Source organism: Ursus americanus, chromosome X (assembly GCF_024610735.1).
Source record: "Ursus americanus isolate L20-20 chromosome X, mUrsAme1.1.p, whole genome shotgun sequence".
Lineage (NCBI taxonomy): Eukaryota > Metazoa > Chordata > Mammalia > Carnivora > Ursidae > Ursus > Ursus americanus.
In genome coordinates this window covers 23,680,310-23,824,488 of record NC_142164.1, presented here as the reverse complement: position 1 = coordinate 23,824,488, position 144,179 = coordinate 23,680,310, and the positions used below count along the sequence as shown (strand labels likewise).

At 36.4% G+C, this 144,179-nt stretch overlaps 1 protein-coding gene across 1 annotated transcript; it reads right to left on the bottom strand.

The window, feature by feature from the left end:
• Positions 1–85,620: 85,620 nt before the first annotated feature.
• LOC123797287 (DDB1- and CUL4-associated factor 12-like protein 2) lies at positions 85,621–87,012 on the bottom strand. The gene has a single exon (XM_045805084.1). It carries the CDS (start codon positions 87,010–87,012, stop codon positions 85,621–85,623), a length of 1,392 nt encoding a protein of 463 aa, XP_045661040.1.
• Positions 87,013–144,179: the final 57,167 nt, after the last annotated feature.

Sequence of the window (144,179 nt, the reverse complement as noted above, 5' to 3'; positions counted from 1 at the left end):
AGTTCCGTGATTCATTAGTTAACACCCAGGGCACCATGCAATACGTGCCCTCCTTACTACCCATCACCAGCCTATCCCATTCCCCCACCATAACATTTTCATCTGAATTTGCTGACAAATTTGGGCAGTCCTTTATAACTATCATATGGTAATTAAATTGGTAATAATAATCAGCATATAATTTTCCAAGTTGACTACATCAAATGGCAGTTCAGATAATTGGATGCATAATTTCTAGTATGATTGCTAAAAATAAGATGTATGACTGCAGTTATACCTCAAACTTTCATAATTAAGCTTAAAGGACTCTTTCTAAGGAAGAATTGAGAAATATCCTTCATTCCTGATTTGTAGAAATAATGTCATCACTCCTATTTAATTCATTGATATCTATATAATGCTAACTCTGATCGATATACAAACCAAGTCAACTTAAATTATTTTCAAGGTAGGGGAAACTATTTAAAATGATTTATTTATTTTTCTCCCAAATTATTATAATGCAGTTAAATAACAAGCCCCATGTATCATTTTTAGATGACATTACCATGAACCTTTGTAAACTACAAATTACCCTCAAACATGTCGAAACTTTACAGGAGACATCTATTTTTCAAAAGTGCATAATTATGCTTGTAATCTTTTAAAATATCTCATACTCTACTATTTTAGATAACTATATTTTTTCAGCACACTAATAATCCACCCCCTTTTGAGAACATAGTAATCCTACTTGAAGAAAATACTAGCAGAAGCTTAATAATAATTATAATGACTACTGTAATCTATTTAGAATCATGTTCTTTTCTTGCTACTTTCCCCAACATATTTTAATTTCATTTTCCACTACTGCTATATTGTGTTTCTTTCAACAGGCAAGACTGTAAAAATAGTATCCAGCAGTACTCTCTGGCAGGAAGTCAAAGGTTTTAGCGACATTGGACAAAGGATGCACACTGTGAGCTATGTAGTTTAAAAATGTGTACATTCAGGGTGTTGAAATAGCTGTTAGTTTTTATAAGACAATAGAATGTGTGTTTTAGGAGATACATTTGAAGCCTGGGACCCTTGCATTAGAAAGTTAGCCTCTCAGTTGGTTATGCATCCAACTCTTGATTTTGGCCCAGGTAATGGTCTCATGGTCATGGGATCATGCCCCATGTTGTTGGGCTCTGCACTCAGCAGGGAGTCTGCTTGAGATTCTCTTTCTTCCTCGCCCTCTGCCCCTCCCCCCCAACTCGTGCCCTCTCTCTCTCTTTCTCTCGCTCTCAAATAAATAAATAAATAAATCTTTTTAAAAAAGTCAGCCTCACTCTTACTGGAAAGTAAATCATGATCTTAATATATCAAAATAACTTGATAGTGACATTTGATAACTACACGTCTGATGAGCACTGTGTAATGTATAGAATTGTCAAATTACTGTTTTGTACACATGAAGTTAATATACCATTGTATATCGACTATACTTCCATGAAAAAAATAAAGAAAAGAAAATAACATAAGCAGCAAACAAAAACAAAAGCAAAAAAAAAAGAATGAAGGGGGGGTAAACAGAAGGGAGAATGAACCACGAGAGACTATGGACCCTGGGAAACAAACTGCGGGCTTCAGGGGGGAGGGGGGTGGGGGATTGGGAAAGGCCGGTGACGGGTATTAAGGAGGGCACATATTGCATGGAGCACTGGGTGTTATATGCAAATGATGAATCATGGAACACTACATCAAAAACTAAGGATGTACTGTATGGTGACTAACATAACATAATACAAATTTTTTTTAAAAAGTAAAACATAAAAGAACAACTATGTTTTGCATATTAGAAATCTCCAAAAGTAGCCTGGGAAGATGGTGAAGTAGGAGGATCCTAAGCTAATCTTATTCCACATATACACATAGATTACAGTCACATCAGTACATCTTAGAAAACAACCCAAAGACTGGCAGAACAGACTTTCCACAGTTCATTGTAGAGAGGAGGCTACATCAAATACGGTAGGAGAGGTGGATACCTGATCAGGAAACTCTTGGGGAGACTAACCACAAACAGGAGGGACACCACAAGCACAGAGAAGGAAGAAGAACAAACCCCACACCAAGCACCCCAGACACAGGGGACTTGCAATGGGAAGATGAGTCCCCATAACATTCAGCTTTGAAAGCCAGTTGGGTTTAACTCAAGGTACTTTAATTTTTTTCACCAAGTTTTTATTTAAATTCCAGTTAGTTAACATACAGTGTAATATAAGTTTCAGGTATAGAATTTAATGATTCAACACTTATGTATAACAGCCAGTGCTCATCACAAGTGCCGTCCTTAATCCTCATCACCTATTTAACCCATCCCCTGCCTCCCCACCTATCTCCCCTCTGTTAACCATCAGTTTCTTCTTTATTAACTCCAGGTACTTTAAAAATCAGTGGGCCCAGGTTTGGGAGGGCTAGAGGGTGATAGAAAACTGAGTTTTTATTCTTAAAGAGACAGCATAATTACCCCACCAAGATACAGCATAGAAGCAGCAATTTGAAAAGCCCCTAGGGTATATGGGAAGATTTATTTTCTCATTTCAGAAGATGCGCTGGAAGGGCAGAGATCTTTAGGAGACTTCTCTAAGAACAAAAGAGCTGGCAGGAACCATTCTCCCAACCCTCCAGCCTAGTCACCCAGATGCCTGTGGGAAAGAGTGAGAATATTCTCTGCATAGTTTACTAACCCAGTGTGTCCTGTGTTGCATTCTGCAGACCCACCCCATCCAACCTGTTCCACTCAGCAGAAGTCCCTCCAAAGTGGTGCTCAATGCATCTCATTCTTCAAGCAGCACAAGTAGAAAGCTCTGTAGTTCAGGGGTCACTGCAATCCCAACAGATAGACTGGGGGCAGACATCTGGTCTGTCTGCAGGACCCTCCCACCAACAAAAGCTTCTCAGGGGACAATGCAGGGAGAGCAACCTGCAATATGGTCCAACCTCAGCTGCAGCAGATGGTCTGAGAGCAGGTATCTAGTCTGACCCCACTACAAACCCAAGGTAGGCCTAGACTAGCCCTTAATAGCATAGGGACAGATTCTGCCAATAATAGGCAAAGACAGCTATTGCAGGTGACTGGACTAAAGGCAAACATAGCTGAACCATAACTCTAGGGCACGTACAACACATGCAGGAGACACCCCTGGAGTTCCTTGTTCTGGTTTGAAGAAGGGCCATTGCACTACAGGGGCACTACTCTTTTTCATAAGGCCAGTTTTTCAAGATAGGACATGTAGTTGACTTTCCTAATACACAGAAACAATTGCAGAGAGTTAGATAAAATGAGGACACAGAGGGATATGTCCAAATGGGATAACAGGATGAAATTCATAGTGAAAGAGCTAAATGAAATGGAGATAAGCTATATGCCTGATAGAAAATTAAAAGTAATGGTCATAAAGATACTTAGTGGATGATCTCAGTAAGACCTTCAAGAAAGAGATAGAGAACATAAAAAAGAACCAATCAGAGATGAAGAACTCAATAACTGAAATTAAAAACACACTAGAGGGAATAAATAGTAGATTAGAGAAAGCAGAAGAGTGGATCGGAGAGCTGGAAGACAGAGTAATGGAAAGCAACCAGGCTGAACAGAAATATATATATATATATTCAGTGACATCAACAAGCTCAATTACATTCACATTAGAGGGATCCCAGAAGGAGAAGAAAGAGAAAAGGTAGCTAATGACTCCTAAAAGTATGTTTTAACTCCCTTTTTGGGGAGGAGGGAACACTTCAATGCCTATCAAACATTTCTAATATGAGACATCAAATTACACAGAATCAAAAATTCTTAAGGGCCAAGAAAAGTGGCAGTTGCTACTGTGCCTTCCTTTTCTCTTCTATTTTCTTCCCTTTTTTCTGTCTCTATACATCTCCTTTATATGGTACTCATTCCTTACCATGGCTTTCTCCCAGTTTCCCCTTATTTTCATTATATGTTATAAAGTATTTAAGAATTTCTGAAAATAGAAAATAACACAGAAAAGCAATACTAAATTATTTGGGCTTATATGGGTTTTAAATTCCTGGCTTAAGGAATCTATGGAAAGAGTTAACTTAGACATTTTTTATCTTGATCTGTATGGCTAGTTGGAGTTGACATGCTTTTTATACAAGATTTTTTGAAATACTCATAGGTGACTTTTCTCAATGCCTGTTTGATATTTTGTTAAGTGAGAGTTACACACATCTTTGTAATACTGTCTAGACTGTAATTTTTTTCTTAAGTCTATAAAAGACTGAGTAGGAGCATCTTAAATTGCCTAAAATTCTTATTGTATTTACAAACAAGGAGACAGAGAAAAGCACTGCTGAGAAGGCAGACCTTCTGAAAAGGGTTTTGGCTTAGTGAGTTAAAAAGAAGGATAAGAATCCATAGAAATGGTACAGAATATTTTTAGTAGTTGGGTTTATTTCTTATACAATCATCATTTAATTTGTGAAAAACCATAGAACAATCCTGATATCTCACTCTTTTTTAACCAAGAAAATCTTAAATTATATTATTAAAAAATTAGATTACTCCAGAACATAAATGGCATTGAAAACTACCTTTCTCCACTCTTCTTTCCTCCTAAACTTAACAGATAAACTTTGAAAGTAGGTCTTCATTTAGAGGGAAGGATTGTATATGCTACAGAATCATAGATGAGGAAGTCTTCACCGCATTTAGGGAGGGCTTCAAAGAAAAGTGGCACTTGAACCATAAAACGTAGTATTTTCTCATAGTATGAAGTTTTACAGGCAAAGGGAACAAAATAAACCAAGACACAGGCATTCAAATGTATGATGTTTAAGAATATACTCTAGGGGTAGAGCATTTCACATTAGGGAAGAGTAATAGATGAGGCTTGAAAGAAGAGCTGAGCCAAGCTGGAAAGCACTTTGGATATCACTGTTAATATGGGTATAGTGCAGGAGATACACTGCTTTAGGTGTTTTAAATTATTTTCCCAAGAGCACACAACTAATAGTTAACAGAACTGAGATTTGAATGTAGGCAGGTTTGTCTCCAGAATTTGTGCTCTTAACCACTATGCTATAGATAAATGTATATAATAGCTTTTTTGAATAAAGTACAAGGTAAGGATCAGGAAGCAAGTGATGATTGGATAGGGCGGCATTCATTATAGATGTTTGGGAGGAAGTATACTTTGGATTGATACTTGAAGTATGTTATTTTCATGATGAGCAGAGAGGAAGCACAAGGTAGCCAAAAGAAGATCAAATGACTCATTTGATTCTTTGTCTTAAAGTAATTTTGGATTTTCTCTTTTCTCTTTTACTACCCTCCCCTGCCCTTCGTTCCCTTCCCCTTCCTCCTCAACCTCCTTCTTTGTTCCTCTCTTTTTCTCTTTCTCTTTCATTTGTATCTCATCTCTATCTCTATTTCTATCTCTCTCTTATCAGGTGACTGGAATAGAGAGATAGGAATTCAAGTCACAAAGCCATTCTAACATTTTTTTTATAGTTTAAAGTAAGAAATAATTGTTTCTAAGGTATATTTTGCAGATAATAGACAAATAGAAACATATAATGTATTTCTAGACCATATTGACAAACTACAAATGTTTGGGATCTTATTTCTCTTTAGAGTTCTCACTATAGTGTTTTTATAATACATTATGGATCTGCATTACAGTTACATTAATGAAGAACTCCATCACCATATCTACTTATTACACCCAATTATAAAACCTGAGCTTCTTGGCTAAGATATTCATTAACCTTTTCAGAGCTTATTATAGGAAATCTAATGACACAGAGGTTGTAGACTGCATTCTGAAAATGAGTCTAGTTGTCATGTACAGTAAATTTTTAATACCCAAATTTTCCGTAAATTGGGTAGTTTCCTGAAATTGAATGAGGAGGCTCTATTTAATCAGCCTAAAAGTATGAAATTTGAATTTATTTGCACTGTAAAAATAATGACTATATTTGAGATAAATACTAAAAGAACATTTTACTTTTTATTCTAATTAAAGTTCCTGCATTTATTAATTTTATTTCTCTTTATATGCTTTAAGGCTTATAAATTCTGATTGAAATTATAGATTCAGTAATAAACATTGTCAATTTGTGTCTCCCATTCCAACATTCTCTTAAAATACTGGAAGAAAATTAAGTATTTTGTTTATTAAAAACACACTTAGCTTCAGTTTCACATTACTTCTATAGTTTAGAATGCAGACCAACCTTGTTTATTTACCATATGTGGAGTACAGTTAATTCAAATTATTTGTTCTTAAATTGTTACTATTGCTTGAATTAACACTACTACACTATGTATAAAATTCTACATATAAGAATGATTTATCATAGTTAATTTCAGTCTTCAAACTGCTTACCTTCTCCATAACATTTGCCATTGTAAGTTACAACTTCTAGAGTGTTTTTCCCCCCATGTTTTATGACTATTCTCTCCTTTTTCTCCTCTCTCTTTAAACATCTTTTATCTGTTTTTGTCAGTTACACTTCTACTTAATTCCGGGCTTCCTTGGGGCTCTATGCATGTCCATTTTTATATTATCCTGACAGTCCTTTCCAGAAAATATAATTTCTTCTTCTTTTCAATTTTTATCTATATGCTAACCAAACTGTTAATTTTTCTTTTAACCATGTATTCATTTATTTAAGAAATATTTTGAGCACATACTATGGGTTAAATATTTTGGTATGCATTGGATTAAACATAGTCCCTGTTTATAAATTCTAGGAATTTATAGACCAATGAGGGACTTAGGAAAATAGATGTGGGGTTTTTAGTCCAAGGTAAAGGCTTTGGTAGGTACTTTCGTGGTTGCATCAGAATATATAGGAATGGGGTATTAAGGTATAAGACAAAGTTCTTTTTAAACATGTGAAGAAATATTTGCAGTCAGAGTTTATTTTACTAAAATAATATTTAACCTGTACTATATATTCAGACAAATATATTGTGATAGTGACCAAAATGTCTTAATATCAGTAATATCCATTATTGATTTTAACAGCCTCTTCAGAAAACTAAGTTCAGTAGTACCTTATTAATATATTATCAGGATATTCAATATAGACATATGAAAGTTGTGACAAAATTCTTAAAAATGACAGACATTGACATAGAGATATAGACATTGATTATAAGAGTGAAAGTTGTCTTACTGTTAAACATTTTAAAAATATGAGTTGATGATAGACCTAACATTTACTTATCTACTTAGCTCTTCACCTATATTCTTATTTTACCTATTACAACTAATTTCATCATTAAATACTCAGAGAATTATTTCCAATGTAGAGATGCAGATTTGGGTTTAAGAATTTTTTGAACCAAGTGTTGGCATAGGAAAGACTCCGCTAATATGATCTTGCTGTAAAATACATTATTTAATGCCTGAAGCTATTGGCAATGAGTTCTAAAGGCCAATATGTGAAAGGCAGACACAACTAACCTCACATTTAAATATTCCCTTTTCTTAATGGCAGTGCAAAGGAAGTTAAAAGTCAGTCATCAAATGATGCTGTGAATCATAATTTCTTGTATAAGTGACATGGAAATTAGAGTAGATGGAGATGTGGATAATTTATGAATTTTAGTGCCACCTCTAAATGCAGTCATGATTTTTGCAATTATATTCTATTTCACTTTTAGTTGACTAATGAAAGGATACAGATAACAAAACGATTTCTTGTTAAAAGCAGAAGAGCAAGCTTTTCTTTATAACATCAAGGAATCTAAGTACTAAAGTACTATCAACTGAGTTTTAAGTCCTGGACACTAATAAATACTCCTGGAGTAAATTTCTCTTATAAGATTGAAAGAAAGAGAAAATGCTGTTGAGAAGCATCTTCTTGACCAAGAAGACAGACTCAATCTAGACTGTTTTGATTCAAACTTCAGCTCTACCAATTATTGGCTGTGATCCCTTGAGCAAGTTATTTAACCTTTTAATGATTCAATGTAGTCATTTATGAAATAAGGATGATAGAATACCTACCTCCTAAGGTTGTTGTGATGATTAAAGAAGAGTAATATAGATAAAGCACTTACAACACTACTTGGTATGTTCTTGCTATTATGTTTTTGGGACCAGTACAAAATAATACAAAATGTTAAAAAATGTAATGGTCATAATTTATATGAAAGTAATTTAGAAACTATAATCATAAAAAGACTAAAAGTTTTAATTTATATATTTCAATAGTTATGTATTTAAAAAGACTTCCAGCTTAAGATAATGGAATGCCAGCAACATCTAAATAATTCACCAATGGTACAAATGTTATCTCATGAAAATGCAAATCTCAATGAAAGCATGTTCCTAAACATCCCTTGGTAAAATTTATGAACAGAGAGGATAAAAGGAAAAAATAGAAAGTGATAGAACTTCCAGAGTTAAAAAAAAAAAGTTTTCTCCAGAGAACTGAATGTCATCTGGGATGAGACATCTCATAAGCAGTGGTTGAAGACAACTTTAACCCATTTATAGAGTTCTAAAGGGGGAAAAGATTGCCTATACAGAAACTTATACTACACACCATTTGATCATTCTATTAGAAGGGCAAAATACTGGGGGGATGGGGTATCTCGGTGATGGGCATTAAGGAGGGCACACAATGTGATGAGCACTGGGTGTTATACAAACTAATGAATCATTGAACATTATATCAAAAATTAATGATGCTTCCAAAACTGCCAGCTGCCCCTGGTTCGCACACCTGTCCCTGAGCTCCAGGTTTCATTCTGGGGAGCTGCCCTAACTCCTGGTCTGTGAGTCTGTTCCCAGTCCCCAGCATGAGAGGCTTTTGCCTTCCTGGAGCAAGAGTACAGAGACTCAGCAGGATCTCAGCTCCCCACTTCATACCTCAAGACCAACCATTTGAGATGTTCTGTTTGTAGAGATCCAGATATAACTTCTTACATCTCAGGCTGATTTTGTGGGTGTTCAGAATAATCTGGTAGATATCCAGCTTAATTCAGGGGACTGGTTGAAATAGGATCCCCTACTCCTCTGCCATCTTTCCCTGAACTCCTGGAATTTTATTTACAATTAAATAATAAAGAATGGGAAGATAGAAGATTGACAGACAGTAAAATGGCTTAAACTTCTAAGCTGTTTAAACCAATTCTTCTTTCTATAACTCCCAACATTCTGCTGGTTGTCCATAAGAACCCATTATCTCACCACATTAAAATAAGATAACATATGTATAGTTTCCATAGCTTTACATCAGCCTCAACCAACTCTCAGTTCATAATATGTCACACCGACTGGGAAAATTCTTTTCTTGAAGTAGAGTGAAAGCTAAATTTATCATCTTCCGAGTTATATTTATGGGAAGGTTACACACACAGACACAGACACACACACACAGACACAGACACAGACGCAGACACACACACACTTATCACTCTTCAGTGGTAGAAGTCACTGACTCTGTGAGGTCATATACTTGATAGCTGTGAGTAAACTCATATATAAATACCCTGGATAGTGTTTGCAAGTATGACCCAGACAAGGAAAAATTCCTTTCAATATAATTTTTATATTTTGGCCCCAAAAGCTACACATATAATTACAAAGATAAAATTCAATCTAATATACCAAAGAATTCAAACTAATATACCAAAGACCTGAATTCCAAAGTCCCAAGAAGAGATGGTGAAATGTCGATGGAGAGAATGGTAGAACCTTTTATTTCTGTTCCAATTTTTGGTCCTTATTTTATTTTCGCATTATGTTTGTAAAATCAGTTCCAGCTTCTGAAGCAAGTATAGTACTGGGAAATAGGCTTTATGTTTGTACTGTTTTGTTTTGTTGAAATATATTTGGCTTGTCAGCACTTTCTCATCAATAATCTTCTCATTATATATCATACAAGTCAGAGATTGCCAGCAAAAATAAAAACAATAGGGGAATTGAGGACAATGGTAAACGTAGTGTTGGTATGATTGGCTTTGTGCTATGTCATGGGTGTGGAGTAACTTAAATCCAGGAGATCATTAAAGTAGAATTATGAGGGTTTGAATATTACAATGTGTTTGAGGAAAAAAGTTTACTAAGAGTGAGGAAGTTGAAAAGAGATGATCACCACACAAGGTTATCACAGCTATGTATCTAGGTCCCAGTAAAGTTCTTTGTACATAGGAAGTTTTCAATAAATATCTATTGAATGAATAAATGAATAATGTTGTACACTTGGGTCATCGATATTAATTATGGTGTTGGTTGAAGTTGAGGTAGAAGATTATGCATTTATTCTGGTTTTTTTCTTCTTTTCTTTTCTTTCTTTCTCTCTTTCTTCTTTCTCTCTTTCTTTCTTTCTTTCTTTCTTTCAACACAAGATTTCACTTTGCAGCGCAAATGAAATATTTTGGTGAATAGGATCCACCTCAAAAGTCTCACACCACCCCCAAACTTTAGTAATTACTCAGTGCATTATCATTATCATATCTGAGTTTAGATGTGGCAAATCACAAAGCATCAATCTATGGCAGCAATTTTAATCAAGACAGTCAATAAGTTTTAAAGATTCAGTAAACTACTCAGGTTTCTTTATAATGAATAAGTCCATTATATTCTTTTTAAGCAGGTATGATTTTGTAGAGGACAAAAATTATACATTAACTTTCCTGGCACAGTGTTCTGATACAGTGACTAAGTAAATTTTTTATCTATTGCTAACAAGTGCTGGAATAGTACACTACCAATAATTGCTATAAGTTGTCATTAAACATGACAAGATTCCATCTGAACTGTGAGATCAAAGACATGGTTTGAAAAACACATTTCCTCATAGTAGAAAAGGAGTGTAAATAAAAGAATAGCATCTGAGGAAAAGTACTGCAAACTCAAACTTCACCTCTAGGTTGCAGAATCCACCTGAAAAATATAGTCTCACCGTGCTTCCTCAACTATGTCCAAACCGAGAAAAGAGAATTATGCTATTTCTATAACAACATGATTTTCACATTCTGGTCTTTAAAACAATTCTCAATTGTCTGGAATATGGCCTAAATAACTTATTCAACAAGTCTAAATGGGTAGTATATTTTCTGAATTCTTCTATATCTGAAAATTTACTTCTTTTACCTTTACACATGGAAGTCATCATAGCTGAACATGAGACATGTCAAATCCTTTTTCCACCAGAACTCTTTAGATGTTGTTATATTGTCTTCAGGACCATGATATTACAGATAAATATGGGGCCAGCTCTTTTTTTAAAGATTATCTTTATTATTTTTCCCCTTCTCAGATGCCTGCAGCACTTTAAAATTACCTTTATAATGTAGGTATTTAACCAAAATATATTTAGATGTGGGTTTCTTTTCATTATTTTTGTCTGGAAGTTAGTGAGGCCTCTTGAAGTGCATACATGGGTATTTCTTCAACTCAGGAAAGTTGTCTTCCATTATATTTTTTTACTATAATTTCTGTTATGTTTGTTCCTTAGATATATCAATTATTCATAGGTTAGATCTCTATTTTTTACATAGACACCATTTCCCTCTCATTTTCACCCTTTTTCCTTACCTTGGGACTCTAGTAAAGCTTTCTAAATTTGTATTCCACATTACTAATTTGATATTGTACAGTATACTTCTTCTTAGTAATTCTAATATGCATTTTAAATTTTGTGATCTTCTATTGCATTCTCAGGCTTTTGAACTCCTTCTTTAATTTGTCCATCTCCCTTTTCACCTATTTCTGTTGCTTGTTATCTCAGAATGTTGTCCATATGATTGTGCTTTTGTATCTCCAAGGAGTGTTTCTCCCTCCACTATGTTTTGTATGTCAAAGAGTTATAAGATATTTTCTTCTGGATCTTGGAGGGACTCATTTGTTATGATATTCTCCTTTAGATTTTATGTTTCATTTCCCCAGTCTTCTGTGATTTTTTTCATAGCCCATGTGCTCATTTTTTTCTCCTTAATCATTTCCAAATGAGGCAAGTTCTCTTCAGGCAAAACATTTAGCAACAGAACCAATGAATTGTTTGCCTTTGGTCCCAGTCTTTGCCAACTCAAAGAATGGCTGAATAGCTTTTCTGGTCCAGAGTTAGAGGAGAAGTTAATGTCTGCATATTTTAGTCTTATTTCCATTTTTTAGCTGCCATGTACTTAACACAGTTTTGCTTTAATTCAATAATTTTTTTCCACACCCAACCTTGTTCCATAATGTGCTATGAAAATTTATAATTGCCAGGTCCTAGCTATAGTGGCTTATTTATGGGCCTTACATGTTTCCAGAACAAAGTATGCTACTAACAATGGCCAGGCCAGTCATATTTTTGGGAGTTGCCATCTCTCAATGAACATAGAAAGATGGATAGCATATAAAGTAGCACCTTCACAGTAGAGATATGGTTCTCTCGAGTTCTGGTTAGAAAGATCCTGGAAATCTGAGCCATGGGACAGAGTGTAGAATTACATAACCTCATCTGTATCACTCTTGCCCATTTTACTTTCATGAGACAAACTTGTTAATTTCTTAGTCTGGTCACATTAGCCCAGATACTGGCCTTTGCTTTTTGTTTTGTTTGTTTTTATCTTTTGCTTTGTGTGTTCTCATAATTTTCTGTGGATTCAGGATATTTTTGCAGAAAGTTGGGAAAGACCTCATCAGGGGATAATATATATATATATATATATATATATATATAATTTTTTTTAAGCCAGAAATTGCCAATCAGGGAGGAGTTAAGATGGCAGAGAGTAGGGGACCCTTTTTTCATCCAGTCCCCTGAGTTCAGTTGAATAGGTACCAGACCAGCCTGAACATCCATGGAATCAGCCTGAGACGCAGGATGATACATCTGGATCTCTACAAATGAATATCTCCAGTGCTGAATATTGAGGTACAAAGCGGGGAGCCGTGAAACTGCACACAGATATCGGAAGATAAACGGAAGGGGGAGGGAACCGCTGCATTCGGGCGCGGGGAAGCGGTAGCCACTTGCATGGGGGAGCGGGCGGATTCGCAGGCCGGCACCCGCCAGAGAGCAGACTGAGACCGTGAGCCGGAGAACACTCACCACCAGACTGAAATGGAGCTCCGGTGTGCTCACTGGAACCAGACTGAGACCGGGAGCTCCGGGAGCGCATGGGGGCGGCTGGCGGCTGGCAGCTGGTGGCTGGCGGTGTTAGAAACACAAAGGACAGAGAGGTGCCAGCCATGGAAGTGAGGGCTGGGATGCCGGGTGTGGGGCACAGGGTTGAGCAGCACCAACAGAAACAGAGTTAAAGTGGCCAGAATACCAGTGGAGAACGGTCCGTGATCCCTCTGTTTGGAGACAGAGGCTGAGATTCGGCCACTGCTGCTCTGACTCTCAGAAGAGGCACAGCAAACCGCCAGGGAAAGCCAACAGAGAACAAAAGCCTATAAATACTGGCTCACAGTGTGCCCACCCCCAACCCCCCTCGCAGGGGACAGGGAGACTCTACCCAAACAGGGTTGCCTGAGTATCAGCGCGGCAGGCCCCTCCCCCAGGAGGCAGGCTGAAAAATCAAGAAGCCCACATCCCTAAGGTCCCTATAAAACGAGGGCGCACGGCCTGGGTCCCGGTCAATAATTTGGGCTCTGGACAACCCCGCAACCTCTCCTTATCAGAATGGCGAGAAGAAGAAATCCCCCCCAGCAAAGAAAAGACAATGAATCTGTGGCCTCTGCCAAAGAACTAATGGATATGGATATAACCAAATAATCAGAAATGGAATTCAGAGTAACAATGGTCAAGATGATGTGTAGACTTGAAAAAAGTATTAACGAAAATGTTAATGAGAATATAGAATCTCTAAGGGTGGAAATGAGAGTGAATCTGGCAGAAATTAAAAATTCTATGAGCCAAATGCAGTCAAAACTAGATGCTCTGATGGCCAGGGTGAATGAGGCAGAAGAACATACCAGCGAATTAGAGGATGGGTTAGTAGAAAAGAAAGCTAAAATATAATCTGGACTTAAAAAAACCACACTCATGAATGTAGGTTATGGGAGATTACTGACTCAATGAAATGTTCCAACATCAGAATCATCGGCATCCCCGAGGGAGTGGAGAAAAACAGAGGTCAAGAAGAGATATTTGAGGGGCGCCTGGGTAGCGCAGTCGTTAAAGCGTCTGCCTTCGGCTCAGGGCGTGATCCCGGCATTCCGGGATCGAGTCCCACATCGGGCTCCTCTGCTGGGAGCCTGCTTCTTCCTCTCTCACTCGCCTGCTGTGTTCCCTCTCTCACTGGCTGTCTCTCTGTCACATAAATAAATAAAATCTTTAAATAAAAAAAAAAGAAGAGATATTTGAATAAATTGCAGCTGAAAAATTCCCTAATCTAGCAAGGGAAACAAACATTCATGTCCAAGAGGCAGAGAGGACCCCTCCCAGGCTCACCCACGACAAACCTACTCCACATCATGTCATAGTTCATTTCGCAAATATTAGATCCAAGGATACAGTATTGAAAGCAGCCAGGGCAAAGAAATTTCTCACGTACCAAGGCAAAGGTATCAGAATTACGTCAGACCTGTCTACACAGTTCTGGAATGAGAGAAAGGGTTGAGGGGGCTTTTTTAAAGCTCTCTCAGAGAAAAACATGCAGCCAAGGATCCTTTATCCAGCAAGGCTGTCATTCAGAATTCATGGAGAAAGAAAGACCTTCCAGAATCGCCAGTCATTGACCAATTTTATAACCACAAAACCAGCCCTACAGGAGATATTAAGGGGGATTCTATAAAGGTAAAAAGGCCCCAAGAGTGATACAGAACAGAAAGTCACAATCGATAGAAGCAAAGACTTTACTGGCAATATGGCATCATTAAATCATATCTCTCAATATTCAGTCTCAATGTAAATGGCCTAAATGCTCCCATAACATGCCACAGGGTTGCAGATTGGATAAAAAGAAATGACCCATCCATTTGCTGTCTACAAGAGACTCATTTTTTTAAAAGATTTTATTTATTTATTTGACAGAGATAGAGACAGCCAGTGAGAGAGGGAACACAAGCAGGGGGAGTGGGAGAGGAAGAAGCAGGCTCACAGCAGAGGAGCCTGATGTGGGGCTCGATCCCATAATGCTGGGATCATGCCCTGAGCCAAAGGCAGATGCTTAACCGCTGTCCCACCCGGACGCCCCATACAAGAGACTCATTTTAAACCTAAAGATACATTCAGACTGAAAGTAAAGGGATGGAAATTATCTTTCACGCCAATGGACCTCAAAAGAAAGCTGGGGTAGCAATATTCATATCAGACAGATTGGATTTTAAACTAAAGACTATAGTTAGAGACAGAGAAGGGCACTATATTATTCTTAAAGGATGTATCCAAGAGTGGATATGACAATTATAAATATATATGCCCCCAACAGGGGAGCAGCAAGATACACAAGCCAACTCTTAACCACAATAAAGAGACATATAGATAAAAATACATTAATAGTAGGGGACCTCAACACTCCACTATCAGAAATAGACAGAACACCCATGCAAAAAATCGACAAAGAATCAAGGGCTTTGAATGCCATACTTGACGAGTTGAACCTCATATATATATATAGAACACTACACCCCAGAACCAAAGAATACTCATTCTATTCTAATGCCCATGGAACATTCTCAAGAATAGACCGTGTTCTGGGACACAAAACAGGTCTCAACCGATACCAAAAGACTGAAATTATTCCCTGCATATTCTCAGACCACAATTCTTTGAAATTGGAAGTCTGGCTATCATAGCATATATTTTCAAATATTGATACTTCTGATTACAAAGAGGCTCACATCTATTAGGGAAGCATGGAATATGGATTGCTGAAAAAGATGGTGGGACTATGAAAGACCTCGATGTGAGACAGGAATCCATCAAAATCCTAGAGGAGAACATAGGCAGCAATCCTTACGACATCGGCCAAAGCTACCTTTTTCATGACACATCTCCAAAGGCAAGAGAAAAGATAAAATGAACTTGTGGTACTTCATCAAGACAAAAAGCTTCTGCACAGCCATGGAAACAGTCAAAAAAAGTAAGAGGCAGCCCACAGAATGGGAGAATATCTTTGCAAATGATGCTACAGATTAAAGACTGGTATCCAAGATCTACAAAGAACTTCTCAAACTCAATACGTGAGAAACAAATAAACAAATCATAAAATGGGCAGAAGATATGAACAGACACTTTTCCAATGATGACATACAAATGGCTAACGGACACATGAAAAAATGTTCAAAATCATTACCCATCAGGGAAATTGAAATCAAAACCACACTAAGATACCACCTTATGCCAGTTAGAATGGCAAAAATTGACAAGGCAAGAAACAACAATTGCTGGAGAGGATGTGGAGAAAGGGGATCCCTCCTACATTGTTGGTGGGAATGCAAGTTGGTACAGCCACTCTGGAAAACAGTGTGGAGGTCCCTTAAAAAGGTAAAAATTGAACTACCCTATGATCCAGCCATTGCACTACTAGGTGTTTACCCCAAAGATACAGATGTAGCGATGAGAAGGGCCATATGCACCCCAATGTTCATAGCAGCATTGTCCACAATAGCTAAATCATGGAAGGAACCGAGATGCCCTTCAACAGATGACTGGATTAAGAAGTTGTGGTCCATATATACAATGGAATATTACTCAGCTATCAAAAAGAACTAATTCTCAACATTTGCTACAACATGGACGGCACTGGAGGAGATAATGCTAAGTGAAATAAGTCAAGCAGAGAAAGACAATTATCATATGATTTCTCTCATCTATGGAACATAAGAAGTAGGAAGATTGGTAGGGGAAGAAAGGGATAAAGAAAGGGGGGTAATCAGAAGAGGGAATGAATCATGAGTGACTATGGACTCTGAGAAACAAACTTTGGGCTTCAGAGGGGAGGGAGGTGGGGGAATGGGATAGGCAGGTGATCGGTAGTAAGGAGGGCATGTATTGCATGGTGCACTGGGTGTTATAAGCAACTAATGAATCAACGAACTTTACATCAGAAACCAGGGATGTACTGTATGGTGACTAACATAATATAACAAAAAAACATTAAAAAAAAGAAAAATTCTACAAAATACCCAATTGGCACTACTCAAAATTCTCAAGATGCTCAAAGCAAGGAAATTGTAAAAACTGTCTTGATCAAGGGGTATCTAAGAAGACATGACAACAACATATAATATGGTGTCCTGGATAGGATTCTGGAACAGAGAAAGGAGTTTAAGTAAAATGTCAGGAAATTCAAATGAAGTATGGACTTCAGTTAATAATGTGTCAATATTGGTTCATTAATTGTAATAAATGGAACATACTATGATGATAGAACACCTCGGCATGTGGTGCATGGGAATTCTTTCACTATCTTCACAACTTTTTTGTAAATCTAACACTATTTTATAATAAAAAATATTAAGAAAAAAAGAAATTGCCAATCAATTATTCAATATAGCACATGTTACAGATGGATAAAAGAACGTGACAGAATTAATGCAAATTAATCATCACTACTGGGGAAAACATCTCCATGCTCTATTATTAGTTGTTTAATAGTTTCATCATCTTTTTAGATTGATGGAATATCACACATATAAAAATGACTACCTTGATCTGAGTAGTCTCAAAGCAAAAATCTAGCTTAGAAAATCCACTTACTACCATTGTTTGAAGTGGTATATATATTTCATTTTCCTAACATAAAATGTAAACTATATAATTGCAATTAATTGGTTCACTTATGAAGGCTACAGTAAGGTTTAAAATATAACCTTATAGTATTAAAAAGCAGTTTATAAATTTATACTTGACCATGACAACTGAAAAGTGTTACTGAGTACATTAAAAATACACTCTCTGCATCACACATGAGTTTAATTAACCAAAATCCTCAAACACTCTCTGCTTACATTGACTGCCTTTTCCATACCATACCTAGAAAAGAATATCACTTTACCATTTCTCGTATGCCTCATGCTCACCATATCATCTGCTAAATCCAAGTTGGCATCATCATTAGAAGGGAGTAGACTCCTTCGGTGCCTTCCTTGTGCTTTCTGTTAGTAGCCAAAAGCTCTTTCGCTTTGCCCAAATTGTCAAGTCCATCTGCCAGTAGCCTTTCCAGCTCATTATGCCATCTGCCAAGCACTGACCTATCACTCCCCTTTGTCTGGATGCCACATTGTATGTGTCTGGCATCTCAAAATATTCCCCACTGTTTCACATTCTTCCAGAATATAGAGAAATGACTCAACCTGACATTTGAAATCTAGCTACTACAGCTGGAGCAAAAAGAAGTGGTATTTTACCCTGTGAAGTATTCCAACTATTCAATGCAATAAGTATTTTCTCAAAATAGCAGTGGAGTCTTTCACTGTAGAATAAGACGGTTGGGATTTTTTCTAAGAAATTCTGACTGAATGAGAGACAAATATTCATGTATAGTCAGTGGCTTTCCTGAGTAAATACGAGAGCAATTTGAAAGGGGTATATCTTTAAAGGCTTTAAGTTAAAATTTAGCCTTCTAAAATACAGCATTAACATTACTGGGAAACTCAGAGTAGAAAAGGAAACAGGCTTTATGGTAGGAGGGCACTGATGGAATTTCAGCTCTCTCTTACTAGTTCTAGGATCTTGGGCAATGTGTTTAACCTTTCTGAGTTTTAGTTTATTCATCTGCAAAATGGGAACAGAACCCTACCTCATAGGATTGCTCCAGAATTAACTAAAGCTGTGTACCCTAATATGTTAATTTAATACACTTAAAGTCACTCAGTTTCTAGTTGGTTGGTTTTTAGAGAGGCTCAACACTAAAAAAAGTTATTGTCCTTACTTAAGTGACTAGCTCCTGGAGAGTAACTTAGATGGTGAAGAAAGAGCCCCCTATAGTAAACAATGAGCTTCCCTTCATTTCTCATATTGAGTTCTGGTATTTCAATAGAGGTTAGGCAATAATGTACAATGATATCCCACCACCATAAAACCCTCTATATATTGACAGAAGTCTATTTTGTGGATATTGTTATCTCTATCTCAATTTAAAGTTTGCTTTCCTTCATTTCTGATGGCTGAGGTATTAAAGAACCACTAAATTGAATGAGAGATCATTGACAGCTGTATCAAAGATAGGAGCAGAAAATATTCAAATCAACACACACACACACACACACACACACACACACACGCACACATACATTTTAAAATGAGAAAGTATACCAGAACATTATTTTGAAATACCCACTTATTAAAAAATAGTATTTATCTAAATATCATGAAAAGCAATTCAGTGAAGCTGATGATCAAACTGTCATCCCGTTATACCAGCATTCATTGAATAAAAAAAGATAAAGTATAAATCAGCTACTACCATGAAACTGAGATGAAAACCATGCACAAGTTTTTGTTTATATGTTGCAGCAGAGGACCATTTTCCTGAGGTGTAAAATGGCAATTGTGGCATTTTTATAAAACCATTAGGCAAATAATGACGTATTTTAATAAATTGCATACTTAACACTCTTCAGCACAAGTAAAATGAATATACATGTCTAAGACCTACAAAGACCCATGCATCTACATATACATGGACAGAATATTGCACTACTTTGTTTAAGGTTTTTAAATTTTCCCCTTTTATTTGAGCAAAGAAAATGTCTAATGTAACATATGTAACATAGGCAGAGCAAATAAGGAGTGTTCAACTTAAAATGACCAATATCAACAAATATCTGTCATTGCCTTAGGTCCCATCTACTGCAACCAGAACTCTCAAAGATACTACATTGAAGTTGATTCTTTAAAAAATAGAAAACAATAGCTTATGAGTACCAGAAATGGAAGAAGAAAATATAGTAAAAATGTAAGGATAGTACTTTGGATAAGCCTGGCCTACCTGAAATAATATTTGCATATAGTTACCCTTATCCTATATCTCCTTACATAATGCCTGAAAGTTTTTCTATATCTCCTGGAAATATTAAACACTATTATTAACTAATTAAATCATATCGCTTTCTTAGCTAAAAAAGATGTTCTTAGCTGAGATCTATTGCACTAAGGGAATGGAAATACTTTTAAAATGAAACTTTTTTGAGGGAAGATAGAGTATTGATTTAAAACTTTCTTTAATAAGACTTTTATATTTTTAATTACTTTATAATGTATATATACATATACATGTATATGAATATTATCTTATATATAACTACAGCATCTAGTCTCCCCAGAATGCCCTATTTCTAGTTTTTAGGTACTTTATAACCAATGTATATTTTTCCATTCAGTGAAAGTATTTATTAAGCACCTACTAAATGTCAGGCACTATGCTTATTACTAAGTATGCAAGACAAAATGCCCATGGTGCCTGCCCTCATGGGACTTGTAGAATTACTGTATCCACATTAAAATTCAAAGAAAAGACAAAATTGTGGTTTAATGTAATTTTAAGGAAAATTTACATTAGAACTTTCTGAATAATTGGCCCTAGAATATAGGGTCAATTGATTTATGATTGCCTATGTGTTTAACAACATTCTCTGAGCATTTCATTGGGTTATCATACCTATTTTTATGCAATCTGTCTCTTTTCATAAACAGAGCCAGCATAGATGTACAGATGTGACTTTATAAATAAAGCCCTAAGGGTTTGTATTTCTCATCTGTCTTTCTCAATGTCGAGAAGGAACAGTATAAAGTATATTTGAGTAGGTAGCTATCTTTGTACCTATCACTCAATATAATGCAGATGTCACCCCCATTTTAATGTTGCATTTCCTGGGATCTCAAGGACGGAAGGCACCTTGATGTGTTCTGATTCCATAATACAGAGATATGTTCATTTTTTATGAAATTTTAAAGGCCTTTTCCCTATCTTTATAATATCTTACAGCTCATACTTAATAGTGTGAATCTATCAGTGTGAACCTTAATAATGAAGCTTCAGGTTAAATATTGGTTTACTGGTATTGTGTTTATTGTTAGCATGTTATATTTCAATATGGGGAAATATACTAAGGAACAGAGAATGCTGTATTTAAGCTTAACTCTATTAAAATCTTCTAGACAGTGTCTGTTTTCAATCTTTCATAGATACTCAAGGTTGAGATAATGTTTTAAACAAGTATAAATAATCACAGAGTAACTATATAAAAGATTATCTCCAGCTACGTCATAGATTCCTTATTCACTGAACTGTTGTTCAGTTCTCCTTATAAATTATGTAGTATGATATATAGATTTATGAGAATAGATTGAAGTCTATTATTTATAGTTTAAGCATCTTTAATTTTTAATGTAAATATAATTGTGAAACTGATTAAACACTAATTTAATTAAATTATAACACAATTACTTAGCAATTACCTTAAAAGGTAGATAAAGAGGATATAGAATATCACTAGTAATTTTTATAGTATGTTTAGACATGAAGCAATATGAAAATATAATCGTGATATAATATTGATTTAAAAAGCAACATAAAACAGAATGTAAAGTGTGAGATTGACATGTAACTGTATTTATACACATAATAATATATATTTCGCTGTAAAAAGGATGAAATCATATGAAATATTAACAGTATTTATCTTGGTTTGTAGGAATTTGGATGTTTTTGTTTTCTTCTTCACACATTTCTATATTTGCCAAATATTATAATGTGGTTATGTGTTACTTTATAACTATAAAACATGTCACACAACTTGTAAAAAATGATACAATGTTATATAGATTTTATAATGATTTCTCTTAAAAGTGGTTGCAATTAAAAATCTTGATTTAAATGATAAGCTATAGTTATCTGGAAAATCCACTTATGTTGAACTACTCAATGCTCCACATAGCCAAAATGAGAGATATTTCAAATTCATAATTAAAGTCCATATTGCCATATCTGTAACACTTTTTTTTTAAAGATCTTATTTATTTATTTGACAGAGAGAGAGACAGCCAGTGAGAGAGGGAACACAAGCAGGGGGAGTGGGAGAGGAAGAAGCAGGCTCATAGCAGAGGAGCCTGATGTGGGGCTCGATCCCATAATGCTGGGATCACGCCCTGAGCCGAAGGCAGACGCTTAACCGCTGTGCCACCCAGGAGCCCCTATCTGTAACACTTCTAGTCAAGCAACAAGACTGTGGTGCATAGGAACACTCTATAAGCCAAGCATTCCATTAAATGTTCCTGTCCAAATATAATAAGCTACCAAATGAGACATGAACAGCAAGAGCACTATGTAAATCACAGAGTGCTATACAATTGTTAGTTATTAATTATTTTGACATGTCAGTGTTAATTTAAATAAGTCAGCTAAATTTATTTGAACAAAGCACACTTGTAGAAGACCATTTTCATGTAGAGTAGCTTTGTACAGCTTGTTTTATGTTTTACCTCCCTCTACATTCACATGGTTGGATGCTTCTCATCCCAATTTTAAGAACTTCTTCATAAAGCTTAGAAATTGATTGGAGGAAAGAGGAAACAGACAAGAGAGAGATCTCATTTCAAATAAATCGGAGCTTATTATTTTGTTAGCACTAAGGCATTTTGCTAGTGTTTTTATTATTTTTTTTAATCCTGAAGTACAACATTAGCCTTAGGGTATGAATACTTGTAAAAGAATCTTTAAAAATATACAATATGGTCATGTATGCATCCACAAAAATTGTCCTCCATGATGCTATAGGCTTCAAAATGTGAAACAGATCAAGTTATTAAACTAGACTAACAATCAGCTATCCTATTGAGTGATCCTTAGAAAAATATTTTATAGTTTGCCAAGCCAATAATAACATTTAGTTTAAAAGTTGTAAACATTTGTCCTGAGGCATCAGGAGCTCCATGCCAATAGTGATAATGCAGCATAACTTTGATATATTTTTTAAATGCAAAATAATAATCAAAAAAGTAAAGCCCATCCCAGTATTTATTAGAGGAAAGGAAAAATAAAAAACCAAATTGTATATGTTTATATTACCCCCCACAAGTAAACAGTACACAGTATAGATGCCACCTTTTGCTAGACATCTGCCTCTTTGTGGCTTTGTATTTTTACATTTCTTTTTTTTTTTAAAGATTTTATTTTATTTATTTGACAGAGAGAGAGACAGCCAGCGAGAGAGGGAACACAAGCAGGGGGAGTGGGAGAGGAAGAAGCAGGCTCATAGCGGAGGAGCCTGATGTGGGGCTCGATCCCATAATGCCGGGATCACGCCCTGAGCCGAAGGCAGGTGCTTAACCGCTGTGCCACCCAGGCGCCCCTGTATTTTTACATTTCTTATTGAAGTATAATTCATATATAGTAAAATGCATTCTTCATGAAGAAATTCTACCTATGTATAAATATGCTCTTGTAACCATTTTTTTTAAAAGATTTTATTTATTTATTTGACAGAGAGAGACAGCCAGCGAGAGAGGGAACACAAGCAGGGGGAGTGGGAGAGGAAGAAGCAGGCTCCCAGTAGAGGAGCCTGATGTGGGGCTTGATCCCAGAGCACCGGGATCACGCCCTGCACCAGGATCATGCCCTGAGCCGAAGGCAGATGCTTAAGGACTGCGCCACCCAGGCGTCCCTGCTCTTGTAACCATTATCTAGAGCAATATTACATTTTCATCACTCTTAGAGATGCTGTCTCCCAGACAACACCTGTCTCAATCAATACCACTAAGAATAGTGGTTAACATTATTCTTATTTCTAATGCCATAATTAACCTTGTTTGTTCCAGAGCCATATATAATATGGAGCATATAACATACACTCTTTCATTCCTATCTTCTTTTTTGTTTGACACACTGTTTTTTAGATTCATCCATGATAGCCCATATATCAGTAGTTCGTACCTTTTATTACTGGATAGTATTCCATTTTGTGAATAAACCACTATTTGTTTAACTATTCAAGCTTGACAGATATTTTGGTTGTTTGTAGTGTTTGTTATTGTTTTGGCTATTATCAATAAGGTTGCTAAGAGTATGCTTATACAGATCTTTCTTTGGACACGTACTCATTTTCATTTTTCTTCAGCATATACCTAGTAGTGAATTGTTTGGTCTTGGAGGAGACATATTTTTAATTTTTGAGATTGTCAAATAACTTTCCAGTGATTTTATAACCATTTTACAATCCCATCAGCAATATATAAGTTCTATCTGTTTTTAATTGGTTCAGTAAAGTTTTCAGCTAAAATTATTAATGCAAGCGTTGCTTAAATATCCAATTTTTAATTATTCATGTGTTTTGCCTATGAGATATCCTCTCATAAGTAAGGCAGAATATTAATAACAAGTAAATTATTTTATAAAACTGCAAGCTTCTTTGTAGTTGACAGTTTATTACAAGTGTTCATTTTCTGAACTCCTATATCATTTTCTCTGTACCTTCCTTAAGGTACTTACCACTTTCTAACTTTATGCAGTTTATGAAATCTAGATTAACTTTCCAAAAGTGGATGGGGCTGTGTGGGAAAAATTCTTTCACCAAATCCCTAGGAATGCAGAACTGATTTCAGAAGGATAGAGGAAATGGGATAATATAAACAACTGCAAGATTGGTCTGCTAACACAATACAGCAAATAGAGTACACATTCAGTAGAACAAATCTGCAAAGGGCAACAAGCTGTTGATCAGAAACAAGAGATTCTTTGACAGCAGCAGTATTAATACCATATGATGGACCATGCTAATGATGTTAAAACTTCAGTTACTGAGTGCTTATTATATGCTTATTTAATTTAATCTTTGGATTAAAGTTATGAAGCAGCTACTGCTATTATCCCATTTTAGATATGGAGACATGGAGGCTCAGAAATGTTAGATAAATTACCCGAGGTCAAACTGCTAGTAAGTGTTAGAGCTAGGACTGGAACCCAGACTATGAATCCAGAGCCAGTGCTTTCTCCCTGACATAATACTGCCTCATGGAGATGACTCTGCTGCATTAATGTATCTTAAAATTCCAGTTTAGATACATCAGAGTGAAATCAGGTAATAATGAGTTACCAAAATAGACAGTTGTGAAAATGACAAAACTAATGTAAAAAATGATTGTATATGTAAGTGTTCATTATGTAGAGCAAGCTGTATGAATCAATGGTAGAGGAATGCAGGATATATATATATATATATATATATATATATATATATATATATATATGATTTGTGCTAATTTAAGGAAGACTCCCCACAATAGAGTATTTTTTAAACAAGATTTTAAAAGAAATCAAGTATAAATATGGCCAGGGATAATGGTCGCCAAACAATTAAGTGTTAACCTGTGGAGGCAGAGATAATAAATAAATAAATAAAAGTAGGAAAGTTTCATTATACATAAAAAAGTTTTCTTTTCTAGAGAGCAGATCATGGTAGAGCTTATCTAAAAATAAAGTTGGTGAATTATAGTATAATGAGATGGGAAAGTGAGAGATAATGAAGGTCATAGATACTTGATAAGAGAAATTTTGCAAAAAGTAGTAGTAAGACACTGCAGGGCTTTGAAAAGGGAAATGACATGGCCAAATGTATTTTTGGGGGGGTTGTTTGTTTGTTTTTTAATTTAAATTTAATTAGCCGATATATAGTACATCATTAGTTTTTGGTATAACGTTCAATGATTCATTAATTGCAAATAGCACCTAGTGCTCATCACATCATGTGCCCTCCTTAATGCCTATCACCCAGTTACCTCATCCCCCCACCTCCCTTTCCTCAACCCTCAATTTGTTTCTCGGAGTTAAGAGTCTCATATGGTTTGCCTCCCTTTCTGATTTCTTCCCATTCAGTATCCCCTTCCTTTCCCCTATTGTCCTCTGCACTATTCCTTATGTTCCACATATGAGTGAAACCATATGATACCTGTCTTTCTCTGACTGACATTTCACTTAGCATAATACCCTCTGGTGCCATCCATGTCGATGTAAATGGTAGATATTGGTCTTTTCTGATGGCTGAGTAATATTCCATTGTATATATGGACCACATCTCCATCTGCCGAAGGACATCTCGGCTTCTTCCACAGTTTAGCTATTATGGGCATTGCTGCTACAAACATTGGGGTGCATGTGCCCTTCTTTTCACTACATCTGTATCTTTGGGGTAAATGCCAAGTAGTTCTAGTCCTGGGTCATACGGTAGCTCTATTTTTAACATCTTGAGGAACCTCCATACTGTTTTCCAGAGTGGCTGTACCAACTTGCATTCCCACCGACAGTGTAAGATAAGAAGGTTCCCCTTTCTCCACATCCTCTCCAACATTTGTTGTTCCTTGTCTTGTTAATTTTTTCCATTCTAACTGGTGTAAGGTGGTATTTGATTGGGGCTTTGATTTCAATTTCCCTAATGGCTAATGATGTTGAACATCTTTTCGTGTGTCTGGTAGCCATTCGTATGTCTTCATTGTAGAAGTTCATATCATCTGTTCATATCTTCTGCCCATTTTTTTATTTAATTACTTGTTTGTAGGGTATTGAGTTTGAGAAGTTCTTTATAGAACTTAGATACCAGCCCTTTTTTTTTTTTAAAGATTTTATTTATTTATTTGACAGAGATAGAGACAGCCAGCGAGAGAGGGAACACAAGCAGGGGGAGTGGGAGAGGAAGAAGCAGGCTCATAGCGGAGGAGCCTGATGTGGGGCTCGATCCCATAACGCCAGGATCACGCCCTGAGCCGAAGGCAGACGCTTAACCGCTGTGCCACCCAGGCGCCCCATAGATACCAGCCCTTTATCTGTAATGTCATTTGCAAATATCCTCCCATTCCATAAGTTGCCTTTTAGTTTTGTTGACTGTTTCTTTTGCTGTGCAGAAGCTTTATATCTTGATGAAGTCCCAATAATTCATTTTTGCTTTTGTTTCCCTTGCCTTTAGAGATGTGTCTTGCAAGAAGTTGCTGTGTCCAAAGTCGAAGAGGTTGCTGCCTGTGTTCTCCTCTAGCATTTTGATGGTTCCCTGTCTCACATTTAGGTCTTTTATACATTTTGAGTTTATCTTTGTGTATGGCGTAAGAGAGTGGTCCAGTTTCATTCTTCTGCATATGGCTGTCCAATTTTCCCAGCACCATTTATTGAAGAGACTTTTTTTTCCCATTGGATAACCAATGGCCAAATGGTTTTAAAGTAAAATGTTTATTGTTTCACTGAGCAGCAGAGCTTTAGAAAAGGCTGAGGACAAGTAAACCAGCTACTCTTATTTTTCATAAAATTAAGCCTGAGGTTTGGATGTACTTTAACTTCATCTATCAAAATATTTCCTATTGAAAAATATATGTTGATCACAAAACGATTTATTGAAACCTGAAGATTCTGAATGGTTAATTTTTATTACAATGAGATAAAAGTCTAAGCATGTGAAAAAAAAACAATATTGTTTTATGTATATTGTTTTATATTTGATACATTTGCCCAAGCCATATTCAGAAAGCTAAATTTAAGTATAACTTTAAAATTTCACTTAAGAAATTTCAAATATTTTTTAGATTTTTTCCTTTGGAGGCTTATTTATGTTTTTAGAACTACACTTACCTTTTTAAAAATATATAAGTGGCTTCTAAAGAGGATACAGTTTAAAGGATCAGATGAGTAATGCTATGCTAAATAAAATATAATAAAAATAAATTGTATTGATAGCCTGGAAATACAATAAACTTTTCCTTTAAAAATTCAGATCGTAATTTAAGATATTGTCTTAATTAATTGATTTCCTATTTAAACAAAAGCGACTTATATTTCAATACAAGATAGGAGTAGTATAATTCAGGAAGCCAACCTAATAGCACAGCGAAATTCTGATTTGGAAACTGATGCTTTGTGTGAAAATAATTTTCTAAATGGAAACTAATGTTTTGTTGGAAAATACTCTTCTAAAGAGATGGATGACTTCATTGATGAAAAAAATGAGAGTGAAAAGCACACAATGCAGTGTCAATTGCATTTGGTTCTATAGATATTTTAGGCCTTCTGTTTATAAACCTATAGATGAATGCAATAATGAGACAGCTTGATCTGATAGGCAATACGACCAGGTAATGGCTACACAGAAAAGTATATGTCATGTCATTTATTTTGTAGGTGGCATATAGAAAATAGAGATGACCACAGAAATACTTTTGTCCCCTCAATTTTTCATTTTTAAAATATGGTTCTTTTCAAAACTGTTAATAGGTTCAACTTTGCTGGACTTTGTTTTTTAAGATGAAAATTCTTGTCTTACTTTTCTATATTAAATGAAACTCTGACTTTTTTCATTCATTTATTCAGCATCCATCTACTGAACAGTTACAACATGTTAGGTTATTTTCTTTTTTATTGTTGTTGTTTTTTGTTTTGTTTGTTTTTTGTTTTTGAATATGGATATATATGTATATATATATATATACATACATATATTATTATTATTATTATTATTATTATGTTATGTTAGTCACCATACAGTACATCATTAGTTTTTGATATAGTGTTCCATGATTCATTGTTTGCGTATAACCTGTTAGGACTATTTTTAAACACTCTTTTCTTCTTCATTCTTTCTTCCTTGGCAATATAGCTCTGACCTTTCTCTCAAATTTCAGTCCTATATTTCCAATGTCCTGATTGATATCTTTCTTGATGTCTCATTGAAACCACAGGTTACACATATCCAAAACTGAATTCATCATCTCTTCTATCATAATTTTTACTCCATATTAGTCATTTACTTAATTTCTCTTTTTTCACCTTCCTACCCATTCTATATATTCAATTATGACTCCTCTGAAAATATCACCCATACTGCAAGCATATTCAAAATCATTAAGGGGGACTTCATTTCTGTCCATGATTTCCTAAGTTAACAATAAGAAAACTAAACAAAATATATTAAACAGATGTATTTTTATATTGGAATGCCAAAACCCACAAGATTAGAAGTTCTGCTTCAAGCAAAATGGCAAAAAAAAAAAAAAAAAAAACAGGGAACAAATTTACCTCCCACCTGAAACAACTAAAATTCCAGGCAAAAGGTATGAAACAACACGTTCTAGCTATCAAACATTAGCCAACACAGGACAGTGATTTCTGAGAGGGGGAAATAAATGAGGTAAGCCCTACAACTGCCCCTAGCTTACCTCCTGGAGAGAGGTTTCATGTTGCAATGGGATGCAGAAGCTGGAAGGAACCTAACAATCTCTGGGTTGAAGAAATCAGTGGAGAGATGAAAGAAGCAAAAAACAAAAAACAAAACAAAACAAAACAAAAAAAACCCCAGCTAGAATTCACAGGATAAAGTAACGGAGAGGAGAGAGTTGCATTGAAAGAGTGCTCTGGAGCTGTGCAGAGGGTTCCTCTTGAGTCTTTGAGCCAAGTATTGATCAGTGCTTACACGTGTATACAAGTACCTGAGGCCAGAAAAAGCACCACCTAAAAAGAGCAGAGGGAACAATCCATGAAAATAGCATAGAGCCAAGAAAAGTATCTGTTCCCACCAGCCAGCAAAATTCCCTGTAATTCAAAAGGAACTGGTATTAGTACTCAAAAGGCTATTGACTCATTAGTGAAGTGAAAGTATCCCTAGATTAAAGGCTATCCTGGTCCTGCCTAACAAACTTAAAGATAAGTCTTTAAAGAACCAAGCTGAATCTCAATAACTTAACTATGTCTCAGAAAAAAATAAAAAAATATTCATAGGAATACAAAAAATCTGGCATCTATCAAGGTAAAATTCACAATAGGTGGCATTCAATAAGAAATTATCCAGCAAGCAATAAAGCAAGAAAATATAATCAATAATAAAGCAAGAACTCAATCAATAGACACAGATTCAAAAATGATAGAGATGATAGATCTAGGGGTCAGAGACATTAAAAGAGTTACTATAGGGGCGCCTGGGTGGCTCAGTCGTTAATCATCTGACTCTTGATTTTGGGTAAGGTCATGATTTCAGGGTTATGAGATCGAACCCCATGTCAGCCTCCATGCTATGTGTGGTACCTGCTTAGGACTCTCTCTCTCTCTGTCCCTATCTCCTTCCTTCTCTAAAAAAAGAGTTACCATACAAATATTTAAGAAGGTAGAGAAAAAATCAAGCATGTTAAGTAGAGAAATGGAAAATACAAAAATTTCAAATAACTTTCTGAGAATAAAAAATAAAATATCTGAGATAAAATATACTGACAGCATTAAAATAGATTAGGAATTATAGAAAAAATATTAGTGAACTTGTATAACTACCCTCAGAAAACATCTAAAATGAAAGAGTAAAAGAAAAGAGTGGGGAAAAAATTGAAAATAGCACCAGGGAGCTCTGGGACAAACTTCAAGTGGCCTATTATATGTGTAATTTGTGTCCTCAAATGGGATGAGAAGGGGGTGAGCAAAAAAATATTGAAGAAATCATGGTTATAAAATATCCAAATTTGATAAGTATGTCACAAAGATGGAAAGTATAGCATAGAGAATATAGTCAGTAGTGTTTTAATAACATGGTATGGTGACTACACTTATCATTATGAGCACTGAGTAATGTGTAGAACTATCAAATCACTGTGTTGTACAACTGAAACTAATAAAATATTGTATGCAACTATATTTCGATAATAAAAAATAATAAAACAGTTTTAAAAATATCCAAATTTGATAAAAGTATAATGAACCCAGGATTCCAGCAATTAAATAAAATCTAAACATATGACATCAAAGGCATAATTCATAAAAGAAAAAAATGGTATATCAATCTTTACAAGAATTAAGATTCTCACTCTTCAAAGCAGTGTTGGGTGAATGAAAATACAGATCACAAAGTGGGGGAAGGTCTTTTGTAAATCTAGTATCTGACAAAGGACATATATATAGAATATAAAAGAAATCTCTCAAAATGCAATAATTTGAAAGCAAACAACCAAATAAAAATGAGCTTCAGATTTTAACAGATGTTTCATCAAATATAATATATAAGTGGTAAATAAGGATAACAAAGATGTTCAACATCATTATTTATTACTGAAATGAACATTAAAACCACAGTGAAATATCACTACACCCCAACCAGAATGCATAAAGTTTAAAAAGCTGACTATACCAAGTTTTGGTGAGAGTGTGGAACAACTAGAATGCTTATAAAGAGTGCTGTTGGAAGTATAAAATGTCAGAACTGCTTGGAAAAAATGTTTGACAGTTCCTTTAAAAGTTCAGCATAAGTCTACCAATTAATCTAGACATTCTACTCTTAGGTATATATCTAAGAAAACTGAGAGCACATGTCCATACAAAGTCTTGTGTGAGACTGTTTGTGATGATTTTATTAGCAATACTCAAGAACTGGACACAACCAAATATCTATCCATGTAAGAATGAATAAGCAAAATATGATATATATAGACAATGGAAAATTACTAAAAAATAAGAATTCATTAATTTTATTGATATACATATCAATATGGATGAATTTTGAAATAATTAGCCTTAGTCAAAGAAGTCAGGCCAAAAAAGTATATATAGTATTATTCCATTTATTTAAAATTCTACAAACTGCATATTATTCTATAGTGACAGCATATCAGTGGTTGTGTAGGGTCTTTTGGTGGGAGGTTATAAAGGGTTAAAAGAAACTTTTACAGTTAATGAGTAGTTCGTTATCTTGATTATGTTGATAGTATCATGGGTGTATACACATATCAAAACTTATCAAAGTGTACATTTTTTAAAAGACTTTATTTATTTATTTGACAGAGAGACAGCCAGCCAGATAGGGAACACAAGCAGGGAGAGTGGGAGAGGAAGAAGTAGGCTTCCAGCAGAGGAGCCTGATGTGGGGCTGGATCCCATAACGCTGGGATCACGCCCTGAGCCGAAGGCAGACACTTAACGACTGCACTACCCAGGCGCTCCTCAAAGTGTACATTTTAAGCATGTCAATTACATCTCAATAAATTTGGAGGGAAAAAAACCAATTTCATCATATATTAGTAGGGGGCAGACTGGACATATGCCTCTGAGGTTATAGTCCCCTTCAGCACCATAACAAACTTCTAGAAAGCCTACCCTTTTCCCTCTTTAGTACTGGTATGTGGGGAAAAAAGGAAATAGAATTGTGATCCTGAGAGAACAAGAGATGTGAGTCCTACAAGTGCCCCTGAGTCACAGCAAGAGAGGGAAATCCCAAGCAGATAGCAGTGGTCTTGCTTTGTTGACAATTCAGAGAGCAAAAGTCAGTGAGATTGAGGCAGAAGACAAGAGAATAGAGAGCTATGTAGAGAAAAAGCTGTAAAAATCGCATATGCATCCCTGAGTCTGTTGCTGAATATGAAGTGACACATGCATAAATTGAAAGGCTGGGGGGGGGGGGGACTACAAGTGAGCTATCATCTGAACAATCAATAGAATTCGCATTGGGTTGGGAATCAAATTTCCACCTGTCAGACTGTACAGTTTTCTTAAATACCCAGAGCACGTGGTAGAGACACCGGAAAGATCACACCTTAGTGGTAAGGCTAAAATAACACCAAATGTAAAGCTTCTAGAGAGATATTACTCTAACTAAGCTTTAAAATAAGCCACAAAAGGATCAGTTCGATTTGCCATTAACCTAACTACCTGAAAAAAATTTTCAACATTCATAGGGTGACAACATAATCCACAAATTGAACAACATAACATTACAGTGTTCATCATCCATTCAGAAATTACTAGACATACGAAAACAGTCTTTCAATAGAATATATATTAGAGAAAAGAGAAAAACAGTCTTTCAATAGAATATATAATACTCAATAGAATACATGACTGAGATTGATTAAACAAAAAGGGATTTAAAAGAGTTATTAAATATGTTTAAGATTTAAAGAAAAGTGTGTACATAATGAGATAAATAAAAAATAAATGAACAAATAAAATATTTAGACCTAAAATACAAATCTGAAACAAACTTTACTGAATAAGTTTAACAGCAAATTAGACAATGCAGAATAATGACCAGTGAACTTGAAGTTCAAGTTTTAATGATAATGGAAATCAACAAAATGAAAGAAAAAACAAGGTTTAAAATCCATGAACAGAGTGACAGTGACTTGTAGGAAAATATTGAGCTATCTATCACATATAAAATTGATCAAGAAAGAGGGTTGACAGTAAAAAGTACTTGAAAAACCAAATGGCTGTTTTTCCAAGTTGGTTGAAAATAATAAACTCACATACCAAGTAATGCAATAAACCACAAGTAAGATACATGTATGAATAACACACCAAGGCATACCATAATCAAATTGCTAAAAATCCTTGATACACAGAAAACCTTAAAATCTTCAGAGAAAAAAGACACATTAATTACAGGAGAACAAAAGCAAGAATAAATGCAGACTTATTGTCAGAAATAATGCAAGTTGGAAGACAATAAAACAATATCTAAACTGTTAAAAAGAAAATAGAGAATGATGGGAATGTTAAATATGCAGGTAAATATAAAGAATTTTTTCTTTTCATAAATTTCAAACACATTCTTGACAATTTAAAGCAAAAACAATAACACTGTACTGTGGGGTTTATGAGATATATAGCGATAAAATTTAAAATAATAATACACAAAAGGTGAGTAAATAAAAATATTCTATTGTAAAGTCCTGAAATTATTAAAGTATACATGAAATGCTATATTATTTGAAGATAGACTATGATACGTTAGAGAAGCACATTGTAATCCCAAAACAAACACTTAAGTAAAATAAAATTGGGGGGCGCCTGGGTAGCGCAGTCGTTAAAGCGTCTGCCTTCGGCTCAGGGCGTGATCCCGGCGTTCCGGGATCGAGTCCCACATCGGGCTCCTCGGCTAGGGGCCTGCTTCTTCCTCTCTCACTCGCCTGCTGTGTTCCCTCTCTCGCTGGCTGTCTCTCTGTCACATAAATAAATAAAATCTTTAAAAAAAAATAAAATTGGAAGATGGAAGAGTAGGAGGATCCTGAACTCACCTAGTTCCATGGACACACCAAAGCGATGCTACACCTATACAACTCACTCTGAAAATGACCTCAAAACTGGTAGAATACATCTTCCACAGGTACTCATAAGGCCACAACAAAAAGGATAGGAGGGGCAGAGACACAATTAGGAACCAAACCTCATGTGGCTAACCACAAATAGGGCAGACATCGCAGGCACAGAGAAATATGAGAATCATATCTCCCACCAGGTACCCAGTCATTGGAGACCCACACTGAAAAGATGAATCACCATAACATCTGGCTTTGAAAACCATCAGGACTTAATCTTGGAAGCATTAAAAATCAGCAAGGCATAACTTCAGGAGCTTCAAAAATCAGTGGGCTTAACTCTGGGAGAGCCAGAGGATGATAGGAAAAAGAAAATTTTAAAAAGCCCCTGTCCTTAGAGGGCTAGCACACTAAATAACTCAGCCCAAGACACAGTACAGAAGCAGCAGTTTGAAAAATGCCTGGGATATATGTGAAGATTTATTGACTAATCTTAGAATATGTGCCAGAGGGACAGAGATCTGCAGATTTCTGTCGGTGCAAAAGTGCTATTTCTATTTCTCATTCCCTCCCCCAGTCTAGCTGGCTGGATGCTTGTGGGAGCCTGTTCCAATACTCTCCATCTTATCTTGCTATATCATATTTAAAGGGTCTATCCAACAAGAAGATCTAACAATTGTAAATATCTATGCCCCCTTGGTAGAAGCAGCCAATTACATAAACCAATTAATAACCAAAGTAAAGAAAACTTCCAAACTCATTCCATGAGGCCAACATTACCTTGATCCCAAAACCAGGCAAAGACCCAGTCAAAAAGGAGAATTATAGACCAATATCCCTGATAAACATGAATGCCAAAATATTCACCAAGATCTTAGCCAATAGGATCCAATAGTACATTAAAAAGATTATTCAACACGACCAGGCGGGACTTATTCCTGGGATGTAAGGGTGGTTCAACATTTGTAAATCAATCAATGTGATAGAGCACATTAATAAAAGGAAAGACAAGAACCATATGATCCTCTCAATTGATGCAGAAAAAACATTTGACAAAATACAGCATCCTTTCTTGCTTAAAATGCTTCAAAGTGTAGGGATAGAGGGAACATACCTCAATATCATAAAAATCATCTATGAAAAGTCAATAGCGAATATTATTCTCAATAGGAAAAAACTGAGAGCTCTTCCTTAAGTCAAGAACACGACAGGGATGCCCACTCTCACCACTATTGTTCAACATAGTACTAGAAGTCCTAGCATCAGCAATCAGCTGACAAGAAATAAAGGCATTCAAATTAGCAAAGAAGAAGTCAAACTCTCTCTCTTTGCAGATGACATGACACTTTATGTTCAAAACCTAAAAGACTCCACCCCTAAATTGCTAGAACTCATACAGCAATTCAGCATTGTGACAGGATACAAAATTAATGCACAGAAATCAGTTGCATTTCTTTTTTTTATAATTTTTATTTTGTTATATTAGTCACCATACAGTGCATCCCCAGTTTTTGATGCAATGTTCCATGATTCATTACTTGTGTATAACACCCAGTGCACCACGCACTATGTGCCCTCCTTAACACTCATCACCAGCCTATCCCAATCCCCCACCCCCCTCCCCTCTGAAGGCCTCAGTTTATTTCCCAGAGTCCACAATCTCTCATGGTTCATTCCCCCTGTTTACCCCCCCCTTTCTTCTTCCCTTTCTTGTCCTACTGATCTTCCTACTTCTTATGTTCCATAAATGAATGAAACCATATGATAATTGTCTTTCTCTGCTTGACTTATTTCACTTAGCATAATCTCCTCCAGTCCCATCCATGTTGCTACAAATTTGGGTAATTGTTCTTTCTGATGGCTGAGTAATATTCCATTGTATATATGGACCACATCTTCTTAATCCAGTCATTTGTTGAAGGGTATCTTGGCTCCTTCCACAATTTAGCTATTGTGGACAATGCTGCTATGAACATTGGGGTGCATATGGCCCTTCTCTTCACTACGTCTGGATCATTGGGGTAAATACCCAGTAGTGCAATTGCTGGATCATAGGGTAGCTCTATTTTTAAGGTTTTAAGGGACCCCCACACTGTTTTCCAAAGTAGCTGTACCAACTTGCATTCCCACCAACAATGTAGGAGGGATCCCCTTTCTCCACATCCTCTCCAACATTTGTTGTTTCCTGCCTTGTCGATTTTTGCCATTCTAACTGGTGTAAAGTGGTATCTCAAGGTGGTTTTGAGTTGCATGTCTATACAATAACTATGTGACTGAAGAAAGAGAAATTAAGGAATAAATCTTTACAATTGCACCAAAACCCATAAGATACCTAGGAAAAAAACTAACCAAAGAAATAAAGGATCTGTACTCTAGAAACTACAGAACACTTATGAAAGAAATCAAAGAAGACACAATGAGATGGAAAAACATTCCATATTCATGGACTGGAAGAATAAACATTGTTAAAATGTCTATGCTGCTCAGAGCAATCTACACATTCAATGCAATCCCTATCAAAACACCATCAACATTTTTCACAGGGTTGGAAAAAGCAATCCTAAAATTTGTATGGAGCCAGAAAAGACCTTGAATAACCAGAATGTTGGGGAAAAAAGCTGGGGGCATCACAATGCCTGACTTCAAGCCATATTACAAAGTTGCAATCATCAAACGACATGGTACCGGCACAAACACAGATACATAGATCAATGGAATGGACTAAAAAGCCCAGAAATGGACACTTACTCTATGATCAACTAATATTCAACAAAGCAGGAAAGAATACTCAATGGAAAAATGACAGTTTCTTTAATAAATTGTGTTGGGAAAATTGGACAACCACATGCAGAAGAATAAAACTGGACCACTCTCTTACACCATACACAAAGATAAACTCAAAATGGATGAAATACCTAAATGTGAGACAGGGAACCATCAAAATCCTAGAGGAGAACACAGGCAGCAACCTCTTCGACCTTGAAACAGCAACTATTGAAACTTCAGAATAAAAAACTTCTGCACAGCCAAGGAAACAGTCAAAAAAACTAAGAGACAGCCCACGGAATGGGAGAAGATATTTGCAAATGACACTACAGATAAAAGACTAGTATCCAAGATCTACAAAGAACTTCTCAAACTCAATACACGTGAAACAAATATCAAATTAAAAAAATGGGCAGAAGATATGAACAGACACTTTTCCAATGAAGACATACAAATGGCTAACAGACACATGAAAAAATGTTCAACATCATTAGCCACTAGGGAAATTGAAATCAAAACCACAATCAAATACCACCTTACACTAGTTAGAATAGAAAAAATTAACAAGACAAGGAACAACAAATGTTGGAGAGGATGTGGAGAAAGGAGAACTCTCTTATACTGTTGGTGGAATGCAAGTTGGTACAGCCACTCTGGAAAACAGTATGGAGGTTCGTCAAGATGTTAAAAATGGAGCTACCCTATGACCCAGGATTTGCACTACTGGGCATTTATCCCAAAGATACAGATTTAGTGAAAAGAAGGGGCACATGCATCCCAATGTTCATAGAAGCAATGTCCACAATAGCTAAACTATGGAAGGAACCAAGATGTCCCTCAGCAGATAAATGGATAAAGAAGATGTGGTTCATATATACAATGGAATATTACTCAGCCATCAGAAAAGATCAATATCTACTGTTTACATTGACACAGATGGCACCAGAGGGTATTATGCTAAGTGAAATGTCAGTCAGAGAAAGACAGGTATCATATGGTTTCACTCAAATGTGGAACATAAGGAATAGTGCAGAGGACAATAGGGGAAAGAAGGGGAAACTGAATGGGAAGAAATCAGAAACTCTTGACTCTGAGAAACAATTGTTGTGGAAAGGGGGGTGGGTGGAGGGGATGGGATAACTGGGTGATAGGCATTAAGGAGGGCACATGATGTGATGAGCACTGGGTGTTATTCACAACCAATGAATCATTGAACTTTATACCAAAAACTAATGATATACATTGGCTAATTGAATTTAAATTAAAATAGTAATAAAGGGATCAATTTAATGAGAGGATATAACAATTGTAAATATCTATCTACGTAATATAGGAGCACCAAATACTTATAGCAAATAACATAAATAAAGGCAGAAATGGACAGTAATCCAATGTTAGTAGGAGACTTTAACACCCAGTTACATCATTGGGTAGATCATCCAGACAAAAAACCAAGGAAACAGTGGTTTTGAGCAACACATTAGACCAGCTGGACCTAACAGATATATACAGAACATTCCTTCCAAAAATAGCAAATACACATTCTTTTCAAATGCACATGGAACATTTTCCAGGATAGATCACGTTAGACCACAAAAGAAGTCTCAGTAAGTTTAAGAAGATTGAAATCATATCAAATTTTTTATCACATTGGGAAAAAATCAATTACAAGAAAAAAATGTGGAAAAATCCCAAACATATGGAGGATAAAACAGATGCTACTAAACAAACAATGGATCAGTGAATAAATCAAAGAGGAAATCAAACAACACATGAAGACAAGTGAAAATGAAAACACAAGGGTTCAAAATCTTTAGGATGCAGCAAAAACAGTTCTAAGGGAAGTTTATGGTGATACAGGCCTACCCCCTGAAAACAATAAAAATCTCAAGTAACCTAACCTTATACCCAAAGGAACTAGACAAAGGGGAAACAAAGCCCAAACTAGCAGAAAGAAGAAAATAATAAAGATTAGAGTAGAAATAAATTGAATATAGACCAAAGAAAAAAATACAAAAGATTAATGTAACCAAGAACTCACCTGGTTCTTTGAAAAGAAAAAAACAAAATTGATAAGCCTTTAGACAACTCATCAAGAAAAAAAGGAGGGAGGACTCAAATAAATAAAATCAGAAATGGAGGAGGAGAAATAACAATCAATACACAGAAATACAAAAAAAATTCAAGAGAATATTATGAAAAATTATGTGCTAACAAATTGGACAACATAAAAAATGGATAAAGTCCTAGAAACATGGTTTTCCAAAACTGAATCAAGAAGAAATAGAAATTTTGAACAAACTAATTACTAGTAGCAATATTGAATTGGTAATCAAAAAACTATCAAAAAATAAATGTCTAGGACCAGGTGGATTAACAGGTGAATTCTATCAATCACTTACTTAAGCGTTAATACCTGTTTTTTTCAAACTATTCCAAAAAATAGAAGAGGAACAAAAACTTTCCAATTCATTCTACAAAGCCAGTATTATGCTGATTTTATTTTATTTTTATTTTTTTTAAGATTTTTATTTATTTATTTGACAGAGAGAGAGAGACAGCCAGCGAGAGAGGGAACACAAGCAGGGGGAGTGGGAGAGGAAGAAGCAGGCTCATAGCAGAAGAGCCTGATGTGGGGCTCGATCCCAGATCGCCGGGATCACGCCCTGAGCCAAAGGCAGACGCTTAACCACTGTGCCACCCAGGCGCACCTTTTTTTTTTTTTTTAAAGATTTTTATTTATTCATTTGACAGAGAGAGAGACAGCCAGCGAGAGAGGGTATGCTGATTTTAAAACAAGACAAAGGCACGAAGAAGAAGAAGAAGAAGAAGAAGAAGAAGAAGAAGAAGAAGAAGAAAGAAAACTATGCCAATATCTCTGATTAACATAGATGCAATAATCCTTAACAAAATATTAGCAAACCAAATTCAACAATACATTAAAAGGATCATTAACCACGATCAAGTGGAATTTATTCCAGAGATGGAAAGATGGTTCAACATTTACAAATCAATCAATGTGATACATCACATTAACAAAAGGAAAGATAAAAACTATATGGTCATTTCAATAGATGTAAAAAAATCATTTGACAAAATACAACATTCATTCATGTTAAAAAAACTCTCAACAAAGTGTACTAAGAGGGAACATATTCCAGCATAATAAAAAGGCCAGATATGAGCATCCCACAGATAACATACTTAATGGTGAAAAACTGAAATTTTTTCCTCTTTGATAAAAAACGAAGAAAGTATGTCCACTTTCACCACTTTTAATCAACATAGTACTAGAAGTCCTAACTAGAGCAATCAGATGAAAAAAAGAAATAAAACCCATCCAAATTGGTATGGAAGAAGTAAATCTGTCACTATTTGAAGATGGCATGATACTATATATAGAAAAACCTAAAGACTCACAAAAAAAAACAAAAAACAAAAAAAACAAACTATTAGAACTGATAAATGGATTCAATAAAGTTGTAGGATATGAAGTTCATATACAGAAATCTTTTGCATTTGTATATACTAATAACAAAGCAGCAGAAAGAGAAATTAAGAAAACAATCTCACAATTGCACCAAAAAAAAAAAAGTTGCCTAGGAATAAATTTAACCAAAGAGGTGAAAGACCTAGGTAAGGTATTAATGAAAGAAAATAAAATGACACAAACAAGTGGAAAGATTTGTCATACTCATGGATTAGAAGAATTAATATTATTAAAATGTACATTCTACCCAAGGTAATCTGGAGGTTCAGTACAATCCCTATAAAAATACCAATAGCGTTTTCCACAGAACTACAACAGATAATCCTAATATCTGTATGGAACCACAAAAGACCTCAAATAGCCAAAGCAATCTTGAGAACAAAGAACAAAATTTTGCAGATTGCAAAAATATATTACAAAGCTAGAGTAATCAAAACTGCATGGTACTGACATAAAAATGGAAATATAGATCAATGAAACAGGATAGAGAACCCAGAAATAAACCCAGGCCTATATAGTCAGTTAATCTATGATAAAGGAGGCAAGGATGTAAAATGGGGAAAAGACAGTATTTTCAACAAATGGTGGGAAAACTGGACAGCTACATGCAAAGGAATGAAACCGGATCCCTTTCTTACACCATACACAAAAATAAACTCAAAGTGGATTGAAGACCTAACTGTGAGACCTGAAACCATAAAATTCTTAAAAGAACACATAGGCAGTAATCTCTCTGACATTAACCATAGAAACATTTTTGTAGATATGTCTTCTGAGGCAAGGGAAATCAAAGCAAAAATAAATATTGGACATTTCGGCTCCTTCCACAGTTTGGCTATTGTGGACATTGCTGCTATGAAGAGATGAATGGATAAATAAGATGTGATCCATATATACAAAGAAATATTACTCAGCCATCAGAAAAGATGAATACCTACCATTTGCATCATCATGGATGGAATTGGAGGGGATTATGCTAAGTGAAATAAGTCAAGCAGAGAAAGACATATGGTTTCATTCATATGGTTTCATTCATCATTCATTATCATATGGTTTCATTCATATGTGGAACATAAGGAATAGCATGGAGGACCATAGGGGAAGGGAGGGAAATCTGAATGGGAAGAAATCAGAGAGGAAGACAAACCATGAGAGACTCTGGACTCTGGAAAACAAACTGAGGGTTACAGAAGGGAGAGTGTTGGGGGAATGGGGTAGCCAGGTGATGGGTATTAAGGAGGGCATATATTGTGATGAGCACTGGGTGTTATATGCAACTAATGAATCATTCAACACTACATCAAAAACCAATGATGTTACTATATGTTGGCTGACTGATCATAATAATAAAAAAATTAAAAATTAAAAAAATAAACTATTGGGCTACACCAAAATAAAAAAAAAAGCTTTTCCATAGCAAAGAAACCACCAACAAAACAAAAAGACAACCTACTGAATGAAAGTAGATATTTGCAAATAATATATCCAATAAAGCTTTAATCTCCAAAATATATAAAGAAGTTATACAACTCAACACTAGAGAAACAAACAATCCAAATACAAGTGGGCAGAAGACTTGAATAGACATTTTTCCAAAGAAGACCTATAGAAAGCCAACAGACACTTATAAAGATGCTCAATATCACTAATCATCAGGGAGTGCAAATCAAAACCACAATGAGATAGTACCTCACACCAGTCAGAAGGGCTAGTATCAAAAAGACAAGAGATAACAAGTGTTGGTGAGGATGTCGAGAAAAGGGAACCCTTGTGCAATGTTGGTTGAAATGTAAATTGGTGCGACCACTGTGGAAAACAGCATGGAGGTTCCTCAAAAATTAAAAATAGAAATACCATCCAATCTCGTAATTCTACTACTGGATATTTACATAAAGAAAAAAAACACTAATTTGAAAAAATATACACACACACACACACACACAATAAACAAAAATACAATACACACACAATGTACTATTACTATTACTCAGACATAAAAATGATGAAATCTTGACATTCACACAACATGGATGGACCTTGAGTGTATTATGCCAAGTGAAATAAGTGAAATAAGTCAGACAGAGAAAGACATATACCATATGATTTCACTTATAAGTGGAATCTAAAAACAAATGAACAAAGAAATTTTTAAAAAAGACTACTAAATCTAGAACAAACAAACTGGTGTTTACCAGAAGAGAGGTGAATGAAGGGAATCCCCCAGATGAAGGGGATTAAGAGGTACAAACTTCCATTTATAAAATAAATAAGTCACTGAGATGAAAAGTGCAGTATAGGGAATATAATCAATAATATTGTAATAATATTGCATAATGACAGATGGTGACTACACTTATCATGGTGAACATTGACTAATGTATAGAATTGCTGAACCAATATATTATACTCTTGAAAGCAATGTGACATTGTATGTCAATTATACTTTAATAATAAATTAAAAAGAAACAAAGTGGAATGGCAATTAAGTAAAAAGTAGAGATAGAATGGAATATTTAGAAAGTAATAATTGCTTCAAATGCAGGAAATTAGTGAACAAATAAGATACAAGGCAAATAGAAAAACATAGGAAATGGTAGATTGAAAACCAACAACATAAAAAAATTGCATTAAACATAAAATTTATAAACACTCAAATTAAAAGGCAGGGATTATAAAACTAGCTTAAAAAGTAAGATCTAACTTTATGAGAAAACTCACTTTAAACATAAAGATTGCAGATTATTTACAAGTCAAATAATAGAATAAGACATTCAATGCAAACCGTAATCACAACACAGCTGGATTGGCTATATTAATATCAAACACAGTAAATTTCAGGACAGCAAATATCATCAGAAGTTAAGAGGGCCCTTTTTTGAGTATAGAAGTTCAATGCTTTAGGAAGACCTAACAGTCCTAAATGTGTATGTACCTAATGACAGATTTTCACAATACATGACACAGTAAATGACAGAAAGGAAAGAAAAAATTGGTTAATTCTCATTTATAGTTGGATGTTTTAGCACTTCTTTCTAGGTAATAAAAATTATTAAAGTAAATGAGGATATAGAAGATATAAAAAACACCATAAAATTGACCTAATTGATATTTGTAGAACTCTTCTACATAACAACAGCAGAATACATATTCTTTTCAGGTGTATATGGACATTCTCCAGGGTAGACCATGTTCAGGGCCACATGGCAAGTCTTAATAAAAGTAAACATAATAAAACATGCTGTGTATTACCTCTAAACCTGAATAAAATTAAATTAGAAGCCAATAGCTAAAATATATCTGAAATACACCCAAATATTTGGCAATTACACACCATTTGCTCAAATAAGAAATCACAAGGGAAATTAGAAAATATTTTGAAATGAATAAATGTGAGATACAGATAATGAAGAGGAAATTATACAGCATTAAAGCTCATGTTACAAAAGAAGAAAGTTTAAGATCAATTAGTTTGGATGCCAGTTATGAATGTATAAAACAAGCAAAGCAACCTTTAAATAGAAGAAAAGAATAAAGATAAGAGAAGAAACCCATAAAAGAGAAAATGAATACACATAATAGAGGAAACCAAAAGCTGATTCTTATTTAAAAAAAATCAAAAGTCAGTGAAAATGTTAAGGCTTTAGTTGAATAGATTAAGAAATAAAGAAAGGACATTCAAATTAGCAACATCAGGAATAGAAAGGAGAAAATAACTAGGGATTCAAAAGATTTTAAAAGAATAAGGGAATATTATGAACAAATATATTTATGCCAATAAATTTGATAACTTTGATGAAATAGACAAATTCCTTGAGAATTCAAACTACTAAAACTGGCCCAGGTAAACATAGGAAATAAAAATACAATAACATTCATTAAAGGAATGGTAGTTGTAATAAAATACCTTCTCAAAAAGAAAACTCTAAACCAAGATGGTGGTTTCTATGGTGAATTCCATCAAATATCAAGGAATAAATAATATCTATACTTTAAAAATCCTTTCAGAAATATAAGAGGGGATGCATTTCAGCTATTTTCATGAAGCCAAAGTTAACCTTATCACAACGCTATGAAACTTGAAGTCAAACACAAGAAAAAAATTGGAGAGACCGCAAATATGTAGAGGTTAAGCAACAACCTACTAAGGAATGAATGGGTTAACCAGGAAATTAAAGAAGAAATAAAGAAATACATGGAAGCAGAAGAAAATGAAAACACGACAGTCCAGAACCTTTGGGATGTAGCAAATGCAGTCATAAGAGGGAAGTATATAGCAATACAGGCCTACCTCAAGAAGAAAGAAAAGTCTCAAATACAGAACCTAACCTTACATGTAAAGGAACTAGAAAAGGAACAGCAAATAATGCCTAAAGCCAACAGAGGAAGGGAAATAATAAGGATCAGAGCAGAACTAGATGATATAGAAACAAAAAACCACAGTAGAAGAGATCAATGACACCAGGAGATGGTTCTCTGAAAGAATTAATAAAATTGATAAACTCCTAGCCAGACTTATCAAAAGGAAAGGGAAAGGCCCCCCAAAATATAATCATGAATGAAAGAGGAGAGATCACAACCAACACTACAGAAATACAAACAATTTTAATATTATGAAAAATTATATGCCAACAAATTGGACAATCTGGAAGAAATGGATAAATTCATGGAAACATGCAATTTACCAAAACTGAAACAGGAAGTAGAAAATTTGAACAGACCCAAAACCACCAAAGAAATTGGATCAATAATCAAAAATCTCCCATACAACAAAAGTCCCTTCCCAGAGGAAGTCTACCGGACATTCAAAGAAGTGTCAATACCTATTTTTCTCAAACTGTTCCAAAAAATGAAAATGGAAGGAAAAATTCCAAACTCATTCTACAAGGTCAGCATTACCTTGATTCTAAAACCAAAGACCCCACTAAAGAGGAGAATTATAGGCCAATATCCCTGTTGAACATGGATACAAAAATTCTCAACAAGATACTAGCAAATTGAATCCAACAGTACATTAAAAAGAATCATTTACATGATCAGTAGGATTTATTCATGCATTGCAGGGGTGTTTCAATATTTGCAAATCAATGTGATACACCACAATAACAAACGAAAGGATAAGAAACATATGATCCTCTCAATAGATGCAGAAAAAGCATTCGACAAAGTACAACATCCATTCATGACAAAAATCTTAAAGTAGGGATAGAGGGAGCACACCTCAACATCATAAAGGCCATATACAAATGACCCACAGCTAATATCATCCTCAGTGGAGAAAAAGTGAGAGCTTTTCCTCTAAGGTCAGGAACATGACAGGGATGTCCATTCTCACCATTGTTATTTATCATAATAGTGGAAGTAATAGCCTCTGCAATCAGATAACAAAAAGAAATAAAAGGCACCCAAATTGGGAAGGAAGAAGTCAAACTTTCACTATTCCCAGATGACATGATACTCTATGTAGAAAACCCAAAGACTCTGCCAAAAAATTGCCAGAATTGATACATGAATTCAGCAATGTTGTAGGACACAAAATCAACATACAGAAATCTGTTGCATTTCTATACACCAATAATGAAGCAGCAGAAAGTGAAATTAATAAAACAATCCCATTTATAATTATACCACAAACCAAAAGATACCTAGGAATAAACCTAACCAAAGAGGTAAAAGATCTGTATGCTGAAAACTATAGAACATGTAAGAATGAAACTGAAAAGTACTCAAAGAAATGGAAAACCATTCCATGCTCATGGATTGTGAGAACAAATATTGTTAAAATGTCTATACTACCCAAAGCCATCTACACATTTAATGCAATCCGTATCAAAATACCACCAGCATTTTTCACAAAGCTAGCACCAACAATCCTAAAATTCGTATGGAACCATAAAAGACCCCAAATAGCCAAAGCGATCTTGAAAAAGAAAAGCAAAGCTGGAGGCATCACAATTCTGGACTTCAAGCTATGTTACAAAGCTGTAGTCATCAAGACACTATGGTACTGGCACAAAAACACACACATAGATCAATGGAACAGAACATAAAACCCAAAATGGACCCAAAACTATGTGGTCAACTAATCTTTGACAAATCAGGAAAGAATATTCAATGGGAAGAAGACAGTCTCTTCAACAAATGATGTTGGGAAAACTGGATAGTAACTTGAAGAATGAAACTAGACCATTTTCTTAGACCACACACAAAAATAAATTCAAAGTGGATGAAAGACCTAAATGTGAGACAGGAATCCATCAAAATCTTAGAGGAGAAGACAGGCAGCAACCTCTTTGACCTCGGCTATAGCAACTTCTTACTAGACACGTCTCTGGAGGCAAGGGAAACAAAAGCAGAAATGAACATTGGGACTTCATCAAGATAAAATCTTCTGCAAAGCAAAGGAAACAATAAACTAAAAGGCAGCCTATGGGATGGGAGAAGATATTTGCAAATGACATATCTGACAAAGGGTTAGTATCCAAAATGTATAAAGAACTTGTCAAACTCAACACCCAAAAAACAAATAATCCAGTTACGAAACGGTCAGAAAAAATCTCTTTGACCTTACTTGCTAGACAGACCTTCAAAGGCAAGGAAAACAAAAGCAGAAATGAAATAGTGGGACTTCATCAAGATAAAAAGCTTTTGCACAGCAAGAGAAACAGTCAACAAAACTAAAAAGCAACCTACAGAATGGGAGAAGATATTTGCAAATGTCTTATCAGAAAAAGGTATAGTATCTAAAATATATAAAGAACTTATCAAACTCAACACTCTAAAACAAATCCAGTCAAGAAATGGACAGAAGACATGAACAGATATTTCTCCAAAGAAGACATATAAATGGCTAACAGTCACATGAACAAATACTCAACATCATTCTTTCTTATAGCTGAATAATGTTCCACTGTGTATATATACCACATCTTTACCCACTCACCTATTGATGGGCACTTAGGTTGTTTCCATGTTTGGCTACTGTAAATAATGCTGCAATGAATGTAGATGGGGACTTTTAAACCCAATAGATTTGGATTCCATTTCTCTCCCTATATTTGTGAGGTTTTCAGCCATTATTTCTTTAAATAGATTTTCTTCCCTTTCTCTCTGTTTTCTCCATCTGGGAGTCCCATAATGTACATATTGTTGCCTTTGATGGTATCTCATAAGTCCCATAGATTTTCTTCATCTCTTTTATTCTTTGCTTGTCCGCTCCTTTGACTAAATAATTTCAGACGAATTGTCTTTGAGTCCACTAACTCATTCTTTTGCTTTGTGGAGTTGGCTGTTGAAGCTCTCTATTGAGCTCATTATTGTATTCTTTAGCTGTATGATTTTTGTTTGTTTTTTTATGTTTTCTATTTCTTTTCAAACAAATTGAACTTCTTAATTTGTTCATGCATTGTTTTCCTAAATTCATTTTGTCTGTGTGTTCTTGTAGTTCACTGAACTTCTTTAAGAGGATTATCCTGAATTCTTTCTCAGGCAGTTCATAGATCTCCACTTCTTTAGGAACAGTTTTTGGAGCTTTATTAGTTTACTTTGGTGGTGTCATGTTCATCTGGTTCTTTCATGATCTGTGTATTTTTTCATTGGTTCCTACATATTCAAATAATCATTCTCCCCTTCCAAACGTCATAGATTCCCTTCAGCAGGGAAAGACTTTCACTAGTCAACTCAGTTTAGGATTATGGAGAAGTCAGCTGGTATTATCTGTGGGTAATCAGGACTTGCTGTTAGGGTCTCTAGTTGACCAAAGCAAATTCTCCTGCTCTAAGTTTGGGAGTGTGGATGTTGCTGGCTGGGATCTGTGGTGGAGTGGGCCTGCTGGCTGGGTTTCATATTCAGGTGGAGCCACTAGCTGGGCTTCATAATCCCTTCTGGTTGAGCAGGGTCATAGACTATGTTCTGTGGCAGGACACTGCTGCTGGTTGAACTCTGTGATCGGGCAAGTCTATAGGCTGGGCTCCCAGTTGATCCCAGCTGGGTGGGCCTCAGGCTATGTTCCCTGACCAGATGGTGTCAGTGGCTGGACTCTGCATTTAGGCAGGGCCACAGGCTATGCCCAAAGTTGGGCAGTACCACAGATTGGGCTCCATAATCTGGTAGCCTACTGGCTGTGTTCTACTGCTGGACACTTTTGCTAGCCAGTCTCTGGTCAGGTGGGGCCTCCAATAATACCCACATTTGGGTCAGGCTGGAGGCTATGCTCTGCAGTGGAATAGGGTCACTGTCCATTCTTTCTGGCTGGATGAGGCCACAGATTATACTCCATGATTGGGCTGGGTCACTGGCTGGGTTTCCTGCCTAGGTAAGTCCACAGGCGTTGCTCAAAAATTGAACAGGGCCATAGGCTGGGCATCTGTTGTTAGGCAGCATATAGGATGAGTTCTATAGCTACCCTGGTTCCCTGACTAGGCTTCCTGATTGAGCAGGACTGAAGGCTATGCTCAACAGTTGGTCTGGGCTGCTAACTTGCTTCTCTGTCCAGATGGGCCACAGAATGTGCTTCATGGCTTCCAGACATGTATGGCCAGGTTTTCTGGTGGGGTAAATCAGAAGCTATGCTAAGCAGTTGGGCAGGGATGTGAACTTGCTTCCCTCCCTGAGTGGGGCTGTAGGAGGGGCTCCACTGCCAGTATGATAGTTTGGCTAGGGACCCAAAGTAAACAGAACTGCCTACTGTGCTCCCTCACCAGACAAGGGCCCCCGGGTAGGCTCTGAAAATGGACCGAGCCACTAGATAAGACCTCTGTTCAGGGACCACCACCTGTAGTAACATTGTCTACCACCTGAGCACTGGTTGCTTTAAGCCCTTACACCTTTCTCTATTTCTATCTGATGCCCAGTGGCCCAGCCCCACAGATTCCTCCAATGATCATTGTGAGTTGAAAACCCAAGTAGGTCTCCCAGGAAGTGTCCTGCAATGCTGGGGAAGCTGAATGTCTACGTTGGGGTCTCTTTTTTCCACTGGAGAAATCTTAGGCCCAGGGAGCCTTTTCAGTGTGGTACTGTGATGGCCTGGAGGAGAGGTGATGTGGTCAAAGTGAAACCACTCCTCTTACCCTTCTAATGAGAACCTTATTGGTCTCTGTCATTCAAGTGGTTGCTTCAGCCACACCCTCAGGTTCTGAAATATTCACAATGGTACCTTGTCTATGGATAGTTGCTAGTTGGTCTACTTGCGAGGGGGACTGAAGTCAGGACCCACCTATTTCATTATCTTGATGATGTCACTCTCTAAACATGTTGGTGAATATTTTTGACTGGAATGCAGAAAATGATCAGCCTACATATATATTTAGTGATTTAAATATGCCACCTTTTTGGAGGAAAATTTTGAAATATGCATCATACTATGTCTACTTCTGTATCTTAAAGAAGCAATTAAAATAGTGCAAAAATATATACAAATATCAACATTCACATTTAATTTTGGATGTAAAGGTCTGGGACTTTCTGCTGGTCCTAGAAATGGACTACGTACAATTACCTGAAGAATTCTGAACACTAATCCAAAATAGTTAATGGGTAACTTTGTGTGGTACTTGAAATGATTATAGTTTGTTCATTCCACTGGAATCAAAGAACCAAAAAAAATCCTTGATTTTTTTGTAAAAATTTGGTACTAGGAGGGATACTACATAAAGCCATTCATGTTTAGAGTGAATGGGTTACTCAACTGAAACACAGAACATAAAAAAAATTATTTGACCAATTCTTTTCTCAATTTTCCCAAAGATGGTACACAACTAGAACCATTCTAGTTACAGAGGTAAAGTTATTTTATTACATTCAAGAAATACCTTAGAGCTTTTTTGTGCTTAATTCTCTCTCTAGAACCCTATTGAGAAAGGATAGCAGCTATTGATAAAAGAAAAAAAAAAGCAGAGGGTGAATTTCTAATAAACAGAACCTACCAGTAGATAAATTTGGATAGGGGAAAAAAGTAGGAGGGAGACATCCATGATGTGGGACATTATCTACGGTAACTGGACCCATGTGGTCAGCTATATCTTGGAGTCTTAAACAAGAGGAAATTAGGCACTGTCATTCATTAGTTTAAATATTCATCTAGTATACTGATTCTGATGGGGATTGAGCATAATAAAGAAAATAAAACATAGTCCCTGTCCTCAAGAAACTCACAGCTATTATTATGAAGTGTTTATTAAAACTACATAATTGTTAAACAAAAGTAAATAATTATTAATTAACGTGTTAAATGTTTGTATTTGTTTTCTATTGCTATATAACAAATAACTACAAACCTAGCAACTTATTACACATCCATTTCTTACTTTTCAGTTCTGTAAGTCAGAAGTCCAATCACAAGTTACCTGGGTCCTCTGATCAAGGATTCGCCAGGCTGAAATCAAGGTGTTCGTTGAACTGTGTTTTAATCTGGAGCTCAGGATCTTTTTAAAGACCATTTAGGTTGTTGGAAAAGTTAAATTCATCACAGTTGCAGGACTGAGATCTGTTTTGTTTTGTTTTTGCTAGCTGTTAGCCAGTTACTCTTAGCTCTCTTTCAGCTACTCTCTTAGCTATTAGAGGCTACTCTAGTTTCCTTGACACATGTCATCTTCTATAGGCCTTCTCACACTCTTACACTTCAAAACTCTGACTTCAGGAAAGGCCCAGTCCCTTTTAAAGGCTCTCCTGATTCAGTCAGGCCACCCAGAATATCATTTTTGATTAGCTCAAATTTAACTAATTAGTGCCTAATAATAATGGGAGTGATATACCATTATATGCACAGGCCCTACCTGCACTCAAGGGAAGAGGATTATACAGGACATATACATCAGAGAGTGGAAATCTTGAAGTCTCTCTTAGAATTCTGCATAGCACAGTGATATAAAGGATATAAACAAATTAAATGTCCCAAACCACAGAACAGAGGGCATGAAACACTGCTTAGGGCAGCAATAGTAAAGTAGCAGACTCACTTGCCGCTTTCTACTCCCTTGCCTGCAGCAGAACTCCTTTGCTAATGGCTCCAGGCACTTTCTCACCGAACTGAAATATGGTTTAACAATCAATTTGTGACAAAACAAGTCGAAACTGCCTTCTCATTCTTAGCCCAGGGTAATTAGGTAACTCAACCCAGAGGACTTAGTGTTTGTGCCTTTAAGAATGAATAAGAAATAATTATGTGAAAAAGCAGAGGAAGTACAGTTCGGACAGAAGAACTATTTGTGCAAGAATATAAAGGTATAGCAATGCATGGGGTATTCAGGGTAGAGTAAATAGTTTCATGTGTCTAGAGGGTAATGTACAAGTAGAAGAGAGAGAATGGGAAGTACAGCCTGGGGCCAGATTATAAAGAAATTCATAAATAGTATTAGTGATTCTATCCTATGGATAGGCTAACCATATAATATGTCATCTACTGGCACTCTTTTGAGAATGAAAAGTGGAACTATTAATGATAATGCCAGGACTACTACAAGTATAAACTGGAATTGCCCCAAGCAAACCCTACTCATAGGCAATGACAAACCAAAGAAGGGTTTTAATCTGGAGAGTGTCCTTGAACAAGGGCATGGAATAGGAGGTGGATAGAAAATCAAAGGCCTGTTTTATTCAAATGCAGTTTCCCCCTGGGCTGGTCATGCTGATAATGGTACCAATTTGTCAGATGGTCCTTGCTTTTGTTGAAGATTTTCTCTAAATTTTTGTAATCACAGTGAGAATTGCGCTAGCTATTTCAGATTATTGCTGAATTACTTCTAGATGATGTGAAAAAGTATACCTACCCTCTTACAGATTTTAGAATATCATGAGGTTGTATTCAATGGAAAATTCAAGGGCAGGATGACCATAAACTTAACACAAATAACATTTGAAATTTTTGAAAAAATCTAGGCTGTGATTTTTCTGATTGGTACAATAAATACAGATTAAAAACCAACCTCAATTCTGTAATGCTGTTATTTTCTGTGTCATTTTGTTAAAACATTAAGTTGAATAAATAGCTCAAGTCATGTGAAAATACAGCAGAAATGATGTTCCTCTGAATAAAATACCCTTTAAGGTACTGAACTCAGTTGTGGTGATATAATTTGAGATTCAACCATGTAAAATAGACACATGATTCCAAACTACTTGAAAGTTTTTGACATGGATAACAAATAGAAGTTTGCTTTTCCCATTTCTCATCATCAGACATTATGTGGTTAAGCATAACTTAAAGTCACCATGTAAATTTGGTAGAGACCATTTTATAATGCAAACCACTAACAATAAATTGTAACTTATTTTCCCTAGGATATGGTATCCCAGTTTATGAATGTGTTTGTACTTCATAGATTATTCTCAAGAGCAAAGAAGAAACATGGAAATCCATTTTCTTTAGACTCCATGGGTCTTCATTTAATTTTTAACAAAATAAGAAAGATACTTTAGCAATCGCAACAATAAAATCATTTGAACGTTCACCTTTGTAAAAATACTTCTTGAAAATGACAAATATCTCCCAAACATAAGGGATTTGTAAAGGAGGTGGGGGCGAGAGAAAAGAGAGAAGGTATAGTAACAGTATTTAACTCTGAAAAGCAGAGAGTGACCAAAATGTAACAATATATCATAGCACCATGCAGTGGTCACCAATTCAGCACGTGATAAAGAAGTTTGGATATCTGAAAGACCAATTAATTTTCTGAGGCATACAGTTGTCAATGCCACAGTATTTTCCAGGAGATATTCTCATTATTTGAAAATCGTTCTTCTGAATTGCGACAATCATCAATTGTACTTCATATGTCCATAGATGCTTGAGAGAATTTTTTCATTACATCTTGCAAATGGTAACCAAAAATAGGAGAGAAAAATTCTATTTAACTGCAAATTTTTGTTCAACAATGAACATTTTGTTACTAATTTTTTTTGCCTCGTACACCTTTTCATATTCATATATTAATTCATTCAATTGTTCATGCATTTAGTGTTTATATAGGGGCTCTTAAAGTCTATAAAATGGACAAAATACTATGACAGGTAGCAACATATCCTAGTTCCAATAAGTTTTATGTAAGCAAATTTAACAAAATGGGAAGTTTGGGGCAGATCATGAGAAGTACATATAAAAGGAGAGGATTCAGGAAAGGTGTCATAGAGAAGTTGACATTTAAGTGGACCATGAAGCTTATGGAAGTAAGATTTGAACAAATGGAGTTAAGACAAAGAATATCAGATGCAAAAAAGAGAGAGAGAGAGAGAAAGAGAGCCTGAAAAGAAAGGAGAGAAGATAGAAAAATATCAGAACAAATAATCATGTTTTCCTGTAAACTTGGAAATTACTTTTGGTGTATACAGGTCAGTGGAGGAGAGAAGTATGAAAATATGGGTTTGGGTCAAATTGGGCAATGTCTTGAAAGTCAAAATTAGATGCTTAGAATTTGTTAAGCTTCAGAATATCATCTAAGTGTTTCATTGTTATTGTTGTTTGTTTTCCCATACAAATCATACTTTTAAATCAACTTGATGGAGTTATTATTTATACATCAAATGAACCCATTTTAAAACTACAATGTGAGGAGTTTTCACAAACAAAACCATGTAACCACTGCTGCAATCGAGAAAAGAAATATTCCTAACACCCTAAGTCTCCTCATGTCACTGTGCACATAAATCCCAACTCATTCTGCTGAACAGAGGTAACCTCTAATCTGCTTTCGGTCTCTACAAATTATTTTGGCTATTCTAAAAATGAATATTAATGACTAATGCCATATGTTCACTTTTCTGGCCTCATTCATTCAAATTAATATTTTTGAGATTAATCCATGTTGTCACATGAGTCAGTAGATAATCCCTTTTTTTCTTAAATAGTATTCCATTGTGTAGATATATCACAATTTCAGTATCCACTTAGCTATTGAGGGGTATTAGGATTTTTCCAGATATTGTCAACTGTAAAGAAAGTTGTTATGGATATTTGAATACAAGTTTTATATGGACATATATTTTCATTTCTTTTGGGTAAATACTGAGGAGTGGAATTTCTGGGTCATATAGTAAATGCATGATAAATTCATAAGAAAGTTCTGAGATAATTTTCACAGTGTGTGTACTGTGTTAGATTCTGACAAACAGGATATAAGTGTTCCAGTAGCCCTACATCCCTGTCAACTCTTGGTATTTTCTAGTCTTGCTAACTTTAGCTATTCTAATGGGTATAAGGTAGTATCTCAGTAGAGTTTTAATTTTTTAAATTCCCTTGTGACTAATAATGTTGAGCATTTATTTGTGTGCTTATTAATAATTTCTACATTTTCATTTGTGGGTTGATATTCAAGTTTTTGCCACTTTTATTGGGTTATTTACCTTTTCATTATTGGTTTGTAGGAGTTCTTTCTATGATCTAGATATAAATCCTTGGTTGGATACATGTTCTACCAATATTTTTTCCCAGTATGTATTTTGCTTTTTCATTTTTCTAATAGTGTCTTCCAAAGAGAAGATTTTTTTATTTAAACAAAGTTAAATTTATTAATTTTTTTTCTTTTATAATTCTTGCCTTTGTGTCCTATATAAGAAATATTGGGCCAGTTCTAGTTTAAGTAAATATATTTTATGATAGGATATTATGTTTCTCTAACTGTTTCATCTTTAGATTTTTAAGTTTGTGTTAATTTTTATTTATGGTATGAGGTAAAAGTTGAGGTTTTTATTTTTACATAAGGATATCCAGTTGCTCCAGCACCATTTGATAAAAATACTATTGTTTCCTCTATTTGTTTTTTATTAACAATTCCCACAAATTTAGGAGCTTAAATCAACATAAATTTATTATCTTACTGTCTGTAGTGATATGACATGGGTCTCACCAGGCCAAAATCAAGGGGTTCTCAGGGCTGTGTTTCTTTCTGGAGGCTTTAAGGGAGAATCCACTTTTCTCATTCAGGTTATTAGCAGAACCCAGTTTCTTGTGGTTGTAGAAATGACGCCCCTGTCTCTTGACTGGTTGTCAGCTGACAATTGTTACAAACTTCCAGAGGCCACCCCCATTCTTGTGTCTTCCTTCTATCTTCAATGCCAGCAATGGTTGGTCAAGTACCACCACAGTTTGAATGTCTCCTGCCTCCTCTTCTGTCACATCTATCTGACTGACACATCTGCCTTCTGCTGCTGCTTCTAAGAGCTCATATGTTGTATTCAGCCCATGTGGATTATCCAGGATGAACTCCCTATTTATAGTCTGTAACTTGAATTCCATCTTCAAAGTCCCTTTGCCATGAATCATAATATACAGAGGCATAACACAAAGGGGCAAAGATCATAAGAGTCAAAATTCTGCCTACCACACATCCTTTTCAAATTATCTTGGCACATTTACATAAAACCAATTACCCAAATATGCGTGACTTTATTTCTGGACTCTCTATGTTGTTCCACGGATCTGTATGTCTATTCTATGCCAATAACACACTGTCTTGATTATTGGATTTATATTAAGTCTTGATATTCAGTAGCTCAGTGCTCCAATTTCTTCCTTTCCAGATTATTTTGGCTATTCAAGGTCATCTGCATTTACATATAAATTGTATAATCAGCTTGTTGATACAATCAGAATTAAATTGGATCCAGTTAAATTTGGGGATAATTAGCACCATAACTATACTGAGTCTTCCAAAGCATGAACATGATATACTTCACTTATTTAGGCCTTCCTTAATTTTTCTCAACAATTTTTAAAAATATTTTAATGCACAGGTGTTTGTCAATATTGTTAAACTTATCATTAAGCATTTCACAGTTTGGGATGCTATGGCAAATATTTTTTTTAATTTAATTTTTTTATTTTTAAAATTTAATTTTTAAAATTCAATTTTAAAATTTAGTTTTCTTTTTCTTTTTTTTTACTGTTTTTTTTTATTATATTATGTTAGTCACCATACAGTACATCCCTGGTTTCTGATGCAAAGTTTGATGATTCATTAGTTGTGTATAACACCCAGTGCACCATGCAATACGTGCCTTCCTTACTACCCATCACCAGTCTATCCCATTCCCCCACGCCCCTCCCCTCTGAAGCCCTCAGTTTGTTTCCCAGTCCATAGTCTCTCATGCTTCATTCCCCCTTCTGATTACACCCCCTTTCTTTATCCCTTTTTTCCCCTACCGATCTTCCTAGTTCTTATGTTCCATAGATGAGATAAATCATATGATAAATGTCTTTCTCTGCTTGACTTATTTCACTTAGCATTATCTCCTCCAGTGTCGTCCATGTTGCAGCAAATGTTGAGAATTTGTTTTTTCTGATAGCTGAGTAATATTCCATTGTATATATGGACCACAAATTCTTAATCCAGTCATCTGTTGAAGGGCATTTCTGCTCCTTCCACAATTTAGCTATTGTGGACAATGCTGCTATGAACATTGGGGTGCATATGGCCCTTCTCTCCACTATGTCTGTATCTTTGGGGTAAATACCCAGTAGTGCAATGGCTGGATCATAGGGTAGCTCAATTTTTAACTTTTTAAGGGACCTTCACACTGTTTTCCAAAGTGGCTGTACCAACTTGCATTCCCACCAACAATATAGGAGGGATCCCCTTTCTCCACATCCTCGCCAGCAATTGTTGTTTCTTGCCTTGTTAATTTTTGCAATTCTAACTGGTGTAAGGTGGTATTTTACTGTGGTTTTGATTTCAGTTTCCCTGATGGCTAATGATTTTGAACACTTTTGCATGTGTCTGTTAGCCATTTGTATGTCATCATTGGGAAAGTGTCTGTTCATATCTTCTGCCCATTTTACGATTTGTTTATTTGTTTCTCACGTATTGAGTTTGAGAAGGTCTTTGTAGATCTTGGATACCAGTCTTTTATCTGTAGTATCATTTGCAAATATATTCTCCCATTCCATGGGCTGCCTTTTTTTTGTCTGTTTCCTTGGCTCTGCAGAAGCTTTTTATCTTGATGTAGTCCCACAAGTTCATTTTATCTTTTGTTTCTCTTGCCTTTGGAGATGTGTGATGAAAAAGGTTGCTTTGGCCAATGTCGTAGAGGTTGATGCCTATGTTCTCCTCTAGGATTTTGATGGATTCCTGTCTCACATCAAGGTCTTTCGTCCATTTGGAGTTTATCTTTGTGTATGGTGTGGGGGAGTGGTCAAATTTCATTCTTTTGCATGTAGCTGTCCAATTTTCCCAGGACCATTTATAGAAGAGACTGTCTTTTTTTCCACTGGATGTTTTTTCCTGCTTTGTCAAAGATTAGTTGCCCAAGGAGCCGAGGGTCCATTTCTGGGTTCTCTATTCTGTTCCATGGTGTATGTTCTGTTTTTGTGCCAGTACCATGTTGTCTTTGTGATCACAGCTTTGTAGTACAGCTTAAAATCCAGCATTGTGATGCCCCCAACTGTCTCTCTTCGCCGATGACGTGATACTCTATATGGGAAACCCAAAAGAATCCACTCCCAAACTACTAGAAGTTATAGAGCAATTCAGTAATGTGGCGGGATACAAAATCAATGCTCAGAAATCAGTTGCATTTCTACACATGAATAATGAGGCTGAAGAAAGAGAAATTAGGGAATCCATCCCATTTACAATAGCACCAAAAATCATACGTTACCTTTGAATTAACTTAACCAGAGACGTAAAGGATCTATATTCTAGAAACTATAAATCACTCTTGAAAGACATTGAAGAAGACACAAAAAGATGGAAAAATATTCCATGCTCATGGATTGGAAGAATTAACATAGTTAAAATGTCCATGCTACCCAGAGAAATCTACACTTTCAATGCTATCCTGATCAAAATACTGATGACATTTTTCAAAGAACTGGAACAAATAGCCCTTAAATTTGTATGGAACCAGAAAAGGCCCCGAATCGCCAAGGAATTGCTGAAAAGGAAAAATAAAATTTAGTTTTCTAATTGCTTCTTGTTTTTATCTAGAAATAAAATTGATGTTTGTGTATTAACATTGCTAAATTCATCTATAAATACTAGTCACTTTCATGTAGATTATGAAAATCTACATGCATGATCATGGTGTCATCAAATATAGTTTTATATAATTCTTTACAATGCATATTTTTCTTTTTTTTTCTTGCCTTAATGCACTCTATAGAACTTCCAGTATTATGATGAATAGAAGTGGTGGGAGCTGACATTACTGCTGGTTTCCAATTTTAGGGAAATAATTCAGTCCTTCTCCATTAAGCAAAATGTTAACTGTAGGATTTTGGAGGATGTCATTTCTTAAGCTCAGGAATTTTCCTACCATTCCTAATCTTGTTAGTTTTTATGCTGAATGTTCCTTATGCATTTATTGAAATGGGCATGTGTTATTTCCTTTATTCTGTTATAATGAAGAATTACATTGATTTTCAAATATTAAACCAAGCATGCATTCTTAGGATGTACTCCACTTGGTCACAATGTATTATAATTTTTATCCATTGATATATTTGATTTGCTAACATTTTAAGGATTTTTGTATCTATATTCATGAGTAATATTTGTCTATACTTTTCCTTTTTTAATGTTTTCATATATTTTAAACTTTTTTCTTTCAAATTTTTATTTATTTATTTTTATTGCAGAAGAGAATTTATTTTTTTGGTTTTTTTAAATAATAATTTTTATTTTGTTATGTTAATCACCATAGAGAATATCCGTAGTTTTTGATGTAATGTTCCATGATTCATTAATTACCAATAACACCCAGTGCACCATGCAATATGTGCCCTCCTTAATACCCATCACCGGCCTATCCCAATCCCCCACCCCTCCCCTCTGAAGCCCTCAGTTTGTTTCCCAGAGTCCACAGTCTCTCATGGTTCATTCCCCCTTCTGTTTATCCCCCCATTCAAATTTTTATTTAAATTCTAGTTAGTTAACATATAATGTAATGTTAGTTTCAGCAGTAGAATTTAGAGATTCATCACTTAACATATAACACCCAGTGCTCAACACAAGTGCCCTCCCTAATACCCATTAATCATTGAGTCCATCTCCCACCCACCTCTCCTCCAGCAACCTTCAGTTTGTTCACTATAGTTGAGTCTATTATGATTTGATTCCCTCTCTTTACTTTATTCCCTTCCCCTATGTTCACCTGTTTTGTTTCTTAAATTCCACATATGAGTAAAATCATATATTTGTCTTTCTCTAATTTATTTCACTTAGTATAATACACTGTAGTTCCACCCACATCATTGCAAATGACAAGATTTCATTCTTTTTGATGGCTGAGTAATATTCCATTATATATATATATATATATATATATATATATATATATATATATATATACCACCTCTTCTTTATCCATTCATCAGTTGATGGACATTTGGGCTCTGTCTATAATTTAGCTGTTGTTAATATTGCTATCTGGGTGCATGTGCCCCTTCAAATCAGTATATTTGTATCCTTTGGGCAAATACCTAGTAGTGCAATTGCTGGGTTTAGGGCAGTTCTATTTTTAACTTTTTAAGAAACCTCCATACTGTTTTCCACAGTGGCTGCACCAGTTTTCTTTCCACCAACAGTGTAAGAGGGTTCCCTTTCTCCATATCCACCCCAACATCTGTTGTTTCCTGTGTTTTCCCTCAGACTTCTGTCAGATCCTTGCTTTCACCCTGTCTGTGTCCACACTGTCTACACACCTGGTGGTGGCCCAGTGTTCCTGTGTTTTATCTCAGGCATGAGGCTGGGTTTTGAAACTCCAAATTTTAGAGACCCAGCAGGGCATGGACTCACACTGATCCTTTGGGGGAGGGTCTCACTGCACTGTGGCTGGTACCAGTTTGTCCTAGAAAATTAGTCTCACAGTCACACAGAGGCTTGAATTTTATGGTAAATTGTAGCAAAAAGTCAGTCCAGGTTAGTGTCCCTCAGCAGTGCCTCTGCTCCTATGCTAATGAATGGGGCATCTCAATGGCACCCGCCAGCTCTTTTGTCCCTGGAGAGGCAGTGCCATCTCTCCCAAATGCACTCCAAGAAAGGGAACTGTCTCTCCCAGCATGACCCAGGGGATCCTAAGAGCATGCTGTCTGCTCCTGGGCCTCTACTCTCCTTCTCCATAGGAGCACCGCTATACCTTCCAGGCTTGACACTTAAAATGACATGGACTTCAACAACTTCAGACTTTCAGCTTTGCTGCTTATAGAAACAATAGTCAGCCCCCTTCCAATGGTTTTGGTGAAGTGTTTTTCTTGTGCAATCCCCTTCATGCTACTTTATCTCTCTCTGTCTGTCCCTCTCTCTTCTGTCTGTGTCTCCTGTCCACAGTACTCACAATTCTTTTCTCCCCCAAATCACGTTACCACACCTCCTACCTTCCATGTTGCGGCCTCTTTTCTCCCTCTAGCTGTTCCGTTTGTTCTCTGAGTTCTCAGATTAATTTCCTGGGTGTTCAGAATGATTTGATAATTAGCTAGCTACGTTGAAGGGACAGGCAAGCATAAGGTCCTCCTACTACTCCAACATCTTAACTCCTCCTCCCTCTATCATTCATTTATTTTTATTGTTGAGTATTCCATGTATTGCAGTTTATTTAAATATACACCTGCATAAGGACCCTTGGTTTTTTTCCAGTTTGGGGCTATTACAAATAAAGCTAATATAAGCATTCATTTGTGTGTTTTTGTATTAACATAAGTCTTCATTTTTCTGGGATAAATGTCTAGTAGTGCAATTGCTGGACCATATGGTGGTATATGTTTAGTTTTGTTAAGAAACTGCGAAATTGCTTTCCAAAGTGATGGTACCATTTTGTATTTCTACCAGCAGAGTTACCCAGTTTTTGTGCATCCTGGTAGGCATTTGATTTTGTCACTGTTTTTTTTTTTTAATTTTTAGCCATGCTATTAGGTGTGTTATCATTGTCATTTTGATTTTAATTTGCAATTCCCTGTTGCTTAAAGGTGTTGGACATCTTTTCAGGTGGGTATTTAACAACTGTATATCTTCAATGAAATGGCTCTTCCTGTCTTTTGCCTATATTCTAATCAGACTGTTTACTCTTTTGCCTTTGAGTTTTGAGAGTTCCTTAAGTTTTTTAGATACAAGTCTATGTCAGATATATAGTTTACAAATATTTTCCCCCAGTCTGCTAGCTTGTCATTTCAGCCTCTTAACAGACTTTCACAAAGCAAGTTTTAAAATTTTTGATGAAAACCAATTTATTAGTTTTTCAATTTATAAAGTGTGTTTTTTGGTATCAAAGTCTAAGAACTCTTTGCCTAGCCCTAGAGTCAAAAGATTTTCTTCTCTGTTTGCTAAATGTTTTCTGGTTTTTCATTTTACACTTAAGTCCATGATATATTTTGAGTTAATTTTTTATAAGGTGTGAGACTTAGGTTGATGTTTATTTTGGGGGGAGAGATTCTATGAATGTCCAATATCTCCAGCATCATGTTGAAAAGAATAAGTTTTCTCCTTTGAATTGCTTTTGCACCTTTGTCAAAAATCAGATGAGCATATTTGCATCTATTTTAGGATTCTTTATTCAGTTCATTGATATATGTGTCTATCTCTCCACTAGTAACCATACAGATTTTATCACTGTATCTATATGAGTCTTGAAATCAGGACCATTTATTCCACCCACTGTACTCTTCTTTTACAAAATAGATTTAGCTATTCTAATTCTTTTACTTTTCCATATACATTTTAGAACACAAACAACAACAACAATAAAAACTTGCATTTTGTTAGGGATTTTGTTAAACCTGCATTCAGTTTTTCACTATTTTGAATAATGTTAGATGTAGTCTTTTTGCAGACAGTCTTACTCAAAAAGAAGTTTCCCTGTAGTCCTATTTTTATGTGATTGTTTATCGTGAATGGGAATTGAATTTTGTCAAATGTTTTTTCTGCATCAATTGATATGATTATGTGATTTTTTTTTCTTTAGGCTTTTAATAGGATAGATTACATTAATTGATTTTTGAATATTTAACCAGCCTTGCATCCTTGAAAAAAATTTTAATTATGTGGTCATGGTGAATAATTCTTTTTATACATTGCTGAATTCAGTTTGCTAATATTTATTAGGGACTTTCACATCTATATTCATGAGGGGTAATGGTATGCAGTTTTCTATTCTGATATTTTCTTTGGCTTTAGTATCAGAATAATACTAGCTTCATAAAATGAATTGGGAATTGGTGTTAATTCTTCTTTAAATGTTTGGTAGATTTCTTCAGTGAAACCATCTGGATCTGAAGACATTTTAGGGGAGTTTTTAAATTAAATAATACTTTAGTTCATTAATAACTATGTGGCAATTAAATATTAGGTAACTTGTAGTAGTTTTTGTTTTTTTAAGGAATAGGTCTTTTTCACTGAATTCATCAAATTTATCTGTGTAGAGATGTTTGTGGCTTTCCCTTATTATTCTTTGATAACTTTATTATTATTTTTTTTAAAGATTTTATTTATTTATTTGACAGAGATAGAGACAGCCAGCGAGAGAGGGAACACAAGCAGGAGGAGTAGGAGAGGAAGAAGCAGGCTCATAGCAGAGGAGCCTGATGTGGGGCTTGATCCCAGAACGCCGGGATCACGCCCTGAGCCGAAGGCAGGCGCTTAACCACTGTGCCACCCAGGCCCCCCTCTTTGATAACTTTAGGGCCTGTATTGATCTCCTTTTTTTTCATTCCTAATATTGATGATTTGTATCTTTGTTCTTTGTCAGCCTTGCTAAACATTTGCTAATCTCATTGAACTTTTCAAAGAATTAGATCTTTAGTTTCATTGATTTTCTCTATTGTTTTTCTGTTTTTGGTTCCATTGATTTTATTTTATCTTTATTATATCCTTCCATTTTATTCGGGCCTACTTTGCTCTTCTTTTCCTCAGTTTTTGAAATGAGAGCTTAGATTATTGAGTTGAGCATTTTCTTTGTACACATTTAGAGCTATAGATTCCCCTCACAGTACTGCTTTAGCTGCTTCCTACAAATTTTGATATTTTATACTTTCATTTTCATTCATTTCAACATGTCTTTATTACATTGTGACTCCTCTTTGACACATGCATTATTTAAATGTGTGCTGCTTAGTTTCCAAGTGTTTGGAGATTTCCATATTGTAATTATTTCTTGATCCCATTAAGTTCAAGAATATACTCTGTATGACTTCAAATCTTTATATTTGTTGAATTCTCTTTTTTATCCCAGGATATGGTCTATCTTGTCTATATTGTATGGATATGTGTAAAGAATATGTATCCTGCTTTTGTTGGGTAGAGTGTTCTGAAATGTTAATTGGATCCTGTTGGATGATGGTACCGTTGAGGTCTTCTGTGCTCTTGCTTATTTTCTATTTAGATGTTTAATCAAATTCTAAGATAAGGATGTTAAAATATTATGGATATGTCTATTCCTTCTTTAAATTCTATCATTTTTTTCTCCTTTAATCTTCAGCTCTTTTGTTTGGCCTATATACATTCAGAGTTTCTAGCTCTCCTTTGGTGATTGACACTTTTACAGAATTTCCTCTGTCTTTTGTAATATTCTTTGTTCTGAAGTTGACTATCTGATACTAAGATAGCCATTCCTGCTTTCCTTTGATTAAATTTTTCATTATATATATATATTTTTATATTCAACCTGCTTATATTGTTATATTTCAAGTGAGTTTCTTGTAGACAGAATAGAGTTGGGAGAGGGTTTATAAATCCATTTTGCTACTCTCTGGGTTTATTTGGTGTATTTAGAGCACATTCATTTAATGTAATTATTGATATGTTAGGCATTAAGTCTGCCATTTTATTCTTTTGTTTCAAGCCTTTGTTCTCTCTGTTTTTGTTTGTTTGTTTCACTCTTTTACTTTCTCTGCCTTTCTATGGGTTATTTAAATAAGTTTCATAATTCCATTTTGATTTATTTATAGTATTTTTGATATCAAAAGCTCAAAAAACACACTATCCCTGCCCTTGAGGAAATAGTCCTAACAATAGTTCTCAACTGTGTATGAACATCTGTTGATATATAGAAATGATAGATAGATAGATAGATAGATAGATATGCAGATTATGTAGCTACATATTATATAACATATATTATATATATATAATATATGTAACATAAAATATTTATTAACTGTATCTAATCTATTTATCTATTTATTTATTTTCCTATACCTGCATAGAGATTCTGATTTTGTGGGACTGAGTTAGGATTGAGGGTCTGATGTTTAAAACCTCCACAATTTGATTCTTCTTGTTGTTGTTCTTTATTATAGCTTTATTGAGATTTAATTCTTATATCATAAAATTCACCATTTTAAAATGTACAATTCATTCGTTTATAGTATATTTACAGAATTTTGCAACAATTGGAACTATCTACATTCTATTTTTATGAATTTTTTGGACCTTTCATATAAATAGAATCATAGAATATGTGGTCCCTTGGGACTAGCTTCTTTCACTTAGCATCATCTTTTCAAATTTAATCCATGTTGTAGGATATATTATACTTAATTCTTACTTATTACAGAATAATATACCATTGTATGGATATACCATAATTTGTTTATCCATTTTTCAGGTGATGGGCATTTGGGCTGTTTTTACCTTATGGCTATTATGAATAATATTGCTATAAAAAATCTTGTACAGATTTTGTGTGGATCCAAAGTTTGATTCTGATACCCTACTAAAAGTGAACCAATAATCTAGAGCAGCACTGTTTAATATAATCATCCACAATGATGGAAATAGTATATATCAGCAGGGTTGAAAGTGGTACTGCTGGCAAGATGTGACTATGAAACACTTGAAATATGGATAGTGTGACTGAGAAACTATGATAAAATTTTAATTTTATTTTGTTTTAATTAATTTTAATTTTGTTGGCCACATGTCATTAGTATCTTCTATATTGGACAGGCACAGAAGAGAATCTAGGTTTAGAAAGATAGGTATTGACAGTAAAATATGGATTGGTAAAGAATGAGGCTATAGACAGGAAGGCAAGATTTATAAATTCCACTTTAAGAAGATGAGGGTCAGAACTAGGTCAATAGCGGTGGCGATAACCTGAGGGGAAGGATCCAAAAGACATCTTAATCTAGACATGAGTAATTGATGATTTAGGGGTAATGGAGAAGGAGGAACCTAGGAAGACTTAAGCCCTGCTATATGTCTAAGCCTCACTTTGTATTTGTACATACGTTTAAGCTTGTTTGTTAATATTCAGCAATATATATAAGTTCCTTCTAAAGTCTGCCAATATTCAATTAGTTAGTTAATATCTGGAATTCATTGACAGAAAAACTGTAATCACTACAGATTTGAACACAGTAACAGTTACCATTACAATTTTAATGACTGCCATTTTTAAAAATTTGGGTGTTATATGCAACTAATGAATCATCGAACTTTACATTAAAAACCAGGGATGTACTGTATGGTGACTAACATAATACATAAAAAAATATTATTATTAAAAAAAGAAGTTTCAAGATTTATTGTTACATATAAAAATACACTAAATATACCATGCTTGTGCTATTATTACATTGAAGAAATAACCAAGGAGGAACCTGGACTTTTACTTCAGCAAGTAAATTTGTAATCTACAAAGGTCTTCCTATCACTATTGTCCAAAGACAGACATTCTTCAATTACATATTTGCAAAGCACAGCTGGAACTCAGGTAGCAATTGCATAGTTGCTTCTGTAAATAGAGTATTGAATTCACGGTAAATATTTGTTCTTTCAGGTTCCATCATTCTGTTACTTAATTGTTAATGGAAAGAAATAGGGAACAGCGAATGCTTGTTTTGACAGTGACAGATCCAATAATTAGTAGAATTATAGTCAATAAGATACATTTTAGGGAAAAACAATAAAATACACAATTATCCCATTACTCATCTCAACCATGTTTTTTCCCCCCAGAACATCTTTTTTTTTTTAAGATTTTATTTATTTATTTGAGAGAGAGAGAAAGACAGCCAGTGAGAGAGGGAACACAAGCAGGGGGAGTGGGAGAGGAAGAAGCAGACTCCCAGCAGAGGAGCCTGATGTGGGGCTCAATCCCAGAATGCCGGGATCATGCCCTGAGCCGAAGGCAGACACTTAACAACTGAGCCACCCAGGCGCCCCTCCCCCCAGAACATCTTCTTATAACTGAAAGTTTGTACCCTTTTGCCAGCCACTACCTATTGCCATGTTTGTTTGTTTGTTTGTTTTTATCAGATTGTGCTTCAGGAGGAGAGAAAGATGGCAGAGGAGTAGGGCTCCCTATTTCAACTGCTCCCCAGAATTGAGCTGGATATCTACCAGACCATCCTGAACACCCACGAAATCAGCCTGAGACATAAGAAGATACATCTGGATCTCTATAAACAGAACATCTCTGGCACTTGGTCTCGAGGTATGAAGCGGGGAACCGAGAGTCTGAGGGCAGATATCGGAAGATAAACAGAAGGGGGAGGGAGCCGCTGCGCTCCTGCACCAGTAAGGCAGAAGCCTCCCATGCTGGCGAGCGGCTAGACTCACAGACTGGTAGCAGCGGGGAAATCAGGCTGAAACCTGGAGCTCGTGATGGGGCGGCTGGCGAATTTGGAAGCACAAAGGGCAGAGATGTGGCTGGCCCTGGGAGCAAGGACTAGAAGAGTTGTTGTGGGGCACACAAACCAGGATGCTGTGGGTTTTTAGCAGCACCAACAGAAACGGAGTTGGTGTGGCCTGGAGAGCTCAGTGAAAAGCAGACTGTGATCTCTCTGTTCTAAGAAAGAGGTGTGGATACAGTCACTGCTGCTCTGTCTCTCAAAAGAGATACAGAAAGCCACCAGGGAAAGTCACCAGAGAACAAAAGTCCCGAAAAACCGAAAAACCGGTTCTCACTGTACCCATCCCCCCCCACAGGGGTCAAGGCAACCCTGCCCAAACAGGGCTCCCTGAGTATCAGCACATCAGGTCCCTCCCTCAGAAGGCAGGCTGAAAGAACAAGAAGCCTACATCCCTAGGATCCCTATAAAACAGATGGATAATGCTTGGGTCCTGGTCAATAATTTGGACCCTGTACATGCCCCCAACCACACCTCAACAGAATGACAAGAAGGAGGAACCCCCAACAAAGGAAAGAAACAGGAACTGTGGCCTCTGCCACAGAACAAATGGATATGAATATAAACAAATTGTCAGAAATGGATTTCAGAATAACAATTATCAAGATGATGTATAAGTTTCATAAATATTAACAAAAATATAGAATCTCTAAGGTCTGAAATGAGAATGAATCTGGCAGAAATTAAGAATTCTATGAATGAAATACAGTCTAAACTGGATGCTCTGACTACCAGGGTAAACAAGGCAGAAGAACAAATTAGGAAAAAACTCCATTTTCATGAAAAAAAAAGCTAAGGGGGATTACTGACTCAATGAAAGGTTCAAATGTCAGAATTATCGGGATTCCCGAGGGAGTGGAGAAAAAGAGAGGTCTAGAACAGATATTTGAACAAATTGTAGCTGAGAACTTCCCTAATCTGGTGAAGGAAACAAGCATTCATGTCCAAGAGGCAGAAAGAACTCCTCCCAAGATCAATGAGAACAGACCAACACCACAACATATAATAGTACAATTTGCAAATCTTAGATCCAAGGAAACAATCTTGAAAGCGGGGAGGGGGAAGAGATTCCTTACATACAGAGGGAGGAACATCAGAATAACATCAGACCTGTCCACAGTGACCTGGCAAGCCAGAAAGGGCTGGCAAGACATATTCAGAGCACTAAGTGGGAAGAACATGCAGCCAAGGATACTGTATCCAGAAAGGCTGTCATTCAGAATGAATGGAGAGACAAGGGCCTTCCATGACTGGCAGAAACAGAAAGAATATGTGACCACCAAGCTAGCCCTAAAAGAAATATTAAGGGGGGTTCCATAAAAGGAGAAAGACCCCAAGAGTGATACAGAACAGAAATTTGCAGAGACAGTCTACAGAAACAAGGACTTACAGGCAACATGATGACATTAAAAATCATCTCTCTCAATAATCACTTTCAATGTGAATCGTCTAAATGCTCTCATAAAATGCCACAGGGTTGCAGATTGGATAAAAAGACATGACCCATTCATGTGTTGTCTACAAGAGACTCACTTTGAACCTAAAGATACATCCAGATTGAAAGTGAAAAGATGGAGAACCATTTTTCATGCCAACAGACCTCAACAGAAACCTGGGGTAGCAATTCTCATATCAGACAAATTAGATTTTAAGCTAAAGACTGTAGTTAGAGATAGAGAAGGACACTATATCATTCTTAAAGGATGTATTCAGCAAGAGGATCTAATAATTTTAAATATCTATGCCCCCAACAGGGGAGCAGCCAACTACATAAGCCAACTGCTAACCAAAATAAAGAGACATATAGATAATAATATGTTAATAGTAGGGGACTGCAACACTCCACTCTCAACAATAGACAGATCATTTAAGCAGAAAATCAACAAAGAAACAAGAGCCTTGAATGACACACTGGACCAGATGGACCTCATAGGTATATACAGAATATTCCACCCTAAAACAACAGAATACTCATTCTTTGTGAACACACATGGAACTTTCTCCAGAATAGACCATATACTGGGTCGCAAAACAGGTCTCAACTGATACCAAAACATTGAGATTATTCCCTGCATATACTCAGACCACAATGCTTTCAAACTGGCACTCAATCACAAGAAAAAATTTGGAAGAAACTCAAACACTTGGAAACTAAGGACCATCCTGCTTAAGAATGCTTGGGTAAACCAGGAAATTAAAGAAGAACTTAAGCAATTTATGGTAAATGAGGAGAACGAAAACACATCAGTCCAAAACCTATGGGACACTGCAAAGGCAGTCCTAAGGGGGAAATATACAGCTGTCCAAGCCTCACTCAAAAGAATAGAACAATCTAAAATGCAGTCCTTATACTCACACCTTAAACAGCTGGAGATGGAACAAAAGAACAGGCCTAAGCCACACACGAAAAGATAACTGATTAAGATTAGAGCAGAGGTCAATGAATTAGAAACCAGAAATACAGTAGAGCACATCAGCAAAACTAGAAGCTGGTTCTTTGAAAGAATTAATAAGATCGATAAGCCACTGGCCAGACTTATTCAAAAGAATAGAAAAAGGACTCAAATTAATAAAATTATGAATGAAAAGGGAGAGATCATGACTAACACCAAGAAAATAGAAACAAATATTAGAAACTATTATCAACAACTCTATGCCAATAAATTAAGCAACCTGGAAGAAATGGATGCCTTCCTGGAAATCTATAAACCACCAAGACTGAAACAGGAAGAAACTGACAACCTAAATAGACCAATAACCAGTAAGGAGATTGAAGCAGTGATCAAAAACCTCCCAAAAAAACAAGAGTCCAAGGCCTGACGGATTCCCTGGGGAATTCTACCAAACATTCAAAGAAGAAATTACACCTATTCTCCTGAAGCTGTTTCAAAAAATAGAAACAGAAGGAAAACTTCCACATTCTATGAGGCCAGCATTACCTTGATCCCCAAACCAGGCAAAGACCCCAACAAAAAGAAGAATTACAGACTGATATACCTGGTGAATATGGATGCCAGAATTCTCAACAAGATCCTAGCTAACAGGATCCAACAGTACATTAAAAGGATTATCCATCAAGACCAGCTGGGATTCATCCCTGGTATACAGGGTGGTTCAACATTCCCAAATCAGTGTGATAGAACACATTAATAAGAGAAGAGACAAGAACCATATGATCCTCTCAATTGATGCAGAAAAGGCATTTGACAAAATACACCATCCTTTCCTGATTAAAACACTTCAGAGTGTAGGGATAGAGGGTACATTCCTCAATTTCATAAAAACCATCTATTAAAAGCCTACAGTGAATAGCATTATCAATGGGGAAAAGCTGAGAGCCTTTCCCTTAAGATCAGGAACATGAAAAGGATGCCCACTCTTGCCATTATTGTTCAACATAGTACTAGAAGTTCTAGCAACAACATTCAGACAACAAAAACGAATAAAAGGTATTCAAATTGGCAAAGAAGAAGCCAAACTCTCTCTCTGCAGATGACATGATACCTTTTTGTGGAAAACCCAAAAGACTCCACCCCCAAATTACTAGAACTCATACAACAATTCAGTAATGTGGGAGGATACAAAAACAATGCTCAGAAAACAGTTTCATTTCTATACATGAACAATGAGACTAAAGAAAGAGAAATTAGGGAATCAATTCCATTTATAATAGCACCAACAACCATAAGATATCTTGGAATAAACTTAACCAGAGAGGTAAAGGATCTATACTCTAGTAACTACAGAACACTGATGAAAGACATTGAGGAAGACACAAAAAGATGGAAAAATATTCCATGCTCATGAATCAGAAGAATAAACACAGTTAAAATGTCTATGCTACCCAGGGCAATCTACACTTTCAGTGCCATCCCGGTCAAAACACCAATGTCATTTTTCAAAGTGCTGGAGCAAACAATCCTAAAATTTGTGTGGAATCAGAAAAGACCCTGAGTTGCCATGGAAATGTTGAAAAAGAAAAACAAAGTTGGGGGCCTCACGTTGTATGATTTCAAGCTATACTACAAAGCTGTGATCACCAAGACAGCATGGTACTGGCACAAAAACAGACACATAGACCAATGGAACAGAATAGACTCCAGAAATGGACCCTCAACTCTATGGTCAACTCATCTTTGACAAAGCAGGAAAAAACATCCAGTGGAAAAAAGACAGTCTCTTCAATAAATGGTGCTGGGAAAATTGGACAGCTATATACAAAAGAATGAAACTTGACCACTCTCTCACACCATACACAAAGATCAACTCCAAATGGATGAAAGACCTCGATGTGAGACAGGAATCCATCAAAATCCTAGAGGAGAACATAGGCTATAACCTCTTCGACATTGGCCACAGCAACTTCTTTCATGACACATCTCCAAAGGCAAGAGAAACAAAAGAAAAAATGAACTTTTGAGACTTCATCAAGATAAAAAGTTTCTGCACAGCAAAGGAAACAGCCATCAAAACACAGAGGCAACCCACAGAATGGGAGAAGATATTTGCAAATGAAACTACAGATAAAAGGCTGGGTCCAAAATCTATAAAGAACTTCTCAAACTCAATACCCTAGAAACAAGTAATTAAATAAAAAAAATGGGCAGAAGATATGAACAGACACTTCTCCAATGAAGACATACGAATGGCTACCAGATACACGAAAAAATGTTCAACATCTTTTGCCATTAGGGAAATTGAAAGAAAAGCACATTGATATACCACTTTACACCAGTTAGAATGGCAAAAATTGACAAGGCAAGAAACAACAAATGTTGGAGAGGATGTGGAGAAAGGGGAACACTCTTACACTGTTGGTGGGAATGCAAGTTGGTACAGCCACTTTGGAAAACAGTGTGGAGGTTCCACAAAATTAAAAATAGAGCTACTCCATGACCCAGCAATTGCACTACTGGGTATTTACCCCAAAGTTAGCAAAGAGAAGGGCCATACGCACCTCAATGTTCATAGCAGCATTTTCCACAATAGCCAGACAGTGGGAGGAGCTGAGGTGTCCTTCAACAGATGAATGGATAAAGAAGATGTGGTCCATATATAAAATGGAATATTATTCAGTCATCAGAAAGAATGATTACCTGACATTTGCATCAACATGGGTGGGACTTGAGTAGATTATGCTAAGTGAAATAAGTCAAGCAGAGAAAGGCAATTATCATATGGCTTCACTCATTTTTGGAACATAAGGAATAGCAGGGAGATTGTTAGAAGGAAGGGAAAAATGAAGGGGTGTAAGCAGAGGGGGAAATGAACCATGAGAGACTATGGACTCCAGGAAACAAACTGAGTGTTTTTTTGGGGGGAGATGGGCTAACCCGGTGATGGGTATTAAGGAGGGCATGTATTGCGTGGAACACTAGGTGTTATACACAAACAGTGAATCATGGAACACTAAAAAAAGTAAATAAATAAATAAATAAACTATTGTGCTTCAGCCATAGAATTTATTTAGAGTACAGTGATATAAACTGATGTAGATATATGACATGGTCCATTTATATTTATTGAATGGCTATAAGATAAAAGTTATTTTCATGGGTTTTCAGAAGAGTGACATATCGCATTTCTTAACTCAAACTTTTTAAAAATATTTTTACCACACTGAAATTGGCTCCTCTTTAATTTTTATTTTTTATTTAAATTCAATTAATTAATATACAATGTATTATTACTTTCAGAGGTAAATGTCAGTGATTCATAAGCTGCATATCACACCCAGTGCTCATTCCATCACGTGCCCTCCTTAATGCCCATCACCCAGTTATCCCACATCCACACCCTTCTCCCCTCCAGCAACCCTCAGTTGGTTTCCTGTGATTAAGAGTCTCTTATGGTTTGTCTCCCTCTCTGCTTTTCAACTCAAACTTTGACTCTTCATTCTGCTTCTTAATTAGCTGTAGGACATGAGTAAACACATTCACTCTTGTTTAATTTTCATCATCTATAAAATCTGCTTTTATAGATTGCCAGCAAACCTGGTTGCCAGCAAACAAGGATATTCAAACTAAAACAACAATAACATCATATTTTATCCATCAGATTGGCCAAAATCGAAATATGAAAAAATACCAAGTGTTGGTGAGAATATGATATAAAAGGAAATTTTAGTCACTGCTTGTGAGAATATAAATTGAAACAGTCATTGTTACTTTTCTATTGCTGCCTAAGAAATTATCACAAATTTAGCAGCTTAAAACAATCCCCATTTATTACCTCACAATTCTGTAGGTTGGAAGTCCAGGCACAACATAACCAGATTATCTGCTTAGAGTCTTACAAAGATGAAATAAAGATCTTGGCCAGTTCTGTTTTTTTTTTAAGATTTTATTTATTTATTTATTTGACAGAGATAGACAGCCAGCGAGAGAGGGAACACAAGCAGGGGGAGTGGGAGAGGAAGAAGCAGGCTCCCAGCGGAGGAGCCTGATGTGGGATTCGATCCCGGAACGCCGGGATCACGCCCTGAGCCGAAGGCAGACGCCTAACGACTGCGCTACCCAGGAACCCCTTGGCCAGTTCTGTTTTTGTCTAGAAACTCTGGAAACAATCTGCTTCCAAGCTTGTTCATGTTGGCAGAATTCAGTTCCTTGCAGTTGTAGGACTGAAGTTCCAATTTTCTTGCTGACTGTTGACTAGAGGTCACTATCAACTCCTAGAGACCACCCTCAGATCCTATTCATGTCACCTCTCCATCTTCAAAACCAGCAACAGATATTTCTGTCTTTTGTCAAAAACCTCTCACACTTCAATTTTTTCTCTTCTCCCAGTCCCTTTTAAGAGTTCACCTGATTAAGTCAGGTCCACCTCAAGTAATCTTATGTTAAAATCACTGATTTGGTATTTTAATTATATCTTCAAAATTCCTTAATGGCATCCTCCAGAATATTGCTTGTATTCCTGGGGAAAGGTGCATATGTATCTGGGGGCAGGGATATTTGGGATCATCACACTTCCTCTTACCATAGCAAGCTTGGAGTTCTGTTTTGGCAGCATGAAGCAAATAGAAAATGCACACAACCTATGAAACAAAGCAAATCCACTTCTACATTTAAAAAAATAGAGAGCAGTGGGGCACCTGGCCAGCTCAGTTGGAAGAGGATGCTCGGTTGAAGAGACTCTTGTTGGTGAGTTCAATTACTAAAATAAATAAATAAATAAACTTAAAAAAATAGAGAGCATTTACCACATGTATGCATCACAAAATACCTTTTTGACATGTGTATTGTAACATAGTTTGAAATACAGAAAACTAGGTAGAACCTGATTGTCTATTGATATAATACATATATTGTGATATATTTGCTTAATAGATGATCCAGTGGTTAAAATACACTAAACAGATACATACACATATCATCAAAGATCTCAAACACGTGTTAAACAAAAAAAGCAAATTGCTGAAAAAGTTCACACAATAGTAATAGAAGTCATTCTATATATTATAGATGGAAATATGCACATGTATGAAATGACCCTAGAAATAGCTATGCATCTTATTACTTCTCATGACCTTGGCAATTATTTAATTACTCCTTTGTAAAATGATCATCTGTAAAATGTGGATAACTGTAAGGATTAAATGAGCAAATCTTTGGAAAGTATTAATAACTGGCACATGCTAAGTACTTAAGTATTTGTTAAAAAATATAGATACATAGCAGTATAAAACTTGAATTGGACAGATACTTGCTGAGCTATTACAGTGAGTGTTTACCTGTGGGGAGATGAGAAGAGAATTTATAATTACAATGTTCAATGAGGGCTTCTACCTCATCTATGATTTTACTTTCAGTTAATCTAGATGGTAGAAACATGAGTATTTGTTACATTACATACATTTTGTTATTTTAAAAAGTAAAAGTCAGGAACCACATTTAAAATTATCACTAAAAAGGTATCTTGATCTTCAAAAATTAGTGTTATATGATCTTTAATAGTCTTAATAGACCTAGACAATTTCGTCATTCAGTAATCCTACTCTTGGCCATATATTCTGTGGGTACATGCTAATAATAAGAGATGAACAAATTGTCATACCTATTTACTGCTTTCTTTTTCTCCATAAGAATTGACCTTGAGAAAAGTTTAATTGGTAGAGTAGATTCTTGAAAGATAGTCACTTACCCTACCTGATTCCCCTAAGCACTGCATAATGCACAGTATACACTTTGTACCTTGATTTTTGACATTTACAATGTCAGAAATAATTGCTATTATCTGAGCAGCGACTCAAAATATTGAGGTAAAATGAAGGCTTGGTTGTTACATAGGTTTGAAGTTTTGAGATTTTTTAAAATGTTTTAATATTCTCAAAGAATGGCAGTGCCAAGTTATCATTCATTAGCCAATACTCAGTCCAGCAAATTGGGAAAAATACAACAACGATAACAGATGCTGTGGGTGACTGCAGTGCTGCCATTAGTTTGACTTGTGTTTTTCATTTTGAGACTGAGTGAGTCACCCATGGAGAGTTATAAAGTAAAACAAAGAAGATTCAAGATTTTAATAAGACATTACCTTGAGATCCTCACATTGAAGACAGTTTATCTCTGTCTGGATGCAAGTGTTTATATATGTGAACACTCAAAGATAGAGACCACAATAAACAGGCATAGTAATAAAATCTCTTTGCAGGTGAAGATGAAATACTGGCTACTACTTATGCATATAGATGCGACACAGAATCATTTTTCTATTGAGATCCTGAAGGTCAAATATATGTCTCTATCTAATGTCCATTCTCAGCAGAAGGCTCTGATCCTGTTATGATGTCTCTGCTTCTTTGCTTACGGAAGTTGTCTTTTACAAAGGGAATTATTTAATCCATGACCTCAGTCTTTTATCTCATTCTGTAGATAATACTCACTTGATTTTCCAGAAAAATATTATATTCTCAGGTTGCCAAATTCAAAACAGCTAGATGGGTTGGGGGGAGATTATTAGTTATTCATTTGTTAGTTTTGCCCACATTAGTACAAATCACTGATTTGAATGATTCTCAGTGAACTGATTCACCTGTTTATAGGTACATCAACCAGTTATTCTATTGTGTGTCAAATATTATAACTAATTACTGGATTAAACCTACTGAAAAGCAAGATAAATGAACACATTTAGGTATTGTATCTCTGTTTTGTTTTGTACTCCCAATACTAAATATTTGTGATATCTAATCAAAGACTCATGCATTGATTATAACCCTTTGTAAGTGAAAGTGACTAGATTTCCAAAGTCTTCTGATTAATAACAGGAAGGTATGTGCAGCAAACATGCTCCCATGTATTAGTAGTACTCAAGTCCTAATATTGAGAATAAAAGACTTTATGAATTATGTGTCTTCCTTTCCTGTGACTATCGACTTGATATAACTTTTAAAGTTCTGAGTGATTGTTTTTCTCCTTGTTCCCTATAAATAATAAAAATAAGTCCCATTTTTGTCAAAGGTTAGATTATTATAATGTAGGACTGGCCTTATTATCAGTAAAGGACGTCAGAGATGGGGATGGATTTGAGTGTGATAGCAATGAGTAAGAATATATCTAAGTGTACTCCAAAGCTAAAAGTCTCTTCCCCACTATAATTATAGTTGGGAATGTGGGACTAGGGAAGATTAATGGACATTTAGGCACTAAGACTCAAACTAAAATTATGGTCATATAATAAGCAGAGAGATGCTTTGAGGAAAATACGAGTATGACAGAAAATTGGATGTCTCTAATGTTACAGGTTCTTCAAATTCAGCTTCTAGCCATGAATATTATACATATAAATTATATAATATATTGTGTAGAGATTATAAAGAGATTATTATATTATGACATATATTATGATTCTATATTATTATAAACTACTTTATAATATATGCCATATATATGGCAGGAAAGGTTAAGGAACAACACAGATTCTTGAAATTGGTAGATGCTGGGTCATATTCTGCATTGGGGTCAGGAACATTTATATCACTACTCTGCAGACACTGAGGTAGTACCCATGTAATTCTCACAGTATTGCCCAAAACCAACTGTTTTGAGGAGATGAGAAGGAAAAACTAGAAAACCACAGTCCTGTCAAGGGTCAATGGGACAAGAGTTTCCATGGTCAATTTTGAGATACACTGAATTGTTTATCCCTTCCTGGAGGTAATGCAGTTGATCACTATTGCCATTGTTTTGGCAGAAGGCCTTCATGGACTTCCATGTTACATGAAAATGAATTTTTCTCATCTTCAGCTTATTTTAGCTTTTGCCGCATTCAGCACCATTGATCATTCCCGTCTTCTCCTTCTCTTCTCCATTTCAATCAGGACTTTAAAAAGATATCTTCAGGGGTACCTGGTGGCTCAGTCTATTAAGCGTCTGACTCTTGATCTCAGCTCAGGTCTTGATCTCAGTGTTGTGAGTTCAAGCCTTGTGTTGGGCTCCATGTTGAGCATGGAGCTTACTTAAAAATATATATACATATATTAAAAAGAAAAAGATACCTTCATTGTTTCCCCCCCTTCTGTTAACTGAAGAAAAACAGACTGTTCAAACATTACTTAAATATATAAAATATGAAGAAAGTTCACTATTATACCATCTCTTAGAGACACACAACCCTTTTGGAAATATTCTTATATATACTGTTTACATCTTCCTCCTCCTATTTTTAAACAAAAATGGATTATAATATGCATCTGGTTTGCGATTTGCTTATTTCATCTAACATTATCAAGGCTACTTCTCCGTGTCAGTACATAAAGAATGAACTCCAGAATTTTAACAATTGTATAGCATTCCACTATTTGGAGAGAAGTCCAACTAGACAAGCTCATCCATGGACAGCCCTTCAACTATGCTTGCCACTTCAAAAATCACTCGTTAGGACGCCTGGGTGGCTCAGTTGGTTAAGCGTCTGCCTTCAGCTCAGGTCATGATTCCAGAGTCCTGGGATAGAGTCCCACATCAGGCTCCTTGCTCAGCGGGGAGCCTACTTCTCCTTCTGCCTGCCACTCCCCCTGCTTGTGCACTTGCTCTCTCTCTTTCTCTCTGACAAATAAATAAAATCTTTAAAAAAAAAACAAGAACAAAAATCACTCCTGCTATTGATGTATGTCAAAATATAGCATGGATTCTTTGTGGGAGATTCTCTGTGAAGACTGGCTTCCATGAATATGGCAGCATTCTCATAGTTTTATCTTAGGCTTGTAGTAACCCTGCTCAGCTTTATTTCTCAAAGTGAACCTATCTATTTCCTGTTTTCCAGAACATTGTCAAAATATCTGATCTGATAATGGCATTCTTTCTTATAGCCCTAACATAGAGCTATTCAGTTTAAATAATCTTACTGTCACTTCTGTAAGATCCTTACAAGGAGGTGTCTGTCGTTTTGAACCACAAGCTCCACTGAATTGTTAAACTGATTAGTTTTGCATATGGTCAACATTACCTTTGATCTGGATTACTGCGGTGACCTACTAAATGATGCACCTTCTACTCTGTCTTTTCCTTACTACAGTTTACAGTATAATATATCTATACGGCATCCAGGTTTGCTTCTGAAACATAAATCCCCTGTTCAAAAACCTAAAAACAAAACAAAACAAAACAAAACAAAACCTCCCTGGCTTTTCATTTCATTCAAAGTCAAGTCCAAGATTCTTATAATTATTTATAGATCTCTGCATGATATCGTCCTCCATTACCTCTCTGGCCTTACTCCTTTCTTCATGCACTCTGCTCCAAAAACACTGGTCTTTCTACTACTCTAACACACACACATCAGGCATGGTCCCACCTCAGATCTCTGTACTTGATATTCCCTCCATCTTCACACCCTCTTCTCTGATATATCTCCATGGCTCACTTCATCACTTCCTTCAAATCTCAGCTCAAATGTTAACTTATTGACCAGGCTCTCACTAACAACTTTATTTAAAATTATATCTCACCCAGAATTCCTAATCCTTATTCTCTTTTGGAATAAAATAGAAAGGACAGAAATAAACCCACACATATATGGCCAATTAATTTATGACAAAGGAGCCAAGAATGTACAATGGGGAAACGACAGTCTCATCAATAAATGGCATTGGAAAAACTGGACAGCCACCTGCAAAAGATTGCCACTATCTTACACCACACAGAAATCTATTCAAAAAGAATTAAAGAGTCCACATCAAACTAAAAAGCTTCTGCATGGCAAAGTGAAACCATCACCAAAATGAAAAGCCAGCCTATGGAATGGGAGAAAATATTTGCAAATCACATATCTGATAAGGGGTTAATATCCAAAATACACAAAGAACTCACATGACTCAATAGCAAAAATCCAATTAAAAAATGGTCAGAGGATCTGAACATAATTTTCCCAAAGAGGACCTACAGATGGCCAACAGACACATGAAAAGATATTCAACATCACTAATAATCAGGTACATGAATGCAATGAAAACCACAATGAGATATCACCTCACACCTGTCAGAATAGCTATTATCAAAAAGACAAGAAATAACCAGTGTTGGCAAGGATGTGGAGAAAAGTGAACCCTTGTGCACTGTTGGTGGCAATGTAAATTGGTACAGCCACTACGGACAACAATATGGAGGTTACTCAAACAATTAAAAGGAGAATTACCATATGATCCAGCAATTCCACTCCTGGGTATTTATCCAAAGGAAACGAAATCCCTGACTTGAAAAGATATAATGCACCCCCATGTTCACTGCAGCACTATTTATAGTAGCCAAGATATGGAAACAACGTAAGTATTCATCAAGGAATGAAAGGATAAGGAAAATGTGTATATAGATATAGATATAGATAGATAGAGATACACACACACACACACACACACACACACACACACAGTGGAATACCATTCAGTCATAAAAAGGAGATCCCACCATTTACAAGATGTATAGGCCTTCAGTGAAATAAGTCAGAGAAAGACAAATACCAAATGACAACACTTACATGTGGAATCTTTAAAAAAAAATGTGCTTATAGATACAAAGAACAGACTGGTGGTTGCCAGAGGTAGAGGGTGGGGGGAAGGTTAAATAGGTGAAGGGAGTCAAAAGGTACAAACTTCCATTTATAAAACAAATAAGTTCTGGGGATGTAATGTATAGCATGATGAATATAGTTAATAATACTGTATTGCATTTCTGAAAGTTGCTAAAAGAATTAACCTTAAAAGTTCTCATTATAAGAAAAAAATTAACTGTATACTGATGGGTGTTAACTAGACATAGTAACCATTTCACAATATATACAAATATTGAATCATGTTGTACACCTGAAAATAATATAAAGTCAATTATATCTCAATAAAAATACTAAAATAAAATTGCATCTCTCCCAGAATTCCTATCCTCTATTCTCTTTTACCCTGATTTATTTTATTTATTATGATTGGTAACCATCTGACATACCATACATTTACTAATTTTTATGTTTATCCTCTCTTTCCTTCTCAATGGACTGCAAACCTTATGAAGGCATGGTTTGCTTATCATGTTCACCATAGTATCTCTAGCACCTGGAACAATGCCAGGTATATGGTAAACATTTAAGAAATATTTGCTGAATAAGTAAATAAGTGAAAATAGAAAATTATTGATGTTTCATATATTAATTTCAAAACTGAATATCTTACTACATTATTTCATTGTTTAACAAATTTTTCAGTTGACTCATTTGGATGATTTTTTTACAGTCATATCATCTGCAAGTAATTATAAATGCTTTCTCTTCTATATTTATACCTTTTATTTTTCTATCTTTTCTGATTTCTGTATCTAGAATTTTTATAATAATATTAAATACTGATGGTGATTTTTAGAATCCTTGTTTCATTCCTTACGTTCATTGGAATTCCTCTGACGTATCATTTAAGAGGATTCTGGTTGAGGTTGGAAACACAACACAGACACAGACACAGACATACACACACACACACCCCTCATATGAAGACTATATATGATCATACTTTACTAAAGATTGTATCAAGAATTTTAGTAGGGTTTTATTACATTATTTATTGGAATTTATTAGCATGACCATGTGTCTTCTCATTTGACCTGTTAATATGATACAATGTAAAAACAGACTTCTAAATAATGAACATTCTGCATTCCAGGAACTAGCTTCACTTTGTCATGGCATAGTTTCCTTTTAATACACTGATGGATTATACTGTGTTTTTTAAGGATAACTTGCATTTATTTATCTATATATGTAAATAGGTCTCTTCATTTTGTGTAATTTTAGTCAAGTTTGTTATTAATATTATTTTGGTCTCATATAGAAAAGAGTAAACTTTACTCTTTATGCTCTGAAGCAGCACAAAACTAAATATTCCTTGACAATGTGAAATAATTTATTTATGAGACTGCCAGGCCTAGCATGTCTATCATATGCTTATGAGTATATGTTTAGGTATGTGATTTTCTTAGAGGAAATGGCAGATTAAAAAGTAACATTCACAGTTTTTTAGGGTTAATGGTCTGTTCTGGTTTCATATTTCTTCTTGGAAAGATTTTAGTTATTTATATCTTCTGATATTTTTTTCACTCAGATTTTACATTCACCTGCATAATAAATAAATCTGTGTCTGAGATTCTTTCTTCTTTCTCTCTTCTAATTCTTTGTATTTGTGCTCTGGTAATTGTGATGCTGAGGAAAGGAGCATCTTCCATTGGACACCTCCTTTGTCTTTGGCAGCCCGGGAAAATTGGCAGAGATGTGCACCTGTGGCATTGAGGTGGGAACTCAAAACAGGAAGTAGTTGCAACTAGTGGTGAGGTGATACTCCACCTCTGTGAAGCTGCCAGGGCTTCAGCATGGCTGCCAGAGATGCCAATGCCAGCAAGCTGTTGGAAGTGCTGGAGACATCTCAGACCAGCAGGCTAAGTGGTCCAGAAATCACTATGAAGTTCTGCTTTGTGATGAAGGTCTGACTTTTCATTCTCCAAGAAGGTACCAACAGTTGACCAATGAAATAGCTTAATTAGTGGACCGATGTGAGGTCCTAGGCAAATATTTAGGGAGGATATCTGGGAGAAAAACTGCCCTTTGTGACTGGAGTTAAGACTCAAAAATTATTATAATTTTAGTATTAAAGAAATATTTTGCTGTCTCAGGCTTATGAGGTAATGTCATTTGAGTAAAATAAGCCTCTTCAATTCTATATTCCCCGCACCTCTATTTTTTATCTTCATTGGTTTTTACGATCCTTGATAAGCTTTTCTATTCTGCTTGCTTCCAAAGGGGAGAGTTTCCCATTTCATTTCACTCACGTTCCCAGCTGTGAGAAATCTCATTCTGGAGTATATAGCCATTTCTTCACTGGGTATGTTCTTCTGATGTCAAATAGGCACTTCAAATTCAACATGTCCCAAGTTGAGTTGATCACCCTCCGTGTATATCTTCTGTGCCTATATTCCGTGTATATCCTCTGTGCCTATATTCTCTATATTCACTTGTTGCCACTATGCATTTACATTCAAGCCAGAGCCTTAGAGTCTGCCTAAATTCTTTGGCTTTCTTCACCCTCCACATGAAATACCAAACACTTCATTTTATTTTCCTCATTTTTCTAATAACTTCCTCCCTTTCCACACTTACCTCAAATATCCTAGTTCAGGCTCTCATTATCTCCTTCTGGGATTTTCTTTAGTGACATCTCATGCATTGAATACAAGTGAAATGAGGGTGCAATATACCAGAGAATCCTACTGGGTCCAGCTAAGAATCTAAGGAATGTAGTACTTTGTAATCCATCTCCAAATACATGAGCCTGAACTGTAGGTGTTCTCTGCCTTTGGTTTGACAGTATTTTTATTGTTTGTCGTCATTTCCCCATATTCTTGATCTTTGTTTCAGAACGTACTTGGTATTCTGACCACAAATCTAACCCAGCCACAGTGCCTTAGAAAGGATCAAGATCAAGCAGATATCTGATTGTCAAAAAGCACAGAGTTTGATGACACACGGTTGGTAAGGGGGTGGTGAAGCAGACGTGCATATGTTATTTATGGGAGGTTAAGTTGGTAGGACCTCTTTGGAGGGTAATTTGGCAATGGCCATTAAATATAAAATTGATCCAGCAATTCCATTTCTATGAATATATCCTGCAGATATACTTACACATGTGCACAAAAATGTATGCACCTAAGTAATCACTGCAGAATAGTTTATAATAATGGAATATAAGAACCAACATACATGTTCATTAAAGGTGTAATGAATAAAGTATGTTCCAACCATACAGGGGAATACTATACAATTAAAATTAATTAGGTATGTATAACATATATATAAGAAACAAGCTCTAAAATTTTGTGATAATGCAGCATAGATATGTGCAGCAAATGCTGTCATTTATATAAAAATTGCATACATACATACATATATGCTTATATATGTATCAACCATCTCTAAATGGATACAGGCACAACATTTACTCCTTGTGATCTATGGGCAAGAGATCAGGGATACTAGGGTATGAGACTTACTTCTCACTGTACACTTTTTGTACAGTATGACTTTTTTGGTCATGCGCATGTATTACTTAATTTAAATAAAACCAAATAAAAATAAAGACCATGTCTTAATAGATGTAGCTTAAAATATTAGGAATTGAGATACCACCTTATGCCAGTTAGAATGGCAAAAATTGACAAGACAAGAAACAACAAATGTTGGAGAGGATGTGGAGAAAGGGGATCCTTCTTATACTGTTGGTGGGAATGCAAGTTGGTGTAGCCACTTTGGAAAACAGTGACAGTGTGGAGGTCCCTTAAAAAGATAAAAATAGAGCTACCCTTTGATCCAGCAATTGCACTACTGGGTGTTTACCCCAAAGATACAGACGTAGTGAAGAGAAGGGCCATATGCACCCCAATGTTCATAGCAGCAATGTCCACAATAGCTAAATTGTGGAAGGAGTCGAGATGCCCTTCAACAGACGAACGGATTAAGATGTGGTCCATATATGCAGTGGAATATTACTCAGCCATCAAAAAGAACGATTTCTCAACATTTGCTGCAACATGGACAGGACTGGAGGAGATTATGCCAAGTGAAATAAGTCAAGCAGAGAAAGACAACTATCATATGGTTTCACTCATTTATGGAACATAAGAAATAGGAAGATCAGTAGGAGAAGAAAGGGATAAAGAAAGGGGGGTAATCAGAAGGGGGAATGAAGCATGAGAGACTATGGACTCTGGGAAACAAACTGAGGGCTTCAGCAGGGAGAGGGGTGGGGGAATGGGATAGACTGGTGATGGGTATTAAGGAGGGCACATATTGCATGGAGCACTGGGTGTTATATGCAAATAATGAATCATGGAACATTACATCAAAAACTAAGGATGTACTGTATGGTGACTAACATAACATAATAAAAATTATTATTAAAAAAAAGAAAAACAAAAAATATTAGGAATACTTGCATATGTAAAATGGTATATATATATATGCTATTTCCTCATGTGGAAATATACACCAATACACAGTATATGTGAGTAGGTAGCTATAAGCCCAACATGTACTTTTTTCGTAAATAAAGAAGTTTAAATCATCTTAAAAACACAAGATACCGAACTGTCCCAACCTATAGCAAGTATATTTTGATAAGGTATTCAAGATGTTAATCTTTTAACCCATCATAGTAGCATAAGTTTGCTTTTCAAAAACAAATGTACACAGTTAATGTGTGCACAGCTGATGTTTCAGCTTCAATATCTCTCCTGGAAGATTTGACTTTGATAAATATATTACCAGAAGGACAATTAAGAAAAAATAAAGTGTATATTTAAGCATTCAGAAACTTTAACCTAGCACTTAATTGCTAAAATACTAAACATGTTTTATTTTTTTCTGCAACACGTCACATACTCAAATCCAGCTGAAAGAATTATCCATGTATACAATAAAAAATTGTCAACAACATCCACATTGAACACAACAGCTGACCTTTCTCTGTAAGTGGCTGCCTGGATAGTGTTACCTAAACTTTAAAGAAATGTTTACCCCAAAATATACTTTCCCGATTGTCCTGCCACTTACAGGCCTGTTTTGATTAGCTATGGAAATCTGTAGCATAAATGCTACCTAGGAAAGCAGGCCATAATATAGCAGCTTTAAACAAGAAGGCTGAGGGCCTGGGTGTATCGATGCTAAATTTTACTGAATAATCAAAATTGTGATTAGTAAGATGAATACCACTGTAAAATTTCTTTACTAAGAAAACATTTTTAAATATTTTATGTACAAAAAACTTACAAACAACAAACACCCAGATCCCAAAATTCAAATGAAACAGGTGCCAAACGGTGGCAATCTAGAATCTTGAAACACATTTTTTAGAACAGGGCTAAACACCTGCCCTGTTATATATATGATGGGTAGTTCCTCCAACCAGTCCAAAAGATACTTTTTAGCACACGTTTTCCCAAAATACCATACATCTGAAATGTGTAGAAGACCTTAACATACTGTTGAAATACTGGTAAAATTGAAGTACTGAATTGTAGTGGGAACCACATCTATATCAGTCCAAAGAAAAAGCATCTGTCAATCACTCAGAGAGCACAATTAAGGATTAGACAAAATTCATTGTAAGAGAAGGCAAAAAAAAAAATGGTTGTGTTGGGGGAGGTACAGAAAACTCTTAAAGCCAAGTTTTGATTGCCCAAAGATCACCTTTGCTCATGAGCTCTTTCTGTCTCTCATATACTAAGGACAGGTAAGTTGGGCACTTTCCACCTGGAAGACAAACGCCACACTGAGATAAAAAGCACAAACAGCATAAGGAAGGAAAGTGAGAGGGGACTGGAAGGTAAATCTGGGCGCTTTGAGAACACAGCAGCCATCCTTAGCTCCAGAGGCCTGCGTAGTTCCCATGGAGGCCTGAAGGGAGAGGTCCCCCAGCCACAAAGAGCTTCATCTCAGGCCAGTTGTAGCAGTGCGTGTAGAGCGCATTGGGGAACTCGCCAATCCCACCGAAGTAGTTCACCCACAGGTCATCATGGTTGAGCCAGCCTCTGCCACAGGTGAGCTTGAGCTTCCTTCCTGACGGTCCAGGAGAGGAGTCCGGGCTGGCTGAGGCCCTCTCCTCTAGGAACTTCTGGGCGCGGATATCATAGAAGAGCAGGGAGCCATGGCCCGTGCCCACTGTGATGATGTGCTGGTAGAAACTCAGCGAGCGCACACCGGTGCCGCCCTCTCGGGAGCACAGGGGTCGTATATTCTGCTGACGTTGGCGCGGATCTAAGAAGGAGACATGGGACTGGGAGCCCACCGCGTACAGAGACAACTCATCACAGTAGGTCAGACACACGTTCTCTCGGCAGTAGGGCAGCCTGATGGACAGCAGCCTGGACAGAGTGCTCCGGGCTTTCCACAGGTGGAAGTAGCCGTCCAGGGACACCGCTCCCAGCTCCTGGTTCTTGCCGCTGAAGGCCAGAGCCCTCACCTTGCGGTTACTGGGGCTGGTGCTGGACCTGGGGATGGTCTCCGTGTCCCTCGGACGGATGTGGGCGTACACAGGGAGCCCCGCGTCATTGTGCCAGGCGATGCTGCCACTGAACATGTCGGGATCCATCCGCCACAGCGCCACTGTGCCGTCGCGGGAGCCGCTCACAGCTACCGTGTCACTCATCCAGGCGATGGTGAAGATCCAGTCCTTGTGGCCATGGCGGTCCCCCAGGCACACGGGGTCCAGGGTGGGCAGCTGGTAGACGGCCAGGCTGTTGGGGTTCTCGCCCCCAGTGGCCAGAAGCGTCTTGGAGGGATTCAGCTCGATGGCGTGGATGCCGCAGGTCGGCTGGGCCCGGGCCAACCAGGGCCCCCGGTCCCGCAGCAGGGGGATGCGCGTGATCTGGCCCGAGTGCACATCCACCACGAAGAGGGTGTTACACTTGGTGCCACACACCACTTGCCTGGCGTTCAGCCACTGCGACGCGAACACCTTGTTGAGGGTGCCCAGGGCCAGCTCGCGCTCCCTCAACAGCTCGGGCAGCTTCTGCACCGCATAGCCGCGCAGCTCGCCCTCGGAGCCCGAGAGCCCGGCGCCGCCCCTCGCGCCCACCTCCCGGCCCTTCAGGTAGTGCACCAGAGAGCGCCGCGTCGCCGGCCGCTTCTGCTTCTTGGGCAGCAGCGGCCCCTCTGCGCCCGCCGCTGCTGAGCCCTGAGACGACGAGCTCGCGGCGCCCGCCTCGATCGCGGGCGCTTTCCGCTTCCTGCTACCTGTTTGCTGCGGGGCCATGGTGGGCGGCGAGAGAGTGGCGGTGGCGGCGGCGGCGGCGCGGCGGCGGCGGCGGCGGCGGCGCGTGGCACCCGTGTTGGCCGTGGCGGCGGCGGCGACCGTGGCGCCTCCGCGTCAGCCGGGAGCTCTGGCTCTCAGGGGCCAGGAGGCGGGCGCGACCGCAGTGCGCGGAGCCTACCAAGTCCCGGACACGGCGACTACGAAGGAGACGAGGACGGCGAGGGCGGCGGGCCGGGCGCGGAACGCGGGCTGGAGGGAGCGTGGCGCAGGCGGATCGCGGGCGGATCGCGGGAGGAGCACGAGAGGAATCCGGCGGCAAGGGCGGTGGCGGCGGCCGAGATCTAGGCTAGGGCGGGAAGTGCGGCCGGCGGGGCGGCGGGAGCGAAGTCTGACTGGGACGAGGACGGCGCTGGGGGACCCGAGTGTGAGGGGGCGGAGGCAGCGGGAGGAGCCGGCAGAGAGCAAGCGGGGGGCGCAGGGTAGCACACGCCAGGCTGGGAGGGGTCGGAGGGGGGCGGGAAGTGGGGGATGGAGCCCGCGGTAGGGAGACTCACCCAGGGCCAGTGCTCCAGGATCCCCATCCGTCTCCGGAGGACACATCCTAGTGCGCCTGCCCAGGCGCTCTTGCTATCCTACTTGCTATCCAGGCGTTTCACTACCTTCAGGATAGCAACTGACTAGCCTTCTTAAAATCCCTACTTAAATAAAATCTGAAAGCTAAAATAAAGTCAGGTATGAAGCTAGAAGGAACTCTTAACAATTATATGTTGAAGAAACAAATGTGTGCTTAGTGCAATCCTAGGAGACCCTTTAGTTCAAAGAGACCCAATTAGTTCAAAGACTAATTGCATCAACCCTGAACTTGACAGAGAATGGGAATGTTTAGCAGAGGCAGGGAGACCCTCCCCTTAGGTCTGTCCTTGCGGTGTACCTGTCTCAGCCCCTCCGCTGGGAGTGTGTTATAAATTTTCAACCAATTTTTTTCTTAATTCTCAAATTGAGGTCCCTGAGTTTCAGCACCAGAATCCCTGAGGGGTGTGTTCCAAATGCAGTTGCCTAGGCCCCACTTCCTGCCGGATATGTAGTCTGAACCCTGTGATCCAGGGCAGCCTCAGGAACCTAGAGGACTGCATTGAGGGTGGGGGTGGGGGCTGGGGGTAAGACAAGGGTGTTCCTCCATGGTGTTGAGTTCTCTTGAACCTCAGAGAGGAACCCTGGAGTGGAGTGGAAGAGGTACAGGAGAGGGATACCTCTTTCCCTGCTCCAGGGAGGAAAGGATCAGTCCTCACTGTCCATCCCAGAAGGAATCCCAGGTGCCTGCGCATAGTCTTCTCTTGCATGGGAGGGCCCCTGTGGCGTTGGGGGTGGGTGTGGGAAATGCATGGATTTCCATAGGCACAGATGGTGAAGAACTTTCCAGAAGGATGACGTAACCATATAGACACAACGGGGGAGTGTGGGTGTTCAGACTATGGCTTAGCAGTCTCAGGATTTGGATGCTTCATATCTGGCTTTGCAGCTTCAGAGCAACCAATCTGGTTGGCAAGCGTATATTTAGACGTGCTCAATTGCACAGTGACATGAGTGGCTCCTAGCTGACACCAGCTCTGCAGACACCCCAGTCTTCCTCTCCCAAACTTTATTTGCTGAGTGGGTACATGTGAGGAGGTGAATTAACTTTTCTGACCAGTCAAGGGAGAGCATGGGAGTTACTTTGTTGTTGCTTTTCTCCCAGCCCTTTTTGCACCCTCAACTCAAATGCACAAATTCCAAGTACAAAAACCATAGGCCCTTTGCACCACTCCCATCCAACAGGTACATCCCAGTACCCACTCCTCCCCCATATTCCTCCCTATGTTTAATGTCCTATCAGGAGGGTGAGGGTGGTGGAGAGGGAGTGACCTGATGATGAAAAAAAATGTTGACAACTTCATAATTAGAATTGATATTACTAGAGAATAGATGACTACAAATTTCTTTAACTTAATCTACCATAATGTTTTATTTTTAATTCCACCTCAGAAAAATGGATATTATATAGTAAGACTTCATGGCATACTTTTTACTGTTGCTGTAGAACAAAATAGGCTGAACATTTGGAAGATTGATAGTTACAGATAGGCATAGATTGGTAGATATAGATATATTTCAATTGTAAAAGTAAATAATTCTTATAACAATTACTATTTATTGAAAGTCTATTTGTGTTATTAGCTGGAGGACTGTGCTAAACATTTCAAATGCACATTCAGCTTCACGATAAGTTTGTAAAGCAGGTTCTATTTTTATAGCCATATTTTAAAATGAGGGGACTGAGGCCCGGAAAGACTGATGACTCCCCCATGGTCACACAGCTAGTAAACGGTAAAGTCATGTTGTGAAATCCATGTCTGACTCCAACGCTTTGAAGACGAACAACTGCCCTATATTATTCAATAAATACAATTTTTCTATTTCCATTTCTTTAAAAACCACGTAAACTATCCCTATGATGGAAACTTTACAGATGTTGCATCTTGTGCACTTTTGAAACATAGCCAGAATTCCTAAAATAAATGAATAAATATTGAATGCAACTTGTATAACACTCCAAATTACATATAAAGGCAAAAATGTGATCTATGAGATATATTTTCTTTTTTACAAATTATTTTTAATTAATATAAAATATAATAATATATGCCTACATTGTTGTAAAAATAATACCCATATAAATAGTCCAGGCATTATGTCTCTTCACTTTTTTGATAATATAATCATGCAATATTTATGTATAATGTGTTTGTAGTCATTGTTCAGGTTACTATGTTGTATTGATAAATGAGGCATGATAATTTCATCTAAAATACAGTACATGAAATATATTTCATTTACTTGTACACTTTCAGATTTTTCTGAGTGTTTTATTTAAAGATGTAAGATTTACAGACAAGAGTCAAGTGATATTGAGAAATTTATTTTGTTGTATATCAGCTTGCAAATTTGAACCTTTACGCAATGATTACTTCCATTTTTAGGAAAACACTGTGTCCGCTAAAACCTAAAGTTATACACACTACGTTTTTAAAATAGTAGATGAAATGACATGATAACAAAATTTCAGCTTTCTGCATGGCCTTCTGAGTGTCAGGGTCTCTATTAGGTATTTTTGTTACCTATGAGGGCCACTGTGTATGAGTGTAAACATCTTGTCAATCATTACTAATTTATTTCTGTATTCATTACTGCTTTTTGCTACTAACATACTCCTGGATAAATTTGTATTAGCCATACCTATCTCCCCTACACCAGATTGCTCTCCATTGGGTGGGGGCTTATATGAGTGGTTTCAGACCACTGTCTCACCCTGTTCTCTAGTTACTTCATATGTTTAAATGTTATTTTCTTAATCAGATTGTAAAGTCCTCAAGGGGTTACATAACACTTCCTACTTCATTTACACCACCACATAGTTCTACGTATGCACTAAATGGTTTATAAAACCTGTGATTATCCTGTTAATAAACTAATAGAATAAAGAAGAGAAAGCAAAATGAAATATCAAGAAGTAGAAGTAAGATCTTTTTTTTTTCAAGATTTTATTTATTTATTTGACAGAGAGAGAGACAGCAAGAGAGGGAACACAAGCAGGGAGCGCAATGCAGGGCTTGAGCCAAAGGCAGATGCTTAATGGCTGAGCCACCCAGGTGCCCCTAGATGTAAGATCTTTTGAAATCAAATTACTTGAGTTGTGAAAGTGAAGGATTTGAATTGATTTGCAATAATACCACATAACTTGCTTGAAGTTATCCTCTAGATAATATAGACAATTTCAAAAAAGTTATGTGACATTATTCTATCATCTATCTATCTATCTATCATCTATCTATATTTATATGTGTTTCTTTTCAGCTTATTGGACAATTTTATCAACCGTGTCAGTCCGCTTTCAAATCTCTGAATGAAGAAAAAAATCAATTTAGCCGGTAAACAAGTTAGGTTACCAATTTAAAATTAGTTAAGGCAGAAGATTTATTTCACTATGGTAGCATGAATATAAGTTTAGTTATTAAGTATGATTTAAATTAGTTTGAAAATATTACTAATTTTAGCCTCAAAGCTAAAAGAGAAAGAGAAAGGTGAGGTAATAGAACTGGTGGGTCAATAACTAGTCTTTTTGAAGAAGTATTCAATCATGAAAGCTTATTTTATACATTCTTCTATATAAAAATAGATCTTATGAATATGGACTTCATAGATTGGAGCAGATGCTCAGTTATAAAGGCATCTGTCTTCAGAAATGGGGTTATATAATCATTTCTGCTTTATTGTGTAATGTTATAAAGTAAGGCTCTCCTTAACAATATTGTTGACATCTTGTCTACATTTGAAGGCATAGCCCTTGCATTGTCTTTATCAATGAATATAAAACACTAAAAAATAAAATATAGTTAATTAGGCTTATTTTAAAACAATATATGATAATGATACCCTGTTATTTATAATACACATAAGGCAAACTATTCTTGAATTATTACATTGGATACATTTTCACCTAGTCTCTAATTATAATACATTTCAAGCTGTGACCTTCTCAAGTCTCCTAAGATAAGCAGCTGTGAACCTGGCTTATAGTCAGATGAGAGGCTTCCTCCAAACCTCATGATACAGAAACTGCTAGAGATGACTCAGCAGGCTATGTTTCCCCTCAGAAGGAACTACTAAAGGCATATGGTGTCAGATGGAATAAAGGAAAGATTTATCACATTATTTAATATACTAGAAACAGAATCATAGGGAAGAAGGTAATTTTGACTCCATGACCTCTTCTTTCCCCTACCCCTTTCCATCTTCTCTAAGAGGAAGGAATGTGTCAGAGCCCAAACTGGAGCCCAAACTCCATCTTCTCTAAGAGGAAGGAATGTGTCAGAGCCCAATCTAAGAGAGTAGATTCAGTGCTATTATATGTTTTATGGGAGGTGCAACAGAGTAGTGGTCAAAGGCGTGGACTTCAGAGCCACATAATGTGGTTTGAATTCTGGTTCTGTGGTTTGCTGGCCTTGGAACTGGGTCAGTTGGTATACTCCCTTTGCATTTAGTCCCTTATCTATAAATGTGATGATAATATCACCTGTGCCCTGGGGTTGTTTTGATGATTAAATGAGTTTATATCTATATCTATATATAGATAGATACAAATAGATAGATATAGATATATATTACATATGTATATAATATATATAATGGATATATATATTGTGTGTGCATATATATATATATACACACACACATACATACACTAAGAACATATAAACTCTAATGGCTTTCTCTGCTTTCCCTTATTTAATTTTACAAGGACAAATTGGCTATGGTAATGAGGGTTTTTGAGTGCACACTTCAATACAATGCACACTTAACATTATCAAAGCCTAGTACATGCAGGGATAAAATGTTTGTAGAGCTAGCTTCTTGAGTACTCACATACAATTCATCAATCTCTATTATCTTTCCAATCTATAAATAAATATGTATATGGAGAAAATGTAATGTGGGAACAACTTTATAGTGTGCTAGTGGATTTTCAAGGGGTAGTTTGGAAGGTTTTGTTCTATGAACCAGCCAGATTGGGGCTCCTGCTGCTAATAGATAGCAATATAAATATGCACCCCTGTACAAAGAACAGGTCTTTGTTTAGATTTAGGGCTTTTCCCACCTGCTGATAGTAGTTAAATTGGTAGAAGTGGCTGAAAAAAATATATGGGTTGTGCTCTAATGTCAGATAAGGTACATAAAGGAAGGCATGAATGAGCTTATGCCTATGAAGTTCATTGATAAACAATTCTATTCCATGTTCCATAGTGTCTTAATTAGATATAGATACCAAGTTATTATGTTTCCTAACTTAGATACCAACTTTCTCCTGCTTTCTATTCTAGAATGCTTTCTACCTGTGGGGTCTCCCTACATTTTACCCTACACAGGAACCTTACCTTGCTAGCTCCTTACCTTTCAGATTTTAGTTAAGGTGTCACTTTCTTAGGGAAACCCTTTTTGACTCCTCAGACTAGGTCAGGTCTATCATAGGGATCCCCTTAACTTTAACGGAATTTACCACAGGTGAAATTGCATGGTTATTTCTGTGACTCTTTGTTTAATATCCCTATCTACCAAAAGATTGAACAAAAACTCCATGAGGACAGAAGAAGTATCCACTGTGCTCACTACTGTATCTCCATTGTCTGGCATATCATAGAAATAATCAGTATTTGCTGAATAATGCTGACTGAAATTTTAGAGACCCTGGATCTCTGTTTAACTGGTAAATCAGAACCCAACCTTTCATGCTATTTGATCAACCACCTCTAATTTAACACAGCTTAGAGGAAAGAACTTTTGCTACCTTCAAGTCATATCTCAAAAGTTACCTCCATTATGATAACCTCTCTGACTCTGCCAGATAGGTTTAAGGGCTTTTGTAAAATAGTGCATACTTCCCTTATAGCACTTAACATTCTTCATTTCAGGGATTGACTTGTCTAATTCTAAAATAAGTGCAAGCCTCTTTGAAGTAGAAATATTTTCAAAAATATATTTGGATCCCCAGAACCTAGCACAGTACCTGACATATAGATGGCCCATACACATTTGTTGAATGAATGAACAAATGAATTTGGCTTTTATCCAAACCCCTGCTAATCAAATACAGTAGCATTCTGAAGCCTGATTCACGTACTTTCAGTTTTATTCTTGAATTACCTAAGGTCACCAGATGACTGGATCACAGGATCATATTAACTTAGTATTTGCTGAATCAGTTTCACTCACTTGCACTTTAATGTTATGCTTCAGGCAGTTATCAAAGTTCATTTAAAAAATAGCCGAGAGAGGAGTTAAGATGGCAGAGGAGTAGGGGACCCCTTTTTCAGCCGGTCCCCTGAGTAGAGCTGGATTGGTACCAGACCAGCCTGAACATCCACGGAATCAGCCTGAAACGCAGGAAGATACATCTGGATCTCTATTAATGAACATCTCCAGCGCTGAGTATTAAGGTACGAAGCGGGGAGCCGTGAATCCGTGCACAGATATCGGAAGATAACGGAAGGTGGAGGGAACAGCTGCACTCGGGTACGGTGAAGCAGTAGGCACCTGCACAGGGGAGCGGGCGGACTCGCAGACTGCACCCGTGAGACAGCAGAATGAGACCGTGAGCCGGGAGCGTGCACCACCAGACTTCTCACGGAACTCCGGAACTCCTGTGTGCTCGCTGGAACCAGACTGAGACCGGGAGCTCCGGGAGCACGCGAGGCAGCTGGCGGCTGGCGGTTGGCGGCTGGCGGTGTTAGAAACACAAAGGACAGAGACCCGCCGGCCCTGGAAGTGAGGGCTGGGACACAGGGTGTGGGGTGCACATCCCAGGACTCTGCAGGGTTGAGCAGAACCAACAGTAACAGAGTTAAAGTGGCCAGAACATCAGTGGAGAACGGTCTGCAATCCCTCTGTTCTGAGACAGAGGCTGAGATTCGGCCGCTGCTGCTCTGACTCTCGGAAGAGGCACAGCAAACCACCAGGGAAAGCCGCCAGAGAACAAAAGCCTGGAAATACCGGCTCACAGTGTGCCCATCCCCATCCCCCCTCCCAGGGGACACGAAGACTCTACCCAAACAGGGTTGCCTGAGTATCAGCACGGCAGGCCCCTCCCCCAGAAGGCAGGTTGAAAAATCAAGAAGCCCACATCCTGGGGCACCTGGGTGGTGCAGTCATTAAGCGCATGTCTTTGGCTTAGGGCGTGATCCCAGCGTTTCGGAAAGGAGTCCCTCATCGGGCTCCTCTGCTGGGAGCCTGCTTCTTCCTCTCCCACTCCCCTGCTTGTGTTCCCTCTCTCGCTGGTTGGCTATAAAACAAGGGCGCACAGCCTGGGTCCCAGTCAATAATTTGGGCTCTGGACAACCTCGCAACCTACCTTCATCAGAATGACGAGAAGGAGAAGTCCCCCCAGCAAAGAAAAGACAATGAGCCTGTGGCCTCTGCCACAGAAATAATGGATATGGATGTAACCAATTTATCAGAAATGGAATTCAGAGTAACAATGGTCAAGATGATGTGTAGACTTGAAAAAAGTACTAACAAAAATGTTACTGAGAATGTAGAATCCCTAAGGACAGAAATGAGAGCGAATCTGACAGAAATTAAAAATTCTATGAGCCAAATGCAATCAACACTAGAGGCTCTGACGGCCAGGGTCACCGAGGCAGAGGAACGTATTAGTGAATTGGAGGATGGGTTAGTAGAAGAAAAAATGAAAATAGAAGCTGGACTTAAAAAAATCCATGCCCGCAAATGTAGGTTACGGGAGATTACTGACTCAATGAAACTATCCAAGGTCAGAATCATCGGCATCCCTGAGGGGGTGGAGAAAAATAGAAGTCTAGAAGAGATATTTGAACAAATTGTAGCTGAAAACTTCCCTAATCTGGCAAGGGAAACAAACATTCGTGTCCAAGAGGCAGAGAGGACCCCTCCCAAGCTCAACCATGAGAAACCTACACCACGCCACGTCATAGTGCATTTCGCAAATATTAGATCCAAGGATACAGTATTGAAAGCTGCCAGGGCAAAGAAATTTCTCACATACCAAGGCAAAGGTATCAGAATTACATCAGAACTGTCTACACAGACCTGGAATGAGAGAAAGGGTTGGGGCATTTTTAAAGCTCTTTTGGAGAAAAACATGCAGCCAAGGATCCTTTATCCAGCAAGGCTGTCATTCAGAATTGATGGAGAAATAAAGACGTTCCAGAATCGCCAGTCATTAACCAATTTCGTAACCATGAAACCAGTCCTACAGGAGATATTAAGGGGGGGTTCTATAAAGGTAAAAAGGCCCCAAGAGGGATACAGAACAGAAAGTCACAACCGATTCAAACAAAGACTTTACTGGCAGTATGGCATCATTAAAATCATATCTCTCAATATTCAGTCTTAATGTGAATGGCTTAAATGCTCCCATAAAACTCCACAGGGTTGCAGATTGGATAAAAAGAAATGACCCATCCATTTGCTGTCTACAAGAGACTCATTTTGAACCCAAAGATACATTCAGACTGTCAGTAACAGGATGGAGTACCATCTTTCATGCAAATGGACCTCAAAAGAAAGCTGGGGTAGCAATTCTCATATCAGATAGATTATATTTTAAACTAAAGACTATAGTTAGAGACACAGAAGGGCACTATATTATTCTTAAAGGATGTATCCAACAAGTGGATATGACAATTATAAATATATATGCCCCCAACAGGGGAGCAGCAAGATACACAAGCCAACTCTTAACCACAATAAAGAGATATATAGACAAAAATACATTAATAGTAGGGGACTTCAATACCCCACTATCAGAAATAGACAGAACACCATGGTGAAAACTAAGCAAAGAATCAAAGGCTTTGAATGCCATACTCGAGGAGTTGGACCTCATAGATATATATAGAACACCACCCCAGAACCAAAGAATACTCATTCTATTCTAATGCCCATGGAACATTCTCAAGAATAGACCATGTTCTGGGACACAAAACAGGTCTCAACCGATACCAAAAGATTGAAATTTCCCCTGCATATTCTCAGACCACAACGCTCTGAAGTTGGAACTCAACCACAAGGAAAAATTTGGAAGAAACACAAACACTTGGAGACTAAGAACCATCCTGCTCAGGAATGACTCGATAAACCAGGAAATCAAAAATCAATTTAAACAATTTATGGAGAACAATGAGAATGAAAACACAACAGTCCAAAACCTATGGGATACTGCAAAGGCAGTCCTAAGGGGGAAATACATAGCCATCCAAGCCTCACTCAAAAGAATAGAAAAATCTAAAATGCAGTTTTTATATTCTCACCTCAAGAAGCTGGAACAGCAACAGAGGGACAGGCCTAATCCACTCATGAGGAAATAGTTGACCAAGATTAGAGCAGAAATCAATGAATTAGAAACCAGAAATACAGTAGAGCAAATCAACAGGACTAGAAGCTGGTTCTTTGAGAAAATCAATAAAACTGACAGACCCCTGGCAAGACTTACCCAAAGGAAAAGAGAAAGGACCCAAATTATTAAAATTATGAATGAAAAAGGAGAGGTCACGACCAACACCAATGAAATTGGAAGGATTATTAGAAACTTTTATCAACAGCTATATGCCAATAAACTAAGCAATCTGGAAGAGATGGAGGACTTCCTGGAAACCTATAAACTACCAAGACTGAAACAGGAAGAAATTGATTTCTTAAACAGGCCAATTAATTATGAAGAGATTGAGTCAGTGATAAACAACCTTCCAAATAACAAAACTCCAGGCCCGGACGGTTTTCCTGGGGAATTCTACCAAACATTCAAAGAAGAAATAATACCTATTCTCCTAAAGCTATTTCAAAAAATAGAAACAGAAGGAAAGCTACCAAACTCATTCTATGAGGCCAATATTACCTTGATCCCCAAACCAGGCAAAGACCCCCTCAAAAAGGAGAATTACAGACCGATTTCCCTAATGAATATAGATGCCAAAATCCTCAACAAGATACTTGCTAATAGAATCCAACAGTACATTAAAAGGATTATCCATCATGACCAAGTGGGATTCATACCTGGGATGCAAGCGTGGTTCAATGTTCACAAATTGATCGTGATACATCATATCAACAAGAAAAGACTCAGGAATCATATGATCCTCTCAATTGCTGCCGAAAAAGCATTTGACAAAATATAGCATCCTTTCCTGATTAAAACCCTTCAGAGTGTAGGGATAGAGGGTACATTTCTCAATCTCATAAAAGCCATCTATGAAAAGCCTACAGCAAATATTATACTCAATGGGGAAAAGCTGGAAGCCTTTCCCTTAAGATCAGGAACACGATAAGGATTGCCCACTCTAGCCACTATTATTCAACATAGTACTAGAAGTCTTTGCAACAGCAATCAGACAACAAAAAGGGATCAAAGGTATCCAAATCGGCAAAGAAGAAGTCAAAATGTCTCTCTTCGCAGATGACATGATACTTAATATGGAAAACCCAAAAGAATCCACGCCCAAACTATTAGAAGTTATAGAGCAATTCAGGATTGTGGCGGGATACAAAATCAATGCTCAGAAATCAGTTGTATTTCTGTACACGAACAATGAGACTGAAGAAAGAGAAATTAGGGAATCCATCCCATTTACAATAGCACCAAAAACCATACGTTACCTTGGAATTAACTTAACCAGAGACGTAAAGGACCTATATTTTAGAAACTATATCACTCTTGAAAGACATTGAGGAAGACATAAAAAGATGGAAAAATATTCCATGCTCATGGATCGGAAGAATTAACATAGTTAACATGTCCATGCTACCCAGAGCATCTACACTTTTAATGCCATCCCGATCAAAATACCAATGACATTTTTCAAGGAACTGGAACAAATAGTCCTTAAATTTGTATGGAACCAGAAAAGGCCCCGAATCTCCAAGGAACTGTTGAAAAGGAAAAACAAAGCTGGGGGCATCACACTGCCAGATTTCGAGCTGTACTACAAAGCTGTGATCACAAAGACAGTATGGTACTGTCACAAAAACAGACACATAGACCAATGGAACAAAATAGAGGACCCAGAAATGGACCCTCGGCTCTTTGCCAACTAATCTTTGATAAAGCAGGAAAAAACATCCAGTGGAAAAAAGACAGTCTCTTCTATAAATGGTCCTGGGAAAATTGGACCGCTACATGCAAAAGAATGATACTTGACCACTCTTTCACACCATACACAAAAATAAACTCTAAATGGATGAAAGACCTCGATGTGAGACAGGAATCCATCAAAATTCTAGAGGAGAACATAGGCATCAACCTCTACGACATCAGCCAAAGCAACCTTTTTCATGACACATCTCCAAGGGCAAGAGAAACAAATGATAAAATGAACTTATGGGACTTCATCAAGATAAAAACCTTCTGTACAGCCAAGGAAACAGTCAAAAAAACTAAGAGGCAGCCTACAGAATGGAAGAATATATTTGCAAATGACACTACAGATAAAGGACTGGTATCCAAGATCTACAAAGAACTTCTCAAACTCAATACACGAGAAACAAATAAACAAATCAAAAAATGGGCAGAAGATATGAACAGACACTTTTCCAATGAAGACATACAAATGGCTAACAGACAGATGAAAAAATGTTCAAAATCATTAGCCATCATGGAAATTCAAATCAAAACCACACTGAGATACCACCTTACGCCAGTTAGAATGGCAAAAATAAACAAGGCAAGAAACAACGATTGTTGGAGAGGATGTGGAGAAAGGGGATCCCTGCTACATTGTTGGTGGGAATGCAAGTTGGTGCAGTCACACTGGAAAACAGTGTGGAGGTCCCTTAAAAAGTTAAAAATTGAGCTACCCTATGATTCAGCCATTGCACTACTGGGTGTTTACCCCAAAGATACAGACGTAGTGAAGAGAAGGGCCATATGCACCCCAATGTTCATAGCAGCATTGTCCACAATAGCTAAATCGTGGAAGGAGTCGAGATGCCCTTCAACAGATGACTGGATTAAGAAGTTGTGGTCCATATATGCAATGGAATATTACTCAGCTATCAGCAAAAACAAATTCTCAACATTTGCTGCAACATGGACGGCACTGGAGGAGATAATGCTACGTGAAATAAGTCAAGCAGAGAAAGGCAATTATCATATGATTTCTCTCATCTATGGAAAAAAGAACTAGGATGATTGGTAGGGGAAGAAAGGGATAAAGAAAGGGGGGTAATCAGAAGGCAGATTGAAACATGAGAGACTATGGACTCTGAGACAAACAAACTGAGGGCCTCAGAGGGGAGGGGGGTGTGGGAATGGGATAGACCGGTGATGGGTAGTAAGGAGGGCATGTATTGCATAGTGCACTGGGTGTTATACGCAACTAATGAATCATCGAACTTTACATCGGAAACCGGGGATGTAATGTATGGTGACTAACATATTATAATAAAAAATCATTAGAAAAAAAAAGAGCCAAACAGTTTAATGGATATCCCTTCTGCATTTATTGTCAATCTGTTATGTAGGGCACCATTTATCATTCTGCTCAATGTCCCCTTTATACAATGTCACACAGAAAATTAATTTTATAATTTAATGCCAAAATCTTTCATCTCTGTGGAATTATTATTTTGTCTCCTTTCGGACCATGAGAAATATATAAGAGTGCAGACTATGAAATCAGAGAGTCCTTGATTTGAATCTTGGTTTCACTTAGGAGTTAGTTTTATCGAGATAGTTTTTCCAACCTTAGTAACGTCATCTGTAAAATGAGAATAATACCTATTCTCCATGGTTGGAGTGAAGATAGGTATTGTGTCAAAGCACCTAGCAGTTTCTGGCACTTAATATGTGTTCAGTATATGATAACAATAATTTACTGTTTTTTCCTTCTTGGCTGCTAGGAAGCACAAACACATATGTGATATTTAATCATAGCAACCGTATCAACTTTTCTACTTTTATCTTTCTTGAACTTGATTTTCATTTTTTGAATTTTATTCTTTAAGTTTTTAATTTTAATTCCAGTATAGTTAACATACAATGTTATATTAGTTTCAAGAGTACACTCTAGCAATTTAACAATTCTATACACTATTCAGTGTTCATCGTGTTAAGTATACTCTTTAATCCCCATTACCTATTTCGCCCATCCCCCACACCCACCTCCCCTCTGGAAACCATCAATTGTTCTCTATATTTAAGAGTCTACTTTTTAGTTTGTCTCTTTTTTTCCCCTTGCTCATTTGTTTGGTTTCTTAAATTCCGCATATGAGTGAAATCATATGGTATTTTTCTTTCTCTGACTGATTTATTTCACTTAGCATTATACTCTCTAGCTCCATCCATGAAGAAAACCCCAATATTTCTATAAGTTTTCTCCACTTTACGTACCACAATATAGTAAATACTACCATTAGAGTTCCTCTCCCAGCAGGTCTTGAAATGTAAATATATGAATATACATGAAGGTGTTATTGACTTCTTATCATAAATATTAATAGGATCAAAGATAGGAAGGATTAACTAGAAGAAAAGGACATGAAGAAAAAAGCAATAGGAGAAAATAGTTAAAATATTTTAAGAAGAAAAAATCAGAAAATTAGGGAAGATCACAGAATATTGACTTTGCTTATACCCTAATTCTTCAAGAAATAACTTGAAGACAAAACAATCACTTTACAATATGTCATCTAACTAAAGAGACATATTATAGAACATGCATTTGAATTTATCATAGATATATTTGTGGGAAAAATGGGGGTTTTGAAAAGTAGGTGAGATGATAGGGCAATAAGGTAGTTTGAAATGTGAATGATTAATGATTAATGGTTGCATTTATTCTACAATGATTTATTACATGCATGTGATATGCTAAGAAGGTGTTAGATATTGGGAAATACAAATATTAATGAGACATAAAGTCTTTCCCTTCAATGAATTGCCATTCTAATATGATAAAGAAATATAATGGAAGGGCAAGGAAAGGAGACCAAGTTTATTCACCAAACACTTATATGGATAACTGCTATGTATCAGGAACTTTTCAAGGACCTGTGGGTATGTTTTAAATTGTTTTAAATGTTTTAAATTAAAATTTGTCATTCACATATATTTAAAAATATACACATTTTGTATTTAATTACAATAACCTCTGGTTTTTGATAACCTATGTTGCACTATGGTTTTACATATATTGTCTCTGTTCTTCACAACAAATCTGCACAATAAAGGGCATTCTTTCAACTTTACAGACGAAGACACTGAGGTTTAGTGAACTGAAATAGCTAATCAGTAGAGATGAGTTTCCAACCCAGGGCCATGCCTTTCCCCCCATTGCACTGTATCTACTACAGTATTCTTTTTTTAAGCCTTTGCCAGCACAAAAAAGGTTAAGTGGGGCACGAGGGTGGAACCAGGTAAGACAATATGTTTCAGTCCCAGTGCCTTGTCACTGAGTGATTTGGAGAGCTACCCAAATCTGGGTGGTCCCCAGACCCTTTTATCTTGCCCTGTCAGCATTTTGCTAGGTATGGTAGATAACCTCTAAGGTGGTTCCCAATGATCCCTGACTCTTAGTTTCCATACCCTTATGTAAGCTCCTCTTCTTGCATTGAACTGGCCTAGTGACTTGATTGTAACCAACAGAATATGGCAAAGATAATAGGATGTCACTTCCCTGAAAGACTGTGACATTCCTCTCTATCCTCCCACCCTCCCTTTCTTTCTTATTCTTTCACTGGCTCGCTCTGAGAGAATGCCAGCTGCATATTGTGAATTTGCCTTATGAAGAGACCCACTTGGTAAGGAGTTGAAGTCAGCCTGCCTGCAGCCACATGAGTGAGCTTGGAAGTGGATTTCCCCACCCCTCCCCCCAGGTGAGCTATGAGATGAGGCCACAGCACTGATTGACACCTTGACTGCAGCCTTATGAAAGACCCTGAGCTGTAGAAACCCAGATAAGCTATGCCCACATTTTCCTGATCTACAAAAACTGTGGGATAATAAATTTTTTTGTTTTAAGTTACTATATTTTGTAATTTGTTCCACAGAAATAAATAGCGCATACACTAGGAAACTAATGTTTCCCAGATTCGTGAATAGTTGATTTATCCAGAATGATGACTGGGTACTGACTCAACATAGTACATGACTTGAGTTCTTGAAACATTAAAATATTTACTAGACATTTACCAAGCACCAGACCCATTGTATACCATCTTAGTTCTTTAAAACAACTCTATGAAAATACTATATTCAACCTCATTTGGTTGATGATGTAACTAAGACATAGAGTTTTCCAAGTTTGCACAGCCAGTAAAGTAGCAAAGCTTTGATTGTACCAAATACTGTGACGCTGGAGTGAGCATTCTTAAATAGTTAGCCATATTGTCTCAGCTATGCTATATATTCTCAGTATATTTCCTAGAAGTTTGCTAGGTGCTTCTCTCTCTCCCAGGGTTTTTTTTTTTAATAAGAAAATGAAAGGAATAGTGATCAAATTTATAGGTAAAATCGAACTGGAAAGCAGAGTGAATATTGTACCTAACAGAAATATATATATAATACATATAATATAATTAATATAATATAATATAATATAATATAATATAATATAATATAATATAATATATATAATAAATTGGGGCAATTTTCCACATCTAGCATGGTTATATTTAATGGGAATATCTGGTGCATTTGCATATTTGACATATTTAAGTGTAAAATGCAAGCAATGTGACTTCACACTTAGAAACTTTGGGATTTTATTTAATAGTAAGCTCAAAGAGTGAGTAAGAAACATCCTCTGATTTTAGGCTGTAATAATAGAAGTACAGTACATAAAATGAAGCAAGAGAATTTTACTCTTTATAAATAAGTTAGATTATATGTGAGGTCCTGCATTCTAAATTGGCCACCTTATTGACCCACTATAAGGGTGCATTATCAGGTCATTGTTGGGTGGGCTGCTACCCCCAGGGGACACTTAAAGAACTTGAAGGGATTTTTTTGGTCTTAAAGTTTAGTTGTACCTTACACATTGTAAACATTTTATTTTATACATTTATTTTATTGCATTTGTCATATATATTAAAGTTCAAGAAATGTATAGTTTTTGATAGATTATGTGTCTAGGTAGGCTATAGTGTCTATGAATTTAAATTCAGTAAAGAGGATGTTGCAAAATATGATCATTACATCTGATGAGCTTGATAAGAGCAGCACTGGAACATATTTAGGGTAGAATGAGCAGGGTGGTGAGGAGACCTGAAACCATATCATTTTGGAAACGTGGGAGGAGTTGAGGTAGTATGACAAAGGGAAGAGGAAATACTACTCTAGGGTACCATGAGAGTTATTTTAAATATTGATGGCTTGTCCTCCAGAATAGATGTTAGAATTGTTTTTGTGTTTTCTAATAGCTAAAATGAGATGAGCAAAGGAAATTCCAGAGAGCAGATTTCAGTGAGATACAAGGGAAACTTCTCCAACAAGCATTCTATGATAGAATGGATACCTTTCACACGGTTGAATTGCAAGTCACCACATGTAGTCAAGTACTATCTGCTTGAGCAGCTAGTACATGTGCGGTATTCGATGAAAATGTGTTGAGTAAATAAATAAATTTCATATAAGAGATTCAAGCATTAGGTAGGTCATTTGAATTAGATAAACTCTAAGATTCTTTCCTACCCTGAAAGTCTGTAATTAAGACTCTAAGAGAAAAGTATGTTATATATTGCTATAAATCATGTATTTAAGGATGTGGAGGCCACACATATGACAATAAAAAGAAAAATGGAGGTATATTTGATCTATATTTAGAAATGTTCAACTACCTATAGTGCAAAATAGGTGATGACTATCAATCTGTGCAAAATTGCCAAAGTCTCTTCTAATAAATCATAATTATTAGCTCAATTTTGGTAAAAATTTTTAAGTGGACAGGCTATGTAAAACAAAGAAATACTTTTGTTCTGATAAATTAAATGATAGAATAAGGCATACATGCAAGCATTCTCATTTATTGGATGTATGGTCTATTGGCAGTAAGTGAAAAATTCAGATATGAGATTTAACTCATTTAACTCTCCTTATCAATAAATATTGATACTCTCTTTATCAGTAGACATTCATTAGGGATCTATTGAATGTGTAATGACATGCTAAATTCTGTAGAGCATCTATAAAATAATGACCAATGCCTTCAAAAAGCTTCTACTTTCGTTAGGAAGATAGGATGGAAATAATACAGCATTTAAAATATTTTTTTTAAATTCTCAACTGTAAAATTAAGTGCCAACATAAGGAATCATAAAGAAGTTATAAAATATCTTATAGGAGAGTAGAGAAGGAAATTATTCACTACAGGCTGTGGTATGGAGAGTTCATGGAAGAGATGTGACCTTCTTGAACCTTGAAGGCTATTTGAACAATATGAGCAGCACCATGTAAAAAATAGCCTAATGGAAGCAGAATAATTGTGTTATGGAAAAGTGGGAAATTGACTTGAACAACTAAGCTAAGGGTCACCCAATTTATAGAGGGTCTTAGAAATCATGAAGAGTAGTACCAGCACATAGGGAAATAACATAAGTTTTTGAGAAGATGAATGATACAATGGGTGTATCATTTGAAGAAAATTAGATTAGCCATGGTTTACTGGGTGGGTTTAATTAGGGGGAAAACAGACTGTAGAGAGAAGTAGGCTGTAATAATCCAGTCACAGGGGAATACTGTTTTAGAATGACACACTTTCTCTGGGAATAAATTTAGGGTACAAACATGTCTAAATAATACTAACGTAACAAGACTTGCATATTATGTATTGCCTGGACATGAAGAAGAAGAATTAGTCAAGTGACTACAAAATTCTGAACTTAAGAATTGAAAGAGAAAATTAAAAAAGGCAAAGAGAGTGAGGAGGGAGATTTTTAAATTATTTCAATATGAATTTGTTAGTTAATAATGCTAAAAATCATGTTAATAATTCCTAAACAGAGTATAGTGGTAGGTATTAGGGAAAGCAGGAAGCTACTCCAGCACCATTATTGTTCTCATTCTTTAGAAACTTAGTAAAGGATAAAAAATATAGAGAGAGGGATGGAGGATAGAGCATTGAAAAATGTAGAGGTTTGAGTGTCTGTTGTAATTTCACCTCATCCAAATTTTCTCATTAACCATTTCTTTATCTTGGAAAGAAAAACTCTGTTCTGCTTTAAAAAACTGCCTTCATCATCATTGTTTTTTGAAAGCAGATAGATACCCTTAGTTTGGACAGTACCCAAGCAATAGTAGAAATATGAGGAGTTGACATGATTTGGGAAGGCATTCTATATGCATGTGGAAAACTTAAAAGTAAATAGCATATTTTTTTCATATCTGAATGTCCTAGGAAATTGCTAATGGGACTACAAAACAGGAAGAATAAATAAGAAAAAAAATCAAGAGATTTGAATTTCTAGAACTTCAGTCCTGTCCATATTATATCAAAACATCTGGTTTAAAATTCCAAGAAAATTGTATTCAAACCAGTTAAATATTATATTTAACTAGAATGGATCACAGTGCACTGCACATAGTAGGCATTCAATAAATGTGAATAATGATAACAATGATTCAATACGATTTTAAGCTTTTCAACATGTTGAGTTGGTAAGTAGCCAAAGACTTACTCTGTTGTAAAAAAAAAAACACTAGGCAACTAGACTGATAACTCCAGCTGATTATACTGGTCACTTCAAAACTCTTTGTTTTGTGCCCTTTAACTAACATCTCCCCATTTGCCCCACCTCCCTGCTTCCGGTAAACACTGTTCTACTTTCTGCTGCTGTGTATTTGATTTTTTTAGATTCCACATATTTGAGATCATGCAGTCTTTTTCTTTCTGTGTCTGGCTTATTTCACTTTGTGTAATGTCCTCCAAGTTCATTCATGCTGTCACAAATGACAGGATTGCCTTCTTTCTTAAGGCTGAATAATATTTCAGTACACATACATATCTTGTAATTTATTCAGTAATCCATTGATGGACACTCGGGTTGTTTTCCTATGTTGGCTATTATAACTAATGCTACAATGAATATAGTAGTGATTATTTCACTGTGTATATGCATAGCAAATCATCAGGTTGTACATCTAAAATATATATGCTTTTTATTTAAGAAGAAGAGAAAAGAAATTAAACAAAACAAAACAAAACAAAAAAACCTTGGGGAAGCACCTGGGTGGCTCAGATAGTTAAGCGTCTGCCTTTGGCTCAGGTCATGATTTCAGGGTCCTGGAATCGAGCCCCATTTTGGGCTTCCTGTTAAGTGGGGAGTCTGCTTCTCCCTCTGCCCCTCCCCCCTGCCTGTTCTCTCTCTCTTTCCCCCTCTTTCTCTCTCTCTCCCAAACAAACAAACAAACAAACAAACCCGGAACAACCTGCTTCCCTTTAGACTGTGTATAAAGCCCTGGTTCACACAAAGGGAATTGGATTAGAACTATCAAGTTTTTAAATTTGGTTCAGTCTCTTTTCTCTTTGTACAAATTATGTCCAACAGTAGAAAGAATGAAAACAAGGTAATAGATGGAAACATCATTGGTAACAATGAGATCTAAAACTCTCTAGGCTTTGGAATGAAAGAGAGATTAATTTACATCTACAGAAACTTATGCACCTAAATGAGCTATTTCTGCTTTCTTGCTCTCTTCTGTTCCTGCTGGGTTCCAAAGACAAATCAAAATAAATTTACAGTAATAAAATTAAGCGCTTAAACATGCTGTTCTTGTATATATTCATAAAGTTTTATTTTCCCCACCTACTGCTACTTGCCATGGAGTTTCAAATACTCTTTATTTCCTTGGTAGAAAAGCTATTTTATCACGAAAGTACAAAATGTCATTGGGGAAGCTTAATAACTTTTAAAAAATTACATTGTAGGCCATAAAGAATGCAACAATTTGCAGTTGTTAGAGAAATGTTACTGAATGCTTTGAGTTAACATATGCAAACAGCAACAACTCTCTTTTTTAACTTTCCAGTCAAAAATATTTTTGCAAGTTTTAGATGAAATCATGTTCTGAAATTTAAATCATATGCTTTCCTTGGCATGAGAAAGACTACTGACCTTCTTTAAGTACATAAAGCAGGGTGTCTCATGTTGTTTGAAGATATTTTGAGTTTACTTGTTAATGTGAGCCCTATGTGAACAAGAAGCCTTGCTTGAGCCTGTTTTGAAAGTGGAGGGAGTTCCAGATCTCAATTCTCCAGTGGAGAGCTGGCAAGCTGCCCAGTCAATATTCATCCACTGAGCAGAAAAATATTGATGATCACAGAAGAAAAGAATTAAATATGCATTTTAAAAGTGTAAATAAAATGTGTCACTTTATAAGCATTTGAGGATTAGGAGGAATCAGACATTCCAATTTTTATTGACACATTGATACCAGCAATGGTAAAAAAAAAAAAAGATTAGAATGTCATAAGGTTTACTTACTGTATCTTGAAATTCTCATACTAATAAAAATATTATTACTGGAAGCATATAACTATAAGAACTATCTAATTTTACAATCTCTGCCAACAAAACAGAGATCTAAAGTTATAATACTATACAGAGAGGGAAGCAGAAGACATTCATTGGTCTTTTTTTAGCCTAGTGCTCTTATTGTGGATTAATTTAATCCTCTCTGAGCTATTGACTCATTGATTTACAAAACTGAGGACATGAAGGTAGGCAATTTCACAGAGTATTTTGTTTGCCAGACCAGATAAGCAAATATCATTGGGACAAGTTAAAATGGCCACATAAATATATTATCGCAAGAATCAATTATATTTCCTACAACGTGTAAATTGGCCCAAGATGTCACATTGAAGTTGAGCTATCCCCAAACCCTCTGACCTTGACAAGTAACAGTCTTGACAACACTATATCACTAAGCAAAACTGGGGCAGATGGCGACTCTCAACATATATTCATTATACAGCATAAATGAGTGAAAATAATGTTGCTTTTTATTTGGCAGCATTTGAAAGTGGTGCTGTTAACAAATATTTTTAAGTTGACATGAAACTTTAAAAATGAAAAACTAGAATGATTAAAAAGTTCCAGAAAGTAAATCCCTTCTTCTATTTCATGAGTGATCAAAGTACTGAAGTAGATAGACACCTCATTTTATTTGTGCCCATCTTTCCATTAGATGCTCAATAAATATTTCTTGAATAAATGAGTGAATGAATTTCCTATTAGCTTCTTAAGGAGAGGAGCCATGATTTAAACATTTCTGTATCTTCAGAGCCTAACAGAGTGTATCACACAAACCCTCAGCAAAGATTTATTCTACATTTACTCTAAAATATAGAAGAAATGTATAAATACATCTCAAGCTTATCATCAAGTTTCTCCCTATAAACCTCAAGCTCTGCAAAATACCTCTTATCTTGAATTCTTAAGTATCTGAGGAATCCCATTTAGGGTTACCTATATATTTAACAAAAACATTTATATGTGAAACTTAAAAATAGTGCCTATCCAAGGAAGCACATATCAATTTTTTTTCAGCTTTACTGAGGTAAAATTGACAAATAAAATTGTAATATATGTAAAGTGTACAGTGTAATGATTTGGTATATGTATACATTGAGAAAAGTTTCCCATCACTGAAAAAATAACTTTTTTGATTGTTTATATGGCTTAGGAATGAGCAAAGCCTTGAGGGACAGATATTTGTTTGAATTCTGGCTCCACCAAGGTACAAACTGTGCAATTTGAGTTAAGTTATTAAGCCTTTCAAAGTCTGTTTCCTCAAATATAAAATATGGTTAAAAATATTCCTTCCAGGGGCGCCTGGGTGGCACAGCGGTTGAGCGTCTGCCTTTGGCTCAGGGCGTGATCCCGGCGTTGCGGGATCGAGCCCCAGGTCGGGCTCTTCCGCTATGAGCCTGCTTCTTCCTCTCCCACTCCCCCTGCTTGTGTTCCCTCTCTCGCTGGCTGTCTCTATCTCTGTCGAATAAACAAATAAAATCTTTAAAAAAAATATTCCTTCCAGTTAACTAAATAACAGATATAAAATTTCATTGGGGTATAACTAACTGGATAGAAGAGATACTCAGATACAACGGAGTTTTTCAAATCTATGATTTCTGAATAATTTGTCTCTTACTATCATAATTTGGTGAATATTGCTAAGGTGCATTTAATTAAAATGAAGTTAATTGGTAAATGATGTTTGCATTCTGACAAGAATGCTTAGGCATTAGTTTAGAGACAAATTATAAGTTTTGGATTTGTACTGTGCTTTAGTATTAATATTGCTAAGTTTGGAGCTACATTAGAATCCTGGTTCTTTTGCTTCCTAGCTCTGACTTTGGAAAAGTAATTTAACCTCTCTGAGTATTACATCTCATACCTCTAAAATGAGGATAAATATACATACTTTACCTGCTTCTAAGGTTGTTCTGAGAAACAAATGAGGTAATGGGCATGAAAATACTTTGTTAAGTGCCAAGTACTATGAATCTGTCAAATATTTATTATCATTGCTTTCCCTGTGTTAGATTTGGCTTGGTAGTTATGTTCATTCATTTGTTAGAACCTGTTATTTACTGATTAAGAGAATTGATGGAGAATAATGACAGAAATTGCTTAAGAAACACACCACATATCATCTAAATAATATATTTTTATTTCAGTCTCTAAGATAGATATGACCCATGAGTTGAAAAAATAAATTGCTTTTTAATTTTCTGGTTCTTAAAATGAAAGCAAGAACAACTCTAATTAGTGCAGGATAATACAAGGGTTGCAAAGGTAATAACACATACTGAGATACTAGATTAAGAGGAACACTGTAATTGCAAATGTATCAGGGTGTTTCCTATTGTCAGTAAGAATTTTTCATTATCCAATATGTTTCTTTGGCTAAGAAAAGCACTGAGTCAGATTTTCCCCTGCTGTTAAACTACTATGTTAACATTTTACTAAATGGAACTGTAGTAGTTCCAAAATGCAATATAAGTAGTTCACTTCCAGGGAGTAGTTTTTCCATTGTAAAAATCTGGCTTATTCATTCATGATAAGAACATCCCAAGAAGGAACCCTTAAAATTTACTATAGGATGTTTCTCCAAATGTATAATCATTTACATTTAGAATTGACATTAAGAATTGTCATATGGGGCGCCTGGGTGGCTTGGTCGTTAAGCTTCTACCTGCAGCTCAGGGCGTGATCCCCGCGTTGTGGGATCGAGCCCCACATCAGGCTCCTCTGCTATGAGCCTGCTTCTTCCTCTCCCACTCCCCCTGCTTGTGTTCCCTCTCTTGCTGGCTGTCTCTATCTCTGTCGAATAAATAAATAAAATCTTAAAAAAAAAAGAATTGTCATATATAATGTCTTTAAACTTCAATGATAAGTTAAAAATGAAAGAACTAATTAAAATAAGCTGACAAAGAGCCCCAGTTCATACAAAAATCTGAAATGGTGTTTTATTGCCCAGTAATGATTTTTCTGATGGCAGATAGATAAAGGGGAGGGGTGGAAGCCATCAAGGGGTGGAACACTGTTGGTATTAGAGCCATTTAATCAAGAAACTATTGCAACTAATAATTGGAAAATAAATCTTTATCTGGTATAATCAGACTCTATATGTAGATCTGGGATTTGTGTGGGTGACAGAAAGATTGAAATCACTGGAAGCTTTCAGCCATGAAGGAGTTGTGCACTGTAAACATTCAAATCAAGATCTTTCATCCATGTCAGAATGGCTTGTTACTTTGCACAAAGAACAATAAACTGGCTCATAAGCAAAGTGAGTAATTTTTAAAAACACTCTACTGCATGTATAACAATCCCTGTAACCTATCTGTCAAGCACATCACTTGTAAATATGAAAGGAATTAAAAAATAATCTTAAAGCCAGAAAAGCAGGGAGAAAAACTTGGGTGGAAATCAAATGGATCCAGGAAACAGGTAATCACAAACTCTGAAAAATTACCTTTCACAAATCACCTTCTTGCTAATGTACTTCCAAAATGGAAAATATTATTGAAAGATGGTTGTATTTACTTACTGAGAGTGAGAAGAAATTCTGAGGCTAGAATTTTTAAAAGTTTTTCCATCTTCCTGATGAGGCCTTAGTGTAAACAAATATGTAAGTCACAGACATACATTTATTTTCTACAGATCCAAGTGACTCACAGGTAGTAGTACAAACAAAAGCATGTCAGTGAAGAGAATGCTCCCATAACAAAATTTCGAATGTAGATATAACTTTAATTTTCCAATAAAAGGAAGCTAATATTCTTTTCCTTTTGATAAGATGCTGCAAAAGATATTTTAGTCAAGTCTAAAACAACAACGACAATAATAGAAACCAGAAGTGTTTTGTTTTTGTTTTTTTAAAGATTTTATTTATTTATTTGAGAGAGAGAGAGAGCGAGAGCAAGAGAGAGTATAAGTGGGAGGAGGGGCAGAGTGAGAGGGAGAAGCAGGCTCCCTGAGAAGCAAGGAGCCTGATGTGGGACTCAATCCCAGGACCCTGGGATCATGACCTGAGCAGAAGGCAGATGCTTAACTGACTGAGCCTCCCAGGCGCCCCAGAAGAAATGTTTTGAAATGGAATCAAAGATTAGGATAAAACAAAAACAAAAATATCTTGCACTCCTAAAGAATCAATTAACTTTCATTTGGATTACATCGAGGCATAATAAAGGCTGTTTGCCAAAAGCTATTCCATATTTGAGGAATTCACTTATGCTTGAAGTAAATTATACTTTTAATAGGTCAATATATTCACTGTTTAGTGGACATGAAAGAAAAATTACTACAGAAACCTTTCCCACATCTAGCCTCAAATTAAAATTTAACAATCTCATTAATTTATATCTTGGTGGTTAGACCCACCAAGAATGAAGATTTAACTATACTTCACTTCCTTGAATTTTAGTATACCTCACTCACTTGAATTCTCTCCTCTTTTTAAAGATTTTATTTGACAGAGAGAGAGCGCACAAGCAAGGGGAGCAGCAGGCAGAGGGAGAGGAAGAAGCAGACTCCCCGCTGAGCAGAGAGCCTGATGTGGGGCTCCATTCCAAGACCCTCAGATCATGATCTGAGCTGAAAGCAGATGCTTAACTGACTGAGCCACTGCCAGGTACCTCTTAATTTGTCTCCTTAACAAAAGCTATCCTGTGTTGTCTCACCACCTCCACTTCTCTCTCTCTCACTCCCTTTCTCTCTTTCTCCTTTCTTTCCTCCCTCCCTCTAGCACCCTTACGCATATACATGTATATACATACATACATGTCTATACACACACACACACACACACACATATATATATATATATATATATATATATATATATATATATATATATATACATACAGGCACAGACACATACATGCTCACACATACCATGCTTTCAAGGAAACCAGTCACTGTGAGGATGTTTTCAATCTACGTAACACTCCTTTTTGGTCAGTATACAAAAGAGTTAAAAAACATGCAAATTTTGAAATTTGTGACAGAATAACTTTAGGAAGCTATTCTAAAGTGATATACAAGAAAACAAAAATCATTATAAATGGTAAACATTGAATTTAAGCTGTCAATAGACTATGTTTTAATAGATAACTGACTTTTATTATGATAATGTGCATCTAAGACACTTTAAAATATGCTGAACTTAGTAAAATTCAATTAATAAAAATGGTTGAGAAAAGAGGTATTGATGGAGGTTTGGGGTTTTATTTGTTGCTTTTTTTGTTTTGGTTTGGTTTGATTCATCAAATCTTAAGAAAAAACTCTATTGTTTCAATATCAGATGTTGAAGATTGTTTTTTCATTTTCTTTTCTTTTTTATTTATATTTTTAACCTGCGAAGGTGAAGTTTATATTTTTCCAGCTTTATTAAGGTATAATTGACAAATAAATTTGTTATATATTTAAAGTGTACAACATGATGATTTAATATATGTGTTCATTGGGAAAGTAATCAGTAATAAGGAAAACTGTAGAATTTACAAATATGTGGAGATTAAACAACATGTTCCTATACAACCAATGTGTCAAAGAAGAAATTTTAAAAATATTTTGAGATAAATTGAAAACACAACATACCAAAACTTACAGAATACAGCAAAAGCAGTCCTGGAAGGGATATTTATAGCAATAAATGCCTACATTAAGAAAAAAGTAAGATCTCAAAGGACTTGAAAAAGAACAAACCAAGCTCTAAGTTAGTAGAAGGGAGGAAATAAAGATCAGAGCAGAAGTAAATAGAGACTAAAAAGACAACAGAAATGATCAAAAAGTTAGAGCTGTATTTTTGAAAAGATAATATCAACAAACCTTTAGCCAGACTAAAAAGAAAAAAAGATAGAGGACTCAAATAAAGAAAACCAGAAATGAAAGAGGAGAAATTACAACCGATACCACAGAAGTACTAAGGATAAACTACTATAAATAATTACATGCCAACAAATGGGATAACGTAGAAGAAATGGAAAAAAATTCCTAGAAACATACAACTTACCAAGACTGAATCATGAAGAAATAGAAAGTATGAACAGACCAATTACTAGTAAGGAGATTAAATGAGTAATCTTAAACCTCCCAACAAAGAAAAATCAAGGACCGGATGGTTTTACTGGTGGATTCTACCACACATTTAATGAAGGCTTTTCTAAACTGTATAGTCTACATGTTTTTCTTGATAAGGTATTATGGACATAAAAAAATCAGGTCAATAATATAAACTTTGGATTGCTGAGAAATTACTGTTTTTCTCATAGCAGAATAGCATGGTTAGAGAAAATATACCTCATAGAACTCTAGCTAGAAAGACCTCTAGCTTTAAAGACCTGAAAGTAGGTCTCTAAAACAGATTCCTGATATTATCTCATTTCCTTTATATTTCCTTTTCCAGAAGAAAATAAGGGAGTTTTCTCATCCTGCTCCCTAAAGAATATAATCTAACCTTGTGAACTTTGAATGTTTTTTACTACTAGATTGTTTTTTTAAAGATTATTTATTTATTTATTTGAGAAACAGAGCGTGAGTGAGAGAGAGAGGACAAGCTGGAGGAGGGGCAGAGGGAAAAGGAGAAGCAGGCTTCTAGCTGAGCAGAGAGCCTGATGTGGGGCTCAATCCCAAGACGCTGGGACCATGACCTGAGCCAAAGGCAGTCGCTTATCCGACTGAGACACCCAGGTGCCCCACTCTTAGATTGTTTTAACAGGAGAAAAGAATAAATAGAAAACAGTTTCTCAGAATAGTTTATAGAAATTCATACCATAATACAGGAACACTGAGGATATTCCTCCTCCTCCTCCTCCTCCTCCTCCTGTTCTTTCTTCTCCTTCTTCTTCTTCTTCTTCTTCTTCTTCTTCTTCTTCTTCTTCTTCTTCTTCTTCTTCTTCTTCTTCTTCTTCTTCCCCTAAGGATATTATTATGTAAATTATTATGTTAAGAAAACCCAGTAATCTGTGATTTGTGAAATGTGACCACCTGCTCACTGGATATTTTATATAGCAGTTTTATTTATAGGTCATATACTGTAAACCTCTGTTTTAAAAACCATATCCTCTGCATTTAGGAAATTATTTATTTGTACCTCCAAATATAGTAAATTATTTTTAAAAATCTTTGTTATTTAAATTGCAAAAAAATTCATGTTTTCCCAAGATGGTAATAGTTCTGTTTAGCTCATTTCGGTCTGCATAACTATAGATCACATAAATGTGTATAAAATGTTGTTTTGATTTATGGGCCACGTTACAGATCTAAAGGTTTCAATTCATTAGCAGTGAATATAATGACTTCGGAAGCATTGAGGTGTCTCATGTCTTGTGTAGCTATCTAATGTCCAAAAGCCCTGCGGTAAAAGTCTAATATCCACTGGGTAGAAAATGTATACCAAGGCAAAACTGTCTAAGATTAAAATGTCTTTAAAGTTGTTTTGTCAAATGAACAAAGGCCATCATCTGTCTCACATGCAAGTAGTACTGATTGTGGTTTTTTTTTCCCCTAGAGTTTGAAATTCACAGCACTTTGTTTTCAACTTTAATCTGTTGTATTGTTTCATAATAGGAGCACTGGAACATAAGATTGAGATCAGATGCAAGGTCACATAGCCATTCCTATATCCTTGTAGAAGAAATACAGATTTTTTTTTAGACAATTTTGCTTAGGGTAGGAATGTTTTTTACATTTCAAATTAATAGATTTGCAATTTTTACTCTAAAATCCCTTAACCAGTACTTGATATTATTTAATTCATAAAAATTTAATATTCTCCATTAATGATAATAATAGAAAATCACATAATTTGGACTCTGCGTACATGGCAGTTCTAAAACATTATAACTTAGAAAGGTTTTGGTGAAATTGGTTACATGATAGCCATTACAACAAATTTTTTAAAATGACTTGGATAGTCAAATCAATTTTAAGAGTGCCTATACCACAATCTACTCATGTATGCTAGTATTTGATTGCCTAAAGACAGATAATAATAACACATTTATGGAGTACTTATTATGTGTTGGTCAAAACATTTTACATTACTATCCCCCATTTTGTAGATGAAAGATCTAAAGCCAAAAGAGATAATATCACTTGCCTAAAGTCACTTGGCATGTATTTGGTGAAAGCAAAGATTTTAGACTCTAAAGCCAACATTTTAACCTCTGGACTTTACTGCCTCTAATGGCAATCCACTGGGATTGAGGGAAACAATACAAAAATACTTCAGTTTTCAAGTTTTTCTGCTGATATGGTGGCATCAGATCTTACCTAGGCTCCTGAAAATCACAAACAGCTCTCCCCGAAAAAGTCAGATCTCATCCCTCTGAGCCTCAGTTTCTTCATTTAGAAAATAAGAGTCAGAATGATGCAGTATTTAAATTTCCTTCGGTTTTGAAATTTGGTATTTATATGACTCAGAGTGTAAAGAAGTAGGAAACAATGCATTGCTTACTTACAGTGTAGAGAATGGAGAAAAAAGAACCATTGATTCCTAAATTCATTTTGCCTGATGTCATGCAAATGTACATCAAACAAACTAATAAATATAATCTTTGAATCCTGTTCTTTCCGTTTAGAAAACGTCCTTTCTCAATTCTTTATTTGGCTCATTCATATTATGCTTCAAGTCTTCTTTTTTTATTATTATTATGGTATGTTAGTCACCACACAGTACATCATTAGTTTTCAATGTATTGTTCAATGATTCATTATTTGCATGTAACACCCAGTGTTTATCACAACACGTGCAATCCTTAATATCCATCACCCGGTTACCACATCCCACGAACCCCCTCCCCTCTGAAAGCCTCAGATTGTTTCCTGGAGTCCATAGTCTCTCATGGTTCATCCCCCCCTCAGATTTCCTCCCCTTCAGTTTTCCCTTCCTTCCCCTAGTGTCCTTGTGCTATTCCTTATGTTCCACCTATGAGTGAAACCATATGATAATTGTCTTTCTCTGCTTGACTTATTTCAACTTAGCATAATCCTCTCCAGTCCCATCCATGTTGATGCAAATGGTAGGTATTCATCCGTTCTGATGACTGAGTAATACTCTATTGTATATATGAACCACATCTTCTTTATCCATTCATCTGTTGAAGGGCATCACAGCTCATTCCACAGTTTCCCTATTGTGGACATTGCTGTTATGAACATTGGGGTGCATGTGCCCCTTCTTTTCACTACATCTGTATCTGTTAGCCATTTGTATACCTCCTTTGGAGAAGTGTCTGTTCATGTCTTCTGCCCATTTTTTGACTTATTTGTTTTTTGGGAGTTGAGTTTGAGAAGTTCTTTATAGAACTTGGATACCAGCCCTTTATCTGAAATGTCATTTGCAAATGTCTTCACCCATTCTGTGGATTGTCTCTTAGTTTTGTTGATTGTATCCTTTGCTGTGCAGAAGGTTTTTATCTTGATGAAGCCTCAAAAGTTCATTTTTGCTTTTGTTTCCCTTGCCTTTGGAGATGTGTCATGAAAGAAGTTGCTGTGGCCGATGTCAAAGGGGTTACTGCCTATGCTCTACATAGGATTTCAATGGATTCCTGTCTCACATTGAGGTCTTTCATCCCTGTGTATGGTTTATCTTTGTGTATGGTTTAAGAGAATGGTTTATCTTTGTGTATGGTTTAAGAGAATGGTCTAGTTTCATTCTTCTGTATATAGTTGTCCAGCTTTCCCAACACCATTTATTGAAGAGACTGTCTTTTTTCCACTGGATATTTTTTCCTGATTTGTCGAAGATTAGTTGACCATAGAGTTGAGGGTCCATTTCTGGAGACGCTGTTCTGTTCAATTGATCTATGTGTCTGTTTTTGTGTCAATACCATGTTTTTTTGGTGATCACAGCTTCATAATATAGCATGAAATCCAGCAACATGATGCCCCCAGCTTTTTCTTTTTCAACATTCCTTTGGCGATTTGGGGTCTTTTCTGGTTCCATACAAATTTTAGGACTGTCTGTTCCAGGTTTGAAAAATGCCAATGGTATTTTAATAGAGATGGCATTGAAAGTTTTGATTGCTCTAGGCAGCATAGACCCTTTAACAATGTTTATTCTTCCAATCCATAAGTATGGAATGTTTTCCCATCCTTTGTGTCTTCTTTGATTTTTTTCATAAGTGTCCTGTAGTTTCTAGAATATAGATCCTTTACCTCTTGGTTACATTTATTCTTAGATATCTTATGGTTTTTGATGCTATTGTAAATGGAATTATTTCCTAATTTCTCTTGCTACAGTTACATTTTTAGTGTATAGAAAAACAACTGATTTCAGTACATTGTATCCTGCCACATTACTGAATTGCTGTATGAGTTCTGGTAATTTTGGGGTGGAGTCTCAGGTATTCCACATAAAGTATCATGTCATCTGTGAAGAGCAAGAGTTTGACTTCTTCTTTGCCAATTTGAATACCTTTCATTTCTTTTTGCTGAAGCTGGGACTTCTAGTACTATGTTGAACAATAGTGGTAAGAGTGGGCATCCCTGTCATGTTCCTGATCCTAAGGGAAAAGCTCTTAGACTTTCCCCATTGAAATTGATATTTGCTGTGGGCTTTTCATACATGGCTTTTATGAAACTGAGGAATGTTCCCTGTATCCCTACATTCTGAAGAGTTTTAATCAGAAAAGGATGCTGTATTTTGTCAAGCGCTTTTTCTGCTTCAATTGAGAGGATCATATGGTTCTTGTCTTTCCTTTTATTAATGTGCTCTATCACACTGATTGATTTGCAAAAGGTGAATCACCCTTACATTCCAGGAATAAATCCCACCTGGTCATGGTGAATAATCCTTTTAATGTACTGTTGGATCTTATTGGCTAGGATATTGGTGAGTATTTTGGCATCCATGTTTATCAGGAATAATTTAAATTGCTCACTAATTCATTCTGCCTCATTTACCCTGGCTGTCAGGGTATCCTGTTTAGATCGCATCTCATTTATAGCATTTTTAAGTTCGGCCTGATTAGATCTCATTTCTGCCCTTAGAGATTCTATATTGTCGATAGTATTTTTTTAAGTCTATAATTCTCCTTTTTGAGGGGGTGTTTGCCATGTTTTGGGATCAAGGTAATGCTGGCCTCATAGAACTAGTTGGGAAGGTTTCTTTCTGTTTCTACTTTTTGAAACAGTTTCAGAAGAATAGGTATTCCTTCTTCTTTAAATGTTTGGTAGAATTCCCCTGGGAAGCCATCTGGCTCTGGACTCTTGTTTTTTGGGAGGTTTTTCATGACTGCTTCAATTTCGTTACTGGTTATTGGTCTATTCAGAGTGTCAGTTTCTTCCTGTTTCAGTCCTTGTAGTTCATAAGTTTCCAGGTAGGCATCCATTTCTTCCAGGTTGCTTAATTTATTGGCATATAGTTGCTGATAATAGTTTCTAATGATTGTTTCTATTTCCTTGATGTTAGTCATGATCTCTCCCCTTTCATTCATGATTTTATTAATTTGGGTCCTATCTCTTTTCTTTTGGAAAAGTCTGGCCAGAGGTTTATTAATCTTCTTAATTTTTTCAAAGAACCAACTTCTAGTTTATTTGATCTGTTCTACTATTTTTCTGGTCTCTATTTCATTGATCTCTGCTCTAATATTTATTATTTCTCTTTTCCTGCTTGGTTTTGGTTTTATTTGCTGTTCTTTCTCCAGGTCCTTTAGGTGTAAGGTTAGCTTATGCATTTGGAATTTTTCTACTTTTTTGAGTGAGGCTTGAATGGCTATGTATTTCCCTCTTCGGACCGCCTTTGCAATATCCCATATGTTTTGGACCATTGTGTTTTCATTCTCATTGGTTTCCTTGAATTGTTTAAGTTCTTCTTTAATTTCCTGGTTGACCCAAACATTCTTTACAGGATGGTCTTTAACTTCCAAGTGTTTCAATTCCTTCCAAATTTTTCCTTGTGTTTGAGTTTCAGTTTCAAAGCATTGTGGTCTGAAAATATGCAGGGAATAATTTTAATCTTTTGGTATTGGTTAAGACCTGGTTTGTGACCCAGTGTGTGGTCTATCTGGAGAAGGTTCCATGTGCATTTGAGAATAACGCGTATTCTATTGTTTTAGAGTGGCATGTTCTGTATATATTTGTGAAGTCCACCTGGTCAACTGTATCATTCAAAGCTCTTGTTTCTTTGTTGATCTTCTGCTTAGATGATCTGTCCATTGCTGTGAGTGGAGTGTTTAAGTCTCCTACTATTAACGTATTTTATCAATATGTTCTTTATTTTGGTTAACAATTTGCTTGTGTAGTTGGTTGCTCCTATGTTGGGGGCATAGATATTTATAATTGTTAGATCTTCTTGTTGGATAGACCCTTTAAGTATGATATAGTGTTCCTTTGCATCTCTTACTACAGTCTTGAGCTTAAAATCTAATTTTTCTGATATGAGAATTGCTACCCCAGCTTTCTTTTGAGGTTCGTTGGCATGAAGAATCGTTCTCCATCCCTTCACTTTCAGTCTGGATGTATCTTTAGGTTCAAAATTAGTCTCTTGTAGACAGCAAATGGATGGGTCATGGCTTTTATCCAATCTGCAACCCTGTGGCATTTTATGGGAACATTTTGGCCATTCACATTGAGAGTGATTATTGAGAAATATTATTTTAGTGCTGTCATATTGCCTGTGAAGTCCCTATTTCTATAGATTGTCTCTGTTAATTTCTGGTCTATATTACTCTTGGGGTCTTTCTTGTTTTATAGAATCCCCCTTAATATTTCTTGCAGGGCTGGCTTGGTGGTCACATATTCTTTCAGTTTTTGCCATCCTGGAAGCTCCTTGTCTCTCCATCCATTCTGAATGACAGTCTTGCTGGATACAGTATCCTTGGCTGCATGTTCTTCTCATTTAGTACCCTGAATATGGCTTGTCAGCCCTTTCTGGTTTGTCAGGTCTCTGTGGACTGGTCTGACATTATTCTGATGTTCCTCCCTCCATATGTAAGAAATTTCTTCCTCCCTAGCTGCTCTCAGGATAGCTTCCTTGGTTCTACGATTGGCAAGTTTTACTATTATATGCCAGGGCTTTGGTCTGTTTTCATTGATCTTGAGAGGGGTCCTCTGCTTCTTGGACACAAATGCTTGTTTCCTTCCCCAGATTAGGGAAGTTCTCAGCTACAGTTTGCTTAAATAAGCCTTCTAGTTCTCTGTCTCTCCACCCTCTATGGGATCCCAATAATTCTGACATAGGAATGTTTCATGGTGTCATTGATCTCTCTAAGTCTGTTCTCATGGGCTTTTAGCTGTGTATCCCAGGCCTCCTCTGCTTCCTTCTTTTCTATCATCTTATTTTCTAGCTCACTAGTTCATTTTCTGCCTCATTTACCCTAGCTGTCAGGGTATCCTGTTTAGATTGCATCTCATTTATAACATTTTTAAGTTCGGACTGATTAGATCTCATTTCTGCCCTTAGAGATTCTATATCATTGACAATATTTTTCTCAAGCCTAGATGTTGACTTTATAATTGCTCCTCTGAAGTCTATCTCTGACATTTTGCTTATATCCATATCCATTAGGTCTGTGGCAGAGGCCATAGTCTCTTATTCTTTTCTTTGTTGTGGGTTCCTCCTCTTGGTCATTTTGTTGAGGGGTGGTTGAGGGAATGTACAGAGTCCAAAGTTTTAACCAGGACCCAAGCAAGATGCACCCATTTTATGGGGACCCTAGGGTTGTCCTCCTCTTGTTCTTCCAGCCTGTCTTCTGGGGGAGGGGCCTGTCGCACTGTTACTCAGGCAACCATTCTTGGGCAGAGTTGCCCTGCCCCCTGCAGGGGGACTGGGGTGGGCTCAGTGGAAACCGGTTTTTTGAGCTTTCTTTCTCTGGTGGCTTTCCAGGTCTCTTCCAATTGTCAGAGCAGAAAAGACCACACCCAAACCTCTGTCCCAGAACAGAGAAATTGTAGTCTGCTTTTCACCAAGCCTTCTAGGACACACAGTCTCCATTTCTGTCTGTGCTATTAAAAACCACAAACTTCTGCGATGGTGCATGCCCACAACAACTTGATCAGAGGTTGATCCCAGGACTGGGGTGTGCCTCTGCCCTTTGTGTTTCTAAAACCATGAGCTGCCCTGGGTTCGCATGCACACATACAACTCTTGGATCCTGTCTGGGGACTGCTCTAAAGCCCTTTCCAGTCCACTACCGCTCTGCGAGTTTGTATCCAGTCCCCAGGGTGGGATGCTTTGCACTCTGGTGTTGTATAACTTTCCTAGGTGCCAGCTTATGGTGGCTCCCTTCCCCTTCTGTTTATCTTCTAATATCTGCCTGCAGAATCATAACTCTGTCCTTCATACCTCGCGACTGCCAGAGTTTTTCTGCTTGTAGAGACCCAGAAATATATTCTTACATCTCAGGCTGATTTCATGGGTGTTCAGAATCGTTTGATAGATACCCAGCTAAATTCCAGTTGAAATAGTTGCCCCTACTCCTCCACCATCTTGCCTCCCGCCCTCAAGACTTCTTTTTTTTTTTAAAGATCATTTATTTATTTATTTATGTGGGGGGGGGAACAGAGGGAGAAGGAGAGGGAGAGAGAAAATCCACAAGTGCACACTGCACTGAGTGTAGAACCTGATGGGTGGGTGGGGGAGCTCTATCACATGATCCAAGATCATGACCTGAGCTGAAACCTAGTCAGATGCTTAACCAACTGAGCCACCCAGGCACCCCTGCTTCTATCAACATTCACCTCATTCAGGAAGATTTCTCTTTTCTTCAGGAAGCATTCTTTATTCACTGCCATATCACATACTAGGAGAGATGACTTTCATTTTAATCATATCTGTGCCTTTACACCTCTCTTGATGCTCCATATAGCTCAACATTTCTTATTGCCTGGTTGCCTTCTACTCATCTTTTGATAGCTTAAGTATTATCTCTCCAAGTATCTCTCCATTGGTTTAACCTCCTTCCCTAGCTGTTTGTATGTCCCTCTTTAGAGTTTCTATGTCATCCTACCCATATCTCTTTCAGAATACTCAACAGATTGCATTAAAATAAGATATATACTTGGCTTCCTCAATCATTATATGATCTGAGAAGGCAGGGGTCATGTTTTATTCATATTTATAAAAATAGAGACATTGCCTGGAATGGAATGTGATCAATCTATATTTGATAAACTGAATTTAAATGGTGATCCAATGCAGAGATACCTCAGGGTGGCTCTTTACTGCATCCTAAAGAGAGGGCAGCACACCTTTATTGTTTTTTATCTTATAGAAAAATGAGAATTAGTAAGACAAACTACTAGTTTGAGACTTTAAGACTAGACGAAACACAAAGATGCAGTGCATAAACCAGCTACCATTATCCCTAATAAACATCTGAACACTGACATTTCCAATAACAGTAAGTTATATCTCACAAAGATGGATTTGTTTTTTAGGATACAAACACTGAAATGGTTATAGTGAACTTAGTGGGTGAATCTCATACATAAGTCAATTTAAAAAAATAAAATAAACACGTATTCAAACAGAAATTAGCATAGTATTCTGGCTGTTAAACTTTCCCCACTGGTACTCTCAGCAACTATGATCTGGGGCTTAAGTGAGAGTTAAATACACCAAAGGGGCTGCTGATTTATTAATGAGGAACATGGGCATAGCTCACTATAAATTCTTAAGTGGAGACTAGCATATGAAAGAGAAGCCAAACTTGACATATTTTATCAAAATCCCTGTACCATATAAACCATGTTTACTCAACATAGTAGACCAATTCCTTGGCTGCCGTGAAGCATAACTCTTCTCTCCCTTGCTCCCTCACTCCCTCTCTTCCATCATTTGACAAACATGGGCACTTTAACAGACACTAAAAGGAGGGTTGAGATTCAAAGATTAATACACAGTCTCTGAATCTTCTCAAATATAATGAAACATAGAAACACTCAAAAGTATAGTTCACTCTGACTAAGGCTAACAGGTTCAACAAAATTAATAACTTTATCATTATTATAGACAGCTTTACTTGTTTATATGTTGCCAACCCAGAATTAACATATGTCATCTTCAATAAGTCAGTCCCAATTGGTATGAATATAAGCACTTCATATCAATTCATTTGGGTGTGATCTGTCTTTTGTGAAAAATAATTATATATTTAAGTTTTTACTTTAATGAAAAACATCCACTATTAGAGACTACAAGGGAAAAGTGTGGACACTTTTTGATTTTCTTTTATCTATGTATTTCATTAGATTTGGGTTTAGGGAATGACATTGCATCTTTAAATAACACCTCTAATTATGGCATTCCTCTGATATAGGCAATGTTACTCAATGAAACATAATACTCCAAAGAACTGTCAGACTAAGTATTTCAAAAATGATGAATTAGCAACATGAGAATTTAAGGACATCATGATGGATTGGGCAGAAAGCTGTTAAGTATGATCCCATGATATAAGCAAATGTGTGTATGATGTGTTATGAGAACGACACTAGAATTGTGTGTATTTTTAAATAGCATTTAAGATTGTTAATTATACTCATCATTATAGCACCAGAACATCATATAATCTCCATCAGATAAAGTAGAACACCCATTTTGCAATATACATTATCATTTGTGATATATCAGTGACATCAATAATTATTACCTTAAGCTTCGGCAAAAGCATAGAAGAAAAAAATAAGTCTGTGTGTTTCATTTCATAATGGAAGACATAGAGTCCTTGGAATTGAGATGTCACACTTGAGAACATTTAGTGTTCATCAAATAATTTTTGAATGTCACTGATCTTAGATCGTTTTTAAAAAGCAACTTCCCCTTACTTTGAAAGATGTGTTATGCTGCATTTTATTACTTTTCTCCTTACCTCATTCTTCTTTTGTTTTAAAATAAGTGATGAGGTTTTTGGTGAAGATTAAGTACTAGCAGGCAGTAATGCAATGGCCCAAACAGGGTTTTAATTGGAACCTCAAATCCCGTGGAAAAATAAAAAATTAAGTCATTAATAAAATTCATTTCCCAGAAGACACTAAGTTTATATATGTTATTTTAAGAAGCCTTAATTATTTTCTCCTGTGAGATTCTTATAGACATATTTGTGAAATCTAAAATTCACTAGCCATGCCATATTAAGGTTATATAATGAAACTACAGCCTTTCCAAAGTTCCAAGTATCAAGGCATAAATAAGAAATCCATAGTGATTTTCCTTTTACAAAACGTTAACATTTTTATGTCAACATTAATTCTCATGTTTCCTTACAGTGTTATAGTACATTCATTACTTAATGCAATCCTGGAAGTACCACAGAACTATTTCAACATGACTCAAGCAAAACCACGGCACAATGTTAAACAAATCAAGCTCCCACATAACTGAAAGTTTAGAATGAAATGTAATTTCTCTGAAGATTTGCAAAGATTCTAATTACAAATGCCTCCATTAAAGAAAATCATAAGAACAATTTTCTGGTGAATCATAGGTTATACCAGGTATGTGACTAAAGCACATTATACAAATAAAAATGCAGAAGATACATGGGGGGAGGATTATGATCTTATTTAAAAAACACTTCATTATGCATTTGGTCCATTAACAATTATTGAGAAACTGGACCCAGTTTTGCTTAAAAGCAGTGTAAAAATAGTTTATATTGAAGAGTTTAAATCTAGTTTGGGGAAGCAACTGCAAATGTTACAACTATAAATCAATCCATATATATTGGAGGTAATGATTCTAAAGTAATGATTAACCACGCACACGGCAAGTTATTATATTTTATAATTACTTTGAGTGATCTGTTTTAGACAGGAGTTTGTTTTTGTAAATGATGTGTTTCTCTATTTTATAAGTATTAAGATGAGTATGTATATATAAGATACATACTACATTCCATAATATGTTCTATAAAGACTTGCACATGCCACTTTTATGTGTCACCTTTTACTCTTTGGTAGTAAGTGTAAACAATGAAAAATTATATATAGTATAAACATCCAACATCTTCTTTACTATCCCTTGCCTCATTGATTTCAATCAGCTTATTTGCTTGATAAACCCTCATACAGATAAGTGCCTATACTATTGGCATTTAAAAGGTCATACATTTTTTCAAATGTATTCTATCCATTATAACTTGCTTACACTACTGCATTTATTCTGTCATATGCTAATGTGAGGATGTAGCCTAAAGATTATCAACATGATGACAATTTTCCTCTGCTTCTGTTTGCTGTTTCTAATGTATTATCTTGATATTCCAACCATACTTTGCATTTTGATAAGCACATTCAAATCCATTCTTTCAACAAACATTTATTGATCACTGAAAATATTCTAAGTGCCATATAAAATAAAATAAGTGAATCAGACATGAATTCTGCCTTCAAAATGTTTATAATCTAGAAAGGGAAATGACAACTCATTACTAAAATGAAGGTAAAATATAAGTATCATAAGACACATAGTGAACAAAAACAGCTAAACTAGTGCAGAAGAAAAAAGTTTGCTTCCAATTGCGATGACCAAGGAAGATTCTGTGGAATATATGGCATTTCTTCAGGTCTTAAAAGGGTTTGGACAGCTAGATATCAAACAATGTATTTGGCAGAAAGAAAACTGCATGGGAAAAAGGCAAAAGCACAGGACAGATTTGGAAACTAGTGGGCAGCTTTATTTAGCTGAATTACATGGTACTTGGATTAAAGTAGTAGAGGTAAGGCTTCAAGGATAGATGATTTTCAGACAATGGACAGACTTAAATATAAGCCTAAGGACATGTAACTTGTTTCTCTAGACAGTAAGTCTCACTAAAGTTTTTCTGATCCAGGGAGTAATGAGATAAAATTTTATTTACAAAGATTAATCTGGCAGAAACATGAATAATGATTTTGAGAATTAGAAGTAGATGATAGACATGGGGGCAGTTAGGAAGCTATTGTGATTGTCTATATGAGAGCTATTAAGTACTTGAATTAAGACTGAAACAATGAAAATGAAAAAAAGATGGGACAGATGTGAAAAATACTTTCTAAGTACATCACAACTGACTATATAGCTCTGAAATGCTGAGCCTGGGGAACTGGGAGGATGGTGGTATCAGTAACAATGATGGGGAATATAAGATAATGAACTAGTAGTTATTATAGAAAAGGATAGGAAATAAGTTTGGTTTATATTAAATTTGTAGTGCTGGCAGGAGGGGGCCCTGAAGGGATATGGAAAGGTACAACTGTGTCCAAAGAATTCTAGGCTACATAAATAGATGTGGGAAGCATCTGCATTCATTAATTCAATTAATATTTAACGAGCACCTAAGATATGCCAGACATTAGAGGTGTAAAGGTAAATACTACACAGCCTCCTGCTCTAGGGAGCTAATTGTCTAATAAGGGAGAGAGTCCCAGTAATAGAAAATGATGATTAAATATGTAAAGTTCAATCATTGAGGTTTGAATTAATATAATCATAGGTATTGGACACCTGATACATCTTGAAAATGAGAATAAATCTGAAAAAAAGTGACACCTGACCTGATTTTTAAAGGATAAGGAAATATTCACCAAGTAAAGGGTCAGTATTTGAAGTAAAAGAAACAACAGGAGCAAAGACATGATGGCATAAACACTTTGGTATATGTGAAAATGTTATAAGTTTTTGCAGTAGCAATAAGAAACATATAGGAGGAAATAGTACAAGTGTAGTTTAGGGTAGATTGTCCACATTGTTGGACACCAAAATAAGGCACTTGGATTTATTTAGTAGTAAATGGAGAGATAGTGATTGTTTTGAGATACAAGGGTGATTTCATTATATTTGTGTTTTAAGGAAATTTGGTAGAGGAATGCAGGATTAATTAGAATGGGAAAAACCTGTACTTGTGATGAGCCCTGGGTGTTATATGTAAGTGATGAATCACTAAATCCTACACCTGAAACTAATATTATGCTGTATGTTAACCAACTGGAATTTAAATAAAAACTTGGAAGAAAGATAAAATAAAATGGAAAGACCTATAGATGGAGGGGACAGTTAGGAGGCTACAGCAAAATTTCAAATGAAAATAATGAGGGTCTTACATTAAGGTACTGGTACAAGTAATAGAAATAAGAAACAGTTACAATATATATTCTAGAGGCAGGATTGATTATAGTTGACTGCTTTAACATGGTAGGAAACCATAACTATACGGTTCATAACTGCATTCTCAAACTATATTGAAATTACTTATCTTTATATATCTTCAGTGTTGGTTACACAGCACATCAGTCAAGTAATTGATGTGAATCAACCACTCTTACTAAGCAAATGCTATGTTAGATCTAAAATCACTCCCCACAATAGTTCTTTTTATTTTTTTTAATTTTTATTTAAAATCAACTTAGTTAACATATACTGTATCACTAGTTTTAGAGGTAGAATTTAGTGATTCATCAGTTGCATAAAACACCAGGTGCTCATTACATCAAGTGTCCTCCTTAATGTCTATCACCCAGTTACCCCATCCCTGTACCCACTTCCCCTTCAGCAGCCATCAGTTTATTTCCTATAGTTAAGAGTCTTTTATGGTTTGCCTCCATCTCTGTTCTCATCTTATTTTATTTTTCCTTCCCTTTCCTTATGTTCATCTCTTTTGTTTCTTAAATTCCACATATGAGTGAAATCACCTGGTATTTGTCTTTCACTGACAGACTTATTTCACTTAGCATAATTCCCTTTAGTTTCATCCATTTCCTTGCAAATGGCAAGATTTTATTCATTTTGATGGCTGAGTAATATTCCATTGTGTATATATACCACCTATTCTTTATCCATTCATCTGTCGATGGACATGTGGGGTCTTTCCACATTTTGGCTATTGTGGACATTGCTGCTATAAACATTGGAGTACATGTGCCCCTTTGTATCCTTTGGATAAATACCTAGTAGTGCAATTTCTGGGTTGTAGTAGGGTAGCTCTATTTTAAACTTTTTGAGGAGCCTCCATACTGTTTTCCAGAGTAGCTGGACCAGCTTGCATTCCCACCACCAGTATAAGATAGTTCCACTTTCTCTACATCTTTGCCAACATCTGTTGTTTCCTGACTTGTTAATTTTAGCCATTCTGACTGGTGTGAAGTGGTATCTCATTGTGGTTTTGATTTGTATTTCCCTGATGATGAGTGATGTTGAGCATTTTTTCATGTGTCTGTTGACCATTTATATGTCTTGTTTGGAGAAATGTCTGCTCATGTCTTCTACCCATTTCTTAGCTGGATTTTTTGTTTTTTGAGTTTTGAGTTTGATAAATTCCTTACAGATTTTGATTACTAACCTTTTATCTGATAAGACATTTACAAATATCTTCTCCCATTCTGTAGGGTGCCTTTAAGTTTGGTTGATTGTTTCCTTTGCTGTGCAATTTTTTTTTATCTTGATGAAGTCCCAATAGTTCATTTTTCCCTTTGTTTCCCTCGTCCTTGGAGATGTGTCTAGCAAGAAGATGCTGAGGCCGAGGTCAAAAAGGTTGCCTCTAGGATTTTGATGGATTCCTGTCTCACATTTAGATCTTTCATCCATTTGGAGTTTGTTTTTGTGTATGGTGTAAGAAAGGGGTCCAGTTTTATTCTTCTGCATGTGGCTGTCAAATTTTCCCAGCACAATTTGTTGAAGAGACTGTCTTTTTTTCCACTGGATATTCTTTCCTGCTTTGTCAAAGATTAGTGGACCAAAGAGTTGAGGGTCCATTTCTGGGTTCTCTATCCTGTTCCATTGATCTGTCTTTTTTTTTTTTTTTGTGCCAGGACCATACTGTCTTGACGGTTACAGCTTTGTAATACAGCTTGAAGTGTGGAACTGTGATGCCACCAGCTTTGGTTTTCTTTTTCTTTTTTTCTTTTTTTTTTAAATGAATTTATTTATTTTAGAGAGAGAGTGGGCACGAGTTGGAGGGGACAGAGCAAGAGGGAGAAGCAGACTCCCCACTGAGCAGGGAGTCCGATGGTGGCCTCAATTCCTGGACCCCGATATTATGACCTGAGTTGAAGGCAGATGCTTAACCAACTGAACCACCCAGGTGCCCCTGTTTTTCTTTTTCAACATTACTTTGAATATGTGGGGTCCTCACCATAGTTCTTATCCACATGTGAATAGCTGTGATAGCATCATAATTCACTCAGAATTCATGAAGAAATATTCATAAACACAATGCCTTTTTTCTTGTTTTTCCTTTCTTACTTTCCTTTGCTGTAGAACTAGGAGTGTTGGCTTTAAACAAACACGTTTGATTTTGCAGTAGTTCCGTACACAGAGTCCAAGTGGATTTCAATTTCAATTTTGCTTGCTTAAACTGACATTCATAATTACTTGACCAATGAATAAAAAAAGCTGGCAAGGACAAATAATCCATGTCTTTTTTTCTCATGTTTATGTGCACTTATTTTGAAAATCATTTAAAGATGGTAAGATAGTGTACATGATCTTTCTATATAGAGACATAGAGATAGATATAGATACAACTAGAGAAATAGATAGATCAAATTATGCAATGATAAAAATGTCAAGCTTGGGAATGAGAAATCTAGTACAGAACTTAATACAATTTAGTCACCAGTTGGTCTAGGCACTAGGGTCATAAGCCTTTGAGAAACATATAAAATGGTTACGAAGACAAAACAGACACACATGCATACACACATGTATTTTTCACCTTCCTTTTTTTTTTAAAGATTTTATTTATTTGAGAGAGAGAAAGAGAGAGAGAGCGCACAAGAGGGAAGAGGGTCAGAGGGAGAAACAGACTCCCCACAGAGCAGGGAGCCCAAGGCGGGACTCGATCCTGGGACTCCAGGATCATGACCTTAGCCAAAGGCAGTTGCTCAACCGACTGAGCCACACAGGTGCCCTCAGCTTCCTAATCAAAGACCTATACATGTAGAAATTTAAAAGAAGTGGCTCTTAGAAGAACACCAATTTTTCTCTAAACCATGCTCTTGGCCTTTATATAGCTCAGTGCTTCAAAACACAAATGAGAGGGTCAGGCTACATGGGCTCCAAGGTTGCTCCATCTCCAAAAATCTTGGAGTCTGTGATTATGAAAAAACTTATAGAAACACCCAATCTCTGAGCCAAAAACACATTTTGAATTATGAAGTTTAATGTTTTGATTTGAATTTTGCTAATTTTAAGCTGACTGACTGAAAGCTAAGAGGAAGTAGGACCTTTCAGAAACTGGCTTGAGAATAGATCAGTAAAAATTAATCTATCAAATAAACTTGTCCATTACCTTAATTCTTTCTAAAGGTAGTAACTAGACAGTGTCTAGTTAACTTGCGTCTTTTAGTATAGCAGATGAAGAACTTGATCCAGTCTGATCCTCAGTAAAAATAAAAATTCGAATGATGGCCAGCAAAATGGAGATATTTGGTCAAATATCTTAACTGCATTAGTAAAGTCATTAGGATATAAGACAATCTTAATTTCCCAAACTAACATTCTGTACATTGAAAAAAAACACTGGGAGACAGAAAAAAAAAAGTTGGAAGCTTTGTATTTTCATCATTACATGAACTAAGAAAATATCTGAAGTAACACTAAAACTATTTGACCAACAAATTTTGAAAATATATTCAGTCTTTTCTTTCTGGGCAGAACTAAAATTAAGATAATGTATAATAAATTTAATAAGTATAATAATATTTAATTCCAATAACTAGGAAATCATCACAAATAACAGTTAATATTTATTGAACACTTACTATGTATTGGCATTGTTCTAAGTGCTTCAAATTCACCCCTGCTTTTAATTATCTCAAAAGCCTAGTGAGGTAGGCACTATTATTACCTTGATTTGAGAAGTAAGGCAATAGAGACACAGCAAGACAAATAAATTACCCAAGATCAAATAGCTAGTAAGTGGTGAAGTCAACACTTGAACTCTTGGGTCTATTGAGCTGAAAATCAGGTTGAGCTGAAGTTCACCATTGTGTTTTGATAAAAATCCTGTTTGAGCAAATTAAAATAAAATGCAAATAAAACAGAAAGAAGAATATTTACCTTACTTAAAATAAAAATAAGTTAACTTAAATGAATTATTTATTTGCAAGTAAATAATTGGGTCAGTCACCCCCTGAGTTTTATTTGTCTCTTCAAGATTTTATAGGATTTATTTATTTATTTATTTTTAAAGATTTTATTTATTTGACAGGATAGAGACAGCCAGTGAGAGAGGGAACACAAGCAGGGGGAGTGGGAGAGGAAGAAGCAGGCTCATAGCAGAGGAGCCTGATGTGGGGCTCGATCCCACAACGCGGGGATCACGCCCTGAGCCGAAGGCAGATGCTCAACCGCTGTGCCACCCAGGCGCCCCAAGATTTTATAGGATTTATATATAAAACTTTTTTTAACTTTTTATTTAAATTTCAGTTAATTAATGTACAGTGTAATATTAGTTCCAGGTGTACAATATAGTGATTCAACACTTCCATATAACACCTGATGCTCATCACAAATGCACTTCTAATTCCCATCATTTATTTCACCCATATTCCCACTTCCCTCCCCTCTGGTAACCATCAGTTTGTTCTCTATAGTTAAAAGTCTGTTTCTTGGTTTGCCTCATTCTCTCTCTCTCTCTTTTCCCCCTTTACTCATTTACTTTGTTTCTTAAATTCCACATATAAGTAAAATCATGTGGTATTTGTGTTTCTCTGACTTATTTTACTTAGCATAATGCCCTCTAGCTCCATCCACATCATTGCAAATGGCAAGATTTCATGCTTTTTTATGGATGAGTAATATTCCATTGTATAGGATGGGAGAAGATATTTGCAAATAACATATCTGATAAAGGGTTAGTATCTTTTTAACCAAACTTTTTTAGTTTAGTTTTAAAGTTATAACCAAATTTTTCATTTGGAATTTAAGAAACAAAGCAAATGAGTTTTAACCAAAACAATTTAATATATGCTTTGAAAGCTATGTGTGTATAGCTATATTTATCTATACATGTATATATGTACATATATTTTATTCCAAATTGCTCTAATTAAGCTTTCCTACTAATTCAAATAAGCTTTAGCTTGAATTACTCAACCTAAATAGAGTTCTAGTAGTTACTGTCCTTCACTTAATGGGGTCCTTTTCTTTTTTGAGAATAATTTTTTCTTCAAATTTATTGAGGTAAAATTACATATGATAAAATGCATCCACTTTATGTATACAGTTAGCTCTTTAACGAATGTAATTATTGGTAATGTTTTAGCACCAATATGGTCAGGAAGACTATCTGATTAGTAAATTAAATTGTGATTCTATTATTCAGATGTCAATGAAAGCTTAATATCAATTGCACAATAATCATCAAAAACTTTAAGCATCTCTAGTCTCCACAAGAGATAAGATTGTTCAAATTTTGTATTGCTATTCTCTGGGGAAAGAGTGTATGCAGAATGCTTCAAGAAAAGGAGGGGGGCGCTAATGTATCCCAAGAGCCTCAAACTGTCTGGCACACAGTAGGCTTTACACAAGTATTTATTGGATGGATGAATGTGATGAAATAGTGATAATAAAAGTGAATGTGAGAAAGCAATGTGGAAACAAATGTAGACACATTACCAAAGAGATATATTCAAGGTATTTGAGAATAAAATTCAGGGAATAGAGGTGCCTGGGTGGCTCAGTCAGTTAAGCATCTGCCTCCAGCTCAAGCCAAATCCCAGGGTCCTGGGATCAAGCCCCGTGTCAGGTCAGGCTTCCTGCTCAGGAGGGAGTCTGCTTCTCCCTCTGCTCCTCCCCATGCTCATGCTCTCTCTCTCTCTTTGTCAAATAAATAAATAAAAATCTTTTTTAAAAATCCAGTGAATACATATTAATAATGAAGACTTCCCCTAAAAGTTATTCACAGAGGCATCTAAATTGGAGCAGAAGATGTAAAATTATCTGTTTGCTGATGAATGATCTTATTATGTAGAATGCTCTAAAGATTCCACAAAAAAACTGTCAGAACCAACCAACGAATTCAGTAAAGTAGCAGAATACAAAAACAACACTCAAAAATAATGTTCCACTTTCATACACTAATGATGAACAATCCAAAATGAAATTATGAAACAATTCCATTTACAATAGTATCAAAAAGAATAAAATACTTAGTAATAAACTTAACCAACAAGGCTATAGATTTATTAGCTAAAAACTACAAAATATTGCCAAAAGAAATTTAAAAGACACAAATAAATAGAAAAACATCTATGTTTATGAATTGGAGGACAATATTGTTAAGATGTCAACACTACCCAAAGTGATTTACAGATTTAATGCAATCTCTCTCAAAATCCCAATGAAATTTTCTGCAAAAATAGAAAAACCCATCCAAAGATATCACCTCACAACTGTCTGAATGGCTGAAATTAACAACACAAGAAACAACAGGTGTTGGCGAGCATGTGGAGAAAGGGGAACCCTCTTGCACTGTTGGTGGGACTGCAAACTGGTACAGCCACTCTGGAAAACAGTATGGAGATTCCTCAGAAAGTTAAAAATAGAACTACCCTACAATCCAGCAATTGTACTACTAGGTATTTATCCAAAGAATACAAAATACAGATTCTAAGGGTTACATGCACCCCAATGTTCATAGCAGCATTATCAACAATAGCCAAAATATGGAAAGAGGCCAAATGTTCATCGACTGATGAATAGATAACAATGTGGTATAGACACGCAATGGAATATTACTCAGCTATCAGAAAGAATGAAATCTTGCCATTTGCAATGACATGGATGGAGCTAGATTGTATTATGCTAAGCAAAACAAGTAAGTCAGAGAAAAACAAATACCGTATGACTTTACTTACATGTGGAATTTAAGAAACAAAACAGATGAACATATGGGAAAGGGTTAAAAAAAAGGAGAGAGAGAAACAAACCATAAGAGACTCTTAACAACAGAGAACAAACTGAGGGTTGATGGAGGGAGGTGTGTAGGGGATGGGCTAGATGGGTGACAGGCATTAAGGAGGGCACTTATTATGATGAGCAATGAAGGTTGTATGTAAGGATGAATCACTGAATTCTACTCCTGAAACCAATATTGCACTGTATGTTAACTAACTAGAATTTAAATAAAAATATAAAAAAAGAAAAATACATTCCAAATCTCAAATGGAATCTGAAGAGTCCCCAAATAGTCAAACCAACCTTGAAAAAGAAGAATAAATGGGGAGGTCTCTCACTTTTGATTTCAAAACTTACTACAAAGCTACCATAATTAAAACAGTGGCACTGGCATAAAGACAGACATATAGACCAATGGAATAGAATACAAAGCCCCCAAATAAACTCTTGCATACAAGGTCAAATGCTTTTTGACAGGAGTGCTAAGACCATTCAATGGGGACAGGACAGTCTCTTCCACAAATGGTGCTGGGAAAACTGATATCCACATGTAAAATAATGAAAATGAACCTTTCCCTTATACCATATATAAGAATTAAATGAAAATAGATCAAAGACTATATGTAATATCTGAAACTATAAAGCTCTTAAAAGAAAAATCAGAAAAGTTTCATGACATTAGATTTGGCAATGATTTCATAGATATGACACCAAAAACCAGCCAACAAAAGAAACAATAAATTGGAATTCATCAAAGTTAAAAACTTCTGTGCATCAAACAACACTATCAACTGAGTTAAAAGGCAATCCATGAAATGAGAGAAAATATTTTCAAATCATATATCTTAAAAGGGATTGATATCTGTAATACATAAAGAACTGTAACTCAACAATAAAAAACCCAAACAACCCTATTAAAAGTAGGCAAATAACTTGAATAAACATTTCTCCAAAGAAGATATATAAATGGTCAATAAACACATGAAAAGATGCTCAATATCACTAATCATCAGGGAAATGCAAATCAAAACCACAATGTGATACTACTTCACACCTATTAGGATAGATATTATAAAAACAAACAAACAAAAACACAGAAAATAACCAGTGTCAATGAGAATGTGGAGAGATTAGAACTCTTGTATATTGCTGGTGGGAATGTAAATGGTGCAGCCACTGTGGAAAACAGTATAGCAATTTCTCAAAATATTAAACATAGAACTACCACATGATCCTGCAATTCCACTTTTGAGTATATACCCAAAAGAAATCAAAGTAGAGACTTGAATAGATATTTGTTCATCCAGGTTTACAGTAGCATTATTCACAATAGCCTAAGGGTGAAAGCAAAACAAGTGTCCATAGATGGATGAAGAGATAATCAAAATGTGGTATACAGTGAAATATGCAATGGAATATTATTCAGCCTTAAATGGGAAGGAAATTCTGACCATATCACAACATGGACAAACCTTAAAGACATTATTCTAAATAAAAAATTAGCCAGTTATAAAAGGCCAAATATAGATTCCACCTATGTGAGGTACCTGGGGTATTCATATTCATGGAAACTGAAAGGATAATGATAGTTGCCAGGAACTAGGAGCAGGGAAGAATGGGGAGTTAGTGTTTAATGGTTTATAGAGTTTCAAATGGGGAAGATGAAAATGTTCTGGGGATAGATGGCAGTGATAGTTGTGCAACATTGTGAATATACATAATGCCATAGAATTGTACACTTAAAAGGGGGTTAAAATTGAAATTTTGCCACAGTAAAATAGAAATTTTTGAAAGTTACCTACAGACAAGCAGAGAATGGCACAGGAATCAATTGAAGCTTTGCCACCTATTAGACTATGTGATCTTAGACAATTGGCTTGTGCAAAATACTTTATTTCTCTGAATTGATTTCTTTGTGAAATTAGAAACATATTGGAATTTTCCTCATAGACTGTTTTGAGGATTAAATTGGAGAATACAAGTGAAGTGTCTAGCACAATATTTATTACACAAATACTTAATAATTTATTTTTGTTCTGGTCATCATTGCTCTTGGTGATGTAATCAGAGGCTGGAGGATTTCTTGTCATACATACACTTTCCTAAGATAACCTCAAGAAAAATGGATAATATTTTTCAATGTTGGGATCGTTAAAGAGACTTTAGTCAATATATCCTGAAGACTCTATATCGTCTTCTGCCAATAGCCTGAGGAAAACAGTTGCAGATTTTGTTGACTAACTGGATATTGGAAGTACTGAAAAGAAGCTGTCTACATTCATTATTGAAGAAAATGCTCAATTAGAAATTAGTGAAAAATAATGAATTAGTAAAATATTTTGTTTTATAATTCTATGGGCTCTTTGAATTTAGGTTAAGACTCCTTAAGATAAAGAAGCAGTGATGGCTAGATATAGGAGATAAGGGAGATAAAAAAAAAACCTCAAACTTTGTTCCTGATTAATTGGCAGCTTTAGTTATTTCTCTGTAGACAGAGGTAGGTTCTTCAAAATGACTACTAAACTTGGTACTATGGTGCGAATGTTTTTGTGCCTCAAAATTCATGTTGAAATCCTAATCTCCAAAATAATGGTATTAAGACGTGGGGCCTTTGGGAGGTGATTAGGTCATGAAGGTAGGTCCACCATAAATGAGACTAGTGCTCTTATAAAAGAGACACCAGAGACATCCTTTTCTCTTTCTATCATGTGAGAACGCAACAAGAAGTTGGTAGTCTGGAAACCAAGGGAGGACCTTCACCAGAACTTGACCATGCTGGCCCTCTGATCTGGGATTGCCATCCACCAGAACTGTAAGAAATGTATTTCTGTTGTTTATGAACATAAGGTTAGCTGTAAATATCTCAAAGACAGAAAAGAGATACTTCATGAAATTCTATAAAACACATTCATCAGAGTTGTAAGGGTGAGAAGACAGGTTGTAAGCAATGAAAAAGTGATAATCTGGGGAAGAGAATGAGGGAAGAAATGTAGATTATTTTTTTAAAAGATCATTGCCCATAATACTAAAAGAGATCTGGCTCTTGATCATCTCCCCAATTTTAGTTTTTGTTTCTCTTTACTCTCATCTCACCTCTTAACAATCTGTTGTGCTGCTTGTATTTTACCACATGTGCCTGGTTTGTTCACACTTTCCATGCTACTTTAGTCTCCCTTCACAATAAGGAACTTTGCCATAGCTAACACAGAGCCAGGACATGTGAATACTTTATAGATGTTTGTGGAATGCATACAGTGATGAATGTGTGATAGTATAGTAAGGTGAATTTATACTGTTCTTCATATGTGCTGATCAACAGATCACTGTCAACCTATGGGGAAGTCTCACATGTTGCCTTGTTCTGAATTTGTTCTTATTCTGGTCAACATTTACATCCATAATTTCAAAGAGCAAACAGAATAAAAGTTACTTAATCTGCAGGTAACAAAAGCTGGAGTGGTAACTAGATGTTAGATGATAAATGCAAAATTCTCAAAGCTCCCCAAATCCTCAAATTAGATGATGAAAGACTTTTATATACACAATATCTGTATATGACTTCAGAGGCTAGAGTGATGGACTAAAAATTAAAGACCAAAAAAAAAAATAGTAATAAAAGACAATTTCACAGGAGAAGGCAAGATGCCATAGTAGGGGACCCCATTTCAACTGGTCTCCTGAATTTTGCTGGATATCTAACAAACGATTTTGAATACCCACAAAATCAGCCTGAGATGTAAGAACATATATCTGGATCTCTACACAGAAAAGCAACTGTCTTTGGCAAGGTAGGACCTGCAGAGTTGTGTATCTGCAGGGAGATATCAGAAGATAAACAGAAGGGGAAGGGAGCCACAATGCTAGCCACAGCTAGCATCTGGAAAGTGATATAACACCAGAGTGCAAAATCAGAACCCTTAGAAATCTGCTCTAGTAAGAGACAACCCTCCCTGAAGGGGGCTTTGGAAATGAAAAGACAGAATTCTAGGTAGTTTTCAGGTTATGAGGGACCACAGAACAAAAGACGATCTCTGAAGCAGTAGAGGGCCCAAGCATTGGAGCCAGGAAGCAGGTTATGGTCAGTGAGCCCAGGAAGAGACTCTCAGCTCAGATTGCCAAAAACTGTGAAGCAGGCAGGTTGATACCCACTGTTTCCTTGAATGCCTAAAAAATTCTGGAACCTGTGCTCATGACTGGGCAAAAACTGGCAGAGCAGTAGTGGCCAGGAAAGGGCTTTAGGGTGGATCCCAGACCTGATTCTGGAGCTTCAGGTGTGCACGTGAGTCCACAGCCACCCCAGTTTTAGAAGCACAAAAGGCAGAGATACCCCCAGGCCCCTGAAAACACTTCTGAGAGAGTAGCTGTGGACGCACACCATGGGAGGATGTGGTTTTTGGTGGCGTAAGCAAAAGTGGAGACTCTTTGTCCTGGCAAGCTTATTAAAGAGGGTAGACTGTGAATTTTCTGTTCTGGGCTAGAGGTTTGGCTGTGGCCATTTTTGCTCTTATCCCCTGAAGAGGTGCTGAAAGGCCCCAGAGAACAAAAGCCACACTGAAGACTGGTTTCCACTGAGCCCATCCTCCTGACAGAGGGGGAGACAACTCCACAAAGGCAGGATTACCCGAGAAACAACACAGCAGGCCCCTCCCCCCAAAGACAGGCTGGGAGAACAGGTGGATGACAATCCCTTGGATCCTATAAGACTGTAAAATCCCAATGCCAAGGGAAAAGTGCATATTGAACTTCAGGTGTAGCCTCACGACCTGTTTGTTTTTCAGATATAATTCTCCTTTTATTTTTGTTCTTTCTTTCTTTTTTTCTTTTCTCATGCCATTTTCCCCTGCTGTATTTTTCTTTATACCTTCTCCTCATTTCAACTATATGTCTATTATACCAATTCATTTTTCATAATCTCTGTTTGAACTTGTATTTTTTTAAAGATTTTATTTATTTATTTGACAGAGACAGAGGCAGCGAGAGAGGGAACACAAGCAGGGGGAGCAGGAGAGGAAGAAGCAGGCTCTCAGCAGAGGAGCCTGGTGTGGGGCTCGATCCCAGGACTCTGGGATCATGCCCTGAGCCGAAGGCAGACGCTTAATGACTGAGCCACCCAGGCGCCCCTGAACTTGTATTTTTATACACTTATGTTGTTTATAGATATATGCTTTATTTTAGCCCGTGTTTCACTCTACTCAGTTTTACCTTTTTATATATACAACTTTTAATTTCCTAGTAATTTTGGGACATAGTGTTCTTTAACACACAAACCAGAATACACCCAGGAACAACTGAAATGCCCTGCTTTGACCACACTGAGAGATTATAGCCCCTTCCCCCCCTTTTAAATTTTTTAAAAATTTTCTTTAATTTTTAATTTTTTTATTTTTTCCATTTTTTAATTCTAATCTTGTGTTTCATTTTAGCTTTTTTTCAATGAAGTTGTCTGGTAACTCTGGATTTTGCTAGGGTGCATCTAACTTGGGTCATGGTTGATATTTTGGACTCTGTCCATTTGCTCAGCCATCCCTTGACTAGAAGGAGAAACTCCCAACAAAGAAAAGAAACAGAGACAATATCCTCTGCCACAGAACTAATGGATATGAATATAAGCAAGATGTCTGAGACAGACTTCAGGATAGCAATCATGAAGTCAATAACTAGGCTTGAAAAAAGCATTAGTGACAATATAGAATCTCTAAGGGCAGAAATGAGATCTTATCAGGCTGAACTTAAAAAAGCTATGAATAAGATACAGTCTAAACTGGTTACTGTAACAGTCAGGGTAAATAAGACAGAAAAACACATTAGTGATCTCCAAGATAAGTTGAAAGAAAGGAAGGAAGCCACGGAGTCCTAGGATAAACACCTAAAAGCCCATGAGAACAGACTTAGAGAGATCAATGATGCCTCAAAAAACGTTCCAATATCAGATTTATTGGGATCCCGGAGGGGGCGAAGAGACAGAGGGTCTAGAAGGTATATTTGAGCAAATCGTAGTTGAGAACTTCCCTGATTTGGGGAAGGAAACAAGCATTTGTGTCCAAGAGGCAGAGAGGGCCCCTCCCAAAATCAATAAAACAGATCAACACCTCAACATGTAATAGCGAAGCTTACAAATCTTAGAGCCAAGGAAGCTATCCTGAGAGCAGCTAGGGGGAAGAGATTTCTTACATACAGAGGGTGGAACATGAGAATAGCGTCAGACCTGTCCACAGAGACCTGGCAAGCCAGACAGGGCTGGCAGGACATATTCAGGGTACCAAATGTAAAGAACTTGCAGCCAAAAATACTTTATCCAGCAAGACTGTCATTCAGAATGGATGGAGAGATAAAGAGTTTTCAGGACAGGCAGAAACCGAAAGAATATGGGACCACAAAGCCAGCTGTTCAGGAAATATTAAGGGGTATTCTGTAAGTGAAGAGAAACCCCAAGAGTCACATAGACCAGAAAGAAACAAAAAACCTACAGAAACAGGGACTTTACAGGCAATACAATGGCACTAAATTCATATCTTTCAAGAGTTACTCTCTTGAGTATTCAGGCTGAATGCTCCCCTCAAGAGAAACAGGGTGTCAGATTAGATAAAAAAGCAGTGCCCATCCATATGCTATCTACAAGAGATTCATTTTGAACCTGAGACACCTCCAGATTGAAAGTGAGGGGATGGAGAACCACTTACCACACCAACAGACCTCAAAAGGAAGCTTAAGTAGCAAGTCTCGTATCAGACAAATTAGATTTTAAACCAAAAACTGTAATAAGAGATGTAGAGGGACACTATATACTTAAAGGGTCTATCCAACAAGAAGATGTAACAATTGTAAATTTCTATGCCCTCAACATGGGAGCAGCCAACTACATAAACCAATTAATAACCAAAATAAAGAAACATATGGATAATAATGTTAATAGTAGGAGACCTAAACACTCCACTCACAGCAATGGACAGATCATGTAAACAGAAGATCAACAAAGAAACAAGAGCTTTGAATCACACATTGGACCAGATGGACTTTGTAGATATATACGGAACATTCCATCCTAAAACAACAGAGTACATATTCTTCTTGAGGACACATGGAACTTTCTCCAGAATACACCACATACTGGGCCACAAAACAGGTCTCAGCTGATACCAAAAGATTGAGATTATCCCATGCATATTTCCAGACCACAATATTGTGAAACTGGAACTGACTCACACTAAGAAATTTGGAAGGAACTCAAACACTTGGAAGTTAAAGACTATACTGCTAAAAAAATGTTTTGGTCAATCAGGAAATTAAAGAAGAACTTAAGCAATTCAAGGAAACCAATGACAATGAAAACACAGCAGTCCAAAACCTATGGGATACTGGAAAGGCGGTTCTAAGAGGGAAATTCATAGCCATCTAAGCCTCTCTTTAAAAAGTAGAAAAATCCCAAATGCATAAGCTATCCTTACACCTAAAGGACCTGGAGAAAGAACAGCAAACAAAGCCTAAACACAGCAGGAGAAAAGAATTAATAAAGGTTAGAGCAGACATACATGAAATAGAAACCAAAAGAACTGTAGAACAGATCAACAAAACCAGGAGCTTGTTCTTTGAGAGAATTAATAACATTGATGAAAAACTGGCCAGACTTATCCAAAAGAAAAGGTAAAGGACCCAAATTAATAAAATCATGAACAAAAACAAGATATTATGACTAACACCAAGGAAATAGAAACAATTATTAGAAATAATTACCAGCAACTATAGCCAACAACTTAAGCAATCTGGAAGAAATGGATGCCTACCTAGAAACTTGTAAATGACCAAGAACTGAAACAGGAAGAAACAGGGGAATTCTACCAAACATTTAAAGAAGAAATTGTACTTATTCTACTGAATCTGTTCCAAAAAATAGAAATAGAAGGACAACTTCCAAACTCATTCTATGAGGCCAGAATTACCTGGATCCCAAAACCAGACAAAGACCCTCATCAAAAAGGAGAATTACAGACCAATATCACTGATAAACATGGATGCTAAAATATTCAACAAGATTCTAGCCAATAGGATCCAACAGTACATTAAAGGGATTATTCACCATGACCAGGTGGGATTTATTCCTGGAATGTAAGGGTGGTTCAATATTTGTAAATCAATCAATGTGATAAAGCACATTAATAAAAGAAAAGACAAGAATGATTTGACCCTCTCAATCAATGAAGAAAAAGCATTTGACAAAATACATAATCTTTTCCTGATTAAAACTCTTCAAAGTATAAGGATAGAAGGAACATACCCCAATTTCATAAAAGCCATGTATGAAAAGCCCATGGCAAATATCATTCTCAATAGTGAAAAACTGAGAGCTTTTCCCTTATGGTCAGGAACATGACAGGGATGCCCACTCTCACCACTATTGCTCAACATAGTACTAGAAGTCCCAGCTTCAGCAGTCAGACAACAAAAAGAAATAAAATGTATTCAGGTTGGCAAAGAAGAAGTCAAACTCTCTCTCTTCGCAGGTGACATGATTCTATATGTGGAAAACCCAAAAGCCTCCACCCCAAAATTGCTAGAACTCATACAGCAATTCAGTAATGTGGCAGGATACAAAACCAATACACAGAAATCAGTTGTATTTCTATACACTAACAATGTAACTGAAGAAATAGAAATTAAGGAATCAATTTGATTTACAATAGCTCCAAAACCCATAAGATACTTAGGAATAAATCTAACCAAAGAGGTAAAGGATCTGTACTCTAGAAACTACAGAACACTTATGAAAGAAATCAAGGAAGACACAAAGAGATAGAAAAACATTCCACGCTCATGGATTGGAAGAATAAACATCATTACAGTATCTACGCTGCCCAGAGCAGTTTACATTTTCAATGCAATCCCTATCAAAATACCATTGACATTTTTCACAGAGTTGGAGAAAAACAGTCCTAAAACGTGTAGGGAACCAGAAAAGACCCTGGATTGCCAGGGGAATGTTGAAAAAGAAAACCAAAGATGGGGGCATCACAATGCCTGACTTCAAGCTATATTACACAGCTGTGGTCACCAAGACAGCATGGTATGGGCACTAAAACAGAAATGGACCAGAAATGGACCCTCAACTCTGTGGTCAACTAATCTTCCACAAAGCAGGAAAGAATATCCAATGGAAAAAAAGACAGTCTCTTCAACAAATGGTGTTGGGAAAATTGGACAACCAGAAGCATAAGAATGAACTGGACTACTTTCTTACCCCACACACAAAGATAAACTCAAAATGGATGAAAGTTCTCAATGT

Coding starts and splice junctions, on each gene's coding strand:
- LOC123797287 (XM_045805084.1), bottom strand. CDS start 87,012: ATGGCCCCGCAGCAAACAGGTAGCAGGAAGCGGAAAGCGCCCGCGATC.